At 31.3% G+C, this 144,179-nt stretch overlaps 5 protein-coding genes, 2 long non-coding RNA genes and 1 pseudogene across 8 annotated transcripts; 3 read left to right on the top strand and 5 right to left on the bottom strand.

The window, feature by feature from the left end:
• Window positions 1-4,338: 4,338 nt before the first annotated feature.
• LOC123203231 lies at window positions 4,339-12,764 on the bottom strand. Its single transcript, XM_044619506.1, is given in 7 exon segments — window positions 4,339-5,056; window positions 5,338-5,888; window positions 6,005-9,430; window positions 9,433-9,970; window positions 10,063-10,355; window positions 10,541-11,609; window positions 12,168-12,764. Coding segments are annotated over 7 exon segments (6,873 nt in total). The 5' UTR covers window positions 12,644-12,764; the 3' UTR covers window positions 4,339-4,536.
• A 19,392-nt stretch (window positions 12,765-32,156) lies between these two features.
• LOC123203465 (disease resistance protein RPV1-like) lies at window positions 32,157-100,460 on the bottom strand. Its single transcript, XM_044619817.1, has 6 exons — window positions 99,860-100,460; window positions 35,026-35,110; window positions 34,096-34,957; window positions 33,595-33,893; window positions 32,668-33,498; window positions 32,157-32,561 (listed from the first exon to the last, which is right to left on the bottom strand). Exons 1-6 carry the CDS (start codon window positions 100,339-100,341, stop codon window positions 32,157-32,159), a joined length of 2,964 nt encoding a protein of 987 aa, XP_044475752.1. The 5' UTR covers window positions 100,342-100,460.
• On the top strand, window positions 48,531-57,793 carry LOC123203229 (toll/interleukin-1 receptor-like protein). The gene is made up of 2 exons (XM_044619504.1): window positions 48,531-49,084; window positions 56,936-57,793. The coding sequence occupies exons 1-2, from the start codon at window positions 48,618-48,620 to the stop codon at window positions 57,255-57,257; spliced, it is 789 nt and encodes a 262-aa protein (XP_044475439.1). The 5' UTR covers window positions 48,531-48,617; the 3' UTR covers window positions 57,258-57,793.
• On the bottom strand, window positions 50,697-56,326 carry LOC123203233. Of its 2 annotated transcripts, none has more exons than XR_006499248.1 (3): window positions 56,263-56,326; window positions 50,943-51,268; window positions 50,697-50,857 (listed from the first exon to the last, which is right to left on the bottom strand). It is a non-coding gene; the product is annotated as an uncharacterized LOC123203233 (long non-coding RNA). The 2 variants fall into 2 exon arrangements; XR_006499247.1 differs by lacking the exon at window positions 56,263-56,326 and adding an exon at window positions 51,396-51,637.
• Window positions 70,299-71,525, top strand: LOC123203232. The gene is made up of 3 exons (XR_006499246.1): window positions 70,299-70,622; window positions 71,174-71,272; window positions 71,370-71,525. It is a non-coding gene; the product is annotated as an uncharacterized LOC123203232 (long non-coding RNA).
• Window positions 100,461-119,804: 19,344 nt separating the features above from the next.
• On the top strand, window positions 119,805-120,900 carry LOC123203464 (annotated as a pseudogene).
• A 10,192-nt stretch (window positions 120,901-131,092) lies between these two features.
• Window positions 131,093-132,757, bottom strand: LOC123203227 (disease resistance-like protein DSC1). The gene is made up of 2 exons (XM_044619502.1): window positions 131,809-132,757; window positions 131,093-131,692 (listed from the first exon to the last, which is right to left on the bottom strand). Exons 1-2 carry the CDS (start codon window positions 132,724-132,726, stop codon window positions 131,093-131,095), a joined length of 1,518 nt encoding a protein of 505 aa, XP_044475437.1. The 5' UTR covers window positions 132,727-132,757.
• A 66-nt stretch (window positions 132,758-132,823) lies between these two features.
• On the bottom strand, window positions 132,824-138,104 carry LOC123203226 (disease resistance protein RPV1-like). The gene is made up of 4 exons (XM_044619500.1): window positions 137,500-138,104; window positions 135,908-136,976; window positions 135,423-135,722; window positions 132,824-135,330 (listed from the first exon to the last, which is right to left on the bottom strand). The coding sequence occupies exons 1-4, from the start codon at window positions 137,982-137,984 to the stop codon at window positions 133,003-133,005; spliced, it is 4,182 nt and encodes a 1,393-aa protein (XP_044475435.1). The 5' UTR covers window positions 137,985-138,104; the 3' UTR covers window positions 132,824-133,002.
• Window positions 138,105-144,179: the final 6,075 nt, after the last annotated feature.

Below are 144,179 nucleotides of genomic sequence, written 5' to 3'. Positions count from 1 at the left end.
CTAAACCACCTAATTTCCAGTGCCTCCAGTTATAAAAAGTGTAGATCTGTCGATTCTGATCAGTTCTAAGGTAAGAAATTTAATTTTTAAGATATGTCAAGTTTAGGGTTTTGATTATAAAGTTTCTGTGGGTGATAATTTTTATAATTGTTATTATTATGTACTTATTTGATTAATTGTGATTAAGTTGATAAAAATCCAGTCGGTTGGTAGGACTGGTTTATGTGAATTGCTAATTGGGAGTGTTACAGGGCATAATTAAAAAGAGAAAAATATTCCCCGGGCCCTCTAAAATAGGGGAACTCTTACCGTTTTTCTGTAACACACCCAATGGTTAGGAGAGGTTACATAATTTATCTTTAAAGTAATTTTTCAATTTCAATAATAAAATATTGTTTAAACCAAATGCCTTGTTATAGCAATATTCAACTAAAGTAAGAAATAGTCATTTGGCCCCTTCTAATTGAGATCCTTCCTAATAACTCAAACCAAACAGATAAGTTTGGGTTCCGCTTTTCTTGCCAACCCATGTAGCTATTACAAACTAGAAACTAGACCACTTTGCTTTGTTTACATGTCATCATTACTCGAAGAATTCGTTGATCAATTCCCGTTTTCTTTTTCTTCAACAAAATAATAATAATAAAATGTAAAACAAATCTTAAAAGTATCAAAATCAAAACCTAGAGATCCATCTGCAGAGAAAAAATTGAACCCAATCGAGAATCAAAGTCTCAAATTATCATGCAATTAAAGCCCTTAAATACCTCCTCAAAAACTCTAATGTTTTTCTTCACATTCTTATTCCTCTTCTTCTCAAGCTTCCTTGAATTCCCCTATGTTTGGACCTAAATTCACGAACAGTAGCATGCAGATTCAAGTTTTCCTCTTGTTAATTCCGCACTAGAGCCATTCACCAACGTGTTAAGCGTGTTCAAGAAATGGGATTTTCAAGTGGGTTGTGCCCAATTCAGAGAGAAATACAAGAGTCAAACCACGTTCAAGTTGAGTTCTAGTGTGTTTGGTTCGATACAGGAAGATATTAATGAGAAATGTGATGGATTGAAATGGGAGAATGTTAATGTTTAGGTTAAAAGGTGGACTTGGATTCCTGATAATTTGGATAATTTGTATTCTTTTCAATGTGGATTGAGTTGTTTGTGGACTAAATCTCTGGTTTTTGTTGATGAACCTAACGCCTTGTTGTTTAAGACCACCACACCTTCGTTTCAAGTGTCTATGCTTCATTATAATCTTAAAAAGTTGTATGCTTTTTGTGCTTTTTTGCAAATTGTGAGGTTAGTGATTCAGTGAATAGTATTGGAGACTAAAGTCTTACATCTAACAAATACAATATAAGCAAGTGGTATATAAGTGTGAGAGATTGGACCTTAACATAAATTAATTAGTTTTGTGTAATATGGGTTTTGATCTTCACATTTATAAACCCAATATATTTTTGATATGGTTTCAGAGTATAAGTCAAATGGTGGGTTTAACAGCCTAAAGTATTCTTAGATACTGTCCAACTCAACTAACAGCCTATAACCTAACATCGTAAAATGTTTCTGGATACAAGTGATAACATACCTGTCCAAACAGGCTCAGTTAACAGCCTATGACGAAATAGCCTTATGATTTTCGATACAAGTGACAATAACCTATGACCTAATAGCTTAATGTTTTTGAATACAAGTGACAATGCACCTGTCCAAATGGACTTAGCTAACAGCCTATGACCTAACAATCTAAATGTTCTTGGATACAAGTAACAATACACCTATCCAAAATAGACTCAGTCAAATGGTAGACCTAACAACTTATGTTGGTTGCACTTGAGAGAGGGTGTTGAAGACTAAAATCTCACATCTAATAAATACAATATAAGTAAATAGTGTGTAAGTGTGAGAGATTGTTTTGTGTAATATGAGTTTTGATCTTCACCCTTATAGACCTCGATGTATTCCTGACAATTAAAATTGGTTAAGCTAATGATTGTATTGTAATGTTGAAATATTTGGGATTATATTTGAATTGTGGCCAAGAAGTTTTGATTTGTGATATGAATTTGAATCAGCAAGGAGAAAGAGATATGATGTCAATTGCTAAAGGTCAGGAGGTTGATCAAAATGTATATTTTCAGCAAGCTAGACTTCGTCGTTACGGTGTCATTCTGTAGCTATACATATTTCATTGCTAGTTGCATTATGTTTTGCATTTTGTTTGAATTAGTTTTTATTTGGTTTTAAGTAAATTGTTATTGCAGAATAAAAAAGGCAACTGACGTGGTTGTTAGCTAGTTATGAGCCGTTAATTAGTTTTGTGAAAGAATCCTTTTAAAAGTTGCATGTAACAGATTTGGAGATTATGAAAAATATACTATTTATTGTCTTCTTTATTGGTTCTCTGTATTCTCTGCTTCTTCTATCTAGAATTCTTTTGGTTCTTGTGTTGAATTCGTACTAGAGTTTATCAATCTATTATATATTTATATCATGAAATCTAAATTCTTTTATGGATTTAGAGGATAATGCATGCGGTAATGACATAATTTAGGTGGTTGATTTTTTCTCAGTGATTTGGCCAAATTCTGGAGTGGGTGGATAATAGTATTGGCAGGCTTTGATCCACATCTTAATTTATATGTTAATCCTTTCGGTTTGGTTTTATGGTCTTATTCCTCTAAGCTTGCGTCAATCTATTTGGTTTCAAAGCAAGATAGAGTAGCAAAATGCTTTCAAAGTTTAATAGACCTAGGATAACATTTAGGGGCTGTTTGGTTATGGGTTTTAAAGATTATCTTAGTAATCTATCTTTTATTCCCTTGTTTGGTTTGTCAGTAATAAAATATTACAGTAATCTTCTATTACTTATGCTGACGTGACAATAATATAAGTGGTAATCTGATTACCACCTTCACTTTAGGTATTTAAAGATTACCAAAGTAATTTTGATTTTATTATAATTATATTAGTATTTATTAATTTTTTGAGACAAAAATAAATTTATTTTTAATTAATATGACAAATAATATGAAAAATATTTAAAAACAATTAAATTCAAAGACATTTAAGTAAAATAATTTATTAGTAATCTTTTATTACCTTTAATCAAACACAATAATTATTTATACTTATCAAATTTTATTAAACATAGTAATCATTTATACCCAATAATTTTTTAAGTAATCTATCTTCAAGATAATTTTTCTATTTTGGTAATAAAATATTACTTAAACCAAACGCCCCCTTAAGACATTGACAATAGGCACTGGTTTTTTTTTATGGAAAGTTTCAAGGTAATTTAGTTTGCATGTCTGGGATCTTCCATATATAGAATATATGTGATTTCTAATAACTTATACATTAACATAAAAATTACCAAAGTCAATTTTAAGGTGTCATTATACATTTTGTTGATTTTTTTATCTTTTCCCTTTTCATCTGTAGTGAAATTTGGGTCTTTTACAGAAGATATAGGTGCCTAATCTGTCTTTGCTTCTTGTGTCATATGTGTAAGCATTTTTGAGCTAAGAGATGACTTTCTTACCTAGTGGGATGAAGAAGTCAAATGGTATTGTGATACAAGCCTTATATCTCATCATGTATTAAAGAATTTTTTTGTCACTTTCACAACATTCTACAACACTCAGAGTAGACTGAAATATTCATTTGATTGAAAGAGTGAAGATCCTCATATAACATTGGTATTGACAATGTTATTTAATGTAACAACTTACTGGTTGCTATTGTCATGATATTCTATCTGAAGTACCTGTTTTGTGGTTTTCAACTGTTAATATTTTTATAAGCATTGTCCAACATCCTCTGTCATACAATTTGACTTGGTGGCTTGTTCAAAGAAATGTTTTTGTGTTTTGTGTCATCATTATCTACCATTTATGCTAGCAAACTTTAATGCATTCCTTATATGTTTTCAGATAACCAAAGGCAATCCACTTCGAGTATACATAGATTAATCTCTGCCACTTCTTCCGAAATTTTAATATATATTCAATTTCCACCTTGTCATCTCAAGATTACTATATAAATATTGATGGTCATCTTTTTGCAAACAGAATACAGAAATTTGATCGATCTTATAAACAAAACATTAACAGAACAACGGTGATAGGCACCTGAAGCAATTCCAGCAGCAACCTTCCCTTGGAAACGACACTCAATGCTGTCAAGCTTTTAGTTCTGTTATATAAAGGCAGTTTCACGGCAATAATATTCTCTACTCCTTACTGCTCTCATCATCATGCCACAATCTAATCACGACAGTCATAACAAAAATTAACAATACAAAATCAATAATATAACGTTCCAATTCAACTAAGAAAAAAAGAGATATTCTTCTTCATTAACTGGAAGTGCATTACAAAGTCAAATCACCAATTTTAGTAATTACATGAACTCATGATCTGTTTCTTCTTACAAAATGCAAAAAATAGCCAGAAACGGCAATAAGCAAAGTAACTGAACTCTAGGCTTTCGAGAGGTCTAGTCTCTCCCCTTGTACTCCTACTTTTCCTTAATTCTGCTTGCTCCCTCCTCCAGGACTAACACCTCTCCTTTTGTGTTTGTTTCCAACAACCAGCTTCAAGCCACTCCTCTCCAGCATTTTTGATAGCCGATATGATTCCTCCAGGTGTGCCTTCATTTGGGCTCTCTTCCTCTTGCGTGATACATAAGTTCCAAACCTAAAATCTCCCGCAAATTCTGCCTCTTGCTTTAACTCCAAGTCGCTAGGTGTACCCTTCATTTGGTCTCTCTTCCACTTGCGTGATACATAAATTCTAGACCTAACATTTCCCCTCCTGTCGAGTGGCACCTTATCCTCAAGGTAGAATTGTGGGAAAGCTTGTTTGAAGGCAGTGTATTGCTCCCACGAATTCTTAAATTCTGGTAAATTTTTCCAGGCAACAAAAACCTCCAGCTCACCATTGCCAGTATACCTGTGCTTGAGCACTTCCCTGGGCAGAGGCTCCAATTCCCCTTTTTCAGTCATGCAGTCCGGTAGAGGTTGGCTGACCATGGAAGGCCCCGATTGTCTTTTGAGTTGCGACAATATGGTTGGTGAAAGAGACCAAAAAAATATATTCTTTAAAGATTGAGTTCATGATTCTACTAATAATAACACTAATCATAAATTACAGATTTGAATTCTGAGAATTCCAAATTATATGAACATATATAGAAATGATAACACACAACAGAAGAAAACCATTCAGAAATCAGTCATAAGCATGAAAATAGTATAGACATAGAGAAAGCATTACATAATTATATACAGTTAAGAAGGCGTATATATATAAGTTGTGTAATTACATACCTTGAGCTGGATTCGCCTTTATAGAAATTTGAAGATTTAAATCCATCTTCTTCACCATGGATGGAACATCCTGATCTTTTCATAGTTTCCTCCAACTCTTCAGTGAACAATAAACGAACCCCACACTTCTTTATTTTTTTTATCCAATTTGTCTCTGTAAATTCTAAACTATCTAAGGGATGGAAAGAGATAACGGCTTTGGTATCACAAGCGAATTTAAAATCTCCTGTCCCAAATATATCCAATATAATGCGGTCATATATCACTAATACATGATCTGACTTAATACACTTGGTCAAAAGATACGTCTGTTCACTAGACATTCTGTCCACACCAGGGCGACTCAGTCGCAACGTAGAACCAACACCAAAGAAATTACACTCATCACAATTATCTTCAACTTCAACAATGAAACAAAAGGCAAGACCCAGAACCTTCTCATTGAATGAACCTTGTGGTAACTTAATAACTGATCCACTACTTTGAATGTTAAACCATTCCGGAATGTCACTTCCAGGGTAACAAATTTCAACTTCTCGCTGGGGAGTTACCTAATACATTACAGAAAACTGGTTATTACTAAAATAGTTGATTTAACATCATTTTTTTTTACTTCAGATCAGAAAAAGAAATTGAAATCATGTGCAAATGAGAGATAAAATGATACCTTATATGCGAAATGGTTAATTTTACTTGAGTACGTATCCAATATAGAATCACTCAAAATGTTTCTGATTGCGTCCCAATCCAGACTGACACAATTGAACAAGCTCAGTGTCCTTCTATCAGGTCTTGGAGTTATTAGATTTGTAAAACCTGATAATTCTTTCAGCAATTTGCAACCATCTGCTAGAAGTTCTTTTATATTGCGTGGAAGCTTTGGTAAGGATTGAAGCCTATCACAAAACCTTATGTTAAGGCTTTGTAACTTGGAAAGGTTCATGATGTTTGTCGGGATGCTCTCAAAATTGTTTCCTTCCAATTCTAGATCTACGAGTAAGAGCAGATTGTCAATATTATTGGGTAACTCTGTAATACTGCAGTAATTCAACTCTAATCTCTTTAAAAATTGCAAAGCTGATAGAACAGCCATAACTGAAGGTAGCTCTTTAACAGTAATTCCACTAGCTTCAATTACTTCCAAGCTCTCTAACTTTCCCAAGTCATCAGGCAATCTTTCAAGTTTTGAACAACCCGACATATAAAGATATTTCAGAGATTTCAACTTATCAATGGTGTTTGGAAGACTTTCAAGGCTTGAACAATTTCTAAGACTTAATCTTATCAGAGATGATACTTTCCCAATCGATGAAGACAATTCTTCTACTGCAGTTCCATCTAAATACAACTCTAGGATCTCAGGTGGGAACTCTGGCACCATCTTTAGATTTGATAAACCAAAGAGATCAAGCTGTCGAAGAGATGTCAAATTACAAAGGCTGCTTGGAAGACTTTCAAGGCTTGAACAATTACTAAGACTTAATCTTATCAGAGATGATACTTTCCCAATCGATGAAGACAATTCTTTTACGGCAGTTCCATCTAAATACAACTCTAGGATCTCAGGTGGGAACTCTGGAACCATCTTTAGATTTGACAAACCAGAGAGATCAAGCTGTCGAAGAGATGTCAAATTACAAAGGCTGCTTGGAAGACTTTCAAGGCTTGAACAATTTCTAAGACTTAATTTTATCAGAGATGATACTTTCCCAATCGATGAAGACAATTCTTTTACTGCAGTTTCATCTAAATACAACTCTAGGATCTTAGGTGGGAACTCTGGAATCATCTTTAGATTTGACAAACCAGAGAGAACAAGCTTTCGAAGAGATGTCAAATTGCAAAGGCTGCTTGGAAGACTTTCAAGGCTTGAACAATTTCTAAGACTTAATGTTTTCAGAGATGATACTTTCCCAATCGATGAAGACAATTCTTTTATTGCACTTCCATCTAAATACAACTCTGGGATCTCAGGTGGGAACTCTGGAACCATTTTTAGATTTGACGAACCAGAGAGATCAAGCTTTCGAAGAGATGTCAAATTACAAAGGCTGCTTGGAAGACTTTCAAGGCTTGAACAATTTCTAAGACTTAATTTTATCAGAGATGATACTTTCCCAATCGATGAAGACAATTCTTTTACTGCAGTTCCATCTAAATACAACTCTAGGATCTCAGGTGGGAACTCTGAAACCATCTTTAGATTTGACGAACCAGAGAGATTAAGCTTTTGAAGAGATGTCAATTTACAAAGGCTGCTTGGAAGACTTTCAAGGCTTGAACAATTTCTAAGACTTAATGTTTTCAGAGATGATACTTTCCCAATCGATGAAGACAATTCTTTTATTGCAGTTCCATCTAAATACAACTCTGGGATCTCAGGTGGGAACTCTGGAATCATCTTTAGATTTGACAAACCAAAGAGATTAAGCTTTCGAAGAGATGTCAAATTGCAAAGGCTGCTTGGAAGACTTTCAAGGCTTGAACAATTTCTAAGACTTAATGTTTTCAGATATGATACTTTCCCAATCGATGAAGACAATTCTTTTATTGCACTTCCATCTAAATACAACTCTGGGATCTCAAGTGGGAACTCTGAAACCATCTTTAGATTTGACGAACCAAAGAGATCAAGCTTTCGAAGAGATGTCAAATTACAAAGGCTGCTTGGAAGACTTTTAAGGCTTGAACAATTTCTAAGACTTAATGTTATCAGAGATGGTACTTTCCCAATCGATGAAGACAATTCTTTTACTGCAGTTCTATCGAAATACAACCCTAGGATCTCAGGTGGGAACTCTGAAACCATCTTTAGATTTGACGAACCAGAGAAATCAAGCCTTCGAAGAGATGTCAAATTACAAAGGCTGCTTGGAAGACTTTCAAAGCTTAAACAATTTCTAAGACTTAATGTTATCAGAGATGATACTTTCCCAATCGATGAAGACAATTCTTTTACTGCAGTTTCATCTAAATACAACTCTAGGATCTCAGGTGGGAACTCTGAAACCATCTTTAGATTTGACGAACCAGAGAAATCAAGCCTTCGAAGAGATGTCAAATTACAAAGGCTGCTTGGAAGACTTTCAAGGCTTAAACAATTTCTAAGACTTAATGTTATTAGAGATACTTTCCCAATCGATGAAGACAATTCTTTTATTGCACTTCCATCTAAATACAACTCTGGGATCTCAGGTGGGAATTCTGGAATCATCTTTAGATTTGACGAACCAAAGAGATTAAGCTTTCGAAGAGATGTCAAATTGCAAAGGCTGCTTGGAAGACTTTCAAGGCTTGAACAATTTCTAAGACTTAATGTTTTCAGAGATGATACTTTCCCAATCGATGAAGACAATTCTTTTATTGCAATTCCATCTAAATACAACTCTGGGATCTCAGGTGGGAACTCTGAAACCATCTTTAGATTTGACGAACCAGAGAGATCAAGCTTTCGAAGAGATGTCAAATTACAAAGGCTGCTTGGAAGACTTTCAAGGCTTGAACAATTTCTAAGACTTAATGTTATCAGAGATGGTACTTTCCCAATCGATGAAGACAATTCTTTTACTGCAGTTCTATCGAAATACAACCCTAGGATCTTAGGTGGGAACTCTGAAACCATCTTTAGATTTGACGAACCAGAGAAATCAAGCCTTCGAAGAGATGTCAAATTACAAAGGCTGCTTGGAAGACTTTCAAGGCTTAAACAATTTCTAAGACTTAATGTTATTAGAGATGATACTTTCCCAATCGATGAAGACAATTCTTTTACTGCAGTTCCATCTAAATACAACTCTAGGATCTCAGGTGGGAACTCTAACACCATCTTTAGATTTGACGAACCAGAGAGATCAAGCTTTTGAAGAGATGTCAATTTACAAAGGCTGCTTGGAAGACTTTCAAGGCTTGAACAATTTCTAAGACTTAATGTTTTCAGATATGATACTTTCCCAATCGATGAAGACAATTCTTTTATTGCAGTTCCATCTAAATACAACTCTAGGATCTCGGGTGGAAACTCTGGAAATATCTTTAGATTTGACGAACCAAAGAGATCAAGCTTTCGAAGAGATGTCAAATTGCAAAGGTGCTTGGAAGACTTTCAAGGCTTGAACAATATGTAAGACTTAATGTTTTCAGAGATGATACTTTCCCAATCGATGAAGACAATTCTTTTATTGCAGTTCCATGTAAATCCAACTCTAGGATCTTGGGTGGGAACTCTGGAACCATCTTTAGATTAAACAAATCAGAGAGATCAAGCTTTCGAAGAGATGTCAAATTACAAAGGCTACTTGGAAGACTTTCAAGGCTTAAGCAGTTTTTAAGATTCAGTTCAACTAGTCTGCATGGGCTTTCTATGGAAGACGATAAGGTTTTTATTCCAGTTCCTTCCAAACACAATCTTTCCATATTACCTAATATCCTTGGACCAGTGTTGAGATTAGAGCAGCCAGAGAGAAAAACATCTCTTAAAGACCTTGATTGAATGCTAATTGGAAGATTGACAAGGCTTTGGCAACTTCTTAGAATCAACCGCTCTAGATTTGAAGCCTTTGAAAGGTCTGGGACTTCAAGTAGATGTCTTGAGCGACTTAGGTCAATGTATTTTAAACGAGGAAGATTTTGTATCAGGAAAAAGAAATGACCAATACAATTAAAAAAATCTAATATTTAAAATTTATGAAAGAGAATTTTCAAATGAAATCAACATATGCCTTGATGCCCGTCCATAGTTGTTTAAGATTATTGCTTTGCATCTTAAGTACAACAAGGTTATCAAGATCAAATTTCAAAGGCAACGATGGGAAGGGGTAATAATCCCAACAGAGGCATTCTAACTCCGAGAAATCAAATTCAATGTTGTCAAAACCATGAACTTTATTATTGCATCCCCAATATGAGTTATTTACTATAAGGAGTCTTAGATTAGCCATCTCTGAGAAAGCATGAGGATTTAAGTGGATCTCTCTCATTTCAGCCATTTCAAAGAGCATACCTCTCACTTTGTCATGTCCCTACAATTAAAATCAAAAGATAAGTTTACAGCAAAATAACATGATATACCTCTAAACCCGAAACCAATTACTTCATGAACTATTCTATAGTGAAAAATGAAAAAGATACACTACTAGTTCAAATATTTAAATATATCCCATATACTATAACATATAAATTGAAAGTTAATGTCATGTATATTTACCAGATTTTTTTCCAATACACAATCTACATCTTCATGATGCCACAATCGACTGCATTGGCCAAGTTTAGTGATTGGCTCTTGTCGGACAATTTCCCAACCCATCTGTTGAATCAAATCATGCATTTCTATTGTGGTAAATAGAATAGATATAAGAGCTTTATCAACAAGAACACATATTCGATTATGTGAACTGAATGTACCAACTAGATATTTATCACATCCTTTAAAGAAGCATGCAATATCTAAAAATAAAGTCTTCTCTTTATCAGATAATCCATCATAACTGATCTTAAGCACCTTTTGGATACCCTCATACGGAGATTTTTGTAAATCTTCTAGTGCACTATCCCATTCAAGTTTTCCTCTACCAAGGAGATGGTTACCTAAAACTTCGAGAGCTAAAGGCAAACCTTTTGTATAACTTATAACTTTTTTTGAAAGCTTCAAGTAAACTTCATCAATTGGATGGTTTTGTTTGAAGGTATGTTGTTTAAAAAGTCTAAGAGATTTGTCACTAACTAATCCTTCAACCTCATATATGGTAGAATCATCCAATCCACAAATTTTTAGCACTTGTTTATTCCTTGTGGTTATAATGATTTGACTTCCAAAACCCAAGTCTTCAGGATCTTCAATTAATTCTTTTATTTGTTTTGAATCTGTCACATCATCAAAAACAGTAAAAACTCTTTTACGTCCAAGCCTTTCTTTTGTGGATGTGTGTCTTATATCAAGGTGTTTATCCCCTAATATTGCATAAAGAAATTCTTTTTGCAAACGACGCAGTTGATTTATATTTGATGCTTCCCTAACATTTCGAGCAAAATACGAAGCTTCAAATTGACTTGAGATTTCCTTGAAGACTGCTTCAGCAAGAGTCGTCTTGCCTATGCCACCCATACCCCAAAGTCCTACCTTGCATACTTTACTTGACTGATCAGACAATAAAGATTTAATTTTCTGGATCTTCATTGCTACTCCAACCAAGTTCTTATTATCGCTATAAGACTTATCATTCAAACTCTCCAAAATACATTCAGTAATTGTGTCAACAAGTTTCGATTCAGGCCTACATTAGAAACAAAAAGGTAAAAACAACAATAACCTTATCAATAAATTAATGAAAAAGAAATAAAGACAAAGTCGGATTCCAAGAGCCCAATTTTGGTTTGGACTTTCCAAGGAAAGCTTATGCATATATTTAATAAAACTTATAGAAATACAACTTTTTTTGTGAAACTGATAATAATTTGGTTATCAATTAAAAACGCTCCTTCCAACTTCAGATAATTTAGTTTTGTTATTGTATAAACACTCGTTCTATAATAAATTGCCAATACACTCGTTCTATAATAATTTATATAAAAGGTATAACGTGAAATCTAAGAATAATTTGATTAATAAATAAATTAAGATAAATAATGTGGGGGAAGTTTGATTTATATAAATTAAGCTATTTTCAAACAATTGAAATGGAATTTTGTTAAAGGAACCAAATAAGGTTCAATTGTATAGTTGGACTTATAGAAGTTGTATTTGAATTTTATCTTTCATAATTGAAAGTGATTTTTATATAGAAGAATTATCATAATAATAATAATAATATCAAAGCACAAAAAGCACCCACCTGATGGAATTTGAATCAAAGCCAGATAGATTGGCTGCTTCCGTCAAAGCATTCCTCCATCTCTGCAACATCTCTTTTTTCTCCATATATCTTACTTCATGCTCGCCAAATGCATCTCCATAAGTCCCTGTTTGCTTCCTTACATCTGATGGATCTACATGATAGAACACTGGAATCACAATCTGACCGTACATTCTCTTGCAATTGAGGATCTCAACAAGTTCTTGGAGGCACCATGTAGAAGAAGCATAACCTTTCGAGAAAATGATGATTGAAATCTTTGATCCACTAATCGCATTCAAAAGAGATGGTGAAATCCCATCTCCTCTTACAAGTTGATCATCGATGAAAGTAACAATCTTTCTCCGACACAAAGCTGCATTGAGGTGGCTGGTAAAATTGTCTCGAGTGTCCTCACCTCTGAAACTGAGGAAAACATCATACTTCACTTGAGAAGAAGAAGAAGAAGAAGCCATCGCAGTTAATTGAAGCAACAAGACTATTTCTTCTCACAGAGTTACAAGTTTATTTGTATATGTTTTTTCCTGGGTTCAATTTCTTTGCTTTTTCTCAGGAAATTATTAGAGTGACCGACATCCTTTCCCACCCGCAAGTCAAAGGGTTATACCAAAAAGACCAATTTAAACAACGAAATATTCTCGAAACTTCCCCCAACTCAATGGGGTAAATTGACATATTTTAGTAGAGTGAATCACAATTTTTTTTAAAGCACAATCTTAGATAGTATAAATAAAAATTTTTCATGCAAAATATAACCTTGTAAATGGAACAATAATATTATAAGATAAACTATTGTTGTATTTGTACTTTTTTATTTTTCAAAGTTATCATAATATCATGTCATTTTAAATCAACAAAAGTTTAAAATAATATTTTAAATATTCAAATTATATAAAAAAAAATTTATTTTTATTTCTTTTTAACCCCACCTTTTCTTTCTCTTTTCCTATAATAAAAGTGTCTTTATTATATAATTATATATTAGAAGTAAACATAATTTTTAAAAATATTGTAGGTTTTTTTGAAATTTTTATGGGTTGTTAAAAAGTCGCGAAAAAGTTTGGATAAATTTTTGAAATATTTTATGCCCTCTTATAGTTTCAAAAATAATATTATACACCCAAAACTTAAATATAATGCAAAAACTTATGGGTATGAATATCATATTACAACTGTTAAGACCATATAGTAGTTTTAAAATATATAGGGATTTGAAAAAAAATTTTAGAGATTGATTTGTGAGTTTATAAATCTTTTAAAGTATTAAATTATCATGTTTAACATGTTTGAGTCTGATATAAAAATTTTTTTTTATTTTTTGTTTTGAAATTAATGCATGATAAAATTACTATTTTGCCATTACATCATTAGTTTTTTTAATGGAATTTGATTTTAAATGAGAAAGTGTTATTATGCCAACTAGGGGTGAAATTAAAAGTGTTTGATAAGAATGATATATTAAGTTATTCCCTACTTTAACCATTGAAAATTAATAAACTTCACTAGAAAATTGTTGAAAATAAGTGTCTGTTATTTACTTTCAATATGTGAGTTCACCACACGTTTTTTCAAATTTAGAAATTAGATATAAACTTTTCCTAGTAATTTTTCTCTTTGCTTGTTTTCTATATTTATTTTGCAAGTAAGTTTACTTAGATAGTGTGATATACATTTATTATTAGACCTTGAAGGGATTTCAAGGCTAAAAGCTAAAAGGATTTTAGCTTCAAAATTCAAGAAGAGATTAAACAACTGAATAGGATGCTTTGAGTATTTCAATTTTGAGCTTAAACAACTATTAGTATGAGAGTTTTAAAAATTAGTTAAGTGAACAAAATGTTTTACTCTTGTGTTAATTGACTTTAGTATGTAATTGGCAAAAAGTTAATTGCTTAGTTGATTATATTTGCTAGATTTGTCATTCCTATATAGTCCTAGAGGTACATACAAGTTCCCATGCTAGCAAATTTTCCACAAGTCTAGATTGAATAACCGTGTAGAATCTTACTTTCTCTCTTATTTATTTATATACTTAACTTATTTCATCAAACTTGTATGCACAAGCGATTGATGATTATTTACAATTTCAAAATTTTTAATTTAAAAGGTAATTTGACACCACTTGCAAATAAGCCCTTATAAGGAGCTATTATTAATGCAAATAAACCAAGGCATAATGCATAATTCCATTAAATTGACATAATAGAGAATGACAAGAATTAAGCATTAATTTATAGATTAACGATTATGTAATCAAGAGTCAAAACCACATTGCCAGTGTAAGATTGCAAAGCTCTGGATCGTAACAAGAAATATCATACAATAATTAAAATAGAATCCAACAATAATTGCTTGGCTTAATTTTTCTTGTATTTAATATTTTAATGGTAGTTCTAGCGTGACCAAACTCTTTAATAGTATAATCAAACAATAATTACATGTTAGAAAGATCTTTGATCCACAAAGAAATTTTGTTAGTTAATCCACTTTTTTCTTTGTCAAACTTACATTCAAGGATTCATCAAGAGTTCCTTATCAAACTCACCATAATATTTTTGGCATATTTTTAGTAAATGCTACAACGTTTTCTACAAACTTTGGCTCATCTAATTCATTAGTATCTTCACTACCTTCATTATTAGTAAGAGAGCGTTTAGTTCAAATAATTTTTTCTTATTAAAAATAAAAAATTATTATAAAAATAGATTATTTGAAAGATGATTAAATATAAATTATTATTATATTTAGTAAATTTAATATGTATAAATAATTATTATATTTGGTTAACAATAATAAATGAATAATAATATATTATTTTACTTGAATATTTTTAAAAAATTATTGAGTATAAATTAGTATTATATTTGTTTAAACTAACATGTTTTGTATTAAATATTTAGTTTGTGTATATTCTAATATATATATATATTTGGTAACTAAAAAATATATGTACAACACAAACGCAACCTCCAAATTAGGTCACGGGAATAAGCTAAGCTTGTCCTATTTAAGAAAGACAACAAGAACCAATTTGAGCCAGAAAAACAAAAAAGACTAAATATTTCCATCTTGTAGGCCTATCAAAGTTTTTACAATGATAAGGTTTAAGAGGAAATATAACCTAAGTTACATGTCATCTATACAAAAGCACTGGCCAACTAAACTAATGATAGGGTTCAAGAGGAAAATATTTTAATATATTTTCCTTCATAATAATATATTAAGTTTTTTCTATCTTGTTAAATTATAAAATTAATTGGTTAAATTATTTTTTATTTGCTATCTTTTGGCCAATATATTTTTTCTAAAATACTTTACATTTACTTATTATTTTAATTAAAATAAGAGTATTTTAATCTTGAAAGACTGATAAGTAAAAATAAAATTATAATAAAATTACTGTCATTTTATTAATATTTTAATATCTAAAATAAAAATAATAAACAGACTATAAATCAAAACATAAATTATATTGAGTTTTATAATTATATAGAGTATTATCTAAAACTATTTAACAATATGGGGGGGCCAACTGTATTTCGGTTTCTGCAAGCTAGAGAATTAGTACAGTGTTTGGGATGGAGACAGGTGACAGGCGACAGAGGGAGGGAGCGACTGGAAAAAGGGCAATGACAGAAACTACATGGGGAGAGGGAAATGAAAGTTTTAAAAAGTTTAATAGGTAGCAACGTTATGATAACTTGGGAAGTATGAAATTCTAAAAGAGGAGGGGGAAATTTTGCAGCAATAATTCTTCTAATGTTGCAAGGACCATTTGCTTTCAAAATTTTTAAGATTATTTTAGTATTATATTTTTTATTATTTATATTATATTGATTGATTTATTAATAATAAAATATTATGATAATATTTTATTATTAAGAATAATGTGATAAATAATATAAGTGATAATTTGATTATTATCTTCACTTTAGGTATTAAAATATTACTAAGATAATCTTAATTTTATTATAATTATATTATTATTTATTAATTTTTTAAAGATAAAAATAATTTTATTTTCAATTAATATAATAAATAATATAAAAAATATTTTAAAATAATTATAATCATGTATTTAAATAAAATAATATATTAATATTTTCTTATTTCTAATCAAATATAATAGTTATTTTTATTTATTTAATTTATCAAATTTTATTAAATATGATAATAATTTATAATTAATAATTTTTAAAATAATTTATTTTTTAAATAAATTTTTAATTTTAATAATAAAATATTTTTTAAACCACAAGAGTAATTGATATCTTTTGTAATGGAAACCAGCTCATATGGCCTGACCGAGATTGGTCACAGTCATACTGACCTCTTTTATGATGACTGTATGTAAAGAGTTGTAATGTAAGCCAGCTCAGTTGCTTTTGCAAGAGCACTTTGTTTTCATTTTCCGCCTCGACAAATGATGTCAGTGGTCAATTTCCAAAACAACCCTTTCTTTCTTGCTTTCACATTTGTTCACGTGGTAGGGGTCCACTTTAGTCAATTATTCCCTGCAAAATTCATTCATGTTCACATTCATTTAATTTTCCGCACACGTTAATATGTTTTTATGAAATTTCCGATAAAAACAAGTTAATTGTCCATAATTTAATGTAAAAAAGTAGCATTTAAAATCATCAATACAATATATTAAATTGTTAATTAAACCCCTCATAGGCTATCTATTATCTTACAAATTTAAATAGAAAAAAGGAAAAAAATAATTAAAAAATAATAAAATTATATATATAATTTTATGTATAAATATTAATATATTATTATATAATTAAATATTATTTTATTTTTAATTTTTAATTATTTAATTATATAATAACACATATTGATAACTTAAAAAATATGAAACCCTAGTAAAAGAGGAGGAGAAACATTATTTTTTAAAATTAAAAAATTTGATACTAGAAAAAAAATTATCAATTTTTAAAATTAAGGTGAGAAAAAAAAAATAAAATTTTTGTTTTTTTAAGTTTTTTATAAATAACAATTTTACACTTATATATAACAAAACATTTTAATAAAATTTAGATTATGAATAAATGTTTAGGTGTTTAAAACGCTGTATTATGAGTTTGAGGATGCACTAATCCTTTTGTGGATATAAGTCTTTTGGTCTAATAAATACAATCTTAAGAAACTCGTATAGGGTGGTTCTGATATCCCAAAGTTATTAAAAATATTAAAATAATTAACCCATATTTTTAAGAAGTTGTTGGGCTAGAAGTCCATGAACCACGTTCTTTGACCGGATACTGGATATCGATTATTGCACCACGTTATTTTATTGTGAAGCCAAACGGTATTTTTGTAATTTAGTACCTAATTATTTTGTGGAATATTTTAGTTTACATGGGACTCTTAAAACACAAACAAAAAAAATTTAATTATATATTCCAATATTATTTATATAAAACAAATTATTTACATTATAAATGTATACTATGTTTTTCAAAAGTTAAAATATCCCTAAAATTTATAAAAAACAAGGTTATAAAATTTTATGCCGTTTTAATAGGGATAAATTAACCAATTGAAAATTAATGGCTAAGAAGAATCTGGAAAGATTTTTTTGAAATGATGAATATACCCTTCTAAAGAGGATCTGCTATAAAATGATTCTCATATAACTCCAAAAATTATTTTGTTTACGAGAGGCTAAAGAACCTGCGTATATTGTCAGGGGCTTAGGTTGGGAGCCGTGACAGGGTTTGGGCAACTACGAGTGATGGCGATCTTAAGAGCGAGTAGATGTGGTCATTGGATTTGTGATGCAATAACTGTAGTCGGAAGTGCTTCAGCCACAGGGCGTGCACAATGTTGCTATAGTAGTGCATTGAAGAGAGAATTAGGCCAACCCTGCATAAACTGGTCGGGAGCTGGAGCTGCTCCCTTGATGAGTCTAAGGCAGGATGAAACCAGTTATTCTAAGCCATAATGTGGGTGCATGCAAGGCTGATCCTCGAGACGGCCCATCAAGGATGTCGCACAGGCTAGTCGAGAAAATTCGGCCTGTGACACTTGGTATCAGAGTAGGACCATCACCAATGCTACGGTAGTGAAAAGAGACCCTCCAAGCAAATAGCAGCTGCACGACACATGTGAAAAGTCTGATGTTAAATAGCAAATGCCAAGAATACATCATGTCATAATGAGGGGGTGCCCCTGGTGGAGGACGGGGATCTTTCGGGGTGTCATGAGGAGATTGACATGATTGGATATGTCACACTTGACAAGTGATCGAGCGTCCCTTTAGCCAATATGGGGGACACTCATTGTGTGGTCATTTGATGCGGCCAATGGAAGACTGGGGGTATTTTGCGAAGTTGAGCAGAGCACGAGGGCGTGCTCCATTTTGAGTGGGGGAGTTTGTCACGAGCTCAGGTTGGGAGTCGTGATAGAGCTTTGGACAACTACGAGTGATGGCGATCTTAAGAGCGAGTATACGTGGTCATTGGGTTCATGATGCAATAACTGTAGTCGGGAGTGCTCTAACCATGGGGCAAACATAATGTTGTTGTGGTAGTACATTGAAGAGGGGACTAGGCCAATCTTGCACAAACTGGTAGGGAGCTGGAGCCACTCTCCTGATGAGTCCAAGGCAGGATGAAACCAGTGATTCTAAGTCATAATGTGGGTGTATGCAAGGCTGATCCTCGAGACAATCCATCGAGAGAAAATTCGGCTTGTGACAATACACGTGTAGCCACCTAACACGCACCTACACATGCAAAAATATAAAAACCAGAAAGTCTTCTTCTCCTCCGTGAACATACATATACAATAAAAGACGCACGAGTCCACGACAGGATACTGACATAGATCAGTTTTCACGTGATTGCACGTTTCTACTGCAGCAATAATTCTTGCAATGTCGTAAGGGTGCGTTTGGTTGGCGGTAAGATAGATTACCTTGGTAATCTATCTTTTATTCCCTTGTTTGGTTTGTTAGTAATAAAAGATTACAGTAATCTTCTATTACCAATGCTGATGTGGCAGGTAATATATGTGGTAATTTGATTACCCCCTTCACCTTAGGTATTTAAAGATTACTTGGGTAATCTTGAGTTTATTATAGAAAAATTATTATCTATTAATTTTTTGAGATAAAAATAAATTTATTTTTAATTAATATGACAAATAATATAAAAATATTTAAAAATAATTATATTCAAGGGCATTTAAATAAAATAATTTACTAGTAATCTTTTATTACCTTTAACCAAACACAATAATTATTTATACCTATCAAATTTTATCAAACATAATAATCATTTATACCCAGTAATCTTCTAAGTAATCTATCTTCAAGGTAATCTTTCTATTTTAGTAATCAAATATTACCCAAACTAAACGCCCTCTAAGAATAATAATTGATCTCTTTTGTAATGGAAACCAGCTCATACTGGCCTGACCTAGATTGCTCCCAGTACATAGCAGTAGGGTTGGAAAGCAGCTCAGTTGCTTTTGCAGGGGCACTTTATTTTCATTTTCCAGCACAGCAAATGAAGTCAGTGGTCAATTTTACAATACAATCCTCTTTTTCTTGCTTTTATAAATAATCAATTATTCCCAGCAAAATTCATTCATGTTCACATTCATTTAAATTTCCGCACACATTCTTCTCCCAGAGTTAGAAGTTTATTTGTATATTTTTTCCCTGGGTTCAATTTCTTTGCTTTTTCTCAGGTATTCCTCGGAAATTAATGTTTTCTAACGGAGTGAATGCCATTTTTTCCCACCCGAAAGTCAAAGGGTTATATCTAAAACACAAATTTAAATAACAAAATATTCGCGAAAAATTGATACTTTTTAGTAGAGTGAATTACATTTTTTTTCACTTAAAATTTCATTTTAAAACACACTCTTAAATAGTGTAAATAACATTTCTCACCAAAAATCAAACATAAATAAAAAATTTTCATGCAAAATATAACCGTGTTAATGAAACAGTAATATTATATGATGAACTATCATTATATTGTTACTTTTTTATTTTTCAAAATTATTGTGTCATTTTAAATTAACAAAAGTTTTAAATAATATTTTAAATATCAAAATTATATAAGAAGTCTCTTATTTTCATTTTTTGCACCCTCACCCTTTCTTTCTCTCTTCCTATAATAAAAGTGTCTTTATCATATAATTGTATATTAGAAGTAAACTATTATTTTTGAAAATATTATAGGTTTTGTTGAAATTTTTATTAAAAAATTGGAAAAAAAGTTTGGAGAAATTTTTGAAATATTTTATGCCTTCTCATAGTTTTAAAAATGATAATTACTCACCCAAAACTTAAATAGAATGCAAAAAATTATGGGTATGGATGTTATATTACAACTATTGAGACTATATAGTAGTTTTAAAATATATAGAGATTTGAAAAAAAAAATTTAGAGATTGATTTGTGAGTTTGTAAACCTTTTTAAAGATTAAATTATAATATTTAACATGTTTGAGTCTGATATAAAGTTTTTTTTTAATTTTTTGTTTCAAAATTAATAGATGATAAAATTATTATTTTGCTATTACATCGTTAGTTTTTTTTTTAATAGAATTTGATTTTGAATGAGAAAGTGTTATTTGTGCCAACTAAGGGTGAAATTAAAAGTGTTTGATAAGGAACAATACGCTAAGTTGTTCCCTATTTTAATCATTGAAAAATGATAGATTTGACTAGAAAAATCATTGAAAATGAGTATTTATTATTTGCTTTCAGTACATGAGTTTATCACACATCTTTTTAAATTCAAAAAATAGATATAAATTTCTATTGGTCATTTTTCTCTTTGTTTGTTTTTAATATTCATTTTATAGGTAAGTTTACTCAGATAATAAGATACACATTTATTATTAGACCTTGAAGGGATTTCAAGACTAGAAGTTAAAAGGATTTTAGCTTCAAAATTCAAGAAGAGATTGAACAACTAAGTAGGATGCTTGGAGTATGTCAAGTTTGAGCATAAACAACTGTTAGTATGAGAGTTTTAAAAATTAGTTAAGTGAACAAAATGTTTCTCTCGTGTTAATTGACTTTAGTATGTAATTGGGAAATAGTTAATTGCTTAGCTGATTATATTTGCCAGATTTGTTGGACCGCAATTGTACACACTTTGAGTAGGTTTCCATCATCTATTCAAGTTATTCCTATATAGTCCTAGAGGGACGTATAACTTCTACAAGTCTAGGTTAGGAAATTTTCCAAAACTGGCTAAAAATTCAAAGAGAGATTGAACAATTGAACATGATCCTATTTTCTCTCTTATTTAATTATTTACTTAACTTATTTCGTCAAACTTGTGTGCACAAGTGATTGATGATTACTTACAATTTCAAAATTTTTAATGTAAAAGCTAGTTTGACATCGCTTGGAAAGAAGCCCTTATAAGGAGCTATTATTGATGTAAATAAACCAAGGCATAATGCATAATTCCATTGAATTGACGAAATAGAGATTTCTTTCAAAGGAAACTACATAAAAGAATGAAGCATTAATATATTGATTAATGATTATGTAGTCAATATAACATTATTACATTGAACATATTAAAATAGAATCCAACAATAATTGCTTGCCTTAATACTTCATATACCTTAATTTTTCTTGTATTCAAATTTTTAATGATAGTTCCAGCGGGACCAAACTCTTTAATACTAGAATCATACAATAATTAGTTGTTAGAAAAATCTTTGGTCAACAAAGAATTTTTTTTAGTTAATCCACTCTTTTCTTTGCCAAACTTACATTCAAGGATTCATCAAAAGCTTCTTATCAAACACACTACAATCATCAAACTCTTCCCCAATCAAGGCATCAACTATTTTTGGCATATTTGTAGTAAATGCTACAAAGTTTTCTACAAACTTTGGCTCATTTGATTCATTAGCACCTTCACTACCCTCATTATCACTAAGAGTGTGTTTAGTTTAGATAATCTTTTATTACTAAAAGTAAAAAAATATCATAAAGATAGATTATCTGAAAGAGTATTAAGTATAAATTATTGTTATATTTGATAAATTTAGTATGTATAAATAATTATTATATTTGGTTAATAATAATAAATAAATAATAAGGTATTATTTTATTTAAATATCTTTGAAAGATTATTAGGTATAAATTAGTATTGTATTTAGTTAAACTAACTTGTCTTATGTTAAATATTTATTTTGTGAATATTCTAATATAGATATATTTTTTGGTAAGTAAAAAATATATCAACAACCCAAATGCAACCTCCAGATTAGGTCATGGGAATAACCTAAGCTCGTCCTATTGAAAAGGGACAACAAAAACCAATCCTGAGCCAAAAAAAAGAAAAAAGAAAAAGAACACTAGACATTTTCATCTTGAAGGCCTATCAAAGTTCCCACAATGATAGGGTTTAAGATAAAATATAACCTAAGTCTGTACATGCCATCTATACAAAAGCACAGGCCAACAAAAATAATGATGGGATTCAAGAGGAAAATATTCTAATATATTTTCCTTCTTAATAATATATAAAGTTTCTTTTATGTTGTCAAATTAAAAATTAATTAATTAAATTATTTTTAAGTTATTATCTTATAACCAATATATTTTTTCTAAAATATTTTTCATTTTACTTGTTATTTTAATTAAAATGAGAGTATTTTAATCTTAAAAGATTAATAAGTAAGGATACAATTGTAACAAAATTAAGATCACCTTGTTTATATTTTAATATCTAAAATGAAAGTGGTAAGTAGATTATAGGTTAGAGTATAACTTATGATGAATTTTATAATTATCTAAATATTAAGCATTATCCAAAAATTGTTCAACAATATGGGGGGTTGACTTCCATTTGAGTTTCTATAAGCTGGATAAGTTAGCACGAAGTTTTGGATGGAGAGAGGTGATCGACGATGGAGGAAGGGGGCGGCCAAAAGAAAGGCAGTGACGGAAACTATATTGGGGGAGGGAAATGAAGATTTTAAAAAGTTTAGAGGGGCAACTGCATTATGGTAACTTGAAAAGTATGAAACCTAAGTAGAGGAGGGGAGGGGGAAAAAGTCATTTTTTAAAATTGAAAAATTTGGGATTAGTTTTCAAAACTAAGGTGAGAAAAAAAGGATAATTTTTTTTTTCTTTTAAGTTTTTAATAAATGACAATTTTACCTTTATATATAACAAAAATTTTTAACAGCGTTTGAATTATAGGTGGATATTTAAGTTTTTAAAATCTTACATTATGAGTTTGAGGTTGCCCTAAACCTTAGGTGGGAATAAGTCTTTTGGCCTATTAAATATAATCTTGTGAAACTGATATTGGGTAGTTCTGATGTCCCAGAGTTATTAAAAATATTAAAATAATTTAGTATTTTTCAGTGATAATACAATGGAGGTATTATACATATTTTTAAGAAGTAGTTGAGTTAGAATGTTAATGGACCATGGAGAGACAGAGTTAGCTATTTGACCGGATATTGGACATCGATTATTGCATCACGTTCTTCCATTGTAAAGCCACAGGGTATTTTTGTAATTTAGTACCTAATTATTTTGTGAAATATTTTAATTTACATTAGGCTCTTAAGACAAAAAAATATATATATATTCCAATATTATTTATATAAAACAAATTATTTACATTATAGATGTATATTATGTTTTTCAAAAGTTAAAATATCCCTAAAATTTATAAAAAACGATGTTATAAAATTTTATGTTGTTTCAGTAGGAATAAATTAACCAAATCTTGTAGGATATACTATCATGGCCAATTGAAAACTAATGGCTAAGAAGAATCTAGAAAGATTCTTTTTGAAATGATGAATGCACCCTTCTAAAGAGATAATATTTTCTAATTATTTCTAATTAAGAAAATGTTCAAACTATTCAATTATGATTATCGATATGTCATCAAACAAAGCATTTAAACTATTAAAAATAATCATCATCTTATCGACTAAATAAGTTATGTCATATTTAATACAAAGAAGATTCAACGTTATAGTGACACATAAAATGCTAAATAACTAAACTAATTAGATAACACATATCACATTAGATGAAAAAGTTGACACTAAAGTCAATCTCTTTCGACATATACGTAATTTCTTAATCAAATAGACATGTCAGCTTAGTTAAACATTTAATTACCATGTGTCCATGGATGATAACTCAACGCTCACTCTCTCTGAGTATATAAACCAGTAGAAAAACATAATATTAGAGATTTTTCTTCTTTGATCCCTTTTTATCTTGTTGAATTTTCATAAACTAGAAAAATTTATTTGAATTCTCTCTATAACTCCATTGATCTCTTAGAATCACTCTTTGTAATTGTTTTATAAGAATACATTGTTAAAAAAAAAAGGGAATTGAAAAGTAAAAATCCTGATTTAATATAAATGATGATATCATCAACATAATTTGTTATACTTGAGAACAAAATCCTGATGATAACTAAATAATATTAAATTAAAAATCTTAAAAATGTATACTTGCATATTTTAACCTAGGGTTAAAGGAATTGAATTAAAAAGTAAAAAGTAAATGAAATTTATGATTTTATAATAAGGTGGAACTTAGGAAGTTTGATATATATATATATATATATATATATATATCAATAAAACTTTGTGTACACAAATATATACACATTTATATGTATTATTACATGATTGAGTGATTCTGAATTAATGATAAAGTAATATTCAATCATTTGATAACTTATTTAAGTATATACATATTTATATACCCCAAATAAATATACATAATATTTCTCTCTCTCTGTCTGTCTGTCTATATATATATATATACACACACACACACAAAAACACACATATACATGATTCATAAGAATATTATGTTTTATTTTGTTGTTTTTTTTTTAAATTAAAAAAAATAGCTTTTGAGTTTCATCATTTTAGGTTGGGAAAAATATTTGAAATGATAAGTGGGCTTGGCCATATTTGCTTTTTAATTTTATTGCAACTTAAAAAAAATTTCTATGGGCTTCATCATCTTAGATTGGGAATAATCTTTGAAATGGTAAGTGGGTTTTTTTTTTTTTTTTTTAAATTTCAACTTAAAAAATATTACCTGTGGGCTCCACCCATTTAGGCTGGGCATAATATTTGAGGGAGAAAGTGGGCTTAGTAATATCTTAAAATGGACGTGGGCTGCAATCAAAAATATATTTTTAAGAAACTGATGGTGGGTCTAGACAAAAGTTTTTAGTTACTTTCCATTTGAGGCCTACCCTCACATAGGGCCAGGTGCACCCTTGCATCGAGTATGTCAATGATCCAAGTGTACCAAGTAATAACTCATATCTCTGGATGCATATAGTTGTCTAATATTATAATACTAATACATATACTCCTACCCCGATGTAGTGAGAAGAGATAATATTTTCTAATTAAGAAAATGTTCAAGTTATTTGATTATAATCATCTATTCATCTTCTAAACAAACATTTAAGTTGTGTAGTATTTAATACAAAAAAGATATAAAGTTATAATGATACATAAATACAAAGTAAGACATCACACATCACGTACTTATTTTTTTAGTCAAACGGATATATATGTTTAGTGAAACATCTAGTTATCATGTGCCCATTGATGATGACACAACACCCACTCCCTTCGAGTATATAAACCAATAGAAAAATACAACGTGAAAAATTTTTCTTCTTTGATCTTTTTTTTTTTAATTGAATCTTCATAAACAAGAAAAATTTATTTGAATTTTCTCCATAATTCTTTTAATAATTTCTTAGAATTACCCTTTATAATTGTTTCTTAAGAATACAGGGTTAGAAAAAAGAAAAAAGGTAATAACAATACAACATAGGTAGGCTAACCAAACCGCTTTATATACTTCATCTTCTTTTATTGTGTTATTGTTTTTGTGAATCACACATAAACACTATATTTTGTAGTCTCACCGCAACATTCACATAGCATCTTCATGTAGATATGTTATTGCATTACTACATCTTTCCCATATCAATAGTTGTAAATGCTTATTACGTGTATGAAAGTGATTTCATAATCCACTAAATTCACTTAATAGTGTTCTTGTTAACTCAATTGAATAGTAATATGTACATAAATAATAAATACAAATTTGTGTACAAATAATGATATATCTCATATATTTAGGTGTTGTTTTATCTTTAATTTATAATCACTCAATCATATAATAACATATTATTATTTGTATATAAATTTATACTTATTATTTATGTATATAATTTTATTTATCTCGACGACATGCACAATTACGTTTAAGTTTCCGCACATATTAATATGTTTTTATGAAATTTTTGAATAAAACAAGTTAATTGTCAATAATTTAATGTAAAAAAGTGGTATTTAAAACCATCATCAGTTCATTATATTAAATTTTTAATCGAAGTGTTAGACATAAAATTATGACTATAAATTTATATAAATTTCATACTTTATAAAGAGGTAAATTAAAATTCATTTTAAAATGTGCAATTGATAAAATTTTTAAAAATACTAAAAATAAGTAAATACTATACGTCAAATTATGATGTAAACAATTTACATAATTTCAACTTAATGTGTTTACTTCCATAATTTCAACCAAAAATATGGAAATAAATGAATGTGTTTCCTTAAAAAAAAAGGAAAAAAAGATTTTTTTTGCGTTGATTAAAGACTTGTAATGTTCATTTTGATCAAAACTTATATTCAACTAAGGAAGAAGAAAAGAAGTCAAGAGGTGTTTGGTTTGAATAATATTTTATTATCAAAATAGAAAGATTTCCTTGAAGATAAATTATTTAGGAGATTACTAGGTATAAATGATTACTATATTTGATAAAATTTGATAGATATAAATAATTATTGTGTTTAGTTAAAAGTAATAAAAAATTATTAATAAATTATTTTACTCAAATACCCTTGAATATAATTATTTTTAAATATTTTTATATTATTTGTTATATTAATTAAAAATAAATTTATTTTTGTCTCAAAAAATTAATAAATAATAATATAATTATAATAAAATCAAGATTACCTTGGTAATCTTTAAATAACTAAGGTGAAGGTAGTACTCAGATTATTACCTATATTATCTGCCACGTCAGTTTTGGTAATAAAAAATTATTGTAATATTTTATTACTGATAAACCAAACAAAAGAATAAAAGATAAATTATCAAGGTAATATTTAAATACTGGAACCAAACGACCCCTATGTATAAATGAAGTTCTAGCAATATTAACAATAACAAAATGTAAATAATGAAGTATATGCTTACCAGTTCTGCGACCATATATATATACATACGTATATATTAACAGAAGCTAACTGATAACAAATCAGGATAAAGCCAAGCAACATAATTTGCATTTTTTAGTTTTCGTTATACATCTTCATCGTAAAATTATGCAGCCACATACTTTATGTTTTGCCCCATCATTGTCTCTAGGGCTCAGCTTGGTTGTCGCTGTTACATCCATTGTTGATCCAGCAAAATCTTGAGGAAATTCATCCAAATCAGAAGTAGAGGTACTAGATTCAGTGCCACTTAGGTTACATGAATTAAACTTTTCCACTTCTTCCTCATCTTGAACTAGATGCAACGCAGAATTTCTCACATCAAAATTGATGATAGAGCAAAACAATAAAGGTATATCAATCAATAATCATGATCAAACAGTTAATATATGAAATAAATCAAAACCAACTCGTATGTATGTAAGATTATTTAACAGGAAATCGTATTTTAACGATAACAATTTATATTTTCTACACCAAAAATTTCAAAAATTTAGAAAAAAAAAAGAATTAGTATATTCAATTTCCATTTTGTAGTCTCTATATGACTATAAATATTGATGGTCATCTTTTTGCAAAAAAATACATAAAGACTTAAATTTTGTTCTAACTTATAAACAAAAGATTAACAAAACAATGGTGATACCTCCAAATTAAACTTCATTATTTTCTAAGAAAAAAGAATATATCATCGTGTTGGAATGATAATAATAAATGTACCACATTTGCTCTAATTTAGTGCAAGTGAAGATTCAATAAATAATCAATTATTTTAAAGATTATTTTTTGTGAAAATATTTACAGCAATAGTGCAGAGTATTATTAAATGATGTGTTCATACATTTTATGTATAGTACTTGAATTATGTTAGGGCCAAGGTATACACGAGGAGGAGAGGGAAAAGAGGAGCAGTGAAGGAAGCTGGGAAGACAGGTGGCAGCATTTTAACAGCAACAGATGTCACTTAAGCAGCAGAGGAGTTGCAGCAAAAAAACAATCAGCCAAGGTGCAGCAGCAAAAGATTGGGAAGGCAGTGATGGGAGCACAATGAAGAAGTAGGCCTGGAGGAGGAGAAAGAGAAGCAAGAAAGAAATTAACAAAAAAGCAGAGTGGGAGAGATTTATGGACGGAGTTCTTGTTATTCAACTTCGTGTGTTTTGCAGAATTTAAGTTTTATGCTTGTAAGAGATACAATATCAACAATGAACTTTTATTGTATTTCTGAAATATCAAATTAATACAATCAATCTTTTCCATACATTGTTCTTGTGCTTGGATTACAAACTATTTCAAAACACTGCAACCTAAATGCAATCACAACAAGATCCTTGTTCCAGCAGTAACCAAACCCAGAATCCTTGTTCAGCAGCCGAACCAACATCACGGCAGAATCAGCTATCTCACTTCAGGTCTGTATCAAATTGGTTATCAACTTGCTTAAAAAATTAATTGAAATAAATATGCAATATATGCACGTTTGTATACCCTGGGCAAAAGATAAAAACATAAATGATTTCATGATTGTAATCATACATACATACATACATACATACATATATACATACATATATATATATATATATAAAATTACAATAAAATTTAAAAATTTAAATCCTTCAAAGTATTCATTGGAACACCTCTCTTCAAGTACATACCTTTATACGAAATATAATCCAAAAAGACGTGCATAACTTGAATTTTCTTAGACAAATCACCAATAAAAGCATGATTACACACTACTTTCAACATGCAAAAAGGTGCAATTAAAAATATTTAATAGGCTCACCCATAAATAATATATATACATCATACAACATCAATGTTTGAAAATCCAACATCAATAAACTCAATGCATAAGTACAGGCCACTGAAAGTAAATACATAGCTGAAAAGTAATAATAAAATGACTAAATTGCCCCCTTAATCTAATGCAATAGCTCTAATTGGATCATTGGCTCCCTTGCATGTTCTGCTATCTAAAAGGAACTTATGAGTGAAAAACACTCAATAAGCAGGTGATATCTTAACACCTTGTACGCACCATATCTCATAACTATTGTTTTCCAATACTATCTCTCTATGTGGTTACTATCGGATGTTTTCCAACACCCTCTTATGCCTATCTGTCTCCTTTCAGTACCCTTGTGCCCTAATTTATAGGCAACGTCATCCCGAATGACTAAGACCTAAGCTAATCTTAACATAGTTAATGTCTTTCTGAAAGCAATCGACATCCCAAATGTCTGCTAACTATGTGCCTCACATACAATGTCGATCAGACTACTAGGCTAATTAGCTATGATACCCTGGTCACACGGGAAAGCTAATCGCAATCCCTTTCTTACCACATACTCATAACTACGAGACTGCTGGTTAGATTACCATCCTTGGATGACCCCTATCACAAATGTGTATGCGATGCATCCCGTTAACCACGTTAGAAAAATAATTAATGGCACTATTTGTTACTATGCACACCTGAACTAAATTAAAATAATTGGCTAATATGCCTTGACGCTAAGTTTATGATGTATTTTATGGCTATCTATCTCTCATATAACCTTATTGCTTTCACATATAATGCCATTTATACACACAACTGGTGGCTATCTCAGTGTACACCACTTTCCTCAACTATCTCTATTTTTGACTCATCTGAATTTGTCTCAGTGAAAGTCCATGTCGTCTTCCACACAATCGAGCACACTTGATTCACTAGCTACCTTAATCTCACCTTCAAGCCTTTGCAACTCTATCCCCACTCCAACACATAACATAGGGGTAAAACTATCCTTTTTATATTTGTATGAATAGGCGTTACCAACCCTAGCTCTTTGTGCATTCACTAAGCCTATGAAAGGGTGTTCACCCTTTGCGATGAACGTGTGTTAATCTATCTATTTGACTAACGACACTTAGCTAATGTTGTTTAGTCTTTAACCTATCATTCATAATCATCTATCTCTTTAACTCGTTCATCCTTAAGTACCATGAACAAACATTCATTCTATACCAAATAACTGTTCATGCCTTAACCTTAGAACAAATGTGCATTGATGAACGAGGAAGTCTTACTCTTCCTAACAGACGAATAGACATCGATACACACAGGAATGACTGTTCATCGACGTCTAGAAAAACATAATCTACGAGTTTATACTCCTTTTTGGCTTAGCTATCATCACTCATTCATTCATTAACATGTAAACAACTCTTAAAGCATATTATCATCATCATCATTAATCAATCAATAATACTATGTATACAATTTTTGTGCACGAACAATGATGTGTCATCATGTGTTAATTGTTGTTTTATCTTTAATTTCTAACTATTCAATTATATGATGACACATCATTGTTTGTGTATAAAGTTGTGCATATAACACTACTGTTAGTCAATAGAACAATCACAAATTACATAGATCATGGTAATTCTTCGATTCTAACCAAAACTTGTCAAGAATCCAAATATACATATGCAACAAACTATGATCCAACTTTCACACATACACCACAACATGATAAACCAATTAATACTTTAGTTTCTTTTGCTAAATAAATAACCAACACATAATTACTCAAGTAAGTCGTCACCCTAGCATGTTTTCTACCAAAAATAGCTAGAAAAGAAAGGAGAAAAATCACATTACTTACCTCTCCTCCACCGACAAGCAAGTTCTTTGCATGGCTTTGGTGATTCTGGCATCTTCTCTCGCTTCCTAGTCATATTTAGACTTCTCTCTGATTTCTATTTTGCTCTGAAATAACCAAATTGTAAAAATAAGCAAAATGGACTTGGCCTCTTTTTATTTTGCCAAATAGGACCCATGAACAACCATTCCTCCTCATGAATGGTCGTTCCTACTGTTATTTCATTAATACACATCCCAAAATCACCAAGAAACTGATCTTATCTAATATTTAATTTTGATGAACGGGCAACTAGGTGTCCCTCTGACCATGAACAGTTAGTTCGCTTCTTCACCTAGCTAATTTTCACGTGTTCAACGTGAAATGCCCATTCTGCCCTTCCTAAGCAAAATTCTTTTCATGGCTTTGGTGATTCTAGTATCCTCTCTCGCTTCCTAGTCACATTTAGACTTCTCTTTGATTTCTATTTTGCTCTGAAATAACCAAATTATAAAAATAAGCAAAATGGACTTGGGCCTCTTTTTATTTTGCCAAATAGGACCCATGAACAACCATTCCTCCTCATGAATGGTCATTCCTACTGTTATTTCATTAATACACATCCCAAAATCACCAAGAAACTGATCTTATCTAATAGTTAAATTTGATGAACGGGCGACTAGGTGTCCCTCTGACCATGAACAGTTAGTTCGTTTCTTCACTTAGCTAATTTTTACGTGTTTAATGTGAAATGCCCATTCTGCCCTTCCTAAGGCACGAAACGGGTGTCGATCCTTGTGATGAACAACTACCCCTTCATATCCAAAATAAATACTTAATTAAATCACACAAATATTAGAGGGAGAAAAAAGACTAAAATACCCTTAGACATATCTGTGGATGTTACATTCTTCCTCTGGATCTTCTTCATCAAAGATAGAACATCTTGATCTTTTCATAGGTTCCTCAAACTCTTCAGTGAACAATAAACGAACCCCACACTTCTTGATATTTTTTACCCTAGACTCCATTATATTCCAACCCCAAACTTCTCTAAATTGTTTTTGGGATTGAAAGAGATAATGGCTTCCTTATCACAAGATAATTCAAAAAGTTCATTATCCAATGAATTACAATTATATCCAAGTAATACATGATCCGATTTAATATACATGGGTCCAAGTGAAAGAAGTTTTTTATCACATGTTATGTATACATCAACGCCTTTCACTTGCAACTCATACACAACATTCAAGAAATTATCTAGATTATAATTATCTTCAACTTCAACAATGACACAAAAGACCAAACCCAGAAACTTCTTATTGAATAAACCTTGCGGTAGCTTTATAGATGATCCGCTACTTTGAATGTTAAACCACTCTGGGATGTCACTTCCAGGGAAACACATAACACCTTGTGGCTTGCCAGCTCCCTAATACATTACATAAAACTGGTTATGTCTAAAATTGTTGACTTAATATCATTTTTTCTTCAGATAAGCAATTGAAATCATATAGGAATGAGAGATAGAATGATACCTTATTTTCATGTTTGAATAGGCAAAATGTATCTGAGAACATATCCAACATAGAATCATTCAAAATTTTTTTGAGTGTATTCCAATACAAACTGACACAATTGGAGAAGTTCAATGTCCTTCCAGAATGTCTTTGAATTATTAGATTTGTGAAACCTGATAATGCTTTTAGCAATTTGCAACCATCTGCCCTAAGTTCTTCTATATTACGTGGAAGCTTTGGTAAGGATTGAAGCCTATTACAAAACCTTATGTTAAGGATCTGTAACTTGGAAAGGTTCATGATGTTTGATGGGATGCTCTGAAAATTATTTCCTTCCAATTCTAAATCTTCGAGTAAGGACAGCTTGTCAATATCATTGGGTAACTCTGTAAGACTGCAGTGATTCAAATTTAATCTTCTTAAAAACCACAAACCTGATTGACCAGGTGATAGCCAACCAGACATAACTGAAGATAGTTCTCTTACTAGCCAACCAGACATAATTGAAGATAGTTCTCTTACAGATAGTCCAATAGCTTCTAGTACTTCCAAGCTCTCTAAATTTCGTAAGTCCTCAGGCAATCTTTCAAGTTTCGAACAACCAGAGATACGAAGGTATTTCAGTAGCTTTGACTTACAGATGCCATTTGGAAGACTGGTAAGGCTTTTGCAATTTCTTAGATTCAAATTAACAAGTTTATTCAGATTCTGAGAAGGAGTAGTGATCTCAAACAAACTTGTACAGCCTTCTAGAATCAAGCACTCTAGATTTTGAGCCTTTGAGAGATCTGGGACTTTAAGTAGATGTTTTGAGTAACTTAGGTCAATGTATTTTAAATGAGCAAGATTCTGTAACAAGGAAAAGAAATGACCAATACAATTTAAAAAAAAAATCTAATATTTAAAATTTATAAAAGAAACTTTTTAAATGAAATAAACATATACCTTAATACCCGTCCAAAGTTGTTCAAGATTGTTGTTTTTCATCTTAAGTACAACAAGGTTATCAGGATCAAATTTCAAAGGCAGTGATGGGAAGGGGGAATGATCCCAACAGAGGCATCTTAACTCTGAGAAATCAAACTCAATGTTGTCAAAACCATGAACCTTATTATCGTGTCTCAAATCGAAGTTATTCACTATCAAGAATCTTAGATTAGCCATTTCTGAGAAAGTATGAGGATTTAAGTGTATTTCTCTCATTTCAACCATATTAAAGAGCATACCTCTTAATTTATCAGTCCCTGCAATCAAAATTAAATAATGTTATAACATGATATACTTCCCAAACCCCCCCAAACCCATTACTACATGAACTCTTCTAGTTCAAATATTTCAAGATATCTCATACATTATAAAATATAAATTGCAAGTTAATCCTATGAATATTTACCATATTTTTTTTCAATACGGAATATACATCATCATGATGCCACAATCGACTACGTTGGCCAAGTTTATTGATAGGCTCTTGTCGGATAATTTCCCAACCCATTTCTTGAATCGAATCATGCATTCCTATGGTGTTGTGTGAAATAGTTATAAGAGCTTTATCAACAAGAACACATACTCCAATATGTGAACCGAGGGTACCGACTAAATATTTATCCCATCCTTTAAAGAAGCATGCAATATCTAAAAATAGAGTCTTCTCTTTATCAGATAATCCATCATAACTGATCTTAAGCAACGTTTGGATAACCTCATTTGGAGATTTTTTTAATTCATCCAATGCACTTTCCCATTCATATTTTTCTCTACCAAGTAGAAAGCAACCTAAGATTTCAAGAGCTAAAGGCAAACCTTTAGTATAACTTATGACTCTTTCTGAAAGCTTCAAGTAAACTTCATCAATTGGATGGTTTTGTCTGAAAGCATGTTGTTTAAATAGTTGAAGGGATTCATCACTACCTAATCCTTCGACCTCATATATGGGAGAATCATTCAATCCACAATTTTTTAGCACTTGTTTATCTCTTGTGGTTATAATGATTCGACTTCCATAACCCAAGTTTTCAAGATCTCCAATCAATTCTCTTACTTGTTTCAAATTTGTCACATCATCAAAAACAATAAGAACTCTTTTACGTCCAAGCCTTTCTTTTACGAATGTGAGTCTTATATCGATATGTGCATCCTCTAATATTGCAAAAAGAAGTTCTTTTTGCAAATGATGTAGTTGATGTTTATTTGATGCTTCCCTAATATTTGGTATAAAATACGAAGCTTCAAACTGACTTGAGATTTCATTGAAGACTGCAATAGCAAGTGTCGTCTTGCCTATACCACCCATACCCCAAAGTCCTACCTTGCATACTTTGTTTGAGTTATTAAACAATAAAGATATATTTTTTGTATCTTCATTGCTACTCCAACCAAGTTCTTATTATTGCTAGAAGACATATCATTCAATCTCTCCAGAATATATTCAATAATTGTCTCTATAAGTTTCGATTCAGGCCTACATTAGACAGAAAAGGCAAAAACAACAATAAGCTAACCAATAAATTAATGAAAAGGAGAAAAAGACAAAGTCTGATTCCAAGAGCCCAATTTTGGTTTGGACTTTCCAAGGAAAGCTTTTGGCATATATTATATGAAACTAACAGAAATAAAACTTTTTTCGTGAAACTGATTATAATTTGGTTATCAATTAAAAATGCTCTTTCCAACTTCTGATCATTTAATTTTGTTATTATAAAAACACTCGTTCTATAATAAATTTACCAAAATGGCATATTATATATATATATGTAAAATTGATTTTACTTACAACATAAAGTCAACAATGTTACTTCAATAATAAATGGTATACCATGAAAATCTCAAAATAATTTGACTGATAAATATAGGCCAAAGGACTTATTCTTACCCAAAAATTGTTGTTTTATCAAATTTTCATCTTTTAATTTAAAAAACCATTTTACTCATCCATGAATTGTTAATTTTATTAGTTTTAAAGACAAAATCGTCATTTTACTTGTAATATTAAAAATAAATTAAAATTTTATTTCTTTTTTCCTTCATAAACCCTAAAAACTAACAATTTACCCCTTAGACCAAGTTTAAGAAAACAACAGTTTCCCCCTTAAGGTTTACTCTTCAATCTTTGGTCACTCCTTCAGCGGTCTTCTCTCCCGACACTTCTTCTCCCTCTAGCAGCAGTCTCTATTCTTATCATCTCTACCTTCGGCAGTCCATTGAAGCTAGGAAGACGAAGAGTTTTGTCGGGAATGCAAGATTTCAAAAATAAATTAAATTTAAATATAAATATGCTGGTGCTGGTGCTGGTCTGCCACCTATTATCTTATTTGAACCCATTTATCATTTTTTTTCTTGATTAAAGTTTTATTCCTTACAAAATTTATTAAACCCTTGTATTATGATTGTCTAAAAATCTTATGTCCCTTATAAACATAAATCCTAATTCTATCTTCAAACAATTAAAATGGAATTTTGTTAAAAAATATAAAAGAAAAAGCGTTCACCTGATGGAATTTGAATCAAAGCCAGATAAATTGGCTGCTTCCGTCAAAGCATTCCTCCATATCTGCAGTATCTCTTTCCTCTTGCTATATCTTACTTCATGCTTACGAAATGCATCTCCATAAGTCCCTGACTCCTTACATTTGATGGATTTACATGATAGAACACTGGAATCACAATCTGACCGAACATTCTCTTGCAATTGAGGATCTGTACAAGCTCTTGGAGGCACCATGTAGAAGATGCATAACCCTTAGAGAAAATAATAATTGAAATCTTTGATCCTTCAATTGCATTCAAAAGAGATGGTGAAATCTCATCTCCTCTTACAAGTTCACCATCGATGAAAGTAACAATCTTTCTCCAACACAAAGCTGCATTGAGGTGGCTGGTGAAATTGTCTCGAGTGTCCTCACCTCTGAAACTGAGGAAAACATCATACTTCACTTGAGAAGATGAAGAAGAAGAAGAGGCCATCGCAGTTGACTAAAGCAACAAGACTCCTTGTCTTTTCACAGAGTTTGAAGTTTATTTATCTTTTTTATGGGTTCAATATCTTTGCTTTTGCTTCTTCTCAGGAATTTCTTGGAAATGGCTCGCAATGGGTTATTTATTGTTGTGATGAAAACTAGGGGTGTTTAAAAATTTCATAACCTTTTGTAGTTATATGACCGAAATTTAAATTAAAAAATATTATTGTCCTTGTTACGCATTTGATGACTTTCCACCGTAACATTTTATGGGGATATTAATTAAAATAAACACTAATTTTTTCGTGTAAATCTTTTTAAGCAAACTTACTATGATTTTAATTTTTTAAACAAATTTAATTTTGTTTTTAATAATACCCATCTTAGTTAATTACGTCACTCTCTCGACTAATTACATTAGATTCATTATAGATTTTTTCTTTAATCTTTTAGCATATTATGTTTGGTGAGCTATGATTCGAAGAATCAAAAACTTATTTGAAAACTAATCAATTTTTGTTCTAATACAAATCAGAATAAAAAGATGAACATAAGTATGAAGAATGGTGCGAGTGCGAGTAGGTGCGTACAGGTGCATTCGAGTGTGCATGGGTGCGTAGGGCGTGGACAGGTGCAAGCGCATGCATATGGATGTGCGTGGATGCGTGTAGGTGAGCACGGGTGTGTATAGGTGCATATGGGTGTGTGTAGGTGCATGCTGATGTGCAAAATGCAAAGAAGTGCGCATACCCATATAAGTATTTTTAAATGAAGCCCTTAATATTATTGGAATTTTACAAGAGGTCGAAAAAAATGTTATTTTAAAAAAAACTATTTTTGTAAAGAAAACAAAATGGTTAAATTACGATAAAGAAATTCCAGAAATTTTTCTTGTTGCTTTTTTTTTTTTTTTATCTTAGGTTTAAATTAGTTGGTGTTATATATTATTTAACATTATATTATGAATGCATGCAATTAGATTATGAGGATGAAGTTAATATTTCATTAACTATAACTACCATTATGAATTTAATTAAAGAAATTTATGCTGAATATTCATTAATTTATGGTAACTAAGGTGATTCTTTTTTCTCTCTATCATCTATTGCTCCATCACCGACCCAAAATATTAGTTATGGTGATCATATTATGATGCAGGCTCCACCTTAGAGCTTGATATTTATTTAAGTACTACTTATGAGTTTGGTGATAGCAATATAGGTAATGACTTTCCAGTTCTAGAATAGTGGAGTTAACATACATCAATCTTTCCAATATTAGTATCTATTGCTAAACAAGTTCTAGTAGTACCGACGTCAACTGTCGTAGTAGAACAAACTTTTAGTCAAGGGAGCAATATATTGGATGAGAGACGATCAAGTTTGGCTCCCGAATCTATTGAAATTCAAGTATACGTTGATGATTGGACAAAAGTAGAATTACGCCAACAAGATATAAAAGTAGACATAATGAAGAACCTTTTGATTTAACTATGGATAGTTCGATGACGAGAACTTGAAGTCAAGATAGCGAAGGTGAATGATAAGGTAAGGGGGTTACTACCGGCTATCGAATACATAAGAGAATTACATAGACTTTGATTCTTTTAAACCCCAAAAGGATACATAGAAAACTTAACTGAAAAATTAAGTCCAAGCTTTTTTTTTTAATTTTTAATTATTATAATTATTAATTAAAAATAAATTGGGGTCATGAATCAAACTGACGATTCAATGTTAGTTTCGAATCAGGGCTATGAATTAGAACCGTTGGTTCAATGTTGGTTCCAAATTGGTTACAAACCATCATGTAACGGTTCTAGTTTAAGGTTCTTATTTTTTTGAACCGTGAACTAGTGGTTTTGAAACAAAACTAATTGTTTATGAATTGTGGTCAAGTCTACTGTGCAGATATGCACACACCCTTGCTCACTTTTGTTATATATATATACACACCCACGCGCTTTCGTGCCCACGTGTACCCATACGCACCCATATGCATCCATATGTACCCGCGTGCACCCACATGCACCCGTGCACACCCTCATGCACCTATACGCACTCACACACACCTACATGCACTTATACGCACCCCACGCCCACGCATATGCACTTGCATGCACCCATGTGCACCCGCACTCACCCACATGCACCTGTGCGCACTCGCACATATCCATAGCACTTGCACACACCCATAGGCACCTGTACAAATTCATAAGCACGCATATGCACCCGCACACACCCGCACGCTCCCGTACGCACTCGCACACATCCATACACACCTACACGCACGCATATGCACCTGTGCCCACTTGTACGCACCCATACGCATCCGCATGCACCCATACGTACCCGCACACACCCATACACACTTGTATGCATCCATATGCACCCATATGCACTTGCGCACATCCACATGCACCTATATGCACCCGTACTTATTGCACGCACCCATAACCACCTGCATGCACTTGTACCGCCCATACGCACCCGCGCACACCTGCTTGCACTTGCACTTATGTTCATCTTTTCATTTTGATCTGTTTTAGAACAAAAATTGATTAGTTTTCAAACAAATTTTTTGTTCTTTGAATTGTAACTTCACAACAAGGTTATCAAGATCAAATTTCAAATGCAACAATGGGAAGGGGAATGATCCCAACAAGGGCATCTTAACTCTAAGAAATCAAATTTAATGTTGTCAAACCATGAACCTTATTATAGTAACTTAAGTTATTTACAATCAAGGATCTCATATTAGCCATTTTTGAGAAAGCATGAGGATTTAAGTGTATCTCTCATTTCAACTATATCAAAGAGCATGTCTCTTATTTTATTAGTTCCTTACAATCAAAATAAAAGGACAAGTTAAGAGCACAATAACATGATAGACCTCCCAAACCTGAAACCCATTACTACATGAACTATTCTATAAAGAAAAATGAAAGAGATACTCTACCAGTTCAAATATGTCAAGATATCCCATATACTATAACATACAAATTGAAAGTTAACGCCATGTATATTTACCAAATTTTGTTTCAATACAGAATAAACATCTTCATGATGCCACAATCGACTGTGTTGGCCAAGTTTATTGACAAACTCTCGTTGGACAACTTTCCAACCCATTTCTTGAATCAAATCATGCATTCTTATTGTGTTATGTGAAATAGTTATAAGAGTTTTATCAACAAGAACACTTATTCCAATATGTGAACTGAAACTATCAACTAGATATTTATCTCATCCTTTATAGAAGCATGTCATAACTGATCTTACGCACTATTTGGATAACCTCATTTGAAGATTTTTTTAATTCATTCAATACACTTTCCCATTCATATATTTCTTTACCAAGTAAAATTCATCAATTGGATGGTTTCGTTTGAAGGCATGAGGTTTAAAAAGTTGAAATGATTCATCATTACATAATCCTTCAACCTCATATATGGTTGAATCATTCAGTCCGCAATTTTTAAGAACTTGTTTATCCCTTGTTGTTATCATGATTGAACTTCCAAAACCCAAGTTTTCAAGATCTCTAATTAGTTCTTTTATTTATTTCAAATATGTCACATCGTCAAAAACAATAAGAGCATTTTTACATCCAAGCCTTTCTTTTGTAAATGTAAACCTCACATCAAGGTGTTCATTTTTTAATATTGCAGAAAGTAGTTCTTTTTGCAAATGACGTAATTGATTTTTATTTGATGCTTCCCTCACATTTTGAATAAAATGTGAAGCTTCAAATTCACTTGTAATTTCATTGAAGACTGCATCAGCAAAAGTTGTCTTACCTATACCACCCATATGCCAAAGTCCTACCTTGCATACTTCAGTCGACCTATCAAACAATAAGATTTAATTTTCTGGATCTTCATTGCTACTCCAATCAAGTTCTTATTATCGCGAGAAGACAACCCAATATAAATTAATTTCAAATCATATCAAATTGCTCTGAACTAAATTTTATATAAAAAACTCAATTTTAACTTTTTTTTTTTTGGATATAATGTTGTATAAGTTCACGAGTTTATGGATACCAAATAACATAAATATGGGTTAAATTGGGTACAATCAAACCCAGTCCACTTAGCCCAATCCACATGATGTTAAAGGGTAGGAATGGATGATGTAACGCTATCAGCCTTTGTGTTATGGGATTATGTGGCCACTAATAGTGGGTTTGTGTCATCATCAATTCTAATTGATAGTGGACCATAATTTAGTTTAATATTAATAGGAAAAAAGAAAACTATATATATTTCAGGCCTACATTAGAAACAAAAGGTAAAAACAAGAGTAAGCTAATCAATAAATATATGAAAAAGAATTAAAGACAATTTTTCATTCCAACAGCCCAATTTTGGTTTGGACTTTCCATGAAAAGGCATATATGCAATACTTGAAGAAATTTTAATTTTTGTTAAAGAAACTGTTAATAGTTTGGTTATCAATTAGAAATGCCCTTTCCAATTTCACATCGTTCTTGTTCTATAATAAATTGAATTTAAATATGAATATGCTTCTTATTAGAACCCATTTATCATTTTTTTCTTAATTACATATTAATTCTTTAAAAATTATTATTAGATAAAACAAAAAAGAATTGTATACACACCCTACCAGAAAAAAACCCCTGTGCTATTATTTTCTAAAAATCATACGCCCTTAATTCTATTTTCAAACAATTATAGTGAAAGAATTAAATCAGTTTCAATTGCATAATTAGATTTATAAAAGTTACATTTGAATTTTATCTTTCATAATCGAAAATGATTTTCATATAGAAGAATTATCTCATAGCCACATAAAATGTATTAGTTCGCGATACTAAAAGTATATTTATCAAAATCTAATAATATCAGAGCAAAAGCATTCACCTTGTGGAATTTGAATCAAAGCCAGATAAATTAGCAGCTTCCGTTAAAGCATTCCTCCATCTCTGCAACATCTCTTTCCTCTCCCTGTATCTTACTTCATGCTTACCAAATGCATCTCCATAAGTCCCTGATTGCTTCCTTACATCTGATGGATCGACATGATAGAACACAGGAATCACAACCTGACCGTACGTTCTCTTGCAATTGAGGATCTCTACAAGCTCGTGCAGGCACCATGTAGAAGAAGCATAACCCTTAGAGAAAACGATGATTGAAATCTTCGATCCCTCAATCGCATTCAAAAGAGATGGTGAAATCTCATCTCCTCTTACAAGTTCATCATCGATGAAAGTAACAATCTTTCTCCAACACAAAGCTGCATTGAGGTCGCTGGTGAAATTGTCTCGAGTGTCCTCACCTCTGAAACTGAGGAAAACATCATACTTCACTTGAGAAGATGAAGAAGACGAGGCCATAGCAGTTGACTTGAAGCAACCGGACTATTTGTCTTTCGCAGACTTTGAAGCTATTTTAATTTTTAATTTGGGTTCATGTTCAATATCTTGGCTCTTGCTCGGGCATTTCTCGGAAATGGCTCGCAATTTTTAAATCTATGCGTTTGACTGAATAAGGTGATTAGCGTAAATTACAAAACACGATTCACAAGGGTTATTAGTAAATGGATCAAAATTAAGGGGTGTTATTATTTCACTGTCACTTCAGGGGCTAAATGGTAATGACCAGCACATTACATTTGAATGCAAGTATATAATAAACTTTAAATTCATTTACTACAATGAAAAACACAATGATAAACACATATATGGAAAATACATAGCACATACTGACGAGATTTTTGGCAATTTAAATCATCTTTCAATGATTAAAATAGAGAAAAGATTAATATATCATTTCTTATTATGTTTTATTATTTATAAAAATATGAAATATGTAAATATTATAAAAATTAATTAATTTATTAATTCTTTTGATGCAAAATACTGCTTTCATAAATAAGAGAAAATATGAACTACCAATCAGACATAAGAGATTTTGAGTAGTGCCACTTTAAGGGCAAGTGACGACACGAGGCCATTGTGACAAGATGACAAAGATTTAAGCAACATTAATAGATGAGCACAAAAAGAAAATTTTTTAAAACTACATGTTTTAGGAAGCTTTTAGATTTAAAGAAGTCTTGGTTTAATGTAGCACTAACACACTTTGTTTTATTAAGGGAGATTTAAGAGTATATGTAGACTTCTTAAAGTATATGGGCATGATTGATGCCCATACGATGGCTTCGCCCTCGACTTCGCTGAGCAAATTTTCATCTATAGATGTAGGTGTTCAATCGTGGACAAATGATTTGCCACCCACATATGAGGTTGAGATAGATGGCTATCAACCTTAGACCTTGAGCCAACAACTGTTGATGAGAGTTAGCCACGTATGCTTTCCATTTGGGAAAAGCGTGTATGGGGCTACATTGATACCCTTATCGCTAAAATGCATGGCCGAGTTACTCAGTTGGAGGTTTTGATAGCATCTATCATTAACGTTTTCACTGCAGATAAGGTAAATACGGAAAAATTTTTCCGCCTTTATGAATTGTCCAATGTAGTGGTTTGATGGGTTTCCATAGTGTTTTTTCAATTTGTTACAAGATGTTGAGGCTGTTGTGGGACCACTGTCTGAGGTTCCCTTGACCGTAGGTTCTTCAATTGATGATGTAAGCACAATAAAGTTTGTTACTTTGTACTTGCTTATTATATACAAATATTTGGATTGGCTATATATTTGTGTAACACTCAAAAGCATATTTTAGGGGTAAATTAGTCTTTTACACTTATTTATGTGCTTGAGTATTTGTGTTTGAGTTGAAATGAAAGTAAATTAATTTTATAATTTTAAGATGATAAACGGATGTGATAGGAATGCCCATACATTGCATGCCACGTTGGGCGACGAAAAATGACATCTATAGATTGACATCTCCAAACTGATGTCTGATGAAAGTGGCCACTGACGACTGAAGATCGGGCAACAATAGGAAAGGAGATAGTCACTAAAGAGATGTAGAAAAAAATTTAAAGGGAAAAGGTCATTTTTTAAACTTTGTATAAAAAAAATTATTGAATTTTTAAATTAAATAGGATATATGATAAAATTTTAGTTTTTTAAAATATTTTTAGTTGAATAATATTTTTACTTTTAATTATAATAAAAAATTTTAAGAAAATGGTGGTTATTTAGATTTTTAAAATTGTAGAGTAAAAGGCTACGGTAAGCTAAACTTTGGATGGAAAAAGTGCTTTGGCCCATAAAAAAATACAGGCACTTGCAGTCCACTATAGTTGATAACAGAACACAGAATCTCAGTCCCGTAGCCTTACTTTCCAAATCCTGTGAGCAGACCGAGAACTTCAAAGAGTCAGATTGTTTTCAAGCAAGTACGATGGGTGCTTCTTCTCTAGAGAAGTATGATGTTTTTCTTAGTTTCAGAGGTGAGGATACTCGCGACGGTTTTACGAGCCACCTGAATGCAGCCTTGTGTAAGGTTTGATGTGATATGGGGCCTAAGATTTGATATGTCTTATATAAGAGAGATACACTTAAATCCTCATTCTTTCTCACAGATTGATAATCTAAGACTCTTGATGGGAGAGGGGTGCAAAAATAATAAAGTGCATGGTTTTGAAGGCCTAGAATTTGATTTTGTAAAGCTAAGATGCATCTATTTGGATGGTTACTTTTGCACATCATTGCCGTTGAAGTTCTATCTTGAGAACCTTGTTGTACTTAATATGCAAAACAAAAATCTTGAACAACTATGGTCTGGTATCAAGGTAGATTTTGGTTTCACATGACATTTTTATTTTATAAATTTCAAATATTAGCTTTTCTAATATGCGTTGGCCGTTTATTTTTTTGTTACAGAATCTTGCAAATTTAAAATACATTGGCCTGAGTTGCTCTGAGCATCTACTTAAAATCCCAGAATCTTGCAAACCCAGTATCTTGTTAATTTAATTAAATGTAGCAGCTGACTTCCTTAAATCAATGTTTTGCTCCATGTGGCATAAGGTGTGGCACTCAGAAAAGATTCATCACCAGGTAAGTGCTTTGTAGCTAAATTTCCATGTTGTTGAAGCAATTTTCATGCCAAGCCTGAGAAATACAAATTCTGGTCTAGAAAAAATGGTTTAAAATAAAATTTGCAGAAGCTGTGTAATATTCAGTGGCCAAAAAAAAAAAAAAATTAGCATACAATCCAGCAATTATAATCGAATTTGGGAAAGAAACGCCAGAATCATCACTAAAACGTGTTAAATCTGCATTATAGTTCAAGTAACTGTTGCTGAATTGCAATAAATATTTAATCATCTTCTTTTGGCCATCTCGAGCTGCCTCAATCAAAGGAATTCTTTTTTCATTATTTGAACCTTAAATTAACGTTTTATATCTTTCATCAATATCATGGAGGCTGCTAGGAGATTTCCCACAATTGCAGCAATGGTTCTGGTTATCCATTGGTCACACAAGAATGGTATGTGAGGCTTAATTTGTTTGTTTTATTGGTTGGTTCTTTCATTAATTTTGCCTGATTTAGAGTTGATGCCTTCATCATGCAATGGCGGTTTGTTTGTTATGTCCATTTGTACCGATGCCTTTGATTGGTGATTCTGTATGTAGCATGGAATCTGAACTAGTTGTTTCTTTAGGTATTTGCAACTAACTGGTGCTAATATAACTTATCATCGTAACCACGGCATTGTTATTAATTTTGATTTTCTATATATATGAACATGGGAAAGTCCATGTTCTCTATATATGGAATGTTGATAAACTTTTACTTGTTTCCCACTTGATTGAGGTTCTGTTTTCTAAGCATGGATTCACAAGTGTCACATTTTGGCTGACTTATAGATTCATAAATGACATCTACCAATTTCATTGTTCTTTTTGCTGATTTGTAATTATCATGGTTGCCATTCACCTGATAGTGTCTGCAGGGCCTGGGATTGATGAATCAAACTCGTAATCTAATTTGACCGACCATGTTGTTCCTGATGTTGCTAATATTACAGAGCATCAGTGTCCTTGATTTGGTAGTTTCAGATTTCTGGTCATATTGAGCTAATTTTATCCAATCCTTTGGACCATAGTTAGGTCACTATATAAAGGAAAAGAATTACTGATTAACAGCGTACTCTCCAGGTGGTTTTCTGATACATTTTATGATTGTTTCTTTTTCTTCAACAGATTTGCTCCATATGTTGTCAACTATACCATTACATGCATTAGAATGGATTATTATTGATCTAGATTGGGATCCACAGATCAGACAACGTCTTTATTATTATGTGAAAGTGCATGTGTCCCGTGCATTTCTATTAGAAACTTAAAACTAGATAGATGTCTGGAGAATATGGGGTCATATGATCTATTACTGCTCTATTTTATATTGGTTTCTCTAGCACTTTTTCTATTACATTCATATCTCCTGGTCTCTCTTGTACGCACAGGTAAGTCGCATGTTTGTTGAAATTGATTACATACCAGAGAGGAAAAATGTTGAATGTTTTGCTTCTCTTTATGGTTTCTACCATGTAAGTTCTTCCATCTGTAGTAGTCACTGCATTATTGTTCATTTACAAGAGTTTTTTTTATCTATTCTTTGTTGTGAGATAGAATCGTCTGTGAATACTGAATTCATGTTACATAAAAAACACTTATGCCATTTACATGACGCTGCGTGGTTGAGTGAAATCATAGTTTATATAATTTGAAACTTCTGCTATTTTACGTGAAGCTTCTTGATTGACTAAGCATCTCTTGGTCAGCCCATCTTCATGTGTATACATCTTCATGTTATAATTATTAATTTTTTTAATTTTTATGATTTTGACAATTTCAATATAACATATCCTATAAGTTTTTAGTGTTCAAAGAAAGATAAGAAGGGTTGCAGGGCCAAGGGGCTCTTCACAAATCGATGGAAGGAAGTAACAAATGATAAGTGGAAATTAATTAGTGTTCTCTTGTAGAACATCAATTTAATGTACATCATATTTTGGAATATGGAGCTAATTCTGAGTTTCTATAACTTGCATTAATTTGATGGAAGAGTATATCATCCTTTGCACTTGTATGCGGAATTATATCAATTTGATCCTATATTTTTCATTTAAGTGTAATTCCAGATAACCTTTACATAAAAATCTTTCTAAGAATATTTTGCATTGGGTGAGTCATCGAATGAATTTGAAGGTGACAAAGGAGTAGATGCATTTTGGCCATTTTGTATATAAATACATTAATGGATATATAATATTTTGCTATTACTTAGTTATTAGTGGATTTATAGCGGTAACAATTTGATATTAATTATTGTCTTTTTACTTTCTTGAAAGATGTTTCATATGAATTGTTGGATCTCGAATATCAATATAACTATTTATTTTCATTTAAAATTGGAATTCTCAGCCCTGTTTCATATACATATGGATGAAAATTTTCGTCCCAAATACATCACATAAACAAAAAAAAAAAATTATCATCAATTCATCACATAATCAAGAATGAAAAATTTGTTCATAATCTATTATATAATTAAAGATAAAAAATTTAGTTTCTAATTCACTATATTATCAAGGACAAAAAAAGTTATCTACAATTCATTGTATAATTAAGGACAAAAAAATTTATCTCTGATTTACTATATAATAAAGGATAAAAAATTTTATCTTGTAATCACCATATAATGAAAGATGAAAAAATTTATCTTTAATTGACTAAATAAACAGTCACGAAAAATTTTATTCCCAATTCTTTGCAAAAATAAGGATGAAAAATTGTCCCTAAATGTTTTCTTTTTAAGACAAAATAGAATTATTTAAGAGGAAAAATAATTCATTTATGGCAAAAATTTTCATTCCAAAATATGTACTATTTCATTCACAATATCTAATTATTAATTATTATTTATATTTTCGTAGGCATTATCCTTTAGTAATGTGCATTTTTTGATGATTTAACCTTTTGTTATAATTAACTTCTTAGAACGAATTTTTTATTTTTTGGGATGAAAATTTTCATCATCTTCTATAAAATTTGTTGTAGTGTAAGACCACACAATTCTTACCAAATATTTTTTTTTTGATAAGTAATTTTTCTAAGATTTCACAAATATGATAGAAATTCAAATCCAAGTCTTCAAAACTTGTACCAAAGATTACACAACATTGAAACCTTGCACTAAAGGTTACAGAACAATAGCATGATATCCATTTCTTACAGCAAAAATTACACTATAGTGGCGTTTTGCACCAAAGATCACACATTAGTGGCACGATATTTATCTCATTCTTATGGCAAGATCATAAAGCAATGACATATATTCTCTCATCACAAGTCGCAACAATGACTATCATCCTTCCTTATCATGCCATAAATCACACAACGTTAGACACTTTCATGCATTTGCATCAAAGATCACATAACAATGACTATTTTTTGTAACCTTATGCCACAAATCATATATATGGTAGCTTGTTAACCGGCTTATTAATCGTTTCTATACAACTTATGACCTATGAAACCTCCATTCATTTGATATATTGTGCCTTAGATTACACAACTTCATAAACTTATTCTCATCAAATTGCCATATTTCTCAATATAAAAGGCTTTACCGAAATGTGATTGAATAAATTATGGAGTTGTGTTTACTTTTTCTCAGTGTTTTGGATGGAGGAATTCCTACCGTATTCTCGCTCAATCTCTGTTCTGTACGTTGTTTGCATATCTAATTGCTTCTTAAGTACAAATCTTGTGCCCTTTGTTAAGGAGGGAGAATTTCGCTGCGTAACAAAAGTTAATTACATTAAAAAAATAATTTATATATAAACTATTATTAATCCACAGATTCAACAGGTCGAATAAAAAGCGAAAAAAGACGGTGAAAGTTAGTCAAATAAAAATAAAAAAAAAGGTGGCACTTTCACCCCACTATCATTGATAAAAGAACACAGATTCTCAGTCGCGTAGTCCTACTTTCCTTTTCCAAATCCTGTGAGCAGACCGAGAACTTCAAAGAGTCAGATTGTTTTCAAGCAAGTACGATGGCTTCTTCTTCTCTAGTAAGGTATGATGTTTTTCTTAGCTTTAGAGGTGAGGATACCCGTGATGGCTTCACGAGCCACCTGAATGCAGCTTTGTGCAGGAGAAAGATTGAAACTTTCATCGATTACAAACTTAAAAAAGGAGATGAGATTTCACCCTCTCTTTCCTGGGCAATTGAAGGTTCAAAGATTTCAATTATCGTTTTCTCTCAACGCTATGCTTCTTCTAGATGGTGCCTCGAAGAACTTGTAAATATCCTCGATTGCAAGAAAATGAACGGTCAGATTGTTATACCAGTTTTCTATCGTATAGATCCATCAGATGTAAGGAAGCAAACGGGGAATTTCGGAGATGCATTTGCTGATCATGAAGAACGATATAGGGACAGACCAGAGATGTTGCAGAGATGGAGAAATGCATTGACGGAAGTCGCCAATCTGTCTGGCTTTGATTCAAATGCCATCAGGTGAATTCTTTTGCTTTGATATTGTTTTAAGTTTTCGGGTTTCTAATTTTTAATTTTTAATATTTATTTATGAACCTCCAAACGCATATTTCAGTAATTAGACAAATACATATATCATATACTATTTTGCTAATTTTATCGATAATAAATATATTTATGATAGTACAAGTAGTAAACAATCTAGTTTGGAAAGAGGCTTTTTAAATTGATAACCAAACAGCAACCAGTTTTTCGATAAAAGTTAGTTATATTTCTTCTAAGCTTTATTGTATAAGCTCTCTATATGTGATAGGCTCTTCTTGAGGTCTTGACTAGGAGTAAGCCAGTTTGGGTATCTTATAGAAATTGGAGAAATCAGAATTGATTGATTTTTATAAATAAGAACTGGAACTTGAAACCTATAAGATCGGTTTTTACTCAAAATTGGTCTTATGAGTTTCAAATAGATTTTGATTCTTACCCAAAACCTGTACTTTATATTATATAATTATACGGTGAATTTGTGATGCCAAAAAACAACAAAAATGAAATCATATCTAAACAAAAATGACTTCACACCTTAGGATCATAAAAAGGGTAGAAAATAAAAGCCAATAAAATAAATAAATGAATTGTTGAGGAATTGGAATTAGTTACCAGAACTTCAAGAAGGAAAAAAGACAAATCAAAATCTACAAATGAAAAGAAGAGAGTGAGATGTTCACATGGTATAGCAAAAAAGATAGGCTCAGTTATGATTTGAGTTAGGCGAAACATCTTGGACCATATAACAATGTGTATTTAAAAAAGGATGATGAGACTTTTAAAGCGTTCTTAAAAATAAAAAACAGTGAGCTATTTTTCAGATAAACTATTTTTTCCAGGTTAGAAAAAATTAAAAACAGTGACAAATCAAATGGTATAGAGCACCACAATGCCCTTTTATTTCTATATTTTGGTTTCGGTTCTGGTTCCTTAGGAGATGGAACTGAAACTGGTCGGTTCCATCAAATTGGAATAAGAACCTATTCAAAATTAATCGATTTTGGGTAAGAACCAAAACCAAAATTGGGTATCCGTTGATTCTAATTCTAGTTCGATTTTTTTTTTTCACCCCTAATCTTGATCTAATGGCCCTTATATATAGCTACGAGATGGAATCAAAATATAGACCAATCATTATATGATGTCTATTGAAATGCTTGGATTGTGTATTCAAATAAAGATGGTAAATTTACTATATTCTTTAGCTTTTGTAACCAAATAAATTATAAATTAAGCTTAAGATGTAATTATCTAAGTTAAACTTATTTATTTACATTAGGTTAAAAGAGTTAAGATTTAGTCTATTTACAAAGTCCCACCTATTAACTATTAAAAATTTAAATATTCATCTATCATTTAATTATATTAATATATTCTGTTAGTTTAATTGAATATTATTGATTCACCCCCCTTTTTTTATAATGACAAAAAACCTTATAATAGTTGAAGTCTCTGCCCTGGTGATTGAACATTGCACTTTTAATCCTGCCGTCACCATCACTCTTGCGATTTTCCACCGCTTTCCATGGTGGCAGGTAAACAGTTGAGCTGAAAATAAAAAATGCTTTTAACCTAGAGAGATATACCATGTTTATAATTCTCTTAATCTCGTCACTGATGAAACCCACTTTAATTAACATATAATCTTCTTAATTAACAAAGAAATATTCTGTTTTCATTTTGAAGCACTCCCTTTCCAGTCTCAGTCTTGTTGACGCTCTTGGAACAGATACCAGGGAAAACTTGCCTCTGGTTTGAAAAAAAAAAGATTAATTGATTCCCAATTTAATCAGAAAAATGAAAGGAAAATTCACAGAGGCATTTAAACAAGCACCTTTGAGACAACACTTGTTAAGACAATTCCCACCACACCTGCTGCTACGACAAGCACCCTCCTCCGTCTCCTCCCTTTGGTAATTCGAAACAACGGTTGGCACTCTCTTAATCCTCAACATCTTTTCAGTCTTTCTTGTAACAAAAAACAAGCAAAATAACTGATGGGGTTTCTACAGTTTGAAGCATCTGGAGAAATGGCATTTTGTCTTCTAAACTTGCCGTACAGAAGTTTGTAGCTTCTTCACCTTTAAATTTTAAGGCCTCCGAGTCGATAAATTCTTGTTCTAACTCTAAGCACTTCACATTCAAATGTTCTCCCAAGAACTGTACGAAAATAAAAAAAAAATTAGGGAAACGAGACCGGCTGAAGTGAATGGAGGAAGAAAAGGTATCAAATCACACAGAAGAAGAGAGACTAAGATCAGAATTCAGAGAGAACGAAAGAACATACAACACCCTTGTTTGCAACTGAAAACCCATTTCTCTGCATTAAATTCTCCCGCCTTAAGTAGGTGCCAACGCATTTATTATAAATTGGAAAACATCACCGTTTTTTATTGCAAAAAAACAACTCAATCTACGATATCATATCGCATCACCTACTAAGTCCAACCACGTCGTTTTCGGATCAACCAACTCCTCTTCTTCTTCTCTTTCCCTTGTACCAGACTTTATCGCCACTTGTTAATGCAATTCAATTCATCGTGCAACAAGTTCCCCCTCCTAGCTTCCTTGCCCTCAAGGGGGAAGCTTGAAAACCGTTGACGAATATCATCAGCGAACTTCCAAGTAGTAGTCTCCTTGGGCTCCCCTTGCCACTTAATTAGCAGCTTGGCAGCAGCGACATTTCCACGGCAAATCAACTTCCTGTCGAGAATGGTTTGAGGAACACGAACTTGTAGCTGAAGTTAGAATGGAAGAATAGGGGAAGCAACCACTCTGGAATAAGCAGGACGCAACAAAGAAACGTGAAAAATTTTGTGAATTAAAGTGTCAGGAGGCAATTTCACTTTATAAGCCACTTTGCCTACAACTTCCAACACAGGAAAAGACCCATAATACTCGGGGTGAAGTTTCGGTGCACTCTAATGCATAGAGACTTGCCGGTAAGGCTAAAGTTTGACATAGACCATATCCCCACTTGATACTGTCGATCTATGCGTTTGCCATCAACCATATACTTCATACGATGTTGAGCCTGACACAGGATGGTATCCTCCCTCAATCGCAACATAGTGTCCACCTTAGCCACCGATGAATCTTTAGGGAAATAGAGAATATGAATGGGAGATGGATAGCCATACAATGCCTCAAAAGGACTCAGGTTAATGCTGGTGTGGTGGCTAGTATTATACCAAAATTTAGCCAGGGATAACCAATGAAACCATGTATACAACAAGTCCCTAGCCATACATCAAACATAGCTCTCCAGGCACTGATTAATAACTTCAGTTTGGCCATCTGTTTAAGGATGGTAAGCCGTAGAATATTATAAACTAATTCCTTGGAGTTGGAAGAGCTCTTGCCAGAATTTGCTAAGAAATACAACTCCTCTGTCACTAGTAATTGTGTGAGGATTACCGTGTAATTTACAAACATGGTCAAGGAAAAGTTGAGTTACAGCTTGCACAAAGAAGGGATGAGGGAGCCCCATGAAGTGGGCACATTTGGTGAGCAGGTTGACCACTACTAGAACAACATTGTGGCCTTGGGACTTAGGCAAGCCTTCCACAAAGTCCATAGTAAGATTGGCAAAAACTCCCCCAGAAATTGGAAGAGGCCATAATAAGCCTGGTGAAGCAACATTTTCATACTTATATTGCTGGTAGGTGGTGCACCTTTTAATATAATTTCTTACACTCCTCCACATGCCTTTCCAATGAACCACTGAAGCCAGCTTCTTTGTTGTAGCTGCCACACTAGAATGGCCTCCAACTATAGAATCATGGAATAACAAGAGAAGTTGGTGTTGAAATTACAGAATATTGGCAACTACAGGTTTTCCTTGACAATGTAGTTGTCCATTCCTCCATTCATACTTGCTGAAAATAGTTGGATTAGTAGACTTGGCCTTGATAATAGCTCGTAAATTTACATCCTCTTGCCACCCTTGTTGAATTTGTGCCATTAATTCCTCAGACAAAATCACAAAAGTCAAATGATTGAGCTCCCTAGCAGTACACCTAGAAAGAGCATTCATAACAACATTCTCCTTTCCTTTTTTATACTTGATTTTGATAGTTAAACTGCATCAACTTGGCCACCCAAGCTTGCTATGAAGGTGTGGTAAGTTTCTACTCAATGAGGTATAAAGGCTTTGATGATCAATATGAATAATGAAATGTTGATTGCGAATATAGTATTCCCATTTACGGATTGCGAAAAGGATGGCTAACATTTTTTTTCTCATAGGCAAACAAAAGTTGGTTCTTTAAGGACAGGGGCTTGCTAATGTAAGCAATAGGATGCCCTTTCTACATAAGGATAGTGCCAGTTCCCTTAATAGAAGCATCAATTTCAATTAGAAACTCTTTAGCTAAATCTGGAAGGCCCAAAACAAGGGTTGTGCATAGGCAAATTTTACGTTGGTCAAAGGATTGTTGAGCTGCTGCATTCCAGGAGAAGTTATGCTTTTTCAAGAGGTCTGTAAGGGCCTTGGTTGTGGCCTTATAGTTTCGAATGAAATGTCGATAATAACCTGCTAAGCCGAGGAAGCGTTTCAATTGCTTCAGAGTTTTTGGCATTGGCCACTCTTAAATGGCCTTAATTTTCATAGGACCAATTTGAACCCCTACTAAGTTGATAATGTTACCCAAAATAATCTATGTGAGAGGCCTTAAAAGTGCACTTGTTGTGCTTTGCATACAATTGGTTCATCTCTACTAGTTATATGACATTTTCCAAGTGCAATAAGTGATCACCGTTGCTGGAACTATGCACCAGAATATCTTCAAAAAACACGAGTATAACTCTCTAAAGATGTGGCTTGAAAATGCAATTCATTATTCTTTGAAAGGTGGAAGGTGCATTGGTAAGGCCAAAAGACATTACCAAGAACTCATAGTGGCCTTCATGAGTATTGAAGTCTGTTTTTTCAATGGAGGATGGATGCATCCTAATCTGCTAATATCCAGAGCGCAAATCATTTTTAAAAAAGATAACAACCTTCCCAAGTTCATCCAGCAGTTCCTTAATCAAAGGAATTGGATAGCGATCCTTAATGGTAGCTTGATTTAAAGCTCGATAGTCAATACACATACATCATGTTCCATCTTTTTTCTTCATCAAAACTACCAGGCTTGCATAAGGGCTACTGTTGTCCCTGATCACACCAGAATCTAACATTTCTTTTACCATTTTCTCTATAGCATTCTTCTGGATTCCTCCACATATGTAAGGTTTAAGATTCAAAGGTTGAAAGTCTTCCTTTAAGACTATTTTGTGGTCCTAAAATCTCTCAAGTGGTAGCCCTTTTGGTTCTTCAAACACCTTACCATATTTTGCTAACAACTGCTGCAGTGCATACCATTTTGCTTCCTCATTAGCCACTCTTAACTCATACAATTGCCCTTCCACATTTGCATCTGTAGTCTACAACAAGTGAAGAGAAGCAAGCTGATGCTGCTTGAGTAACAACTTAATCAGCTGATGCTCTCCTATCAACCTTAACCCTATCTCCCTTTCACCTTGCAGATGAAATTGTTGTTATCCCATCGAAAATTGCATAGTTAACTCTCTAAAATTCCAGACAATATCCCCTAGATCAACTAGCCGCTGGGCCCCTAATATGAGATCATAACTATTAAGGGGTAAAGTGTAAACATCCACAAAAAAAGTCTGACCTTGAATCTTAACTTCAAACTTTTCACACAAAGTAATAAAATAGAGGTCTTGGCCATGAGCAATTATGACTCTTACTCCCTCTATTGGCTTCAACAAACACCTCAGTCTACTTGTAGTCTGAATTCGTAGGAAGTTATGAGTACTTCCTGAATCAACCAAGTTATATAACTGCTTCCTTCCATGTATTCCTGTTATTCTCATGGTCTTTGAACCAACAGAACCCTGGAGAGCTTGTAGAGATAATTGCATCAAGCTCTAGTCTTCCACATAAACCTCTTGTTCCTCAATTTCATTATCTTCATCCTCCCTTGCCTCATCCTTTAACTAAAGCATAAATGCTTGCTTCTTCTGACACCCATGGCCAGGAGTGTATTTCTCATCACACTAGAAACAAACTCCCTTAGCTCTTTTCTCATCAAATAGATTGCTGGAGGATGCCTTAGAGCTAGCATGTGCTTGTGGTTAGAGTTTAGGCATATTTGGTGTCGACAACAAACTAATAGAGGAAGCTAATTTTTGGTAACTTGGACTAGTGTTAGGGTTGTAATATGAAGGCTTAGGTATGGGTGGTATGTATAGTGTACAAGTACTAGGCCTCAACTGCTCCTTAATAGCAGCGACTGTGAGCTCCTGTATTTTGGCTAGCACATTGCCTTTGACAATGTAATAAGGCGAAACATTCGTATAGACATTTGCAATGAGTCTACCAAACCAAAGAGGAAGAAACTCAAGGCCTTATCCTCCCTAATCCTAGCCCTAGGGTACAACTTGTCAAACTCATCTAGATACTATTGTAACGATGCTCCCTACTTAAGATTGCGCAAATCAACCAATGGATCATTGTAAATGTAGTGGCCAAACCTAGTTCTCATGGCTGCTAAATATTCCTCCTATGTTATCATCATATCAGCATGCGATTTCATAAAGCCCTGGTGCCATTACATAGCACCATTCTCTAAATGCAGAGCCACAATTTTGATTTTATCATCATTCACAACACCGTCCACATCAAAGTAATATTATACCTTTGCAATCCAATGATTGAAATGGTCACCATTAAACCGAGGGAAGTCTAAGTGTGTTACCTGCTCCCACGGCGACCAGATTTCAGACATGATCTTCGAGCTACTTCCTTCCTCTTTGCGACTTGCTGACTGGAAAACAACTTCCGTTTGCTGAAGACTTAATCCTCCAATCAACCTCCGAATTTCTGCTATTGAGTCCTTTACGAACTCCTGTTGTTTTTTCTCAGACTCTTGGACAAACGCCTGTTGTCATTTTTCAGAATCCGATAGAAGCTGAGTAACCAGCTGCATGATAACCCGACGTAACTCCTGTGCTCGTGTCTCTGCCATAATCGAAACTAGCTTTGGTACCAATGATGCCGGCTGAAGTGAATGGAGGAAGAAAAGGAATCAACTCACACAGAAAAAGAGAGACAGAAATCAGAATTCAGAGAGAACGAAGGAACATACAACACACTTGTTTGCAACTGAAAACCCATTTCTCTGTATTACATTTTCCCGCCTTAAGTAGGCGCCAACGCGTTTATTACAAATTGGAAAACGTCACTGTTCCTTATTATAAATTACAGAATAACAACTAAATCTACAACACCGTATTGCATCACCGACTAAGTCCAACGACATCGTTTTTGGATCAACTAACTCTTCTTCTTCTTCCCATTCCCTTGTACCAGACTTTCGCGCCACTTGTTAATGTAATTCAGTTCATTGTGCAACAGGAAATTCTTAGAAGCAAGGAAAAGTACAACATTCACTTATCCAAAAAAAAAAAGGAACAGTACCATATCATGGATTGAGTAGGTAGTTTCAATTTTAACAGGGGAAGAGAAAAAAAAAAAAAGGAAATACGACAACAAGCAGAAGAACAATTAAACTATTATGAGGGTATTTTTGTCATATATTTTAATTTACATTTGAACTAACAAAATATTCTAATAGAATTGGATGATGGGTAGGAATTTAAATTTTTGAAAGTTAGTAGGTGGGATTTGTTAATTGGCTAAACCTTAGGTGGGAATAAGTCTTTTGTACAAAATTGGGTTATTGGAATTTGGTCGTTATTTCTTTTTCGGTAATTTATTGATTAGCTTATTATTGTTCTTACCTTTTCTTTCTATTGTAGGCCTGAATTGAAACTTCCAGAGACAATTATTGAACATATTTTGAAGAGATTGAAAGATATGTCTTCTTGTGATAATAAGAACTTGGTTGGAGTAGCAGTGAAGATCGAGAAAATTAAATCTTTATTGTTTGATGGGTCGACTGAAGTATGCAAGGTAGGAATCTGGGGTATGGGTGGTATAGGCAAGACGACTCTTGCTATGCAGTCTTCAATGAAATATCACATGAATTTGAAGCTTCTTATTTTATCCAAAATGTTAGGGAAGCATCAAGTAAAAATCAACTACCCCATTTGCAAAAAGAACTTTTTTCTGCAATGTTAGAGGATGCACACCCCAATATAAGGCTCACATTCACAAAAGAAAGGCTTGGACAAAAAAAGGTTCTTATTGTTTTTGATGATGTGACAAATTTGAAACAAATAAAAGAATTAATTGGAGATCTTGAAAACTTGGGTGCTGGTAGTCGAATCATTATAACAACAAAGGATAAACAAGTGCTTAAAAATTGTGGATTGAATTATTCTACCATATATGAGGTTGAAGGATTGTGTAGTGATGATTCTTTTCGACTTTTTAAACAACATGCCTTCAAACAGAACCGGCCAATTGATGAAGTTTACCTGAATCTTTCAGAAAGAGTAATAACTTATACAAAAGGTTTGCCATTAGCTCTTGAAGTCCTAGGATGCTTTCTACTTGATAAAGAAAAACTTGAATGGGAAAGTGCACTGGATGAATTAAAAAAATCTCCGAATGAGGTTATCCAAACAGTGCTTAAGATAAGTTATGATGGATTATCTGATAAAGAGAAGACTTTATTTTTAGATATTGCATGCTTCTTTACAGGATGGGATAAATATCTAGTTAGTATCTTGGATTCACATAGTAGAGTATGAGTTCTTGTTGATAAAGCTTTGATAACTATATCACACAACACCATAAGAATGCATGATTTGATTCAAGAAATGGGTTGGGAAATTGTCCGACAAGAGCCTGTCAATAAACTTGGCCAACGCAGTCGATTGTGGCATTATGATGATGTCTATCTTGTATTGAAAAAAAATATGGTAAATACACATGATATTAACTTTCAATTTATATGTTATATAGTATATGGGATATCTTGAAGTATTTGAACTAGGAGACTATCTTTTTCATTTTTCCCATAAAGAAAAGTTCATGTGGGGTTTTGGGTTTGGGAGGTACATCATGTTATTGTGCTGTTAACTTATTTTTTTGATTTTGATTGTAGGGAACCAATAAAATAAAAGGCATGCTTTTCGATATGGTTAAAATGATAAAGATACACTTAAATCCTCATGCTTTCTCAGACATGGTTGATCTAAGAGTTCTGATAGTAAATAGCTTATATTCGAGATGCAATAATAGGGTTCATGGTTTTGACAGCATTGAATTTGATTTCTCAGAGTTAAGATGCCTCTACTGGGATCATTACCCCTTCCCATCGTTGCCTAAGAAATTTGATCCTGAAAGTCTTGTTATACTTAAGATGTGTAACAACAATCTTGAACAACTTTGGACGGCTATCAAGGTATGAAAATTTTCTTATTATAAATTTTAAATATTGTATTTTCTAATCTGTATTGGTCATTTCCTTTTTTGTTACAGGCACTTGCTCATTTGAAATACATTGATCTAAGTGACTCAGATCAGCTTCTTAGAATCCCAGACCTCTCAGAGGCTCCAAAGCTAGAGAGCTTGATTTTAGAAGGTTGTATACGTTTGTTTGAGATCGCTCCTCTATCTCGGAATCTCAATAAACTTGATAATTTGAATCTAAGATATTGGAAGAGCCTTATCAGCCTTCCAAGTGGTATTCAATCAAAGTCCTTAAGAGTTGTTATTCTCTCTAACTGTTCCAAGCTCAACACAGCTCCGAGGATATCATGTAATATGGAAAGATTGTGTTTGGATGGAACTGCAATAAAAGAATTATCTTCTTCCATAGAATGTCCTTCAAGGCTAGTTGAACTGAATCTTAAGGACTGTTTAAGCCTTGAAAGTCTTCCAAGCAGTGTTAGTAATTTGAAATCTCTTCGACGGCTTGACCTCTCTAGTTTGTCAAATCTAAAGATTTTACCAAAAATCCCATGCAATATAAAAGAGTTATATTTAGATGGAACTACAATAAGAGAATTGTCTTCAACAATTGAGAATGTATCTAATCTAGAAAGACTGAGTCTTAGAAATTGTTCAAGCCTTGGAAGTCTTCCAAACGGCATTTGTAAATTGAAGTTTCTGAATCTAGTTGTTTGAAAATTGATAGATTGCCCAAAGACATAGGAAATTTAGAAAGTTTGGAAGTGCTAGAAGCTGATGATTTGAGAGAACTACCTTCATCAATAGTACGCCTGAAAAACCTTCATGATTTATCTTTGGAGAGATGTAAGAGTCAAGGGCTGGGACGTTTTCTATCACCTATTTTATCAAATTTCCTACTTTTAGAGAGAATAAATTTGAATCCCTGCAATCTCTCAGAGTTTCCATATAATATTGGCCAGTTGTCCTCTCTTATGTTCTTAAAATTAGCCGGAAATAATTTTGAGACTTTACCTACAAGCATCATGAACCTCTCCAAGTTGTCACATCTCAGCATAAGGTTTTGTAAGAGGCTTCATTGCTTGCCAAAGCTGCCATTTAAGATGCAAAATGTAGAGGCAGATGGTTGTGAATTGTTGAAAACATTATCAGGTTTCACAATTCCACGTTATAAATATTTACTTAGTTTCACCGGCTGCTTGAATGTGGATTGGAAAGAGATTAGAAACATTTTGGATGAGGCTTTGCTTAATAATTATTCAGATAAATCTTTCCTTATTGATAATTATGATAAAGATTCATGGTGTGAAGGCACAAAGGTATCTTTCAGTCTCACATATTCAGTTAGTCTCATATGATTTCATTTTCTTTTTCTCTGATAAAAAGCGTGATGTTAAGTTAACAATTTTAATTTTATGGTGCAGTGGAGAGTTATCCGTCCTGAAGGTTATATTTTTTTCCCTGGACATGAGATTCCGGGGTTCTTTGGTATTCAAAGTAGTGGATCTCATATAGACCTCCCATGTGGTTCGTTGAATCATAAACTTTCGGGGTTAGTATTTTGCGCCATTGTAGGAATCGAAGGTCACAAAGGACATGTTACGAATGATTTTCAGTTTCATTTGTATTCTAAATTGGCCTTTCCTAATAGGACATTTATCAAGGGAGAAATTTCGGTTAATGGACTCAGCTCTATTAAGTCAGATCACATACTTGTGGGGTATAATTGCAATCTTTTTGGTAAATACCCTGGCAGTAGGCTGGGCACCTTTGATTGCAGTTGTTCTTTGCTTATAAAGAAGTGTGGGATCCGTTTATTGTTCACTCAAGAGTTTGAACCACAGTCCAAGAGACTGGAAGCTTCAAATTTCTTTAAGGGTGACCCAGCTCAAAGTAATTGATATGATTAAGTAATGCTCTTTATATATACACTCTATTATCAAGCTTATGATTTTCATTTGATCTCAATTACCATATATGTATGTTTGTATGTTTAGGACTTATGATATCTTACTTTCATATCCAGATAGATTCAAATTTGTAATTCACGGGTAATGATATTATGACTGTACTATTAGCTAACTTTTTATTCTTTTCTATTTGGCAACATTGATGTAAATGCATATTTTTAGAAAACCTTTATAACTAATTCAAGTACATTAGAATTAAATAAACTACAAATAGGCAAAAATCTAGGCAAAATATTGTAAGCTACCCATAAGGTTTCCAAATTTATCAGTCGGATAACATCTTTCATACTTTTTATCATAGACTGTGCTCAAAACATGTACAATCTATCAATACTGCATTATTGTTGTAAATATATGTTTTTTAAATCTTTACAAAAAATTTTGTGGCCTATTGAACATAAAGTATTTTTTTCAGACTCTCTGGATAATTGATAATGTAATGAATCTTTAATTGCACAAAATTGTCTAAATTAGAACAAATGTATCACATGTATTAAAAAATCCCAACATGATGATAGCTCATATCAATGACTAGAGAGTTGATTTTCAATAATGTTAGTTCTTTCTTTTCTAAATTTGACATTAGGGATAACTTTGAGTTGGTGAAAAGTATGATGATGAGTAAAGCAATAGAACAAGTTGTGAGCAATAACAGTGCAAATAGTTGTAATAATAATGGAGGTGGTGGTGTTGCTGAAGGGATTTTTTTGCAGCAAAGTCATGCTGGTGGTGATGGTGTTTACGGAAGAGGGAATAGGGGAACAGGCAATGTGCCAGAGATGGAAAATAGAGTGTCAGCCTGTCCAATTAGAAATAGAGGACGTGGTGCGATAGGTGGAACAGGTTTGATGGAGAAAGTTGGAAATGCTTTTGGGCAAGGCATTGGTGATGTCCTCCCTCTGATGTATCCTCAGTCATTCGCATTTGATCCGAGGATTGGTGCACCTATAAAGTGGATGGGCAATTATAGGGGCTGTCTTGGTGCTTTAACGCCTCCATTTTCTGGGGTTTTATCCAGAGGTACCAACATTGATGAAGAGGTAGCACACTCTAATAAGAGATTAAAATCTTCAAATTTCTGTGAAGGAGAACCTAGCTCGAGGTAATTAAATGAGATATATACCTTCTCTACTGCATATAATTAAGAAATGCTCTTTCCATCTTTAAAATATTTTCTTTTTTTTAAATCCTTATAACTTATTTCTGACATAGTTTCATCTTATCTCAAATATCATTTATACATGTTAGATGATATAGGAACTACGTGTTTCATATCAAGTAAGATGCAAACTTTTAATTCATGATTAATGTTGTTATTAGTGACTGCCATGATTAATGTAGTATCTATATACACATGCATGTTTTATTTTAAAAGATCTTTTAAACTACTTTATAACTAATTCAAGACCCAATGTCTTGTATGTGCTGTATATAATATATATTTTTTAAACTCTTTCTGGATAATTGGTTTTTAAATTAAATCATTAATTGTTGTATGTCAGAATAAATGTAGTATATTTATTATATACTCCCAACATTATGATTTATTAATTTTTCTTAGAATTTAATTGCTTCAAATATTTTTCTTTAATATCCCGAAATATTATTTATGTATGATCAACTAAATATGTTTTCAAGCACAGATTATAAACCTCTATTACTTAATTGATAATTATAATTATTTTTCTCAATTTGTGTGGTCTATTAAAGACTCTGTTTTAAGGTTGGGATCTTTCAAGTTGATTAAACTTTTGCTGCAATGTCATTTAAATGAAATACTGATTTAAAATCAACCAAGTATACAAGTATATAACAATCTATGTAGTCTAGCCTCTGAAATCCTCTGCCCATGCTATATTGAATAAAAAAGGTTTACTTTTTCCTAAAATATTATTTGTTTGATCATGATTTTAATATGCCTTTTATGTTTACTATTTTGCTAGATCACATCCCTACTATACTAGTTTGGAAATAGATGCATTTCCTTAAGATTTTGTCAAATCACATCCCTTCAATCCTTTGGGTTTGGATCAATTCCCTCAAGATAAGACTGTCGGATCACCTTTTATTAATATTTCTGATTCGGATGAAGACATTAATGGAGATCTTGTCAAATCACAGCCCTTTACTCCTTTGGATTTGAATGAATTCCCTCGAGATTCTATCCAATCACCTATTATTATTATTTCTGATTCTGATGAAGACAATGATGGGTAGAACATAGCCAAAGTGATTGCCTTAATGATGATGGTGATGATGAGCTTGAATACATGTGGGAGCCTTCTAAATTGAGTTCAACCAAAATTTTGTTCTGATTTAGTGCTCATGTGATGCAGTCAAGGCTTTTGCAGGGTTCCCTCATCAATCTAATGTTCTTGCCTGTTGAGTTTGCAGAGAAGATGATTGTATTAAGAATGGAAATCACAATGGTGACCTGCATCAGCATTGACACGGGAGCACAGGCAAGTGAAATAGTTTACTTTTAGTTTGAGTTTTCTGTAGAAGTACAACTTATTTGCCTCCTTCTAAGAGACAGTTCCATCTATGGTAACTTTTTTGTTGCTCATCTATATTCATGAAGTGTTTGTTTTTTCCCTTATTTATGATTACCTTATTTGTGTCAATTTGATGTTACATGTGCAGATATGTGGACTGTAGCAGAACTAGTATGGAAGAGATACTGAGTGGGGCTTTTGGAAACACCCTTCAATGGCTAAAGTTGGGGAGTTAGAGGCTACAAACTTTAGCGTTGACCCAGTATCTTGTATTTTTAAATAAATGTAGCAGCTGACTTCCTTAAATCAATGTTTTGCCCCGATGTGGTATCGGCTGGGCTGGACATATGAGACCCTTTGCTTCTGGGAGATTTAATTTAAGATTCAATATTTTCATATCTTAACAACCATCTATCTGTAAGGACTACTAAAGGTGGCAAGCAATGGAAAAATCAGTTTGTTACAGGCTTTTCTTCTTCTCCATGTTTTATTTATTGCACAGAAATCTAGTCTGCATCTCTTTAATTTTTTTTTGGTTGTCTATGCTAGCATATATTTATTTTGGTTTTGACCATTTGTAAATGTGAAAATAGAAAAAGCAATCACAGGGAAATTGTGCTCAATAGAATAATTTGTTATAGTGTATTCATTATGCAAAAGATTTGCTTAACTTTGCTTTCAACTTTTGATTCATTATACATATAACTCTCATCAGCAGTTAACAGGAATAAAATGCTATAGAACTCTGATTTTCAATAGAAAGTCTACCATGCAGTCTTATTGGTGAAGTACAGAATTAACTTGGGCTAATCTTAGTGAGTATATGTTTATGGTTGCTGCTGAAATTTGCCAGAGGGAAAAGGGAGAGGAAACATATAATCAGATAGCAACTGATATTTCCATGTTAGTAACATTTGCAGTTTTCGTTATAGTTTCTTTAATGGAGTTCTTGTTATCAGTATTCCTCAAATTATTCCTGACATAATATCGTCAACCTTCCATGACAAGATGACAGAAGAGTTAATAGTTGGAATTTGAGCAAGGAGAAAATTCTGGAAAATTGTTGGTTGTATTCTTTTTTTCATTTTGGACAGGACTGGCCTCTCAAAAGCCAGCTTCAGTGTTTCAGTTTCTTCAATTTCTGCCCTACGTTTTATTTAACTTTGTCTCTGGATTATTGTAATGATTGGAGTATTGTTGCTGAGTCATGCAATTGTTGAATGAAATTACCTTTTCCTCGACAGTCCACTTCTCTTTCCTTTCATTGTTTGATGATCTGTCGATTGTGTTGTTAAATTGAGATGGAGTTTGCTGGAGTTTTGTTACTGCATTAGAGTTTGGTTTTTTCGTGGTGAATTAATTTGCATTTTCTTCTTGTTTGGTGGGAGAGGAAAGAACCAGTGGTGGGAGTTACAGGACTGAGCAGGATGTTGTTTAGTAGCAGTGATTGAGTCGCCAGAAAACTATCGAGTACCTAACAGAATTATCAGTGTTGCATAAGCCATATACAACAGAGTCTTTTTAGCTGTTGTAGCGCCTAAATGCTATTGATGCTAGCATTTTCAGAGTCTTGTTAATTTACTGGTGTAGCCTCAATTTTGAGCACGTTCAAATAGGAGCCAAATGGATTTACATTCATAAAGTGTTATGTTGGAGATTGTTGTTTCAATTATACTCAAACTTGTAGAAGGCACTAAGAGAAGGCTACAGATACTAACAAAGACATGGCAAGAGAAGTTCAGAACTCAAGAAATAGATACGACAGAATATTCAGTTGAGTTAATGAACAAGTGGATAACCTTTGTTTTTCCCTTTGTGGAAAAGGGTAGTGACCTGTGGGCTTACTCTGTATTTTAACTGTTTTCTGCTGACAATTGATATAGATAAGGTTTATTCTTGCCTTTGAATATGTTTTGCCTGGTTCCGGTGTATTGAAATATTGCTCGAATGCTGAAATTTTAGGTGTTGGCAAGCCATTCATTTATAAGCATACTTCAGATTACAAAAGCAGGTTTATTTTATAAAATCATTCCTCCATTTTATGGTGTCATCCCGACTATTTAATTTAGGCCAAAATATTTATTCCCACCCAAGGTTTGATGTAATCTAACTCTCATCTGCCAACTTTGAAAAATCTAAAATCCCACATATAAGTCAATTTTTGAAAAAAATTTTAGTTAATTATAAAGGTAAAACTATCATTTTAATTTTATATATATATATATATATTATTATATTTTCCCTCGAAGTTTTAAAAACTTATGTCTTCATTACTATCTAAAGTTTTCTAGTTTTGAAGAGTCATATTTTTCTACTAAACCTAGGGTTTTCTTTTTCTTACCACCATTGTCTCTCTTGTTTGGATAACGAATCGGGACAATTCGTTTGGGTGTGTCGTTGACCAATGACTCTTTCGTCGTCCAGACAAAGCACGTCGTTTGGATGATGCTTCGTCACTTTGTCTAGATTCATTGCCCTTGACCATGGATTAAATTGATGAAGCAACAATTTGTTTTTCTCTCTCTCTCGTTTGGATTCGTTGCACCATCTCTATCTCTGGATTCATCACCATCGACAATGGATTGAATCATCTAGATTCATCATCCAAACAAGAGACACAATGATAGTATAGGGTGAAAAGAGGAGGTCGCCAGAGACGGAGACAATAACCAGAGAGGTGAAAAAAAAAAACTTTAAGTTTGGGGGGGGGGGGGGGTAATGTGACTTTTAAAAATTGAAAAACTTTAGGTATGAATGAAGTTGTTAGTTTTTAAAACCTGAGAAAGAATATAATAAATTATATATATTTTTAATATTATTGTTAAAATGATGGTTTTACTATCATATCTAGTTGAGAATTTTAATAAAAATTGGCTCATGAATGAGACTTTGGTTTTTAAAAGCTAACGGATGAGAGTTTGGATTACATCAAACTTTGGGTAGGCATAAGTCGTTTGGTTGTTTAATTTATTACTGTATTAATAGGGTAATTAGGAGTCACTTTCAAATTAGGGCTTTAATAAGTTTTCTCTACATATAAGTTAGATGAAAAGTCTATCATGGTTTCTATTTTAAAGCTTCACAACTCAAAAAACATCTTAACAAATTATAGAAAGCTTATAGGTTATTTAACCAGTCTTATATTAACATCTCCAAATGATGTAGGATGCACATACAACCTAACATCTCCCTTGTGCTTTGTCTGTGTAGGATTGCCTAAGGATGTCACACAAACTAAGCTTGAAGAGCTTGTTTTAGGTCATACAAGGCTTTATGCATTTTACAAACTAATTTACAATGCTTTTGGATAGTAGCAAAAGCCTTTGGTTGACACATATATATCTACTCATAAGTCGACACTTAAAAAGGAATTGTTTATATCAATTTGATTGATATCAGAAGCATATTGAAGAACCAAAAGTACATATGAACCAAATGGTGGCAACTTTGACAATAGGGCTAAAAGTTTTAAAATAATGAACTCCAAGTGTTTGTTAGAAACCTTTAGCCACTAATTTGGCTTTATATCTCTGAAACCATCTGGGTTATATTTAATCCTAAACACCTATTTGCATCTAACCAAATGCATGCTTGTAGTGCGAAGGACAAGAGTCCAAGTATTGTTGGCTAATAAAGCATCAATTTCCACCTGCATGGTAGCCTTCCACTCATAATTAGAAAGAGCTTCAAGGGTAGAGGTAGGTTCTAATTCAAAAGAATATCTATTGCTAGATTATTTAGAGATTGAAAAGGTTGAGTGTAGGTTTTTGGTTTTTCATCTAGTTAATATGGGATGAACATTTGTGATCATAGGTGAAGTTAAAGGTTTGGAGAAAGAAGTACAATGATTTAACTATACTTAAAGATTGATAGATAAGAAATGTTAGAATTAATGGTTTAAGAAAGTTTAGGCTAGTATTCAAGTTGATTGGTGTAGTATGATCTGAATGAATAGAAGCATTTGAAGGAAATAAACCAAAAATATCAGATGATGAAGAATTATGAAGTTGATCCTGTGTTATGATGAGACTATAAGGTAAATTTGAAACTAAAGATGGAGAATCTATAGAAAAAGATTGAGAGGGATCAACTATATTGTTCGTAGGTTGTATGTTTGATGTGGAAGAATTAGAATCAAAGGAAGGTGTAGATAGCAATTGAGAACATGAAGTAAGAAATAGAGTATATTGAAATGAACGTTGCCAACTTTTAAGATTAGAATTAGAAAGACCTTTTTTGTGGAAACAATTCTACATACAATCAAACTGTGAAGCAAAATTTCTAAATTGAGGATCTAGTATAAAAGGAGACTCATTTTCATTAAATTTCAAACAAGAGACAATATAGATTATGCCCTTGGGATCAAGAAATTTGTAACCTTTGTGTTGTGTACTATAGCTAACAAAGACACATTTGGTGGTATGATACTGAAACTAGTGTTTATTATAGGGTCAAAGATAAGGAAAAACAACACACCCAAAGATTCTTAACCTTGAATAGTCAGGAAGTTTATTGAATAGTTTATGAAAAGATGAAGTGGAATCAATTATTGAAGAAAGGTAACCTATTTATAAGAAAGATAGAAGTTTGAAAAGCCAACCACAAAAATTTCTGTGGAAGGCTAGCTTGCGCTAGAAAAGTTAATCTGATTTCTATAGTTTGCCTATGTTATCTTTTGACTGTACCATTTTGTTTGTGAATGTGAGGATAAGGATGTCTAAAAGAAATACCTAATGCCTGTAGCAAAGTTGATAAAGCTCTATTTTTACCTCCTCAATCTGATTGTAAAAACTTAATTTTTTACTCAAATTGTTTTCTAGCAAGTTTGTAGAAAAATTCAAAAGCATAATTTGCTTTAGACTTACTCCTAAAGGGAAAAACCCAAGTAAACCTACTGAAATTATCAATGAAATGAATGTAAAATTCATGGCCTTCAATTGATTAAATAAAAGAAGGCTTCCACAAATCACAATGAACAAATTCAAGAGGTTTGGATGATTAAGAATATGATCAAAGAAAAGAATTCTATTTTGACTTCTTATATTAACATGCATTACAAAATGAAATTTCAGTTCTAAGATCACATGTAACATTCATAGTTTTCAAAATATGCACAAGTGTTTTGGCATTGGAATGACCAAGCCTTCCATGCCATGAATCCATGTTAATTTTTGAAGCAGAGTCATGAATGCACTCATTATCATTTAAACCATGCAGAGTAGGCAACAACGTTTTGTAACACTTACAAAGTATGTCTCAAGGTCATTATGGTCACTTCATTTTATTATGTTAATGAATGCATGAATTTAGGTGAAATAAATGTTAAATTATGATTTTTAAGTGAAGAGCGATTGTGCATGGGTGGACACACTTGTGTACTGGTTTCCACGTTAGTTTGATAAGATATGCGTTGTAATATTTGAAATTTAAGTGACACATGACTATGTATAGGGCGGATACATGGTCGTGTGTAGTGTTAAGTGACAACAATTTATATTTGGCACATTTGCTACATTTTAGGGATTTTTATCCCAAATCAAACACATGCATATTCTTAGAAGAAAGAGAGAGCCTTTGAGATTGATTTTGCAATAGCTTAGAACAATTCTGGTGACATTTTTCGATAGGGAAGAGGCAGCAATTATAGAGAGAAAGAGGGCTTTTAATCATCTTGTTCTTCTTGTGACAACATTTTCAGGTAAGTAGGCTTAAGAAAGCTATAGGTCGAAAAACTCTAAAATAAGAAAAAAAACAGACCTATAATCTAAAAATTACACATAAAAAAACCCTAGAATGGGAAAAATAAAACTATTTGATATGAATTTGAAAACTATTTATTGAAAAACCCTATATGAGAAAAATTGAAAAACTGACCTAAACTTCTAAAACTACGTATTGAAAAATCCTAAAATAACAAAAAACAGACTTAGAATTCAAAAACTTCAAGTCAAAAAACCTTAGATTATGAAAAATCAAAAAATCCGATTTGAAATTCAAAAACTGCAAGTCAAAAAACTCCAGAATAAAAAAAATAAAAAACCAATTTGAATTTCAAAAACTATAGAATGAGAAAAAATAAAAAAACAAATTCAAAATTCGAAAACTAAACGTGAAAATACCCTATAATAGAAAAAACAGATATGAAATTCAAAAACTATATGTCGACAAACTTTTGAAGAGAAAAATTATCAATTTGCCTCCTTAACAATTTCCTTCCCTCCCGCAACAAGTCCTATTGTTTCAAAAACTCAAAATTTCCCTCTAGAAGGTGTTCCTCCGGGTTGCACTGTTTAAAAAATCAAAATTTCTCTCCCTCCCTGGTGGTCCCCTAGTGATATACTATTCAAAATATCGCAATTTTTCCCTCCCCCAAGGTGTCGATCCAACTTGGGATTCCCCAAGGTGAAAATTTTTCCACTAAGGTGAAGCGCCAATATGAAAAATACATATTTTTTTTACCATAATCTCATTTTTCGACCTCATTTCAACAATAAACAAATCTACACCTATTATAACACAATAGTCATCAACTAATTTATCCAGAACAAGTAAGAATATACTCATAAAAGCAATTGTTCAAAATCAAAAAGCCCTAAACTAATAACACTCAAATTATTTGAAAATAATTCAAACAATCCAAGGGATGAAGTACTAACCTTTTTTGCCATTTTCATCGTTGGAAAACATCAAAAATGCTGTAGAAAAAGCCAAAGTCTCTCACTCACTACCAAAAAAAAAAAGCCTTTACCGACAAAAAACAAGCGAAAGGATGAATATTCAACATTATAAATACTATTTTCATAATTTTAATGACTAATTATTTATACTTTCGTTAAAATTAAACAAAATTATACTTTTAACAATAAAATTTTAAATTTCTCACCAAAAAGCTTGTAAGCTTGTTGTTAATGGTGGAGTTAAACTCAAACCGAATTGACTTAGTCTTATAAGTCATTTTAGTTCAATTTGATTTGGTTCGAATTTGTTTAAATCAATTTTGAGTCTTACTCAAAACCTTAACTCATTCCTAAAAATCAAATTGAACTCTAATTAGAGGAAGTTCAACTTACGAGTCAAAAATGATTCGATTCAATACAAATTTTGTTCATAGCTCAATTCATATTATGTTAAATAATTTTCAAATCGATGTCGTTTTACCTGTTGTTAGATAAACTAATATTATTTTTTCAATGAGCTACAGAATAAAACTATAAATGTGAATTATAAATTTAAATTAAATTTTTCAAATTTCAATCAAACTCAAATCAAAATATTTTTCTTTAATAGACAAACTTAAGTTAGGAAATATATTCAGACTCAGCTTAGTTCAATCTCTTTGTTATTGGTTTATTCTTCAAAATGATCTCATTTGGTAAAGTTATTGTATTGGATTAGTCCACTCTAGTTTGTCCCAACCTAGAGCATTAGTCCCGAAATCTTACAAAATCAGTGACTGGCAACGACTGAGATGACTGAGCGAGTGGCGACTGATCGAGAGGAACACATGAGACTATGCGACGACAACTGAAAGGATGAATGATTGACGGACGACGAGGAGAGATGAAATCCGACCGACAGAGCCCAAGAGACGAATCGAGAGGATGAACGGCTGACCTACTACGATTGGAGACAATATCTGATTGAAAATCGAGCAGAAACTGGTAAATTTCTTAATCTTGTATCCTTCATTCGATTCTTTTCCAGTGGATTTTTTTGGATTTTATGTTTTTTTTAGAAATTTCAGCTTGTTACATGTTTGTGAAGTTCAATATTGATTAAATTTGATGCTCTGTCGAAACCCTAACGCATTGCAACCGATCTTGTAAATAAGAAGTTGAAAATGTTTTCATAGTGTTTGCTTGTAAATTTGATGCTCTGTTGAAACCCTAACACATTACCGGTTGTTTTTTCTTATTTATCATTGCAAATATTTATATGGAACACTTTATTGTTTCAGCTGCTTGGGATATGATAAGAAGATTGAAGAACTTAACCACAAGTTATATATGTCATTTGACATCAATGATCATATTGTCTACGCCTACTTGGGCTTTCAGCTTAAAATTTTTAATACTTGAATATCCTTTCTGATCCAGATATAGAGTATAAATGAGTTGTTATGTCTGAAGGAAAGTTATTGTCTGCCTTCTCATGTCTTTTCATTTTTAACAAGGTAAACTTATCTAAGTTTATTCTTGTGGCTACATTGTAGTTGTTTGAAACGATCTTAAAGAATTTTGGGGACATTGTCCATCTGCATGTGGCAGAGAGAGAAGTTTTTCATGAGATGGTTAAAATAGTAAAGAAAAAGGTGAGAATGTTTCTTGAGTAGTTTTTGTTGTCTTTCTGTGGTTTACTTATTTCCTTTTGCCGAACTTGTTCATAGTTCTCATGATTCTGTATTGTAGCCTGACTTTCATGTCAAGAGAAGATACTGATTCTAATAGATACTGGGCAAGAAGCTTTTGGAGGACCGAGGGCAAGATATCCACAATATTTTGCAGCATACCAGGAGTTGTTGGTATGTTTCTGGTGGATGGTTCTTTAAGTGATTAATTAGTGGAGAAAAAACCTATGTGATGAGACACGACACTGCTGTTTATTCAACTTTTCATGCATTTTCTACATAGATTGATTTCATTGTACATTACTATACTGATTCTGAGAATATTTGAAATGGTGATAATCACCAAGAGGCAGCTGAGTCTTCTACAGATTCTAAGTGCCCAACTTTGAGGTATTTCTCTTAGCTAGTTTTTAATGGAAGCTAATTTAGTGGTGCTTAATGCCATGAGCATAGCCATTTATTTGATACTTGTGCTGTTTTTTTAAGCTGCCTGTGAGAATAAAATGTTAAAATTTGTTATGCACACACACTTAATTGGTGTAGTGTTTCATTGTTATTTGGATTTCATTTCAGTGGTCAATCCTCTCTACTTCTGCTCTATTATTTTTTAATTTTTGCCATGTCTTTCTTCTGAGTACCGGAGCACTAACTTCACCTGATGATTTGGTATTGCAAAAATAAGAATGAGTATTGGCTATTTGCTTTATTTTAATTTTAATGTTTGTGTTGCATTTACTACTTCCTTTACTATCTTCTGTGGTAAAATTAGTAATCATGTTTCATAATTTGGCTGAATTGACTAGCTTGACAGAAATTCAGAATGCATGTGGCATTATGGATGTCCTTTCTGAAATGCTGAATGCATTAGATCCAAGCAACAGAGAGGCACTATTCAAACACTAATTGAATCGACACTTTGCTACTAAATCTTGGTGTGAGTTGGATAATTAATTGATATGTAATGCTGAAAGTTATGAAATTTAGGTAAGTTTTAAGATCTTACATGTAAGTTTTAAAATGTTTATGATAAAATTATAAACCTCTAATCCATTCAGTTAGTTTCTTTCTTACTGTAGATTACAGTTTAATGTTCATTTTGTAGTTTTATGATGTGTTAACTTTAACTTGCAGGGGCTTAAGCAGGAGGTGATTGTTGACTTGGTGGATCAGTGTCGAACATCTTGTAAGTCATTGTTTTTCACCCACTTGTATGTGTTTCTTATATAGTGATGACTCAAATCTTTTACTGTTTCCCTGTTTCAATATCATGCTGTTATATTGCTATTTTTATGTCAAGTTTCAGTACTGCTATGTCAGCATATATATTTCTGCGATAAATTTTTATCTATTTCTTTCAGAGATGAGTCACTGCTATGTCAAGGATTTCTTGTGTAACAGTCAACAGATAACAATATTGTTTTGCATGTGTGCAGTTTTCTGTGCTAGCAAATCCCCAAATTTTGCAAGTGCCTACAATTTTTCATACATAAGAATCAACCTTCTATCAATAATTGAGAGGATTTTTTTCATGATTGATAATTTGGTAGGATTGAAATTATGGTTGATTCGGTCTATTTTGGATTTCTTTACTTTGTTTGATAATAAGGTTGTGAGAAAAAAAATATATGTTTTGAATGTGTGTATATATATTTATATATATGTTATGCGCATTTTAATATTATCCTTTCTCTTTACAATTTGTAGGTATTTGAAGACACAAGTGAATCATAAAACATTTGATTGTATGTAATACATAGATTCTTATATTACTTGTAACAAATTTTTAGTTTTGATTATAGAGAAAGATTAGTATAATAGGAAATTTATAGTTTTTTTCCTTATTTTTTTGTATGAAGACTTTGAGATAATTGTGATTAGAATATAATCACTGTCAATGATCATATTCTGAAAATTAAAATTTTATTATTAATATTGTTATAATGATGAGGATACTCATAATTGATATTATGTTTAATGACGGGTAAATATTGTTATAATGATGAGGATATCTATTATTGATATTATATTTAGTGACCAATAAATATTGTTACGATGACGGAGATATTCATTGTTGACATTATGTATGTGACTGGTAATTCTGCTATGATGACGAAGATATTCATCGTGGATACAATGTTTAGTGAGTGATAAATATTGTTACAACAATAGAAATATTCATCGTTGAAATTATTATTTTTAACAACGGGATTTACATCTCACATTATTTATATTAACAGGGGTTTTTCTTCCTGTCGTTAATACTTTTAGAGGTGAAGACTATAACAATGAAATTTTTTCCGTCATTAAAGCTCTTTAATGACGGGAAATAAATTTTTAACGATTAATTTTTCTTTTGTTATAGTCCTTTTTTTTTAAGTGACTGTTGTAGACCTGCCCACGGGCCGGTTTGGCCTGTAAACCAGATTGAAATAGGTCCGGATAAAATTGAAACCGGAATCGGAACCGGCAAACTCAGAACCGGACTGAACCAGAACCGAAATCGGAATTTCACAGTTTGGTTCCGGTTTACATAAATTTGAACCGTGAAACCGTCGGTTCACCCCTGGTTTATGAACCGACATGTAAATCGGCGGTTTACTGTGCTGAACCGAAAAAATTTGATTTTTTTTTTTAATTTTTTGAATTTTTTTTAAATTTATTTAAACAGCCAATGGTTCCCTACGCAGGGAACCGTTGGCTTGCTGAAGCCTGAAGGAGAAATTGCAGGGGACCTTCAGAGTTGCAGGGGACCGTTGGTCCCCTACAATTTTTAAAATCTCAATTCACCCCCCTATTTTTAATATTTTTCAAAAAAGTTTTTCTTATATATACCCATTCAAATTTTATTCTTTTAAACTTCAATCTCTCCACTCTCTCACTCAATCCTTCAAACTCTCATTCTCATTCTTTCAACTCTTAATACTCTTTCAATCTTTCAATTCAATCAAATTCTTTTAAATTTAATTAAATTCTTTCTTAATTTCAATTTCAATTTTTATTATACAATTCATAATTAATTATAGAATTTATTTCTATAATTAATTTTATTTATTATTTTTTATTATCTTTTATAATTAACTATATAATTTATTTATATAATTTATTTATATAATTAATTTTATTTATTATCAAAAAACGACAAGTAGTGGAAATTCTTCCGGTAATAGGAGATTTGGTCAATATTCACATATATCAAATGTGAATGAAAATCAATTTATAGATGATTTTTCAACACAAGAAAATGAAAGCCGATATAAAGAGGTGGAGCAACAACAACAACAACAACATCAACAACAAATACAGATGGAACAACACTCTCAAAAAATTCCTACATCCGATATTTTCAAAATTCATTTCAAGAAAATACAAAAGGAAGATGGTAATTTCGATGTTGTTTGCAATTATTGTAGGCAAATTTATAAATTCAAACAAGGAGATGGATACGGGACATTCAAAAGGCACTTGGAGTCAAAATATCCGAAAAAAATGGGGCAAAGCCGAGGCCAAACACAAATAACTGGGTATGATTCTGCACACAAATCTTTATTTATGTATAGTGATAATAAAAATAAAGAAGAATTTGCAAAAATGGTAGCAATAGATCATTTAGCATTTAGTTTTGGTGAAAATTTAGGTTTTAATAATTATTGTAAATCTGCATTAAATCTTGTACATAAAACTATTCCAAGAAATACATTAAAAAGAACATTATTTAGTTTATATAAAGAACAAAAAAAAAGAATTAATTCAATTTTTTACAAATTTTAGTGGGCGTGTATCTCTATGTAGTGATATTTGGAGTGACCATTGGCAAGTTCACTCTTATATGGGTATAACTTGTCATTAGATAGATGACAATTTTCTATTACAAAAAATAATTTTATCATTTACGGTGTTTGATGAACGACATACGGCAGATAATATTTATAGAGTAATTAAAGGAATATTAGAAAAATATAAATTACGTTATAAATTTTTTTCAATTTTATTTGATAATGCACGTTCAAATACTGCTTAAATAAATTATTTAATTAATATTTGTAAACCTAATTTAGGTGGTAGATTTTTTCATATTAGATATGCATGTCATATATTAAATTTATGTGTACAAGATGGTTTACTTTGTCTTAATAATTTTATTAGTCCAATAAAAATAGCAATTTCATTTTTATAGACACATCCCCAAACTATGAAAAAATGGGTAAATTTTGTAAACAACATAATAAAAGATCAAAAAGATTTCCTAAAGACGTACGGATTTGTTGGAATTCAACATATGAATTACTCAACGAGTCTTTTGATTATAGGGATTTATTATGTTAATTTATTTCACAACATGTGCCACAAGTTACATTATATCCCCAACATTGGGATATTTGTAAAAAAGTTTTAAATGTATTAAGAAATTTTAATAATGCAACATATACTTTAAGTGGGGTTTATTATCCCACTTCTCATTTGTTTTTAAATGAAGCTGTTAATATTATTTGGGTTTTACAAGAAGCCGAACAAGATATTATTCTACAAGAAACTATTTCTTTAATGAAAACAAAATGGTTAAGTTACTATAAAGCAATTTTAGAACTTTTTCTTGTTACATGTTTTTTTGATCCTAGATTTAAATTAGATGGTGTTACAGATTATTTGACATTATATTATGAATGTTTGCAATTAGATGAAGTTAATATTCCATTAACTATAACTAATATTATGAATTTAATTAAAGAAATTTATGCTAAATATTCATTAATTTATGGGGGTTCTTCTTCCTCTCTACCACCTATTACCCCATCATCAACCCAAAATATGAGTTATGGTGATCGTATTATGATGCAAAGGGCAAAAGAGTAAGAGGAATATTAGGTTCCACCTTGGAGCTTGATATTTATTTAACTACTATTTTTGATTTTGGTGACAACAATATAGATAAAGATTTTCCAGTTTTAGAATGGTGGAGTCGACACGCATAAACTTTTCCACTATTAGCAGCTATTGCTAAACAAGTTCTAGCAGCACCAGTATCAACTGTCGCAGTAGAACAAGCTTTTAGTTAAGGGAGTAATATATTGGATGAGAGACGATCAAGTTTGGCTCCCGAATCTATTGAAGCTCAAGTATGCGTAGACGATTGGACAAAAGCCGAATTACGTCAACAAGAAATAAAAGTGGACTTCAATGAAGAATCGCTTGATTTAACTACGGATAGTTTGATGACGGGAAATAATACTCAAGATAGTCGAGGTGAATGATAAGGTAAGGGGGTACTGCCAACTATTGGATATGCAAAAGTAAGAGAACTACGTAGGTTTTGATTATTCTAAACCCAAGAAGATACGTAAGAAACTTAATTGAAAATTTAAGTCCAACCCTTTCTTTTAATTTTCAATTATTGTAATTAATAATTTAAAAATTAAATCAAGATCATATATTAGAATTGACGGTTCAATATCGATTTCGAACCGAAACCATCGATTTCGAACTGGAGCCATGAACTGGAACCGTGGACGAACTGTCCTATTAGGGTTTTGATTCAGGGTTCTTATTTTTTCGAACCGTGAATCGATGGTTTCGAACCGAAACTGACGATTCATGAATCGTGGCCAGGTCTAGACTGTTGTCAAAACATATGAAAGCCTTGGGAATTCTTACAGATTGTCAACAATAAATTCAGGGAAAAAATGGGTGGGGATTTGACTTGTTTTTATTTATATATGAGGGCATTTTAGTTATTTCATATTAATGAGGCATTTTTGCTTTTTCTGAAGGAAATTGGGCAATTTCATTTAGAACCCTAATGTTTAGGGTAATGAATTTAATATCCCTTGATTTAATTATAGGATGTTTATGATAGGATATTTGATTTAATTAAGATAAGTATTTGATTTGATTTAAATATTATTTGAATTTGAAATTTCAAATATTGGAAGAGAGAGAGAAACATTGTTATTTGGGTATTTGGACAGCATTTGGTTGATAGAGAAGTTATGACCTTTGGGAGGAGTTGACACCACTAGTTGTCAATATTATTTTCTTTTAATATTAATAATTTCTAACTAGGTTCCTAACAATCAGTATCTTGGTTGTAGTTTCAATGACTGGAAGAATTGGAGTCTTGAGATCTGTTAGCGAAAGGAATATGTCTCATTGTGAAGGTAAACTTGAGTCTGATCACAGCTATAGATTCAAATGGTTAGTAATGTTACTGGTGGACGAGGATGGATTCGACGATGATGTCAAATTGATAGTGAGTGATGAGAACCAAAAGAGAAGAGAAGTTGATCTAGTGAAGAAGAGTGTAACTAATTTTGTTGATATGGGGTTTCTAATGATAAAACAGGAGGTTTCGATAACTAGAAAGTGAAATCAATAGATTTTAGCAACTTTGACCACGGATTGATAGGTCTTGATGAATTTACAAAGTCAATGATGATCCAAAAGGGTGATTTGATAGATTCTGGGGGTAACTCGATTGATTTCGACAAAAATCAATAGTTTCTAGTGAACCCTAGCTATTAAAAATCATTTATTTGTCTACTATTTTGACATTGGGAATGAAGGCAAAGTATTTTGAAGGAGGAAGTTTGATGTTGATTTTTTTTATTAGCAATGATAATTGGCACAGAAGCAAAATAGGTTTTTCCAAATTGGGTAGAAAGAAATGTAAAGAAAAAAAATCTTCTCCACCTTAAGGACAAGATGGCTTTCAAAAGGATGAGTAATGTTAGGATTAATATTTAAATTAGGATAAATATTTGATTTGATTATAATAATATTTAAATTTGAAATTTAAATTATTGGAAATATAAATATGAGTGATTGGTGGAGAGGTAGAGAAAAACATTGTTATTTGGATATTTGAGGAACCATTAGCTGATTGGGAGACTATGACTTTTGGGAGGGGTTCACACTTCTTGTTGTTAACTCTATTTTCTTTCAATATTGATAAAATCTAAGTCAGGTTCCTAACAATAAAGAGTTGTTACCTCTAGTTATCAGTACTATTTTATATGTACTTGGTATTTATCAAATTGACATTAGAGCATGTTACATCTGGGCATGACAAAGAAGAGTATGGAAAATAAAAGTATTGACTTAGAGAAGATTATAGGGATAGTGATGACTAAGTTGGACACCATGGATGCTAGATTAGAACGTTTGACCAATGGGTTAAAGAAAATGAAAAAGTGTATGAGGGAGGAGTTGTATCAATTGCTGCCATCGTTGTCATCTATGAAAGAAACTGTGGATTGGGAGGTGATTAAAAAGGAAAACAACAAGATTGAAGTTCAGCTACCATTGTCATTGTCTGAGAAGAAATATGAAGAAGTCATAAAAAGAATGGTGACTGACAACAAAGAAAATGAGATCAAAGTTGGATTTGGAGTTTCTATGGTAGATTAGGGTGAATTTGGTGAGAAAAAGGTTGTGAGGTTGGGATTTGAAGTATATGTGACGGTACTTAAGACGAATGATGCTAGAGTAGTGTTTTTGGCAATGGCCAATAACAGAGTTGACTTTTCCAACCATGAACAACAATTGGATTAGTGGCGAAATCAGAGAATTTTTTTTAATTGGATAGGAAGAAATATAAAAAAAAAATCACAAAATGATCCCCATCATTGAGGACAAGGTGTTTTTCAAGGAAGAGAAATTATTATTATTATTAGTTAAGATAATATTAGATTAGGATTATCTATTAAATTAGGATAACATATTGGATTAAGATAATATAATAAGATTAGGATAATATTTTATTAGAATATTATTAAGATAACAATTCATGCACGAGTTGTTAGTACATCCATAAAAAACATTTAATTGAAAATACTTAAGTAAAATCCAATTTGATATAAAAAGTATCTTCTCAAATTAGAAATAGAACAAAAAATAATAATTAATAAAAAGTTCACAAATTTCATAATACATAAAAGAGTTGACTAGTTTTGAAAAATAAATATGACTACACAATAAAACTAGGGGTCGCTATTATTCGCTATACCAAAAGATAACATTATGTTACAATCAAAATTTTCTACATATAGAGCCTTTAGAATAAAACAAAGTAAGACATTAACAAAAGAAATACTAAATAAATAATAGAGAGTAATACCAATTCATTTTTTCAAAAATTGTATATAGGCCTAAAAGGAAATTATGAACATATGTTTATGCATAACAAGGTTGACATATGAATCTGATTATTAATTGTAATACCTTCATACAAGGGGGAAAATAAAAAATTAAGGATTAAGAAGATGATTTAGATATTTAAGTTTTTCTGTGGAGCATGAATCTTCCCATAAGAGAGGGAGAATGAGAAATTAGAGATTAAGAATACACAAATTGAGTTTTTTTTTTAAATGGTTATGATATTATTATAAATAATTGAAAACAAAAAAAGTAATTTTGTATTCTAAATTTAACAAAAAATTAAAAAATTTAATAAATATAAAATATGATTAAATAATTCATGTTTAATACGTTAGAAATGTAAAATGTGTATTTAATATATTTTGAATTCAATAATTCTTTTTAACGAATTTAATGCGTGGGTTAAACATGAATGTGAATTAAATGTGTTTGTACTAATTAGGCATGCAGGTTTGAGTTATTAAAAAAAAAAAAAAAAACTAATGTGTTTTGCTAAATAGAATATGAGCACGTAAGAAAAGTTAATTAAATTAAAAAAAATTAATCTCTATGTAGATTTTTTTTTAATAATAAGATAATAAATTCATATGAAATTACAAAAACAATACTAATTATTTAAGTACATTTTTCTTAATATATAATTAAAACATATATATAATATATTATTAGATGATTAATAATTAATATATCACATTATTTATAAATTTAAAATTACGTTTATAAACAGTAATATATTATTATATAATTTGATTTTAAATTAAAAATTAATCCAAACCCAATCACATAAGGATGATCTGTGCAACTATTGTTCTAAATTAAAAGATGTAAGCAAATAATCGATCTAAAACGAAACAAATTAAAGAGCAAGAAGGGTGATGACCAGGTGATCCACCATTTCAACAAGGCGAGTCTGTGACAGAAGTTTCAGTCAACTATCAGTGCCGCATTCCTACTTTCCTTTTTTAAATCCTGTGAGCAGACTCAGAATTCAAACAAGTACGATGGCTTCTTCTTCTCTATTAAAGTATGATGTTTCTCTTAGTTTCAGAGGTGAGGATACCCATGATGGCTTTACGAGCCACCTGAATGCAGCTTTGTATAAGAGAACGATTGAAACTTTCATCGATTACGAACTTAAAAGAGGAGATGAGATTTCATCTTCTCTTTTGAAGGCAATTGAAGGTTCAAAGATTTCAATTATCGTTTTCTCAAAACGCTATGCTTCTTCTAGATGGTGCCTCGAAGAACTTGTAAAGATACTCGATTGCAAGAAAATGAACGGTCAGCTTGAGATACCGGTTTTCTATCGTATAGAGCCATCAGATGTACGGAAGCAGACGGGGACTTTTGGAGATGCGTTTTCTATGCATGAAGTACAATTTAGGGACAAACCAGAGATGTTGCAGAGATGGAGGAGTGCATTGACGGAAGCCGCCAATCTCTGTGGCTTTGATTCAAATGCTATCAGGTAAATGCTTCTGCTTTGATATTGTTTTCAGTTTTGGGGTTTTTAATTTTTAATTTTTGGTTATGAACCTCTAGTGCATATTTCAGTAATTGGACAAATGCATATATCATATACTATTTTGGTAATTTCATCTATCATAAAATATTTTTATGAGTACGACAACAACCAAACAGTCTAGTTTGAAAAGAGGCTTTTTAAATTGATAATAAAAGAACAAACAGTTTCTTGATAAAAAGTTATGTTTCTTGTAACATTTATTGCATAAACTCTATATGCTTTAAGCTCTTCTTGGAGTCTTTACCTAATGGCCCTTAATTCTTATATGTAGCTGCGTGATAGATCCAAAATATAAACTTTAATTATTATGTCATGGATATTGAAAAGGGTGGATTGTGTATGCAGATAAACTCGTTGATTAAGGGCCATATAAACTTTAATTATTATATGGCCCTTAATTCTTATATATAGCTACTATATTTTTTAGTTTTTGCAACCAAATTAAACTTACATTATTTACAATAACAAGGCCTAAAAAATTTTTCATTTCGTGTTTGGACAAAATTGGGCAATTGGAATCAGACTTTGTCTTTATATCTGTTTCATTAACTTGTTGATTAGCTTATTGTTGTTATTACCTTTTATTTCTGTTGTAGGCCTGAATCGAAACTTATAGAGACAATTATTGAACATATTTTGAAGAGATTGAATGATATGTCTTCTAGTGATAATAAGAACTTGGTTGGAATAGTGATGAAGATCAAGAAAATTAAATCTTTATTATTTGGTGGGTCGACTAAAGTATGCAATGTAGGAATATGGGGTATGGGTGGTACAGGCAAGACGACTCTTGCTAATGCTATCTTCAATGAAATATCAAGTGAATTAGAAGCTTCTCATTTCGTTCAAAATGTTAGGGAAGCATCGAATAAAAATCAACAACCCCATTTGCAAAAGGAACTTCTTTCTGCAATATTAGAGGATAGAAACCTTAATATGGGTTTCACATTCACAAAAGAAAGGCTTGGACGTAAAAGGATTCTTATTGTTTTTGATGATGTGACAGATTTGAAACAAATAAGCGAATTAATTGGAGATATTGAAGACTTGGGTTTTGGAAGTGGAATCATTATAACTACAAGAGATAAACAAGTGCTTAAAAATTGTGGATTGAATGATTCTACCATTTATGAGGTTGAAGAATTATGTAGTGATGACTCTCTTCGACTTTTTAAACAACATGCCTTCAAACAAAACCATCCAGTTGATGAAGTTTACTTGAAGCTTTCAAAAAGAGTATTAAATTATACAAAAGGTTTGCCTTTAGCTCTTGAAGTCTTAGGATGTTTTCTACTTGGTAGAGAAAAACTTGAATGGGAAAGTGCACTAGATGAATTTAAAAAAAATCTCCAAATGAAGTTATCCAAACGGTGCTTAAGATTAGTTTTAATGGATTATTTGATAAAGAGAAGACTTTATTTTTAGATATTGCATGTTTCTTTATAAGATGGGATAAATATCTAGTTGGTACTATTGGTTCACATATTAGAGTAAGTGTTCTTGTTGATAAAACTCTTATAACTATTTCACACAACACCATAGGAATGCATGATTTGATTCAAGAAATGGGTTGGGAAATTGTCCGACAAGAGCTTGTCAATAAACTTGGCCAACGTAGCCGATTGTGACATCATGATGATGTCTATCTTGTATTAAAAAAACATATGGTAAATATACATGAGATTAACTTTCAATTTATATTTTATATTGTACGGGATATCTTGAAATATTTGAACTAGAAGACTATCTTTTTCATTTGAGTAGTTTTATGTGCACAAACAATGACATGTTACCATATGATTGGATAGTTTTAAATTAGAGATAAAATAACATCTAATCACATGATGACATGTCATTGTTTGTGCATAAAGTTATGTATATTTTTTATGTACATAGTTTTATTGTTTTCATTTATTCCACATAGAAAAGTTCATGTGGGGTTTTGGATTTGGGAAGTATATCATGTTATTGTGTTGTTAACTTATTTTTTGATTTTGATTGTAGGGAACTAATCAAATAATAGGCATGCCCTTTGATATGGTTAAAATGAGAATGATATACTTAAATCCTTATGCACTCTCAGACATGGCTAATCTAAGTGTCCTGATAGTAAATATCTCATATTGGAGTTGCAGCAATAAGGTTTATGGTTATGACAACATTGAATTTGATTTCTCAGAGTTAATATGTCTCTGCTGGGATCATTATCCCTTCCCATTGTTGCCTAAGAAATTTTATCCTGAGAACCTTGTTGTACTTAAGATGTGTAACAACAATCTTCAACAACTTTGGATGGGTATCAAGGTATATGTTTATTTCATATGAAAATTTTCTTATTATAAATTTTAAATATTGTATTTTCTAATTTGTATTTGTCATTTCCTTTTCTGTTCAGGACCTCGCTCATTTAAAATACATTGATCTGAGTTACTCAGATTATATTCTTAGGGTCCCAAACCTCTCAGAGGCTCCAAATCTAGAGAGTTTGATTTTAGAAGATTGTATACATTTGTTTGAGATCACTCCTCCATCTCAGAATCTCAATAAACTTGTTAATTTGAATCTAAGAAATTGCAAGAGCCTTATTGACCTTCCAATTGGCATTCAATCAAAGTCCTTAAGAGTTATTATTCTCTCTGATCGTTCTAAGCGCTACACAGCTCCAAGGATATCATGTAATATGGAAAGATTGTGTTTGGATGGAACTGCAATAAAAAAATTATCTTCTTCCATAGAAAGTCCTTCGAGGCTAGTTGAACTGATCTTAAGAACTGTTTAAGCCTTGAAAGTCTTCCAAGCAGTGTTTGTAATTTGAAATCTCTTCGATGGCTTGATCTCTCTGGTTTGTCAAATCTAAAAGTTGTACCAGAGATCCCATGCAATATAGAAGAATTATATTTAGATGGAACTGCTATAAAAGAATTGTCTTCAACAACTGAGAATGTTTCCAATCTAGAAAGACTGAGTCTTAGAAATTGTTCAAGCCTTGAAAGTCTTCCAAACGGCATTTGTAAATTGAAGTTTCTGAAATATCTTTGTATCTCTGGTTGTTTGAAAATTGATAGATTGCCCGAAGACATAGGAAATTTAGAAAGTTTGGAAGCGCTAGAAGCTGATGATATGACAGAAGTACCTTCATCTATAGTACGTCTGAAAAACCTTCATGATTTATCCTTGGAGAGATGTAAGAGTCAAGGGCTGGTGCACATACTATCACCTATTTTATCAGATTGCCTTCTTTTACAGAGAATAAATTTGAATTTCTGCATTCTCTCAGAGTTGCCCTATAATTTTGACCAATTGTCATTTCTTAATTCCTTAATATTAGTCGGAAATAATTCTGAGACTTTACCTACAAGCATCATGAACCTCTCCAAGTTGTCGTTCCTCAACATAAAGTTTTGTAATAGGCTTCAATACATACCAAAGCTGCCATGTCAGCTACAGATTCTGGAGGCAGAGGGTTGTGAATTGCTGAAAACATTATCAGGTTTCATAAGTCCATATTATAGATATTTACTTAGCTTCACCAGCTGCTTGAGTGTGGATTGGAAAGAGATCAGAAACATCATTGATGATGCTTTTCTTAATAATTACTCAAATAAAGTTTTAAGGCATGAAGCAGCGAAGGTATCTTTCAGTCTTGCATATTCAAAGTCTCATATGATTTCAATTTCTTTTTCTTTTACACATAAAAAACATGAAGTTAAATTAACATTTTTAATTCTATGGTGCAGGGGAGAGTTGGCCTTCCAGAAGGTTATATTTGTTTCCCTGAAAGTGAAATTCCAGGGTTCTTTGATATTCAGGGTAGTGGATCTCGCATAGTGCTACCACAAGGTTTGTTGAAGCATGAGTTTTTGGGGTTTGTATTTTGTGACATTGTAGGAGTCAAAGGTGACACTAGGTACCATGGGAATGGTAGGAATTATTTTCAGTATCATTTGTCTTGTAAATACAAACGTGCTGGTGGGATAGTTTGTATTAAAGAAATTTTGGTTGATGGACTCAGCTCTATTAAGTAGATCACATAATCATTGGGTATAATTGCAATGTTTTTGTTGAATTCACTTGCAAAAAAAAGGCCTTCTTCGATTTCATGTGTTCTTTGTTTATAAAGAAGTGCGGGATCCACTTATTGTTCGGTGAAGAGTTTGAACCACATTCCAAGAGGCTGGAAGCTTCAAATTTCTTTAAGGGTGAACCCAGCTCAAGGTAATTGATATGATTAAGTAATGCTCTCCATATATACTCTATTTTCAAACTTATGATTTTCTTTTGATCTCAATTACCATATATATATGTATGTTCATGATGTATGATATCTTACTTTCATATCTGGTAAAATTCAAATTTGTAATTCATGAGTAATGCTATTATTACTGACATTGATGTACATTTATATTTTTTAGACAACTTTATAACAAATTCAAGTACATTAGAATTAAGTAAACTACAAATAGGCAAAATGTAGGCAAATTATTGTAAACTATCCATAAGGTTTCCAAATTTATCAGTTGGATGACAACTTTCACACTTTTTATCGTAGACTCTGCTCAAATTTTGAGATTATATCATGGATACCCCTTGCCTTAACTCAAGTATGTTGTCAATTGTGGTGACTTTGGTCTTAGAAGAAAATTGTTTTGTGTTAGGACCAAAGTTTGCACAAGGAAGAAAGGGAGGAAGAGAACTGGAATGATAACTCATGGCAGAGGATTACAGGAGACTAGCATTCAATAGACTTTTGTATTGAAATAACCCGGATTTGAGGTACAATTTGCTGAATATTGCAACCCCCATTATTTTGCAACATAATGGCAATGTAACAAGATTAGCACAAAGGGCTGTCTAAGATAATTTTTTTAAACTTTCAATGCCCATTTGATAATGTAAAGGGGTATCTATGTTACATTTTCAAACTTTGAGGGTAATCTATGGTAAGAAATGCAAAAGTTATAATATTACTGACAAATTTTAAAACCATGGGGTAAGTCTATGATAATCTCCTAAAAAATTTACGATCTATAAATACTGCACTATTGATGCAAATATAAATTTTTTAAATCTTTAAAAAAAAAAAAAATCTGTGGTGTATTTATCAAAATCTATTGTAATATGAAGTATTTCTTTTAGACTCTCTGGATATTGATTATATAATGAATCTTTAATTGCAGTAAATTGTCTAAATTAGAAAAAATGTATTACATTTATTAAATAATCCCAAACACAATGATATCTTACTTTTCCTTTTAATTTAATAAAGTTCAATTGAAAGGTATTATTTTAATTTTCTCTTCTAAATTAGTTATATCAATATCTAAGTTTTTGTAAAGATGTCTGGCGAAATACTGACTAGAGAGTGGATTATCAATAATGTTAGTTCTTTCTTTTGAAAATTTGACTGTAGGGAGAATTTTGAGTTGGGGAAACGTATGGAGATGAGTAAAGCAGTAGAGCAAGTTGTGAGCAATAACAGTGTAAATAGTCGTAATAATAATGGAGATGGTGTTCATGCTGGTGGTGTTGCTGAAGAGGGTTCTTTTCAGCAAAGTCATGCTGGCAGTGATAGTGTTTATCAAAGAGGGAATAGGGGAACAGGCAATATGCCAGAGATGAAAAGTAGAGTGTCAGCCAGTCCAATTAGAAATGGAGGACCTGGTGCATTGGGTGGAACAGGAATGATGGGAAAAGTTGGAAATGCTTTTGGGCATCCTCTGATGTATCCTCAATCATTCGCATTTGATCTGAGGATTGGTGCACCTACAGGGTGGATGTGCAATTATAGGGGTTCTCTTGGTGCTTTAACACCTCCTTTTTCTAGGGTTTTATCCAGATGTACTCTCATTGATGAAGAGGAAGCACGCTCTACCAAGAGTTTTGAATCTTCAAATTTCTGTATGGGAGAATCCAGCTTGAGGTAATAAAATAAGATATATACCTTCCCTATTGCATCTAATTTCACTATTTTCTTATTTTTTTATGCTTGTGACTTATTTCTGATATAGTTTCATCTGAGCTCAAATATCATTTATACATGTTCATATGACTTAGGAAATCTGTGTTTCATATTAAGTAAGATGCAAACTTTTAATTCTGGATTAAAATTGTTATTAGTGATTACCATGAGCTAGGTTTTTTTTCTTCTGTTTTTTTTTTAAAACTTTTTTGGCAACAGTGATATATATACATGGATGTTTTATTTTAGAAGATCTTTTAAACTACTTTATAACTAATTCAAGACCCAATGTCTTGTATGTGCAGTATATAATATATATTTTTTAAACTCTTTCTGGATAATTTGTTTTTAAATAAAATCTTTAATTGTTGTATATCAGAATAAATGTAGTGCATTTATTATATACTCTCAACATTATGATTTATTATTATTTATTTGAATTTAATGAAGTTCAGTTGAAAAGTAACGTTATTGTTTGTTCCATTAATCTTTTGTTTCTAAATTAAAAATCTCAAATTTTAAGTTTTTATGTAGATTTTTCAAAAAGATAACTACCAAATGTACACCTCAAAAAATGTTTAGTGATCCATGTCTCTCACTTGCGCATCTATTAAAAAAGAATTACTAAAAAAGTCCCCACAAAGAAATAAATAAGCATGTAATGCAGATATAACAAAGTGTTATTACAGTTGTCTCTCAAGAGAGAAAAAATCATATATTACCTAATATATATTAATATATTTTCACCAAATTTTTTTTATACTGGTCATAGTATTAATATGAATGTTAATTTATATTAGCAATTCATCATTTATATTAGCCTAATAATATTTTATAACACCAAAATCCAAGCCATTTTGATTGGACCCAACTGAACTGTCAACTTTGGAGAAGCCTTAAAAGTTTATCCTGGGTGTTAGTATAGTTGATTTCTTACTTTTAGACATTAATTCTGTAAACCCTTTTCATTATTATTTGTATTTTAATATTTTAGTACTTAGTAGAATAAGTACCGCTTGACTCTAACTTATCTTCTATAATAAGTTGAAATATGGAATGGAGGAGATTAAAGTGATAACACAAAAGTAATGAAATAGCAAAATGGATGATATTCTTATTTGTGATTTTTTCAACATTCTTCTAAAAATAAATAGAATGATTAGAGTAAATAGGATACTGGTTGCAAAATGTCAATGTCTGATAATGTTTATGTTGGAGGTGAGGATACTGTTAAATTGTGTGTAGGTTATTATAACGTTTAATGTATTATTTTCTTAAAACCATTATTTAGATTTTAATATGTACTATTGATGAATGAATCTTCAGGCAGTATGTTGCCAATAACTGTAGATAGATTTTTTCAAGCATAGATTATACGCCACTAGACTTAATTGATAATTATAATTATTTTCCCCACTTTGTGTGGCCTATTAAAGACTCTGTTTTTAGGTTGGGATCTTTCAAGTTGATAAAACTTTTGTTGCAATGTCATAAAATAAAATTCTGAGTTAAAATCAACAAAGTATACAAGTATATAACAATCTATACGGTATATTTTTTACCTAACAAAAATTCTTTTCTTCAAGGAGTTAGCCTGGCCTAGCCTGTGAAACCCTCTGCCCATGCCTGTATTGAATAAAAAATGTTTACCTTTTCCTAATATATTAATTGTTTGATCATGATTTTAATGTCTTTGATGTTTACTGTTTTGCTAGATCACATCCCTATACTAGTTTGGATTTGGGTGCTTTTCCTCAAGATTTTATCAAATCACATCTCTTTAATCCCTTGGGTTTGGATCAATTCCCACAAGATAAGACTATCAGATTACCTTTTATTAATATTTCTAATTCGGATGAAGGCGATAATGAAGATCTTGTCAAATCACCTTTTACTCCTTCAGATTTGGATGAATTTCCCAAAGATTCTATCCGATCACCTAATATTATTATTTCTGATTGTGATGAAGATAATGATGGGTAGAACATAGCCTAAGTATTGCCTTAATGATGACGATGATGAGCTTGAATACATGTGAAAACCTTTTAAATTGAGTTCAACCAAATTTTTGTTCTGATTTATTGCACATTTGATGCAGTCAAGGCTTTTGCAGGGTTCCCTTATCTAATGTTCTTGCCTATCGAGTTTGCACAGAAAATGAATGTGTTAAGAATGGAAATCACAATGGTGACCTGCATCAGCATTGATATGGGTGCACAGACAAGTGAAATAATTTACCTTTACTTTGAGTTTTCTGTAGAAGTACAACTTATTAGCCTCCCTCTAAGAGACATTTCCATCTATGGTAACTTTTTTGTTGCTCATCTATATTCGTGAAGTTTTGTTTTCTACCTTATTTATAATACCTTAATTGGTTTTTTACCTTATTTATGTCAATCTGATGTTACATGTGCAGATACGTGGAGTATAGCAGTACTAGTATAGATCAAGAGATACTGAGTGGGGCTTTTGGAAACACCCTTTAATGGCTAAAGTTGGGGAGTTAAAGGCTACAAACTTTGTTTTGACCCAGTATCTTGTATTTTTAAATAAATGTAGCAGCTGACTTCCTTAAATCAAATGTTTTGCCCTGATGTCGCATCAGCTGGGCTGGACCTATGAGACCCTTTGCTTCTGGGAGATTTACCTGCCATTAAAGATTCAAAATTTTTGTATCTTGACAATCATCTATCTGAAAGGATTACTAAAGGTAGCAAGCAATCGAAAAATCAGTTTGTTACAAGTTTTTCTCTTTCTCCATGTATTATTTACTGATATTAAAATTTTTACCCCTTTTTGTAACTACATAATATATATATGTCACTCATCTCAAATCTTAAATAAAAATACCACAATAGTAATTTATTTTCCCAATATATCCTGTTGATGTAACTCTTGCAGAAAAAGAAAATATTACAACAGTAATCTTTTTCTTTTTCCTCACCCTTCCAACAAGAGAAGAAATTCTTGTAGTATGAAAAAAATTCTTCAATAAAGAAGACACATGTGATTGAACAATAAAACCTGTAAGTAAAAGTCATTATAAAGGATTTAATTTAGAAACAAGAGAGGAAGAGACGAGAATTCTCAAATTTTTTTAGAGAATTAACATTTGTTGTAAAGATTTCACAGTTTAATCATCTACATTCATGTCAGTCTTAATTCAAACTCGTTTGTTATATATTTTCTTAACGAACAATTGAAAATCAAATAATGTATAATAGATTTATGTTTGTGACTTTGTTAGAACTAATGTAAATGTTACACGTAGGAAAAGAATTAGCCAGCTTGGCAAAAAACAACTGGCATAGGTGGTAGTCTTTGACTAGGAAGCATCATAAGAAAGGATGATACGTGGCAGACAGTTGGTGAGAATGGGAAGAGGAGAAGAAAAAGAGGAGAGTAGGGAAGAGGCAAGACAGAAAGAGAATTCAGACTATGTTTCTGAATCCCTCCATTTCAAACTATGTTTCCTGCACCAGTTCTCACATAAATCACACAATTCAACAACACTTGACAAATTTCTAAATCTATTTTACCTAAAAAGTAAGAAAAATAAAATAAAATAAAACGCTATTTTTAGAAATATGGAAATCTTCTTTTACTTTAGCACTATTAATCTCCTATTCAGTAAGGGGAAATTGAAATTTTTAGCACTTTTTTATTCCGTGTATACAAAATTGCCACCTATCCTAAAGCTTTTACAAATATACCACAACAGTACTCATCTTTCCCAAAATACCCCTCTTCAATATTTCATGCACAAATTCTCTCTCTTCTTCTCTGTAACTTTTTTCTCTCTTCTTCCTCTTCTTCCAAAGTGATGAAAGAATCACTCTCTCTTCTTCCTCATCTTCAAAAACAAAAGTAGGAAAGAAAATACTAAAATTTTCAGATTAAGAATTCTCCAAAGTAAGGATTTAAAAAAAAAAGAGCAACATAAAAAAAAACTCAAGCACATCCATTTTATACCATGAAAGAAATGACCATGGGAGAAGATCATTTAGTATGTTTTAATTGGAAAAAAAAATTAACATTTAAGAATTAAATATAAAAAAAAAAAATTTTACGTTAACGGAAAAAAAAAAAAGGTTAAGGTTGCTGGGTTTCCAGGGGTTGGCGTAACGCCAACCCCTGGAGATATATACATATAAGGGTTGGCTATATGTATATATATTATTAAATTATATTATTATATTAATATTAATATTATCAAATAATATTATTATATTAATATAATATATAATATATTAATATTATATATTATAATTAATATTATAATATAATATAATATATATTATATTATAATATATAATATAATATTATATATATAATATAATATAATATATTATATTATATAATATTTTATATTAAATATATTATAATATATATTTTATATATTATATATATAATAGTAAAGTTTGGCGGAATCGCCAACCTTATTAACTTAATATATATTATAATATATATATATATATATATATATTAATTATAATATATATTATATTACATTAATTATAATATATTATAATTATATTATAATTATATTATATTATATATTATATTTATTATTTATTTATTTATTATATTATTATAATATTATTATAATATAATTATAATAATATTATTTATTATTATATATTATAATTATAATATTAATATAATACTAAAATTTTCAGATTAAGAATTCTCCAAAGTAAGGATTTAAAAAAAAAAGAGCAACCTAAAAATAAACTCAACCATATCCATTTTATACCATGAAAGAAATGACCATGGGAGAAGATCATTTAGTATGTTTTAATTGGAAAAAAAAATTAACATTTAAGGATTAAATATAAAAAAAAAAAGGTTAAAGTTGCTGGGTTTCGCCAACCTCTGGAGATATATACATATAAGGGTTGGCTATATGTATATATATTATTAAATTATATTATTATATTATTATTAATATTATCAAATAATATTATTATATTAATATTATATATAATATATTAATATTATAATTAATATTATAATATAATATATATTATATTATATTTTATATAATATAATATATTATATTTTATATAATATATTATATTATATTATATTTTATATAATATAATATATTATATTATATTTTATATAATATAATATATTATATTATATATATAATAGTAAAGGTTGGCAGAATCGCCAACCCTTGGCGCCGCCAAGGGTTGGCGATTCCGCCAACCTTATTAAATATTATATATATATATATATATATATATATATAAAATATGTATTATATTACATTAATTATAATATATTATAATATAATTATATTATAGATTAATATATAATATATTATATTTAATATTTATTTATTATATTATTATAATATAATTATAATAATATTATATAAAATATATAAAATTTATTATATTATATATAATATTATATATTTTATAATTATAATTATATATTATAATATATTACATATTATATATAATAAAATTTATATAATTATAAATATTATATTATAATATAATTTTATATTTTATAAAATATATGTAAAAGGAGTCTGGGTTGGCGATAAGGGAAATTGGCCTGTAGCATTAATGTAGGGTGGGCCCACCCTTTATAAAGCAAAACATGATTTATATATATATAATTATTTAATTATATATATATATAATTATATTATATATTAATATATGATATATTATATTATATTTTAATTAGAATATTATAGTTATATTATATAATTATATATTATAATATTATATATATATATATAATTATTTAAAATAATATATTAGAATATTATAATTATATATCATAAAATAATATATTATAATATTATAATAATATAATGATTGAATGTTATTTATTTTTAATTTAAAATTATTAAATTATGTGACATGATAACATATCATATAAATATTCAATTAAATATGCAAATTAAGTATACATAATTTTATTGTATTGTTATAGATTTTTTTGATGAGAAGTGTTGGATATTAAGACTTTGTCTAAGATATTGGAGAAGAATGGAGTTTCGTTACAGTACAATGTTGTATCAATTCATCAATACAAAACTTGAATACAAATCATAAAACTTGGAAATATTGACAGGAAATACACCAATAAACACTATTGAGATAGCATTAAACATTACCAAAGATTATAAATCCCGCATTACAATATCAAATAGTTGATTAAGTTCAAAGAGATTCGTCGCAAAGTAGAATGATTCAATTATTGTTGTAAAACCCAAACTCTTTAACAGATTTATGTAGCGATTGTTGGAAAATGGGAACCTTCAAGAAACACATGGGAACAACAAACCTTTTTAATTCACTATCACTGCCATTAATATACACCACAAAATAACCCTTTGGAGCTCTTGTAATACTTCTTCAAACTCATCAATTTTCTTTGGCATAGTCACTATACCAAAGGGACTAAAGAATTGAACTGAATAAAAATTGGATGTATAAATGGATATATATGAAGCTTGATAAATGTGCCATTGATTGAGAAGATAATATGTAGAGAAAGACAGGGAGGATTCAAAGTGGCAGAAGATGAACTTATTGGGGGGATTTACTTGCCACTTGGGAGGTTTAGTGGAAAGACGGTCAAAACCCTTGATTTTGTAAAACTAAATTTGTCAACCAAATGTTAGTGATTTGTCATACATTTTATCTATGAAGGGTATATGGGCAAGGTAGAAAGTGGCTTGGGCAGGGGTGCAAAGTGTGATTTTCAAATAATAAGAAGGGTCAAAGTAAAATGAAGTAAAATGAAGTTAAGTTTTTCCACCATGGGGCGTGGTAAAATACCCATAAGTTTTTGTGTGCTAGAAGTGCATATGTCTCTAGGCTCCTAATGCTTCCAAAGGCAAGTTGTTGGATATGGAGCTTTATGTGAAGCTACTTGTCAAAGAAAACAAAAACTAGCTCTCCCCTACCCTAATTATGTGAAGGAGAAAGAAAAGACATTGCAACTTCAAATGAGTTGAATCGTCTTTTTTAAGTTGAATCAATTATACTTAATATGTGAAACCCTAAATTCAGTAATTAGTTCTATAATCTGTACAACAAGTTAGTCAAGAGTTAATTTTGATATACCACCAATATAATTCAAACCTATAACTTTTTATGTTGTTGGATGCACGCACTCTTGGCCCTCAAGAGTTAAACCTATTTTATCTCTTCAAATTAATTTGTCAATAATTTTGATTAATTTTAGTACTTTTTTTTTAATGTGCTGTTTTATTGCTTACTTAAAAGAAAGAAGCCACCTTTCAAAAAAAAAAAAATGTAGAACGTAATCAATATACCACGCTATTATTTGTCATAATATATTTACTTACAAAGAATTTCACATGTGTTGTCATATGTTAATTAAATTTATAATTAAAAATCACTTTCCTCTTTTAGTATTTTTGAAGAAGTATTTTCTAAAACCCCCTCACATGTTTCGTGAAGACCAAAATAATACAATCATAACACCTATTTCGTGGAAATTGTCTATTAAAGTTAATTGGGGCACATATTTATTTGATATTTCACTTATGAATTAGGGTTTATTTTTGTATTTTTTTTGAGGTTGAATTGATGAGATTTTGAATGTTAGATTTTAATTGAGTTTAGGGATGAATTTTATGCTTAGATTTTGATTGTAAGATGAGAATTTTATTTAAAATTTGTGGGGGGTGAATAAGTAATGTTTTAAGGTTTTTTGGATGATTAAAAATTATATATATATATATATATTTGAAAGTGTGACTTAATAGGTTAGGGGGTATTTAATAAATTTAATTAAAGGGTAAAAAAGGTCTTTTGATACTGAATAAATCATTAATTTACAGATTTTAATGAAACAGTTAGGTTCTTAGAGTCATTCAATGCAAAATTAACCACAAACTGTCGATTTTATCTCTTGAAATCTAAAAAAAAATTATTTTTCTAACCATCTGTTAAATTTAATAAAAAATTATTAAATCTTTTTTATAAAATTATTAGAAAGAAAAAAGTTTTTTTAATTTAAATAAAACTTTGCACTAATTTTTTAAAAATAATTTTTATTATAATTTTATTTTAAAATAATAAAAATTATTAGTGCAAAAATAAATAGAGTGATAACGCCATATAATTGTATGTTTAAAAGGTGAATTATAATTTTTAAACATGTGAATAATGTTAATGAAATTTTTAAAAAGTATAAATATTAAAAATTTCAATATACTCTTTAGCAGTTTTAAAAATTATAACTATTTTTTTTTAAAACTGAATAAAATGCAGTAAACTAGACATGTAAACATCATATTACAAATAATATGAACTATAATTATGTTTTTAAAATATATTGGGTAAATATGATAATTTTCAAAACAAAATGGAAAAATATCTAGTAATTATTAAAAGGGAAATTATAAAAAAAAGGCAAAAGTAAGGGGGTTTAAGCGAGATTGCCCAAAAAATTTAGATTAAAACAAAAATGCCCAACTTTTGTGAAATATCGAAACTACACCTATATATAAACAAGACAAATTTTCATATTTTCCACTGTGAAACTTCCACTGTCACTGTGCAAATCCAAAGAAAAATCGCCCACTGTCCCACTGTCCACTATCGTCCCATTGTCGTCCAACTGTCAAGCCGATTTTCGACAATTTTTTTGCTTTCCGGTGATCGAAAATGGTCAAGAAGGTTAGTATATCTTTCGTAATCTTGTTTGAATCAAGTTATTATTCATATTATTGAGATTTTAGTGAGATTTTACGGTTTGAAACTTTAGGGTTTCGATTTTGAACAATGCTTAATATGTTTTGATTCTTGGCTGTTTTCGTTGAATTTGTTGAGGGGTTTTGTGTTATAGCCTATGTAGATTTGATTTATATTGAAATTTGAGGCCGAAATGACCGATTTTTGGCCAAAAAATGCATCCGAAGCATTCGACAGTCTAACAGTGGGAACAGTGTATCCCACTGTCATGACGAACACTCCCACTGTGACAATGGGTTAGGGGGGTTAAGTGGTTTTTTTAAAACAATAGGGATTTGGTCGTCATAGATTAGTCCACTATAGGCGTTTCTGAAATTTGGCATGTGACAATGGGCTACTGGTGAATAGCGTGGGTTGGGGTGAAAATTTACTTTTTTGAAACTGCAAGGGTGGTAATAGATTCAAAAATTACTGAGGGGGCAAGAGATAAATATTGGATCTGTTTGTAATAGAAATTTTCTCAGGGGGTAAATTGATATTTTTCACGTCTAGGGTTTCTCGACGTGTAGTTTTCGAATTTTATATCCGTTTTTGCTGTTTTAAGATTTTTCAATATGTAGTTTTCGAATTTGAGATTAAGTTTTTCGATTTTTGTGCCTTTCGGAGATAGTTTACGATGTAATGAGCTAATTTCACTCAATATTTCAGTTTTTTCATTTATAGGATATATCAACTCGTACTTTTGAATTTCAGTTTTATTTTTCCGAATTTTACCGTTTTATGATATATCGATTCGTATTTTCTAGATTTCTGAACGATTTTTTGATTAGTGATATTCTTATGTATTTTAATTGATAGAGTTCGAATTTCAATTCCGTTTTTTCAATTATTCACATTCTAGGGTATATCAACGTATAGAATTCGAATTTCATTTTCGTTTTTTCAAATTTCATCTTTTTAGAATATATCAACTCGTATTTTCCAGATTTTGGAACAATTTTTCGATTGTTGCCATTCTAGGGTATTTCAACATTTAGAATTCAAATTTCAATTTTGTTTTTTCTAATTTCACCGTTTTAGGATATATCGACTCGTATTTTTTAGATTTTTGAAGAATTTTTTGATTGTTGCTATTCTAGGGTATTTCAACGTTTAGAATTCGAGTTTCGGTCTTGTTTTTTTGAATTTCACTGTTTTAGGATATATCGACTCGTATTTTTCAAAATTTTGATTGTTAACATTCTGTGGTATTTCAACGTATAGAATTCGAATTTCATTTTCGTTTTTTTGAATTTCACCGTTTTAGGATATATCGACTCGTATTTTCTAGATTTTAGAACGATTTTTCGATTGTTGCCATTCTAGGGTATTTCAACGTTTAGAATTCGAATTTCAGTTTTGTTTTTTCAAAATTTACCGTTTTAGGATATATCAACTCGTATTTTTCAGAATTTCGACTGATTTTTTGATTGTTAACATTCTATGGTATTTTAACGTATAAAATTCGAATTTCATTTTCATTTTTTCAAATTTCACCGTTTTAGGATATATCGACTCGTATTATTCAGATTTTTGAATAATTTTTTGTTTGTTGAAATTCTAGGGTATTTCAACATATAAAATTTGAATTTCAGTTTTGTTTTTTTATTTTAACTGTTTTACGATCTTGAAATCTTATTTTTAAAATTTTGTGATCACCTTTTTTATTGTTTTGTATTTTTTTTCTTTTTATGATTTTTCCATGAAGACATTTGTTTACATATTTGCTATTTATGAATGACTAATGAATTTTGTAAATTTTGGTAGGATATTTATCGCAAAAGAAAACGTGTTGAAGGCAAGCTACAAATCCCCAATGAGTCCAAACACTTTCGGACAGATCTGATATGTCGTGCATAGCGCACAGTATTATCTAGGATTACGTCTATACTAACCCTAGATCACCTACGACTATTTGAGATGACATGTTTCAGGTATCTTCTTCGTTTACCCGAGACCAAATTCTTTGGGATATTGGGTCATTCATTTCTACTACGGTAGCTACATCGATTCTCTGCTAGAGACGAGTTTTGGTTTAGGATTAGTGGGGTTGATGTTCGTTTTAGCCCGTTTAAGTTTGCTTTGGTGACGAGTCTTTCGTTTAGCCAACACATTGATATCTCTTCATATATTCCTCACTTCTCCAGACAAAGGATTAGAGATACGTACTTTCGAGGTTGTCCGAAGGTGCAGTATCATGACCTAGAGCGTGTTTTCTTGTCGAGGTCATGGGGGGATGACAATATTGATGTTGTCAAGATGGCCTTATTGTAGGTTCTTTACATGGTTTTGTTGGGGAATGATCGACGAAAGAAGGTATCTTCAGAATATTTACAGTTGGTTAATCATCTGGACGGGTTTAATTCCTACCCCTAGGGTATCCCCGTGTGGCAGATGACATACGAGTCTATGTCACAGGCGAGTGACAGAGTGTGCTCCGATCGGATGCTTGAGATGCGTAGATACGACCTCTACGGATTTTCTTTTGCATTTCAGGTTAGTTTTAATTTATTGATTATATATATTAATTGGAAAAAATATGAATTGATTTATTTAAATCATAAATGATTATATTACAGTATTGGATATATGAGACTCTGGACACGTTATACGATTGGATTGACCTTGTTGATCTCTATGCGTCCCCACGGATGTTTAGGTGGCGTACACAAGACGTCCCTAGTTAGACTCATATAAGTTGTATTTTCATTGGTGATCCAGTATGTACTCGTTAATTAATAAGTCGATTAATTCATTATATGTTGCAATTATTTTGACTTATATATCTTCATCATTAGGAGGATGTCACATTCCCCCTTCGTCCATCACCGATCGAGGAGGGTTTACCATGGTATGTTGAGATTCGTGAGTACACTGGTTTACCCGATGTTGATTCCTCCTCATCTTCTTCGGTTCCTCTCGCGACCAGAGACAAGACTTCTCTAGCCTTAGGACCTTCAGATATACCCATCGAGACTTCTGAGACACATGAGGAGCCTATTCAGCCTCCTGTTATGGAGCAGCCTCTATGCTCCCCTGTAGTTCAAAGCCCACGAACGATAGACCATCTTGGAGTGGAGGACCGTACTACCCATCATACCACCGAGCAGTGTCCCTTATTCGTATCACCCAGTATTTCTACATTAGATGTTACATTAGTGCACTGACGTGCTACGATTTTACGTGAGATATCGAGTTTTCGTGACGATATCTCTTCCCAGATGACTCGATTACAGGACAATATGACTCGATTACAGGATCATATGGCTCGTTTGGAAGACATCGTCATGCGTACATATCTAGCCCCTATCGCTCAGGTTGTAAAACCACTTCTAATTTATTACTTATAAAAATATCTACAGTGTTATTATTCTGACAACTATTATTACATTCGTACAGGAGAGGGACGATGATATCCGATCAACATCTCTCATTGATACCGCAATACCATCCCATCAGCCACACGAGGTTCGTATGACATTTCAAATTTATATTTAATGTTAAATATCGTTATTATATTATAGTATTGTTATACATGAAATGTTACTTATTAAGTTATTATTACTATTATCTTAGGGTAGTCGCCAGAAGGAGGCACCGGTTAGCCCTTTTGTTGCATCACCTATCCAACCTTATCAATAAATTAATGAAAATGAAATAAAGACAAAGTCGGATTCCAAGAGCCCAATTTTGGTTTGGACTTTCCAAGGAAAGCTTATGCATATATTTAATAAAACTTATAGAAATACAACTTTTTTTGTGAAACTGATAATAATTTGGTTATCAATTAAAAACGCTCCTTCCAACTTCAGATAATTTAGTTTTGTTATTGTATAAACACTCGTTCTATAATAAATTGCCAATATGGCATGTTGATATATAAAATTGATTTTACGTACAACATAAAGTAACAAAAAGCTATTTCATTCGTGAAATCTAAGGATAATTTGATTAACAAATAAATTAAGATAAATAATGTGGGGGAAGTTTGATTTATATAAGTTAAGCTATTTTCAAACAACTGAAATGGAATTTTGTTAAAGGAACCAAAAAAGGTTCAATTGTATAGTTGGACTTATAGAAGTTGTATTTGAATTTTATTATCTTTCATAATTGAAAGAGATTTTCATACAGAAGAATTATCATAATAATAATAATATCAAAGCACAAAAAGCACCCACCTGATGGAATTTGAATCAAAGCCAGATAGATTGGCTGCTTCCGTCAAAGCATTCCTCCATCTCTGCAACATCTCTTTTTCCTCCATATATTTTACTTCATGCTGGCCAAATGCATCTCCATAAGTCCCTGATTGCTTCCTTACAACTGATGGATCTACATGATAGAACACTGGAATCACAATCTGACCGTACATTCTCTTGCAATTGAGGATCTCAACAAGTTCTTGGAGGCACCATGTAGAAGAAGCATAACCTTTCGAGAAAATGATGATTGAAATCTTTGATCCACTAATCGCATTCAAAAGAGATGGTGAAATCCCATCTCCTCTTACAAGTTGATCATCGATGAAAGTAACAATCTTTCTCCGACACAAAGCTGCATTGAGGTGGCTGGTAAAATTGTCTCGAGTGTCCTCACCTCTGAAACTGAGGAAAACATCATACTTCACTTGAGAAGAAGAAGAAGAAGAAGAAGAAGCCATCGCAGTTAATTGAAGCAACAAGACTATTTCTTCTCACAGAGTTACAAGTTTATTTGTATATTTTTTTCCTGGGTTCAATTTCTTTGCTTTTTCTCAGGAAATTAATAGAGTGACCCACACCCTTTCCCACCGGAAAGTCAAAGGGTTATATCTAAAAGACCAATTTAAATAACGAAATATTCTCGAAACTTCCCCCAACTCAATGGGGGTAAATTGACATATTTTAGTAGAGTGATTACAATTTTTTTTAAAGCACAATCTTAGATAGTATAAATAAAAATTTATCATGCAAAATATAACCTTGTTAATGAAACAATAATATTATAAGATGAACTATTGTTGTGTTTGTACTTTTTTATTTTTCAAAGTTATCATAATATCATATCATTTTAAATCAACAAAAGTTTAAAATAATATTTTAAATATTCAAATTATATAAAAAAAAATTATTTTTATTTCTTTTTAACCTCACCCTTTCTTTCTCTTTTCCTATAATAAAAATGTCTTTATTATATAATTATTTATTAGAAGTAAACATAATTTTTGAAAATATTGTAGGTTTTTTTGAAATTTTTATGGGTTGTTAAAAAGTTACGAAAAAGTTTGGATAAATTTTTGAAATATTTTATGCCCTCTTATAGTTTCAAAGATAATATTATACACCCAAAACTTAAATATAATGCAAAAACTTATGGGTATGAATATTATATTACAACTGTTGAGACCATATAATAGTTTTAAAATATATAGGGATTTGAAAAAAAAATTTTAGAGATTGATTTGTGAGTTTGTAAATCTTTTAAAGTATTAAATTATCATATTTAACATGTTTGAGTCTGATATAAAGAATTTTTTTAATTTTTTGTTTCAAAATTAATAGACGGTAAAATTACTATTTTGCCATTACATCATTAGTTTTTTTAATGGAATTTGATTTTAGATGAGAAAGTGTTATTATACCAACTAGGGGTGAAATTAAAAGTGTTTGGTAAGGAATGATATATTAAGTTATTCCCTACTTTAACTATTGAAAAATAATAAATTTCACTAGAAAATTGTTGAAAATAAGTGTCTATTATTTACTTTCAGTACGTGAGTTCACCACACGTCTTTTCAAATTTAAAAATTAGATATAAACTTCTCCTAATAATTTTTCTCTTTGCTTGTTTTCTATATTTATTTTGCAGGTAAGTTTACTTAGATAGTGTGATACACATTTATTATTAGACCTTGAAGGGATTTCAAGGCTAAAAGCTAAAAGGATTTTAGTTTCAAAATTCAAAGAGGGATTGAACAACTAAATAGGATGCTTGGAGTATTTCAATTTTGAGTATAAACAACTGTTAATATGAGATTTTTAAAAATTAGTTAAGTGAACAAAATGTTTTACTCTTGTGTTAATTGACTTTAGTATGTAATTGGCAAAAAGTTAATTGCTTAGTTGATTATATTTGCTAGATTTGTCATTCCTATATAGTCCTAGAGGTACATACAAGTTCCCATGCTAGCAAATTTTCCACAAGTCTAGATTGAATAACCGTGTAGAATCTTACTCTCTCTCTTATTTATTTATTTACTTAACTTATTTCATCAAACTTGTATGCACAAGCGATTGATGATTATTTACAATTTCAAAATTTTTAATTTAAAAGTAATTTGACGCGGCTTGCAAATAAGCCCTTATAAGGAGCTATTATTAATGCAAATAAACCAAGGCATAATGCATTATTCCATTAAATTGACAAAATAGAGAACGATAAGAATGAAGCATTAATTTATAGATTAACGATTATGTAATCAAGAGTCAAAACCACATTGTTAGTGTAAGATTGCAAAGCTCTAAATTGTAACAAGAAATATCATACAATAATTAAAATAGAATCCAACAATAATTGCTTGGCTTAATACTTCATCTAGCTTAATTTTTCTTGTATTCAATATTTTAATGGTAGTTCTAGTGTGACCAAACTCTTTAATAGTATAATCAAACAATAATTACATGTTAGAAAGATCTTTGATCCACAAAGAAATTATTTTAGTTAATCCACTTTTTTCTTTGCCAAACTTACATTCAAGAATTCATCAAGAGTTCCTTATCAAACTCACTATAATATTTTTGGCATATTTGTAGTAAATGCTTCAAAGTTTTCTACAAACTTTAGCTCATCTGATTCATTAGTATCTTCACTACCCTCATTATTAGTAAAAGAGCATTTAGTTCGAAAATTTTTTTATTACTAAAAATAAAAAATTACTACAAAAATTGGTTATCTGAAAGATTATTAAGTATAAATTAATTATTATGTTTAATAATTTTAATATGTATAAATAATTATTATATTTGATTGACAATAATAAATGAATAATAATATATTATTTTACTTAAATATCCTCAAAAGATTATTGAATATAATCATAATCTTGGATGGAGATGAAAAACTAACAGAGAAGGGGAAAAAAGTCATTTTTTAAATTAAAAAATTTGCAACTAGAGAAAAAATTATCAGTTTTTAAAATTTATGTAAGAAAAAAAGGATAAAATTTTTGTTCTTTTAAATTTTTGATAAATAACGATTTTATCCTTATATATAATAAAAAATTTTAATAAAGTTTGGATTATGAGTAGATGTTTAAGTTTTTTAAACCTCACATTATGAGTTTGAGAATGCACTAAACCTGGGTGATAACAAGTCTTTTGGCCGATTAAATATACCCTTGTGAGACTGATATAGGGTTGTTTTGACATCACAAAGTTATTAAAAATATTAAAATAATTTAGTATTTTTAATTGACAGTACAGTGGAGATACCATCCATATTTTAAGAAGCTGTAGTTGAGCTAGAATGTTTATGAACCACAGAGAGACAGAGTTGGCTATTTGACTGGATATTAGACATCGATTATTGCATCACATTCTTCCATTGTGAAGTCAAAGGGTATTTTTGTAATTTAGTACCTAATTATTTTATAGAGTTTTTATCGTTTAAGAGAAAAAAAAAGATAAAATTTTAAGAGATTAGAGTTCCATTAATTTTAACTATCTATAATTTAGTAAATGCGATTTTTAAAATTAATGAGGAAACTTGATAGAGCAACATATTTTGGGTGGAAATAAGTTCTTTGGCCATTTTTTTAATTGATCTCTATTGTAGTGGAAACCAGCTCATACTGGCCTGACCTAGATTACCTACCGTACATAGCACTAGGGCTGGAAACCAGCTTTGCCTTTTTTGCAGGCGCACTATATTATCGTTCTCCACCACGACAAATGAAGTCAGTGGTCAATCCGACATATGAAGCGCACTTTCTCGCTTTTATTATAAATATGACATTTGTTCACGTGGTGGGGTCCACTTTAAGCAATTATTTCCTGCAAAATCCATTCATGTCACAGTAAACAACAATTCATTTAAGGGGGCGTTTGGTTTGGGTAATGTTTGATTACTAAAATAGAAAGATTACCTTGAAGATAGATTACTTATAAGATTACTGGGTATAAATGATTACTATGTTTGATAAAATTTGATAGGTATAAATAATTATTGTGTTTGGTTAAAGGTAATAAAAGATTACTAGTAAATTATTTTACTTAAATGTCTTTAAATATAATTATTTTTAAATATTTTTTATATTATTTGTCATATTAATTAAAAATAAATGTATTTTTATCTCAAAAAATTAATAAATAATAATTTTTCTATAATAAACTCAAGATTACCCCAGTAATCTTTAAATACCTAAGGTGAAGGTGGTAATCAGATTACCACCTATATTACCTGCCATGTCAGCATTGGTAATAGAAGATTACTGTAATCTTTTATTACTGACAAACCAAACAAGGAAATAAAAGATAGATTACCAAGGTAATAATAAATTCTCCCAACCAAACGCACCCTAAGTTTCCACACACATTAATAAATTTTTATGAAATTTCCGATAAAAACAAGTTAATTGTCTATAATTTAATGTAAAAAAGTGGCATTTAAAATCATCAATTCATTATATTAAATTTTTAATAGAAGTGTTAAGACATAAAATTATGGCTATAAATGTATATAAATTTGATACTTTAAAAAAAGGTTAATTAAAATTCATTTTAACAATCTTGGGTTCGTCATTGAAATTGTTTTTTTTTTTTTAATAGCATCCGGAACTTTGAGAGGAAAAAAAAATTCAATTTTTTTAATAATACAACCAATTGAGGGGGAGAATCATTTTTCATTTCATTGAATCTTTATAAACAAGAAAATTTTATTTGAATTTTCTTCATAATTCTTCTAATAATCTCTTAAAATCACTCTTTATAATTGTTTCTTAAGAATGTATTGTTAAAAAAAAAAGGTAATAACAATACAACATACGTAGCCTAACCGAACCACTTAATACACTTAATCTTCTTTCATTATTTTATTGTTTTTATGAATTACACATAAACACTATATTTTGCATTCATATGACAAGTTATTGCATTACTATATTTTTCCCGCGTAAATTGTTGTAAATGCTTTAGACATATATATAAGTGATTTCATAATCCGATAAACTCACATTAACAGTGTTCTCGTTAACTCAATTAAGTAGTAATATGTACATAAAATAATAAATATAAACTTGTGTATAAAATAATAATATATCACAATATAATTAAGTGTTATTTTATTTTTAATTTAAAATTACTCAATAAAATGATGACATATTATTATTTGTATATAAATTTATATTTATTATTTATGTATTTAGTTTTATTTATCTCGGTATACATGTGAGACACGCACAATAACATTTAAGTTTCCACACGCATTAATATGTTTTTATGAAATTTTCGGATAAAAACAAGTTAATTGTCAATAATTTAATGTAAAAAAAATGGTATTTAAAATCATCAATTCAGTATATTAAATTTTTAATGGGAGTGTCAGACATAAAATCATGGCTATAAATTTGATACTTTATAAAGAGGTAGATTAAATATTATTAATTAAATGATGACATAAAACATTGATATTTAAGTTAATGTTTATATTATAATTATATTATTTTAATTAATAAACATATCATATATTTATTGGTGAAACAAGTTTTCTTAGTAAATAAGTAAATCAAGGTTAAATAAGAGAATAATAACAATAATGGTATAAGTCGATCATTTGTCATAAAAAATTATATATATAAATAATAATATATTATCATATGATTGAATAATTATAAATGATAAAATAATATTTAATTATAAGATGAGATATCAATATTTATATTTAAAATTATGAATATTATTTATACATATAATACTACTAAAAAAATAATATCAAATAACATTAATCTGTAATTTTTATATGAATAAAATGTTTTATTTAAGCATATGCAAAATATACTATAATTTATTATACATTTATGTGTCAGCATAGATCCCCTAAACGCCCTAATGTTTTTTTGAAATTCTAATGATGAGAGTTTTGAAATAATACCAGATCTTTCGTGGGAGTAAGTTTTTGGCTAATAAAAACAGTAGTCTTTATCGATGTAGATGATTGTCTCGACTCGAAACCGTGACCATATCCAACCAAGCTCTTTCTGGTAATAGTTGTTATATTATTTATTTGAGGGAGTGACATGTTAGTTACCAAACACTAAGCGGGAAGGGAAATTATCCCTACTTTCATGACCATGAGTTCCAACGGTGAACCTGACAACTCAGTCTCGAGTGGCCTTGTTAGGTTTAAATAATCAATTTAATAAGTCCACAATTGAATTGAGTTTCATCTGGGTCATGCTACAGTACCTCTTTGTGCATTAATAGAAATCAAGCTTATTATATTTTTAAAAGCTATAATTGAGTTAATTTTGTTAAATTATATAAATATATATATTTAAAAATAAATAATTTTAAAAAATTCAAATTATATTGATCGAATCATATATTATATTATATATAAAAAATTTAATTTATCACATTGTATATCATATCGTATAATATGTCTTTTAAAAAATTAAAATAATAAAATACTAATAATTGATACGTAATCATTTCGAAAAGTATTATAAACACTCATAACATTTTAAAAATTTTCATATACATTATTAATACATTATCATTTTCTTTAAAAAAATGTATCAATTTGTTTTAATAATATGTATTGTATCATATTGTAGGATATATATTGTATCATATGATATGTTTATTGTAGAACATTAAATTCAATACACTTTATGATACATATTATTTTTTATTTGTATCGTATTATAGAATATGACACGTATAGTGTATCGTAAAATGCTAATAACTATAATTCAAACTGTAACCCTAAATCGGATCAAACAATATTTTTTATTTTAGTTTAATTTGATTTAAATATAAAATGATTTAGTTTGGTTTAAAAATTTTTCAAACCGTTTTTTAAACTTTGTTTGAAAAAATTCTCAAACCTTATCAAACCAGATTATACACACCCTCTAATTTTCACCTTATAAGCCTCAAAAAAACTAAATTCTCTCCCTTAATCTAATTTCGTCCGTGAGTTCCATTGGGTTTTCTTGAATATAATTGTTTTACCCTTATATTGAAATTACAAAACAACATTAACACTTAATATAGATGTCAAATTATTATTATATCTTTATCAATTTAAAAAGTTGTTATTTAGACTTTTTAAAAGTACTGGAAGGTATATTAATATTTTAAAATTTTCAAAAATACCAAGATATTTTTTAAATTTCTAAAAATCCTTGTAAATTTTTATCAACATTCCTAATATATATAAAAATTATAATTTACTTTTAAACAGATGTTATTTTGAATAGGAAAAATAAAATGATAATCAGACTTTTTTGTCTTTTTATTTAACAAAACTTTTTTATCAACATTCCTAATACATATAAATACCAAGATATTTATAATATTAATATAATATATATATTATATTATAATATATATAATACTTAATAAGGGTTGGCGGAATCGCCAACTCTTTGCGCCGCCAAGGGTTGGTGATTCCGCCAACCCTTACTGTTATATATATAATATATAAAATATATATTATAATATATTTAATAATATATATAATACATTTTTTATATATTATATATATTATAATATATATTATATAATATATAAAATAATATAATATAAAATATTATTATTTTATTTTATATATTATATATTATAATATAATATATTAGATTATATATATAATAATATATATAATATATTATAATAATATTATAATATATAATATTAATATATTATATATAATATTATTTAATAATATTAATATAATAATATAATCTAACAATATATATACATATAAGGGTTGGTGCCGCCAACCCTTGTATGTATATATCTCCAGGGGTTGGCGTTACGCTAACCCCTGGAAACCCAGCAACTTTCACCTTTTTTTTTTTGTTAACATAAATTTTTTTTTTCAGTTTTAATCCTTAAATGCTAATTTTTTTTAATTAAATCCTACTAAATGATCTTCTTCTATGGTCATTTTTTCCATGATATAAAATAGATGTGATTGAGTTTTTTTTTGGGTTGCTCTTTTTTTTTTTAATCCTTACTTTGAAGAATTCTTAATCTGAAGAATTCAGTATTTTCTTTCCTGCTTTTGTTTTTGAAGATGAGGAAGAAGAGAGAGTGATTCCTTTATCACTTTGGAAGAAGAGAGAAAAAAGTTGTAAAGAAAAAGATAGAGAATTTATACATGAAAGATTGACGAAGAGTATTTTGGGAAAAGTGAGTACTGTTGTGGTATATTTGTGAAAATTTTAAGATAGATGGTAATTTTGTATATACGGAATAAAATAGTGCTAAAAATTTCAATTTCCCTATAAAAATTGAGAGGGTAGCTGGATGTTCACTAAATTCTATATTACAACTACATCTTGGTTGTAAATTTTTAGAAATTTTAGCTCTTTCCCATTCATATACCAATGAAGACGCACGAGCTTCTATTTCATTTTGGGTTATTTTTTTCCTCTAAATAATTACTTAAACAACATTTTTATACATGGTTGGTGGCTAAATGATCCAATCATCTTAATTTTGACTAAGATGCATAGATGATGAACATAATTAATGAGATGGACTAACCCCTATAAAGTTTTCCCTAGATTTTCATTTCCTTAGTGGGAATATTCACTTCTCCGTGCATGTAAGGAAAAGTTTTATTGTGAGAATATTTAGGCCAAATGACTATTTCCCACCCAAAGTTTAATGCAAACTCAACTTTTCATTCATTAATTATGAAAAATCTAAATAGCCACCTGTTTGTTAAATTTTACTGTTACTATTAGGATAAAATTATTATTTAATAAAAATATTTAAAAAATAATAAATTCATGATGTTTTTTTCCCCAAGTTTAAAAGCTAACAATGTCTCCCTAAACCTAAAGTTTGAAACATGACTATTTCCCCTCTAAGGTTTGCATTTTCTTCTTTGTCGCTTTTCCAGTGACCAAAGTCGACCAATCTCTTCCCTCCCATCTCTAGGATGAGGATGAATTGTCGGCCAACTGAAGCAAATTTGTGTGTTTGACAGATCTACGACACTTGACTGACAAATCATCGATCAATCTTCAATTGATCAAAAATTCACCCTTGTTTAGAAGATGTGAGGGAATAGGCTTTCAAGCTTCGATTGTCGGAGAAGCAACAAAAGAGAAAATGCAAACCCTAGAAGGGAAATAGCCAATTTTCAAACTTAGGGTTTGGGGGGGAATTGTTAGTTTTTAAACTTAGTAGGAGAAAACGTGATGAATTTATAATTTTTTAAATATTTTTATTAAATGACAATTTTACCTTTAATAGTTACAGTGAAATTTAACAAATGGGTGAGTATTTGGATTTTTTATAGTTAACAGGTGAGAAATTGGGTTTGCATCAAACCTTGGGTGGGAAATAGTTATTTGGCCAAATATTTATTATTTATTATTTATTATTATAATTGTATCATAAGAATGATATATATATTTTTTAATATAGAGATTTACTTAAGTCAAATATTTGGGATTGAATCAACCATATCAAATAAGTAAAATCTAATTATAGTTGTTGATATCACAATCAAATAAGATTTACTTGTATTACGTAAACTAATTTTTTTACACAGAGATTTTATATTTTTTATCATTCAAACTATCTCTCAAAAGCACAAAAATGATTATTGATAATTGTTCTAACATTTTAAAGTTATTAAGTTTTTTAAGTTGTATAAAAGTAATCATATATGATAAATAATATGAATAACATATTGTATCTATTTATTTTAAAATCATATTGAGCATGAATCTAACTTTAAAAATTCATAAAAAGGGAAAAAACAAAAAGAGAAGTTTACATAAAAGAATTAATTAGTGGAAGAAGAAAAAGTTGGGAGACAGGAAACGTCTGTGAATGGAGAAATGAGATGCAGTAATACATAAGCATGTTTCAGCATTTATCATGTGTATACGAGGAATTCAACGGATAGATTTCTAACTTTAGAATATATATATTAAATTTTAAATATATAAATGATTTAATATATATTATTAAATAATTAAATAATTTTAAATAAAGATAAAATAATATGTACCTATATAATGATATGTTATATGTATATATTTTTTGTATCTTCAAAAATAAGTATACATAATATTACTCTAAATTTAAAATGTATAATATAATATTTGACTTTGCTATTTCTATCATGTCACTATTTATTGTATTATTGTTTCTATTTCCTTTTTAGTAAGTCAGAAAGGAATGTTAAAATTTGAATTTTTTTAATGTAAAAAAAGTTAATAGGTCTTAGACTTGAGTGTTCATACATTTTGTCCTTATTGATCTTAGATTTTTTTGTTTATTTTACTTCATTTATTTGTATTAATAAATTTTCTTTTCCAATGAAGGTTATAAAAAAGGTATAATTTATTCTATTGATTTGAGAAAATATCTTTAAAATTAAGAAAACATTTTTGTGGTTATACTGTTACATAAACCCAATTATAAATTCTTTGAAAATTCTATATTGGAATAATCTTTGCAAGGCCTATTGGGTGTGATCAAATGATTGGGCCTCTAGGCTTGGTGTTGAACCACATGGGCAAGCCTTTCTGAAGTCTAACAATGGGCTGAATCCAAGGGCCCATTTCATTTTTCATTTTCACTTCTTATGAAAACCAATTTCGTTTAAACCATTAATATCAAAATACTTTGAATTAAGATGTATCTAGTATGCCGAGTAACATCACTATACTAGATTTGAAATAAGCTACGTATTATCATTGATTTTACAACTTCTATGTATGAGAAAAAACTAGTCAATCTATCTAGAGGTGGAAATTTGGGTTGGATCCCGATCTATACTACAAGGATTGAGCTCATATTCTTGATTTTAAATCTATATGTATTGATTTGCGTGGTGATAACAGTATCAAACATTATTACATAATGTTTTGTCACAGATTTTACATCATTTATAGTGAGATGAGCAATGTTGCGTGTTTATACTTTTAAGGCCAAAAGACTATTTCTCACCTAAGTTTTAGTTCAATTTCAAAAACATATTTACGGTAGATGAAAAACTCAAACATCTACACATGAACTAACTGCTATTAAAATTTTTAGTTAGAGACTAAGGTAAGATCGCCATTTTACTATTAAACCCTAAAACTTTAAAAATTAAATCATTTCCCCTCAGGTTTTAAAAACTAACACTTCACCCCTATTCTTAAAGTTTGAAAAGTTTGGATTTCATCTCTAGAGCTTGTGTCTCTTCTCTAGCCACCATCTTCATCTCTGACAATCGTCTAATCCACCTTAAACGATTGTCGTCAAAGTTTTCTCACCTCTTCGACCATAAATTGATAAATTTCTTCTAAAAATTCAGATGATTATCATCTAGATGATGACGCCTAGATGAATCATTGTCCAAACAAAAAGATTGGATTCACAGTAAAGAGCACAAAGAGTGAAGACATAACATGGCGCACAAATCTCGATTGGCGATTCAGAGATTTGGATTCAACGAAGTTGAATGAGAGAGCAAAGCTGAATCGATGATTGAGTGCGATTGCTCTTTGGCCACAGAGGAAATTCATCGTCAAAGAAATGGGTGGGAAGAGAAAGTTGGTTAGAGTGGAACTTCATCGTCAAAGAAGAAGAAAAGATAAACTTTAAGGGGAAAATGTAGTTTTTCAAAGTTTAATCATTGGGGGGGAATGATTTGTTTTTATAAAACCTAAAGGGTGAATGATATAAATTTTTTAAAGTTTTAGGGTTTAGGGGTAAAATGACGATTTGACCTTTGTCTCTAACTGAATATTTTAATAGTAGTTAGCCCATGGGTAGGTGTTTGTGTTTTTAATCTGTCATGGGTATGATTTTTAGATTGATCTAAAACTTATGTGAGAAATAGTCCTTTGACCTTCTTTTAAATATATAAAAAAAAAATAGATGATGTGTCATCATGTGATTAAATATTACTTTATTTTTAATTCAAAATATTTAATCATGTGATGACACATTATTTGTATACCTAATTGTATATTAAAAAATATGTACATATAATTTTATTAATAAAACTATGTGTACATGCTTTGAGTACATAAATTGGTATATACTCGATGTGTATCACTATGTGATTGATTGATTTTAAATTAAAAATAAAATAACATTCAATCAAAGGATAAAGTGTGTATTTATTTATGTACTCAAAATGGTTATGTATGATATTACTCTAATTTTATTGTAGTGAGATATTAGAAAAGAATGAGGATTTATTAAGTACAATACTATATCAATACATTAATATAACATTCGTATACTAAAACCATAAAACTTGTAACCTTGATATAAAATACACCAAACAACATTATTGAGATAGTATTAAACATTGTTAAAGATGGTAAATCTTATATTACAAATATCAAACAGTTAAGTATGTTAAGAGAGAAGTTTAGCAAAGCCTCCAAATGTAGATTAATCACAAGGTAGAATGATTCTATCATTGTTGAAAAACCCAAACTCCTGGACAAATATATGTAACCATTGTTGGAAAACAGTAATGTTACAGTCCACATTTACAATCCACAAACATTTCCTCAAATGCAAACATGTAAGAGAAAATATTCTCCTCATAATATTTAGTCTCTCTAGTGTAAATAAAGTGTGAGTAAGTTGCATAGTCACCTCACCGACTCTCCTAGTTTTGTTGAAAACTAGACTTAGTCCTCAAAGCGAATTAATTATCTTCAAATTAGTTTTGCTACAGACTTGGTCATGTAAGATTGTCGGGCTTGTGATATTTTAGTTTATCTTCTTTTGTACTATTGGCTTACATGTGTATATAAGGATGCAAGACTAGTGAATATAAACATGCTTTTCCATGCCAATTAATTTACTTACAACAGATATAACTACTACAGTTCCCTTTTCCACAATAGATTCAACTACTATATTCCAAAATAGCTCGTGGGTCCGACAGTGACCATAATATCGTGGTATCAGAGACATGCATGGTGAACGACCCATGAAATTTCGATTTTTACTAATTGGAGTAGTAGATAGTAAGCTTTAGCACATGACTAGAATAACTAATGAAACAAGTGGTGGAAATGTCTGTGGTCAAGGAAGAAGCTTCCATTAGTAAGCTTAGGCCTGGGTAAGGGTCTTCAGATGGAGAAACACCTCACAGAAACTTTGCTTCCAAATTCGTAAAACTAGACTTTTTGAAGTATGACAATTCAAAAGGCCCAATTAATTAGATTTGTTGTGTTGAACAATTTTTTGAATTTTAGAACACTCATTTGGAAGATGAAAACAAGTTGGTTGCTTATCATCTTGATGATGACGAGCAACTATGGTTTCAATGACAACGACAACTAAAGAGGGACTTATCGTGGGAAGTTATGAAGGAGGAATTTTCACAAAATTTTGGAACATCTTCATATCAAAATGCTTTTACAGACCTCTGCAAACTCAGACAAACCAGTATAGTGTGTGATTATTGGGTGCAATTTGATAAACTTTTATCACAATTGAAACATTAACTAATGATCAAGAGGTAGGATGCTTTAATAATGGACTTAGGAAAAAAATAAGACTTGATGTACAAATACAATGTCCTCGCAATCTTAGCGCAATAATCAAGTTACTTAAGATATTTGAAACCATACTCTCCAATCTTGAATTCAAAAGTTAGAACCATGACTAGGGACCCCCGAAAAGGACCCAACGAACTCATATAAGGTATCCCTCAATCTTAGAATTATACAAATGTACCAATAAGAGGAACCTTATCAACAACTAATGTCAATAATATTTGATGTTTTACACTAGCCAAAATACAAGAGTGTTACTGACAAGGCCTTTGTTTCCACAGCGATGAACCTTTCACGACAAGACACATTTGCAATTAGCTTTTTTTACATATAATTAAAGCAGGCACTTGAAGAAGGCATGAAAAATGAAAATGGAGGACTAGCAACCAATTTTGTTTCATATGAATTCGAGCAATCTGAAATCTCACTCCACGCTTCTATTGGGGTACCCATACCATAAATGATGTGCATCCAAGCTAAGATCATAGGAATGAATATTATAGTATTGATAGACTCGGAGTTTACCCATAGTTTCCGACATAAAATAATTACACATTCACTAAAACTTCCTGTCAAACCTAGACCGGTGTTATAAGTGATGGTTGCCAATAGAGAAAAATTACATAACAAAGGGGAATGTCATGGAGTAGCTCTCACTCTTCACAATAAAACAATTTCAATTGATTTCTTTTTATCCTTTAAAAGGTTGTGACATAATTCTTAGGGCCTAATGGCTCCAAACATTTTAACCAATTATTTGGGACATTTGGAATATGTTATTAAAATTCAAAACAAACCAAGGTATGGTGACATTACAGGAAATTGGATCTTTAGAAGTTCAACGAGTTAAAGAAAAATTCTTCACTAATACTTTGTGGCAAAATAGCGGAAACGGAACCCTCCTCGAAATTTCATCAGTAAATGCAAACATTGAAAATCAAATTGAGTCAGCGACATGGAATTAACTTCAACAAGAATTTCCTAAAGTGTTCAAGGATCTTAAAGGCTTGTTACCTAACGAAAGCAAGACCATCACATACCCTACAACTAGGAAGTGGCCTAGTTAGTGTTTGACCTTTTAGTTACCCATACTTCTAAATGAGTGACAAGTTTCAACAATGTTGGAACAAGGTCTCACTTGACAAAACCAAAGCCTCTTCTCATCCCCTATCCTTTGAGTAAAAAAGAATGATAGCTTGTGGCTTTTTGGTGTTAACTATCAATCTTTTAACAAAGTCACCATTAAGGACAAATTTCTAATTCCGGTTTTCAAAGAATTCTTGGCTGAATTACATGGTGCCAAATGGTTTATCAAGCTAGATTTATGTTCAGGATATCATTAAATTCATATGATAGAGGAAGACATTGCAAAAGAAGCTTTTCAAACACACCATGAACAGTTCGAATTCATGGGAATGCCTTTCGATCGTTCTAATACTCCTTCAACATTTCAAGTAATCATGAACTCAATTTTTTAGCAGTGCTTCAGAAAGTTTATTTTAGTATTTTTTGATGATATTTTAATCTATAGTAAAAAATGGAATGAACATCTAAGTCATGTAAGAATTGTTTTCTCGATGTTAAGAGAAACTAAGTTGATCATAAAAGAAAGAAAAATGCTAATTTGCTAGAGAACAGATTAATTATTTTAGACATGTAATCAGATCTCATGAAGTACCTAAGAAGAATGAGGCCATGGCAAGTTGGTTAAAAACCATGAATGTGAAAGAGCTAATGGGTTTTCTCAACCTAACTAGATATTACTGTTGTTTCATAGTGGACAATGACGTTATCGCTCGATTGTTGACTGAAATGCTTAAGAAAAATGCCTTTCAATGGAACTAAGCTTCATACACTTCTGTCCACAGGCTCAAAGAGGCTTTGACAAAGAGTCTAGTCCTCACTTTATTAGATTTTTCCATTCCATTCATTGTGGAATGTGATGCATCCAACATAGGCATTGGCACAATCTATATGCAAAATAAGCGAGCTATAACATACTTAAGTTCTAGTCTTAAAGGAAAAAACCTTTCCCTCTCCACTTATCAGAAAAAAATTGATGGTGTTGGTCCTTGTAGTGAAAAAATGGCGTCCTTACCTCCTTGAAAGATACTTTATTGAGAAAATTGACCATCATAGCCTTGAGTATTCGTAGGAAAGAAAAATAACCATTGAAACACAACAAAAATGGATTATTCAGCTTTTAGGGTATGACTTCAATATTATGTATAAATAAAAGATGACTACCATTGTTATTGATGCCTTATCCCAAAAAGAATAAGAAGCTAAAGTTTTGATCCCTCAGTTTACAGTTGTAACACCCATAGGTACATCCAAAGACATTTTAGTCTTTTCCCTGACATTTAATCGACTTAATAATGAATTTTTCAGCGGGGTGCACACTTATTTATGTTGGTATACATGGTCATGCATTGTCGACAAAGTTTGAAATTAAGATAAAATAAGAATCATAAAAATATTAGAGACTGTCTTAGTAGCTATAATGTCTCATACACACCCATTTACTTCAAATACATGCTCTTATATTGCGTTTTACAGTGAAAATAAAAAGGAGTATTTAACTTAATTTTCATTATTTTGTATGCCCTAGCTGCACACTAGAAAAAAGAGGAAAGAGAGAGGAGATTATTTGTTCGTTGAAGGAAACTGCCAATCACCAAAAATCCTATTGCCACGTGAAGATTAGTGCATTCTAAGGAGGACAAGTAAGTGTGGTGACTTCTTAATTGATTTTTTTGAAGAATTATGCTTTGTGATAATTGATTGATTGTGGTTGTGTTGTTGAGCTTGCTGTGATGATTATTAACTTAGCGATAATGAGATTTATTTGTTGAATATATGATTATTTGATTATGTATATGTGAATATAGTGATTGAATGGAAAAATGTTTAATTAACTTGAGTTTAAATGCCATGATATGTTATTATAAGTGAATATATATGTTTTTGGTTATGAAATGAACATTAGGATACATAGAGACTAGCTAAAGAACCCTTGTACGCCTTTGAATTGTCAAAAAGCAGTCGGAATGTTTAGAAACTCATAAGGGCAAAGTGCAAATCACAATACATGCCCGTGTATAAGCATAAAAAGGAACATAGGTGGTGTAAGGCAGTATCATGCACTCTAACACTGAGATGTATTAGTCATATAGTTTACTTTAGTTCATGTGTCCATGGTAAGGGATATGACCTCTTAGTTATTTTTTCATGTGGTTAGTGAGATGCATCATAAATATATCCATGGTAGGGGCTATCTGAAGATGGATTTCAAATAGTAGTTGTAACACCCCAGGTCTAATAACCCGGCCCACTGTTAAGATATTGTCCACTTTGGACACACAGTCCATCATGGGTTTGCTTTTGGGCTTTGCAACCCAAAACGCGTCTTAACAGTTAAGGAGCTCACAGGCTATTTAACCAATCCAATTCTCCCACCACTAACCAATGTGGGATCCAAAGACAGAGCACACACAGACCCAGCATCTCTCCCGTGCTTTGTCGATGTGGGATTCGCCTAGGGGTATCACATACACCCCCCCTTACGGGACTCAGCATCCTCGCTGAGGTTTGCCCCACCATCGATCAAGAGGACACGCGGAGCTGCTCTGATACCATTTGCAACACCCCAGGTCCAATAACCCGGCCCACTGTCAAGATATTGTCCACTTTGGACACACAGTCCATACCCAGCATCTCTCCCGTGCTTTGTCGATGTGGGATTCGCCTAGGGGTATCACAGTAGTCCTGTAGCTAGCATATGTGGTAAAAGAGAGATTATGACCAGATTTCTCATGTGACCATGGTATCATAATTAGCTAGTCCAATAGACTGCATGGGATGTGTGCAAGGCACGATAGTGAGTAGACATACAAGGTGTCATTTGCTTTCACCATGCCATCAAATTTGTCGAGATTAGCTTAAGTCTTAGCAACCTTTGTTGATAAGGCTCAGTTTCAAGGAGTACCTCGCAAAAACTTATTGCTTGTTTTTATGGTCCGTTAAAAGTAATCCAAAAAATAAGCAAAGTGGCATACAAACTATATTTGTGTCAAACTAGTCTTATACACCCTATCTTCCACATGTCCTTACTTAAGAAACATGTGGACACCAATGAAAATGCCACCCTAACTCTTCTGGAGTATGAAAATAATTTCTTTGGTGTTTTTAAGCAACCAAAGAACATTTTGGTTGCTCATGGTAAAGGATGGAGGTAAGAAGTGTTTGTCAAATGGCAAGGCTATGATGAATCGAAAACTTCATGGGTTAGTCGAAGAAACTTCTACCTAGATTACCCCAATTTCCTATTTCTTTGAGGATAAGGTTTTTTTAAGGGGGAGGAAGTTGTTACAGTCCACATTTATAGTTCACAAACATTCCCTCAAATGCAGACATGCAAGACAAAATATTCTTTTTATAAGACTTAGTCTCTCATATGTAAATAAAGTGTGAGGAAGTTGCACATTCGTCTCACCAACTCTCTTAGTTTTGCTGAAGACTAGAATTATTCCACAAAGCAAATTAATTATCTTCAAATTAGTTTCGGTACAGACATGGTCATGTAGGATTGTAGGACTTGTGATATTTTAATTTATCCTATTTTGTAACGTTGGCTTGCATGTATATACAAGGATGCAAGACCAGTGAATAAAGGCATGCTATTCCATTCCAATTAATTTACTTACAACAGACATAACTATTGCAGTTCCTTTCTCCACAATAGATATAATTACTACATTTTCTTTTTCTATTCCAGAATAGCTCATCGACAATTTGTTAGAGTCGCAAGGAGAGGTCGAGGTCGAGGCCATGGATTCGATAGTGATCATAATAGGGAACCTTTAAGAAAGACATGTGAACAACATACCTTTTTAATTCATGATGATCACTACCGTTAAAATACGCCACAAAATGGCCCTTTGAGCTCTTGTAATACTTCTTTCTTCAAACTCATCAATTGTCTTTGCATAGTTGTTACACCAAAGAGACTATAAAAGTGTGATTTTTAGAGAAAAGTAAAGTCAAAGAAAATGAAGCTAAGTTCTTCTATAAAATTTGGAGTGTGACCAAAAATACCCATAAGTTTCTATGCCCTAAAAGAGTGCATATATCTTTAAGCTCCAACTACTTCTAGAGGCAAGTTGAGCCGCAGTTGGAGCTTCATGTGAAGCTACTTATCAAAGAAAACAAAACCTCTCCTATACCTTCATTAAGTGAGGGAGAAAAAAAAGACATTGCAAATGATCAAACAAAGTGAATCGATCATATTAAATATGTAAAACCTTAAATTTTGTACTAGACTACTATGATTTGGTTATAAGTCATCGTTACTCGAAGAATTCATTGATCACTTCCCATTTTTTTTTTCTTCTTCAACAAAATAATAATAATAATAATAATGTAAAACAAATGTACAAGTCTACAGTCTAAAAGTCTCAAAACCAAATCCTAGAGATCCATCTAAAGAGAAAAAACCCAACCCAACTGAGAATCGAAGTCTCAAATGAGATTCTCAAGTGGGTTGTGCCCAATTCAGAAAGAAATACAATTGTCAAGTTCTGGAGTTGGTGGATAATAGTATTGGTAGGCTGTGATCCACATCTTAATTTATTTGTCAATCCTTTCGGTTTGGTTTTATGGTCTTATTCTTCTAATCTTTCAATAATCTATTTGGTTTCAAAGCAACATTAGAGTACCACAATGCTTACAAAGTTTAATAGACCTAGGATAGGATTCAAGACATAGACAATCGGCGCTGGGTTTTCTCATGGAAAGTTTTAGGGTAATTTAGTTTGCAAGTTTGGGATCTTCCATATGTGGACAATTTATATGATTTCAAATAACTTATACATTAGCATCAGAAATTACCAAAATCAATCTTAAGGTGTCATTGTACATTTTGTTGATATTTTTTAATCCTTTTCCCTTTTCATCTATAGTGAATTTTAGGCCTTTTACAGAAAGTATAAGTGTCTAATCTATCTTTGCTTTTTCTGCCAAATGTATAGGCATTTCTGGGTGAATAGAAAACTTCTACATGTTTTTCGTTAAATATAATGCAATATGGTGAGATGTTAGATGACTTTCCTATGTAGTGGAATGAAGAAGTCAAATGGTTTTGTGTTCACAAGCCTTATATCTTATCATGGATTAGAGAATTTTTTGTCACATTTACAGCATTCTACCCTGCTTAGAGTAGACTGAAATATTCATTTGATTGAAAGAGTGAAGATCCTCATATAACATTGGTATTGACAATGTTGTTTAATGTAACAACTTACTGGTTGCTATTGTCTTGATTTTCCATCTGAAGTTCTTGTTTTGTGGTTTTCAACTGTTAACATTTTTATAAGCATTGTCCAATGTCCTCTGTTGTACAAGTTGACTCGGTGGTTTGTAGAAATAACTGTTTGTTTTGCATTTTGCGTCATCATTTTCTACTATTTATGCTAACAAACTTCAATGCATTCCCTATATTTTCTCAGAGACGTAAAGGTGATCCACTTCGAGTATACATGGATCTTGAAGGTGGTAGAAAGCGTTCAGGTCTTGAGGATATATTTATTGTTTATCATGCTAAAGAGATGATGTGCAGTCAACGTATGCTGGTGCGCTCTTTCACAATGGTCGAAATTATCAGGTCTCATCTTACAAGGACATAGTGTTAGCTAAAATTATTTGCTTCTTTTGAAGTTTCCACGGATTTTTTCAGCAAATTATACCGTTAGCTTTTTTCCTTTTTCTGAAGGATACACTTGTTTATTGGTCTTCGTCACGCTGTCTTCCTCAAAGAAATCGACTGGCCAAAAATCTCCTGAGCTTGCTGCCTCACCATTCGTTTGGCAAGTGCTTGAACAATGTTGGTGGCCCAGACATGGCTCTTTCTATCTATCCTGACTGCAACAATGATGCCTGCGTCAAGCCAAGATGGTGGGATCATTTACATTGTGCCATGTCTCACTACAAATTTGTACTAGCTGTCGAGAACACCATGACAGAGAGTTATGTGACAGAGAAACTATTTTACGTTCTAGATTTCTGGTTCAATTCCCATCTATTTCGGAGCCCCAAACGTTTGGGATTTTGTCCCACCACACACTCAATAATAGATGGAACTAAATTCAGATCCTTAGAATCATTAGCTTCTTATGTCAAGGGCCAACCTAATGACCCTGTGGCCTATGCAGGGTACCATGCTTGGAGGAGATGTGGTGTCTTGGGTAACTATGGAAAGATTCGTGCAGTAAGCCTCAGATGCATCGCCTTGCTGGCTGTGTGAGGCTGTTATCAGAAAAGGTGGGAGAAATGCAAGAGCTAAGTGGAATTTTGCCTATTTTTAGTTTGTTTGGGTTTGCTTCTGATGGTAGAATGATTGTTGGTGGAAGGTGTACACAGGCTGGATTGAAAGGATGTACACAGAAAAGGTTAAAAAGAATACAAGTGGTTCTTTTACATTGAGAGAATGCCAGCATTAGCCTAGAACTAACATTTTCATATAAATTGTTGAAATTGTATATCTTCAAAGGGTGAAAACAGGAGGGAATTGACTATTGTACGAAAATGATAATGTTAGTTCTTGGAAATTACACGATCGATAGTATGTTCGAAGCTTACAATATTAAATGGTCAATCAAATGCAGGATTCTTTAGAAACATGATGATTTTGATCCCAAATGAAAAGTTTATTCAGATTAGCTTACTTTGCAAATTGCATAGACTTTCTTACGATTTAAGGCAAGACTTCGAAAACACAGCATCAAATAAATAAAAATCCAAAGATACTAATATTATCAAAATTTCCCTACTTTTTGCCATGGTTTGGTGCTTTGGATCTTGATGGTCTTCAACTCTGGATGTCTATTTTGAAGATCATTCATTGTAGCCATCTCTATTGTCTGTTCATCGAAATTACCATGAATCCACGTAAATTAGCTTAGTTCCTTCGTAGTAGAGTTTAAAATCAATGACAGAAATAATAAATTACATGTAAGGGGCAAAATTACAGTGTTTGTTCAGTGAACGAGGAACACTAAAATATAAAACATTACAGAGTACATTACATAAAGTTCCAAAGAAACAATAATTTTAAATGATGAAATCTTATATTTATAGGTCTGCTCTTGAATCCAGTGATGAGATATATCCATTTTTTGAGAGCTTTAATCTGTTTTTTTCAGGGCTTCTTCTTCGTCTTCAACAGGTTTCTTTTTCTGTCAACCTGAAAGATGAAAGTATTATTTGTTAGAAAATTCTTAATTTTGGTTTTAAAAAATTGGATAATTGAGTAGTTTAATGATCATTTATAGATAGATTTGTAATACTCCTATGGAGCTTTATGTTTTTGGGATTATTGATGAAGTCTAATAACTTATTATATATTGGTTAGGTCTATTCTTCAAAATTATAACAATTTTATTAATCGAAAACCGTCATTCAAAGAAATTTCAGGGAAAGAAGACCTGTTACTCTAATGTAGATAATTTTGACAATGTTACAAATTCAGATTGCAAAACATATCAAATATTTCTATACTCCATAATTTATTAAATCAATATTTTATAACTTTTGTATAAATTATGCAAATTAAAATTGCATAATTATATTTTTTTCATGTAAATCAAATCTTACATGTGGCATCTAAGCTATACAAATTTTACCTTAGCTGAAATTCTTCAAACCTGCCCAATAGAATGGGCGTTCCTCCAAGCTTTCTTGTTTTGCTTGGAAGGAGCTCATTTCTATTCCTGTTCTACTTTTCGTAAATCGTCACACTTAAAATACCCTCGTTCCTCCTTGGAATGACCTAATTATTCTTGGAACAACTACAAGGATTCTGGAATAAGCAACAACAAAATCTTTGAAATGATTGTTTTGCTTCTTACGAAACATAAAACGACAGTTCTGTGCTTGAAATGACCATTTTCTTCTATTTTGTTGACAAAAATATATGTTGGCCCATAATGAAAAGCCTATTAATTGATATTGGAACTTTTAAGTTAATACATTTTCAAGTATGAGCTACCATTATTTAATAATCAGCATGCAATATAAGTTAAATGGACAGATTTGAGTATCTATACAAAATCGTCAATTTACACATTAACCTAAATCTTCTTGTGTTATTTCCCCACATTAACCTAAATAACATTTTCCCCCAATCAATAATTCTATTATCAAATTCATCCATTATATTAATGCGAACAACATTGACCTTTGCTTCAATTTTATAAAAATAAAAATAAAAGCATCCAAATAATAGACATAATACAAGTCCTTAAGCACACAGCCAAATGCAAGTGCATATTAAGCTTGAATTCAAATATGCTTTCTTTGTTTAGAGCAGAGATTAGTACCTCAGCAGGTTCCTTTCTCATATAATTTGAATTCTTTAGTTTTCCTCCATCTTCATCATAAAATTATGCAGCAACATACATTATCTTTTGCCCCATCATTGTTTCTAGCCAACAAAATCTTGAGGAAATTCATCCAAATCAGAATCATTTGCACTTGGGTTGAAATCATCTAGACATGGATTATACTCTTCCACTTCTTCCTCATGTTGAACTCCATCCAATCCAGAACTTCTCACATCCAAATTGATGATTGAGCAAAACAACAAAGGTATATCAATAATCATGATCAAACAATTGATATATGAAATAAATCAAACCAACTCACATATTTGTTTACATGTTGTCCTTACTAAAAGAACTCGTTGATTAATTCCCGTTTTCTTCTTCTTCTTCTTCAACAAAATAATAATAATAATAAAATATGTAAAATAGATCTTGACAGTATCAAAAGCAAAACCCAGAGATCTATTTGTAGAGAAAAAAAGTCTCAAACTATCATGCAATTAAAGCCCTTAAATACCGCCGCAATAACTTTAATGTTTTCCTTCACATTCTTATTCCTCTTCTTCTCAAGCTTCCTCGAATTCCCTTTTGTTCAGTACTCAATTCATGAACAATAGCACGTTGATTCGGGCTTTCCTCTTGTTACTTCCACGCCAGAGCCTTTCACCAACGTGTTAAGCGTGTTCAAAATATGAGATTCTCAAGTGGGTTGTGCCCAATTTAGAGATGTTGATGGGAAATGTGATGGATTGAAATGTTAGCAAACTAGAATATTGAAGTTGTAGTTCATTTACTGTTTTTGGTTAAGCATTTTGTATTTGATTAAGTCACTTTAGTTGGAGTAAGTAATATGTGTGGCTTACCTTAAACTAAGGAACTTTTGCATATAAAGTATGGTCATTGGTATGGCTTCTTTGTACTTGTCTTCTTGTATAAGTATCCTTAATTAATGAAGAAAAAATACTTCCGAAAATTTATCTTTCTTCAGCTCTCTTTCTTTCATCTTTAAGCTAAAAACTTGCTCCCCTGTTTTTCTGAATCTTGCTGTCACCTTGCTGCCCAGCTTTCTGGAAACTTGCTGAAATCTTGCATATTCAAAATTCAGTAAGGTATGTTTTCAGTCTGCTTTAAATTGAACATGGTATTAGAGCTTTGAGATCTGAAAAGGTGTATAAACTTGACCAAAAAAATAATAAATCAGTCTTAAAAAACCATTTACTCAGTTATTGCTCCATAGCATCCTTGTCTTCTTCTATGTCACCACCAATATACAATGGTGAGAACTATCACATATGGGCAGTAAAAATGAAGGCATTCTTGAGGGGTTTAGGATTGTGGCAGTATGTTGAGGAGGAGAAACAACCTTCTCCATTGGGGCCAAATCCAACTTTGAACCAAATTAGAATGCATGAAGAAGAGATGACCAAGAGTCCTAGAACCTTGTCTATGATCCATCAAGCAGTAACTGATGCTGTTTTCACAAAAATTGTCTCATGTGAAACAGCCAAAGAAGCTTGGGACAGGTTGAAGGAAGACTCTTTAGGAAATGAGAGGTCAAGACAAATGAATGTCTTGAACCTAAGGAGAGAGTTTGAAGTACTGAAGATGAAGGAAGCTGAAACAGTTAAAGAATATGCAGACCGAGTGCTCAAAGTGGTGAATCAAATTAGGCTAATGGGAGAGACCCTTTCTGATCAAAGAGTTGTGGAAAAAATACTTGTCACTGTTCCAGAGAGATATGAAGCTAAGATCTCTTCACTAGAAGACTCCAAAGACTTCTCTGAACTCACTTTATCTGAGGTGTTGAATGCCTTGAAAGCTCAAGACCAAAGAAGGGCATTAAGGCAGGAAGATTCAACTGAGCAAGCCTTGAGTATGAGAGTTCAAGATAAAAGCTGGAGTGATTATGGGAACAAGAAACAATCTTTTGACAGAAGAGATGAAAAAAGAGATAAGAACAAGTCACAAATTGACAAGAAAGGAAAGCTTACTTTGTGTCCTTACTGTAAAAGAAAAGGTCATTCTCCAAACAATTGCTGGTTTAGGCCAAATGTAAGATGTAGGCTGTGTAATCAGCAAGGACACATTGATAAAGTGTGTAGAAACAAGCCATCAAGCCAAGGTCAGAATACTCAGCAAGCTCAAATTGCTGAAAATCAAGAAGTCTCAAATGAAAGTTTGTTTGTGGCTTCATGTCATGTTTTACAGAAAAATCAAGTACCTACAGCCTGGTTTATTGACAGTGGCTGTTCAAGCCATATGACACATGATGCTTCACTTTTCACCAATCTTGACTTTGCTTTCTGCTCCAAAGTCAGAATAGGAAATAGAGATTTGCTAGAGGTCAAAGGCAAATGATCAGTCCTAGTCAAGACACCAAAAGGTACCAAACTCATACATGATGTACTTTATGTTCCAAATATAAGTCATAATTTGTTGAGTGTTGGTCAAATGATGCAAAATGGATATTCTCTCAACTTTGAGAATCATACATGCTTTATTTTTGATAAGAATGGTCTTGAGGTCATGTCAGTGGGTATGAAAGACAATAATTTTGCTATCAAATGGCAATTTCCAGAAGCTAATTCAACAAACACAGTTGTTGATGAATCAAAATTGTGGCATAGTAGACTAGGACACTTCAATTTTTCTGCTTTGAAAAGTATGCATGATGATAAACTAGTTCTGAATTTACCTGCCATAATTGACCCCAAAAAGTTGTGTGAAGTATGTCAATTTGGGAAGTAAGCTAGGCTGCCTTTTACAAAAAGCAATTGGAGAGCAAATGAAAAACTTCAACTGCTGCATTCTGATTTGTGTGGTCCTATAGATACCTTATCATTGAATGAAAACAAATACATGCTAATCTTCATTGATGACCTAACTAGATATTGTTGGGGTTACTTTCTCAAGCTTAAAAGTGAAGTCCTAGACACTTTCAAAAGATTCAAATTAGAAGTGGAAAAATAATCAGCAACAAAAATTAAAATTCTGAGAACTGACAATGGAGGTGAGTACACCTCTCATGCATTAGCTGATTATTGTAGAAATGAAGGAATTATCCATCAACTTACCACTCCTTAGACCTCTCAACAAAATGGGGTTAGTGAAAGGAAGAATAGATCAATAATGGAAATGGCAAGATGCTTGTTATTTGAAAAAAGGCTGCCAAAAAGGTTTTGGGCAAAAGTTGTCAATACTGCCATATACCTACTGAATATGCTGCCTTCCAAAGTATTAGATAATGCTACTCCTTTTGAAAAATGACATGGAAGAAAAGCATCAGTGGATAATCTAAAAACCTTTGGTTGTATCTGCTATGTCCTTGTTCCACAAGAGAAAAGATCAAAACTGGATTCCAAGGCTGACATTAGAATTTTTATTGGCTATAGTTCAGTCTCAAAAGGGTACAGAATATTCCTTCCTCAAACTTCAAGTGTTGTGGTTAGTAGAAATGTTAAATTTGATGAGGCAAAGTCTTGGAACTGGGAAAATAATTTAGATGACCATTCTTAGCCCATAACTTCTTCAAAATCAATTTCCAAGGCTGAAAGTTTATTGCATGAAAGCAACAATGATGAGTTAGTTCCTGCTTCAAGAATGAGGTCACTTGATGACATTTATAGGAGGTGTAATTTAGCTCTGAAAGAACCAGAGAACTTTGAAGAAGCATCCTTAAATAATGAATGGTTAAATGCCATGAAGGAGGAATTGAATATGATCACAAAAAATGGAACCTGGAGCTTAGTGGAAAAACCTGTAGGCCACAAACCAATTGGAGTTAAATGGATTTTCAGAACAAAACTGAAACCTGATGGTTCAGTCAACAAACTCAAGGCCAAATTGGTGGTTAAAGGGTATATGCAGTAACCTGGGACTGATTTCTCTGAAACCTTTGCTTCTATAGCAAGGTATGACACAATTAGGCTTTTAATAGCCTTATCCGCTAAAGTTGGCTGGAAGATACATCATTTTGATGTCAAATCAGCCTTCTTGAATGGAATTCTGGATAATGAAATTTATGTTCATCAACCTGAAGGCTTTGTAATTCCAGGAAAAGAAGAATGTGTTTATAGGTTACACAAGGCTCTTTATGGGCTTAAGCAAGCTCCTAAGGCTTGGTATAGTAGAATACATGGTCACTTAATAAGCCTAGGATTTGTATGCAATCAAAGTGAACCTACCTTGTACATCAAGAGACAAAATGTAGTTAAACTTATTGTATCCTTGTATGTTGATGACTTATTGGTGACAGGAGGAGATGTTGCTCAATTGTTGGAATTTAAACTCAGCATGGAAAAGGAATTTGAGATGTCTGATCTTGGCCTGATGAAGTACTTTCTTGGCCTAGAAATTCTCCAACTTCCTGATGGAATTTTCATTTTGCAAGAAAGATATGCCAAAGACTTATTGAGCAGGTTCCATATGACAAATTGTAAGTCAGCTTCCACTCCACTTGCTGTCAATATAAAGCCTATGAAAAATGATGGAGCTGAAAAAGTAGATGCCACTCAATATAGAAGATTAGTGGGATGTTTGCTTTACTTATGCTCTAGCAGACTTGATTTAATGTTTGCCACCTTTTTACTTTCCAGATTTATGCAAGAACCAAACATCTTCCACTGGTCAATTGCCAAAAGAATTTTAAGGTATGTCAAAGGCACCTATGACTATGGCTTGTGGTTCTTTTGTCAACAAAAGGATGAGCTGATAGGGTTCTCAGATAGTGATTGGGTAGGATGCCAAGATGACTATAAAAGCACATTTGGATATTGCTTCTGCTTTGGAGGAGCTATGTTTTGCTGGAATTCAAGAAAACAGGAGGTTGTTGCTCAATTCACAGCTGAATCAGAGTATATAGCTGCTGCTAATGTTGTAAACCAAGCTGTTTGGTTGAAGAAACTACTAACAGATTTGGACTGCCATTTCTCTAAGAGTGTTACTATTTATGTTGACAATAAATCAGCCATCTCAATAGCTAAGAATCTCATTCAACATGGAAGAACCAAACATATAAGTATAAAGTTTCATGCAATCCGGGAGGCTGAAAAGTCAGGAGAAATAACTTTAAAGCACTGCAACTCCACTGATCAAGTTGCTGATATTCTAACCAAGCCTCTTGCTAAATCTCAATTTGAAAAATTGAGACACTTGCTTGGTGTAACAACTTCAATTTCTAAGGAGGAGTGTTAGCAAACTAGAATATTGAAGTTGTAGTTCATTTACTGTTTTTGGTTAAGCATTTTGTATTTGATTAAGTCACTTTAGTTGGAGTCTGTAATATGTGTGGCTTACCTTAAACTAAGGAACTTTTGCATATAAAGTATGGTCATTGGTATGGCTTCTTTGTACTTGTCTTCTTGTATAAGTATCCTTAATTAATGAAGAAAAAATACTTCCGAAAATTTATCTTTCTTCAGCTCTCTTTCTTTCATCTTTAAGCTAAAAACTTGCTCCCCTGTTTTTCTGAATCTTGCTGTAACCTTGCTGCCTAGCTTTCTGGAAACTTGCTGAAATCTTGCATATTCAAAATTCAGTAAGGTATGTTTTCAGTCTGCTTTAAATTGAACATGAAAATGGAGCATGTTATTGTTTTGGTTAAAGGGTGGATTTGGATTCCTGATAATTTGGATAATTTGTGTTCTTGTCGATATGGGTTGAGTTGTTTGTGGACTAAATCTTCGGTTCTTGCTGATAAACTTGACACCTTGTTGTTTGGCACCACCACACCTCTGCTTCAGTTATCCATTCTTCATTATTATCTTAAAAATTTTAATGCATTTTGTGCTTTTTTGCAAATTATGAGGTTAGTGATTCAGTGATTAGAACTGGTTCAGCTTGGTTGACTAATGATATTGTATTGTTGAAATCTTTGGGATGAGATTTGAATTGTAGCCATGAAGTTTTGATCTGTTACATGCTTATATCATGAAATCTCAAACATTCTTTTATGGATTTAGGGGATAATGTATGCGGTAATAACATGATTTAGGTGGTTGATTTTTCCTTGGTGATTTGGCCAAATTCTGGAGTTGGTGGATAATAGTATTGGCAGGATTTGATCCACATCTTAATTTATTTGTTAATCCTTTCAGTTTGGTTTTATGGTCTTATTCCTCTAATCTTGCGTCAATCTATTTGGTTTCAAAGCAAGATTAGAGTAGCACAATGCTTACAAAGTTTAATAGACCTAGGATAGGATTCAAAGCATTGACAATCAGCACTGGTTTTTCTCATGAAAGGTTTTAGGGTAATTTAGTTTGCAAGTTCGGGATCTTTATGTAGAAAATTTATATTTTTTCAAATAATTTATACATTAGCATAAAAAATTACTAAAGTCAATCTTAAGGTGTCATTGTACATTTTGTTAATTCTTTTTATCTTTTTATCTTTTCATCTATAGTGAATTTTGGGTCTTTTATAGAAATATAGATGTCTAATCTATCTTTGTTTCTTGGGCCATATAAATAGGCATTTTTGAGTGAATAGAAAACTTCTACATGTTTTTTGTTAGATAAAATGCAATATGGTGAGATGTTAGATGACTTTCTTATGAAGTGGGATGAAGAAGTCAAATGGTATTGTGTTCACAAGCCTTGTATCTTATCATGTATTAGAGAATTTTCTATCACTTTTACAGCATTCTAAAATGCTTAGAGTAGACTGAAATATTCATTTGATTGAAAGAGTTAAGATCCTCGTATAACATTGGTATTGACAATGTTGTTTAATGTAACAACTGGTTACTATCGTTATGATGTTCCATCTAAAGTACTTGTTTTGTGGTTTTCAACTGTTAATATTTTTATAAGCATTGTCCTACATCCTCTGTCATACAATTTGACCTGGTGGCTTGTTCAAAGAAATGTTTGTTTTGTGTTTCGTGTCATCATTATCTACCATTTATGCTAGCAAACTTTAATGCATTCCTTATATGTTTTTAGATACCCAAAGGCGATCCGCTTCGAGTATACATAGATTAAACTCTTCCACTTCCGAAATTTTAATACATATTCAATTTCCACCTCGTCATCTCTAGATAACTATATAAATATTGATGGTCATCTTTTTGCAAAAAGAATACCGAAATTTGATCTTACTTATAAACAAAACATTAACGGAACAACGGTGATAGGCACCTGAAGCAATTCCAGCAGCAACCTTCCCTTGTAAACGACACTCAATGCTGTCAAGCTTTTAGTTCTGTTATATAAAGACAGTTTCACGGCAATAATATTCTCTACTCCTTACTGCTCTCATCATCATGCCACAATCTAATCACAAGTCATAACAAAAATTAACAATACAAAATCAATAATATAACATTCCAAATCAACTAAGAAAAAAAGAGATATTCTTCTTCATTAACTGGAAGTGCATCACAAAGTCAAATCACCAATTTTAGTAATTACATGAACTCATGATCTGTTTCTTCTTACAAAATGGAAAAAATACCCAGAAACGGCAATAAGCAAAGTAACTGAACTCTAGGCTTTCAAGAGGTCTAGTCTCTCCCCTTGTACTCCTGCCTTTCCTTAATTCTGCTTGCTCCCTCCTCCAGGACTAACACCTCTCCTTTTGTGTTTGTTTCCAACAACCAGCTTTCAACTTTGATTGCCACTCCTCTCCAGCATTTTTGATCGCCAATATAATTCCTCCAGGTGTGCCTTCATTTGGGCTCTCTTCCTCTTGCGTGATACATAAATTCCAGACCTAACATCTCCCCATAATTCTGCCACTTGCTTTAACTGCAAGACCCTAGGTGTACCCTTCATTTGGTATCTCTTCCACTTGCGTGATACATAAATTCTAGATATAACATTTCCCCTCCTATCAAGAGGCACCTTATCCTCAAGGTGGAATTGTGGGAAAGCTTGTTTGAAGAGAGTGTATTGCACCCATGAATTCTTAAATTCTGGGAAATTTTTCCAGGAAACAGAAACCTCCAGCTCACCATTGTCAGTATACCTGTGCTTGAGCACTTCCCTCGGCAGAAGCTCCATTTCACTTTCAGTCATGCAGTCCGGTAAAGGTTGGCTGACCATGGAAGGCCACGATTGTCTTTTGAGTTGCAACAATATGGTTGGTGAAAGAGACAAAAAAAAATATATTCTTTAAAGATCGAGTTCATGATTCTACTAATAATAACACTAATCATAAATTGCAGATTTGAATTCTGAGAATTCCAAATTATATGAACAAATATAGAAATGATAACACAGACCAGAAGAAAACCATTCAGAAATCAGTCATAAGCATGAAAATAGTATAGACATAGAGAAAGCATTACATAATTATATACAGTTAAGAAGGCGTATATATATAAGTTGTGCAATTACATACCTTGAGCTGGATTCGCCCTTATAGAAATTTGAAGATTTAAATCCATCTTCTTCACCATGGATGGAATATCCTGATCTTTTCATAGTTTCCTCCAACTCTTCAGTGAACAATAAACAAACCCCACACTTCTTTATATTTTTTATCCAATTTGTCTCTGTAAATTCTAAACTATCTAAGGGATGGAAAGAGATAACGGCTTCCGTATCACAAGCGAATTTAAAATCTTCTGTCCCAAATATCTCCCATATAATGTGGTCATATATCACTAATACATGATCTGACTTAATACACTTGGTCAAAAGATACGTCTGTTCGCTAGACATTCTGTCCACATCAGGGCGACTCAGTCGCAACGTAGAACCAACACCAAAGAAATTACACTCATCACAATTATCTTCAACTTCAACAATGAAACAAAAGGCAAGACCCAGAACCTTCTCATTGAATGAACCTTGTGGTAACTTAATAACTGATCCACTACTTTGAATGTTAAACCATTCCGGAATGTCACTTCCAGGGTAACAAATTTCAACTTCTCGCTGGGGAGTTACCTAATACATTACAGAAAACTGGTTATTACTAAAATTAGGGATTTAACATCATTTTTTTTTACTTCAGATCAGAAAAAGAAATTGAAATCATGTGCAAATGAGAGATAAAATGATACCTTATATGCGAAATGGTTAATTTTACTTGAGTACGTATCCAATATAGAATCACTCAAAATGTTTCTGATTGCGTCCCAACCCAGGCTGACACAATTGAACAAGCTCAGTGTCCTTCTATCAGGTCCTGGAGTTATTAGATTTGTAAAACCTGATAATTCTTTCAGCAATTTGCAACCATCTGCTAGAAGTTCTTTTATATTGCGTGGAAGCTTTGGTAAGGATTGAAGCCTATCACAAAACCTTATGTTAAGGCTTTGTAACTTGGAAAGGTTCATGATGTTTGTCGGGATGCTCTCAAAATTGTTTCCTTCCAATTCTAGATCTACGAGTAAGGGCAGATTGTCAATATTATTGGGTAACTCTGTAATACTACAGTAATTCAACTCTAATCTCTTTAAAAATTGCAAAGGTGATAGAACAGCCATAACTGAAGGCAGCTCTTTAACAGTAATTCCACTAGCTTCAATTGCTTCCAAGCTCTCTAACTTTCCCAAATCATCAGGCAATCTTTCAAGTTTTGAACAACCCGACATACAAAGATATTTCAGAGATTTCAACTTATCAATGGTGTTTGGAAGACTTTCAAGGCTTGAACAATTTCTAAGACTGAATCTTATCAGAGATGATACTTTCCCAATCGATGAAGACAATTTTTCTACTGCAGTTCCATCTAAATACAACTCTAAGATCTCAGGTAGAAACTCTGGCACCATCTTTAGATTTGATAAACCAGAGAGATCAAGCTGTCGAAGAGATGTCAAATTACAAAGGCTGCTTGGAAGACTTTCAAGGCTTGAACAATTACTAAGACTTAATCTTATCAGAAATGATACTTTCCCAATCGATGAAGACAATTCTTTTACTGCAGTTCCATCTAAATACAACTCTAGGATCTCAGGTGGGAACTCTGGAACCATCTTTAGATTTGACAAACCAGAGAGATCAAGCTTTTGAAGAGATGTCAAATTACAAAGGTTGCTTGGAAGACATTCAAGGCTTGAACAATTTCTAAGACTTAATCTTATCAGAGATGATACTTTCCCATCGATGAAGACAATTCTTTTACGGCAGTTCCATCTAAATACAACTCTAGGATCTCGGGTGGGAACTCTGGAACCATCTTTAGATTTGACAAACCAGAGAGATCAAGCTGTCGAAGAGATGGCAAATTACAAAGGCTGCTTGGAAGACTTTCAAGGCTTGAATACTTTCCCAATCGATGAAGACAATTCTTTTACTGCAGTTCCATCTAAACACAACTCTACAATCTTAGGTGGGAACTCTGGAATCATCTTTAGATTTGACGAACCAGAGAGATCAAGCTTTCGAAGAGATCTCAAATTGCAAAGGCTGCTTGGAAGACTTTCAAGGCTTAAACAATTTCTAAGACTTAATCTTAGCAGAGATGATACTTTCTCAATCGATGAAGACAATTCTTTTATTGCAGTTCCATCTAAGCACAACTCTAGGATCTTAGGTGGGAACTCTGGAACCATCTTTAGATTTGACAAACCAGAGAGATCAAGCTGTCGAAGAGATGTCAAATTACAAAGGCTGCTTGGAAGACTTTCAAGGCTTGAACAATTTCTAAGACTTAATCTTATCAGAGATGATACTTTCCCAATCGATGAAGACAATTCTTTTACTGCAGTTCCATCTAAATACAACTCTACGATCTCAGGTGGAAACTCTGGAACCATCTTTAGATTTGACGAACCAGAGAGATCAAGCTCTTGAAGAGATGTCAATTTACAAAGGCTGCTTGGAAGACTTTCAAGGCTTGAACAATTTCTAAGACTTAATCTTATCAAAGATGATACTTTCCCAATCGATGAAGACAATTCTTTTACTGCAGTTCCATCTAAACATAACTCTGGGATCTCAGGTGGGAACTCTGGAACCATCTTTAGATTTGACGAACCAGAGAGATCAAGCTCTCGAAGAGATGTCAATTTACAAAGGCTACTTGGAAGACTTTTAAGGCTTAAACAATTTCTAAGACTTAATATTATCAGAGATGATACTTTCCCAATCGATGAAGACAATTCTTTTACTGCAGTTCCATCTAAATACAACTCTAGGATCTCAGGTGGGAACTCTGAAACCATCTTTAGATTTGAAGAACCAGAGAGATCAAGCTTTCGAAGAGATGTCAAATTACAAAGGCTGCTTGGAAGACTTTCAAGGCTTGAACAATTTCTAAGACTTAATCTTTTCAGAGATGATACTTTCCCAATCGATGAAGACAATTCTTTTACTGCAGTTCCATCTAAATACAACTCTAGGATCTCAGGTGGGAACTCTGGAACCATCTTTAGATTTGACGAACCAGAGAGATCAAGCTTTTGAAGAGATGTCAATTTACAAAGGCTGCTTGTAAGACTTTCAAGGCTTAAACAATTTCTAAGACTTAATCTTATCAGAGATGATACTTTCCCAATCAATGAAGACAATTCGTTTATTGCAGTTCCATCTAAATACAACTCTAAGATCTCAGGTGGGAACTCTGAAACCATCTTTAGATTTGACGAACCAGAGAGATTAAGCTCTTGAAGAGATGTCAAATTACAAAGGCTGCTTGGAAGACTTTCAAGGCTTAAACAATTTCTAAGACTTAATATTATCAGAGATGATACTTTCCCAATCGATGAAGACAATTCTTTTACTGCAGTTCCATCTAAATACAACTCTAGGATCTTAGGTGGGAACTCTGGAACCATCTTTAGATTTGACGAATCAGAGAGATCAAGCTCTTGAAGAGATGTCAATTTACAAAGGCTGCTTGGAAGACTTTCAAGGCTTGAACAATTTCTAAGACTTAATCTTATCAGAGATGATACTTTCCCAATCGATGAAGACAATTCTTTTATTCCAGTTTCATCTAAATCCAACTCTGGGATCTTAGGTGGGAACTCTGGAACCATCTTTAGATTTGACGAACCAAAGAGATAAAGCTCTTGAAGAGATGTCAAATTGCAAAGGCTGCTTGGAAGACTTTCAAGGCTTGAACAATATTTAAGATTTAATCTTATCAGAGATGATACTTTCCCAATCGATGAAGACAATTCTTTTATTGCAGTTCCATGTAAATCCAACTCTTGGATCTCGGGTGGGAACTCTGGAACCATCTTTAGATTGAACAAACCAGAGAGATCAAGCTTTCGAAGAGATGTCAAATTACAAAGGCTGCTTGGAAGACTTTCAAGGCTTAAGCAGTTCTTAAGATTCAGTTCAACTAGTCTGGATGGGCTTTCTATGGAAGACGATAAGGTTTTTATTCCAGTTCCTTCCAAACACAATCTTTCCATATTACCTAATATCCTTGGACCAATGTTGAGATTAGAGCAGCCAGAGAGAAAAACATCTCTTAAAGACCTTGATTGAATGCTAATTGGAAGATTGACAAGGCTTTGGCAACTACTTAGAATCAACCGCTCTAGATTTGAAGCCTTTGAAAGGTCTGGGACTTCAAGTAGATGTCTTGAGCGATCTAGGTCAATGTATTTTAAACGAGGAAGATTCTGTATCAGGAAAAAGAAATGACCAATACAATTAAAAAAATCTAATATTTAAAATTTATGAAAGAGAATTTTCAAATGAAATCAACATATACCTTGATGCCCGTCCACAGTTGTTTAAGATTACTGCTTTGCATCTTAAGTACAACAAGGTTATCAAGATCAAATTTCAAAGGCAACGATGGGAAGGGGTAATAATTCCAACAGAGGCATTCTAACTCCGAGAAATCAAATTCAATGTTGTCAAAACCATGAACTCTATTATTGCATCCCCAATATAAGTTATTTACTATAAGGAGTCTTAGATTAGCCATCTTTGAGAAAGCATGAGGATTTAAGTGGATCTCTTTTATTTCAGCCATTTCAAAGAGCATACCTCTCACTTTGTCAGTTCCCTACAATTAAAATCAAAAGATAAGTTTACAGCAAAATAACATGATATACCTCTAAACCCGAAACCAATTACTTCATGAACTATTCTATAGGGAAAAATGAAAAAGATACACTACTAGTTCAAATATTTAAATATATCCCATATACTATAACATATAAATTGAAAGTTAATGTCATGTATATTTACCAGAATTTTTTTCAATACACGATCTACATCTTCATGATGCCACAATCGACTGCGTTGGCCAAGATTAGTGACTGGCTCTTGTCGGACAATTTTCCAACCCATCTCTTGAATCAAATCATGCATTTCTATTGTGGTAAATGGAATAGATATAAGAGCTTTATCAACAAGAACACGTACTCGATTATGTGAACTAAATGTACTAACTAGATATTTATCCCATCCTTTAAAGAAGCATGCAATATCTAAAAATAAAGTCTTCTCTATATCAGATAATCCATCATAACTGATCTTAAGCACCTTTTGGATACCCTCATCCGGAGAATTTTGGAAATCTTCCAGTGCACTATCCCATACAAGTTTTTCTCTACCAAGGAGATGGTTACCTAAAACTTCGAGAGCTAAAGGCAAACCTTTTGCATAACTTATAACTTTTTCTGAAAGCTTCAAGTAAACTTCATCAATTGGATGGTTTTGTTTGAAGGCATGTTGTTTAAAAAGTCTAAGAGATTCGTCACTACCTAATCCTCCGACCTCATATATGGTAGAATCATCCAATCCACAAATTTTTAGCACTTGTTTATCCCTTGTGGTTATAATGATTTGACTTCCAGAACCCAAGTCTTCAGGATCTTCAATTAATTCTTTTATTTGTTTCGAATCTGTCACATCATCAAAAACAGTAAGAACTTTTTTACATCCAAGCCTTTTTTTTGTGGATGTGTGTCTTATATCAAGGTTTTTATCCCCTAATATTGCATAAAGAAATTCTTTTTGCAAACGACGCAGATGATTTATATTTGATGCTTCCCTAACATTTCGAGCAAAATATGAAGCTTCAAATTGACTTGAGATTTCATTGAAGACTGCTTCAGCAAGAGTCGTCTTGCCTATGCCACCCATACCCCAAAGTCCTACCTTGCATACTTTACTTGACTGATAAGATAATAAAGATTTAATTATCTGGATCTTCATTGCTACTCCAACCAAGTTCTTATTATTGCTATAAGACTTATCATTCAATCTCTCCAAAATACATTCAGTAATTGTGTCAACAAGTTTCGATTCAGGCCTACATTAGAAACAAAAAGGCAAAAACAACAATAACCTTATCAATAAATTAATGAAAAAGAAATAAAGACAAAGGCGGATTCCAAGAGCCCAATTTTGGTTTGGACTTTACAAGGAAAGCTTATGCATATATTAAATAAAACTTATAGAAATACAACTTTTTTCGTGAAACTGATAATAATTTGGTTATCAATTAAAAACGCTCCTTCCAACTTCAGATAATTTAGTTTTGTTATTGTATAAACACTCGTTCATTTTAATAAAGGTATAGCGTGAAATCTAAGGATAATTTGATTAACAAATAAATTAAGATAAATAATGTGGGGGAAGTTTGATTTATATAAGTTAAGCTATTTTCAAACAACTGAAATGGAATTTTGTTATAGGAACCAAAAAAGGTTCAATTGTATAGTTGGACTTATAGAAGTTGTATTTGAATTTTATCTTTCATAACTGAAAGAGATTTTCATACAGAAGAATTATCATAATAATAATAATAATATCAAAGCACAAAAAGCACCCACTTGATGGAATTTGAATCAAAGCCAGATAGATTGGCTGCTTCGGTCAAAGCATTCCTCCATCTCTGCAACATCTCTTTTTCCTTCATATATTTTACTTCATGCTGGCCAAGTGCATCTCCATAAGCCCCTGATTGCTTCCTTACAACTGATGGATCTACATGATAGAACACTGGAATCACAATCTGACCGCACATTCTCTTGCAATCGAGGATCTCTACAAGTTCTTGGAGGCACCATGTAGAAGAAGGATAATCTGTCGAGAATATGATGATTGAAATCTTTGATCCCCTAATCGCATTCAAAAGAGATGCTGATATCTCATCTCCTCTTTCAAGTTGATCATCGATGAAAGTAACAATCTTTCTCCCACACAAAGCTGCATTGAGGTGGCTGGTAAAATTGTCTCGAGTGTCCTTACCTCTGAAACTGAGGAAAACATCATACTTCACTTGAGAAGAAGAAGAAGAAGAAGAAGAAGAAGCCATCGCAGTTAATTGAAGCAACAAGACTATTTCTTCTCACAGAGTTACAAGTTTATTTGTACATTTTTTTCCTGGGTTCAATTTCTTTGCTTTTTCTCAGGAAATTAATAGAGTGACCGACATCCTCTCCCACCCGAAAGTCAAAGGGTTATATCTAAAAGACCAATTTAAATAACGAAATATTCTCGAAACTTCCCCCAACTCACTGGGGTCAATTGATATGTTTTAGTAGGATGATTACAATTTTGTTTAAAGCAGAATCTTAGATAGTATAAATAAAAATTTTTCATGCAAAATATAACCTTGTTAATGAAACAATAATATTATAAGATGAACTATTGTTGTATTTGTACTTTTTTATTTTTCAAAGTTATCATAATATCATATCATTTTAAATCAACAAAAGTTTAAAATAATATTTTAAATATTCAAATTATATAAAAAAAAATTTTTTTTATTTCTTTTTAACCTCACCCTTTCTTTCTCTTTTCCTATAATAAAAGTGTCTTTATTATATAATTATATATTAGAAGTAAACACAATTTTTGAAAATATTGTAGGTTTTTTTGAAATTTTTATGTGTTCTTAAAAAGTTCCGAAAAAATTTGGATAAATTTTTGAAGTATTTTATGCCCTCTTATAGTTTCAAAAATAATATTATACACCCAAAACTTAAACATAATGCAAAAACTTATGGGTATGAATGTCATATTACAACTGTTGAGACCATATAATAGTTTTAAAATATATAGGGATTTGAAAAAAAATTTAGAGGTTGATTTGTGAGTTTGTAAATCTTTTAAAGTATTAAATTATCATGTTTAACATGTTTGAGTCTGATATACAGAGTTTTTTTAATTTTTTGTTTTGAAATTAACGGATGGTAAAATTACTATTTTGCCATTACATCATTAGTTTTTTTTAATGGAATTTGATTTTAGATGAGAAAGTGTTATTATGCCAACTAGGGGTGAAATTAAAAGTGTTTGATAAGGAATGATATATTAAGTTATTCCCTACTTTAACCATTGAAAAATAATAGATTTCACTAGAAAATTGTTGAAAATAAGTGTTTATTATTTACTTTCAGTACGTGAGTTCACCACACATCTTTTCAAATTTAGAAATTAGATATAAACTTCTCCTAGTAATTTTTCTCTTTGCTTGTTTTCTATATTTATTTTGCAGGTAAGTTTACTTAGATAATGTGATACACATTTATTATTAGACCTTGAAGGGATTTCAAGGCTAAAAGCTAAAAGGATTTTGGCTTCAAAATTCAAGGAGAGATTGAACAACTGAATAGGATGTTTGGAGTATTTCAATTTTGAGCATAAACAACTGATAGTATGAGAGTTTTAAAAATTAGTTAAGTGAACAAAATGTTTTACACTTGTGTTAATTGACTTTAGTATGTAATTGGCAAAAAGTTGATTGCTTAGTTGATTATATTTGCTAGATTTGTCATTCCTATATAGTCCTAGAGGTACATACAAGTTCCCATGCTAGCAAATTTTCCACAAGTCTAGATTGAACAACTGTGTAGGATCTTACTTTCTCTCTTATTTATTTATTTACTTAACTTATTTCATCAAACTTGTATGCACAAGTAATTGATGATTGTTTACAATTTCAAAATTTTTAATTTAAAAGCTAATTTGACACCACTTGCAAATAAGCCCTTATAAGGAGCTATTATTAATGCAAATAAACCAAGGCATAATGCATAATTCCATTAAATTGACATAATAGAGAACGACAAGAATGAAGCATTAATTTATAGATTAACGATTATGTAATCAAGAGTCAAAACCATATTGTCAGTGTAAGATTGCAAAGCTCTAAATTGTAACAAGAAATATCATACAATAATTAAAATAGAATCCAACAATAATTGTTTGGCTTAATTTTTCTTGTATTCAATATTTTAATGGTAGTTCTAGCGTGACCAAACTCTTTAATAGTATGATCAAACAATAATTATATGTTAGAAAGATCTTTGATCCACAAAAAAATTTTTTTAGTTAATCCACTTTTTTCTTTGCCAAACTTACTTCAAGGATTCATCAAGAGTTCCTTATCAAACTCACTATAATATTTTTGGCATATTTTTAGTAAATGCTACAACGTTTTTTACAAACTTTGGTTCATCTGATTCATTAGTATCTTCACTCCCTCATTATTAGTAAGAGAGCGTTTAGTTCAAATCATTTTTTCTTATTAAAAATAAAAAATTATTATAAAGATAGATTATTTGAAAGATTATTAGATATAAATTATTATTATATTTAGTAAATTTAATATATATAAATAATTATTATATTTGGTTAACAATAATAAATCAATAATAATATATTATTTTACTTGAATATCTTCAAAAAGTTTTAAAAAGGGCAATGACAAAAACTACATGGGGAGAGGGAAATGAAAGTTTTAAAAAGTTTAATAGATAGCTACGTTATGATAATTTGGAAAGTATAAAATTCTAAAAGAGGAGGGGGAATTTTGCAGCAATAATTCTTCTAATGTTGCAAGGCCATTTGGTTTCAAAATTTTTAAGAATACTTTAGTATTATATTATTTATTATTTATATTATATTATTTGGTTTATCAATAATAAAATATTACGATAATTTTTTATTATTAAAAGTAATATAACAAATAATATAAGTAATAATCTGATTATTGTCTTCACTTTAAGTATTAAAATATTACTAAGATAATCTTAATTTTATTATAATTATATTATTATTTATTAATTTTTTAAAAATAAAAATAATTTTATTTTTAATTAATATAATAAATAAAATAAAAAATAATTTAGAATAATTATAATTATGTATTTAAATAAAATAATATATTAGTATTTTCTTATTACTTCTAATCAAATATAATAATTATTTTTACTTATTTAATTTATCAAATTTTATTAAATATAATAATAATTTATAATTAATAAATTTTAAAATAATTTATTTTTAAAATAAATTTTTAATTTTAATAATAAAATATTTTTCAATCTAACAGCCACAGCAAGAGTAATTGATACCTTTTGTAATGGAAACCAGCTCATACGGCCTGACCTAGATTGGTCAGAGTCATACTGACCTCTTTTATGATGTCAGTTGCTTTTGCAAGAGCACTTTGTTTTCATTTTCCGCCTCAACAAATGATGTCAGTGGTCAATTTCCAAAACAATCCTTTCTTTCTTGCTGTCACATTTGTTCACGTGGTAGGGGTCCACTTTAGTCAATTATTCCCTGCAAAATTCATTCATGTTCACATTCATTTAACTTTCTGCACACGTTAATATGTTTTTACGAAATTTCCGATAAAAACAAGTTAATTGTCCATAATTTAATGTAAAAAAGTAGCATTTAAAATCATCAATACAATATATTAAATTGTTAATTAAACCCCTCATAGGTTATCTATTATCTTACAAATTTAAATAGAAAAAAGGAAAAAAATAATTAAAAAATAATAAAAATATATATATAATTTTATGTATAAATATTAATATATTATTATATAATTAAATATTATTTTATTTTTAATTTATAATTATTTAATTATATAATAACACATATTGATAACTTAAAAAGTATAAAACCCTAATAAAGCAGGAGGTGAAACATTATTTTTTAAAACTAAAAAATTTGATACTAAAGAAAAAATTATCAGTTTTTAAAATTAAAATAAGAAAAAAAGAATAAAATTTGTTGTTTTAGGTTTTTTATAAATAACAAAAAATTTTAATAAAATTTAGATTATGAATAAATGTTTGGGTATTTAAAACTCTGTTTTATGAGCTTGAGGATGCACTAACCCTTTTGTGGATAAAAGTCTTTTGGTCTATTAAATACAACCTTAAGAAACTCATATAGGGTGGTTCTGATATCCCAAAGTTATTAAAAATATTAAAATAATTAACCCATATTTTTAAGAAGTTGTTGGGCTAGAAGTTCATGATCTACAGAGAGACAAAGTTGGTTATTTGACTGGATATTGGATATTGATTATTACATCATGTTTTTTTATTGTGAAGCCAAAGGGTATTTTTGTAATTTAGTATCCAATTATTTTGTGGAATATTTTAATTTACATGAGGCTCTTAAAACACAAACAAAAAAAAAAATTATATATTCCGATGTTATTTATATAAAACAAATTATTTACATTATAAATGTATACTATGTTTTTCAAAAGTTAAAATATCCCTAAAATTTATAAAAAACAATGTTATAAAATTTTATGCCGTTTTAATAGGGATAAATTAACCAATTGAAAATTAATGGCTAAGAAGAATCTGGAAAGATTTTTTTGAAATGATGAATATACCCTTCTAAAGAGGATCTGCTATAAAATGATTCTCACGTAACTCCAAAAATTACTTTGTTTACGAAAGGCTAAAGAACCTGCGTATACACGTGTAGCCACCTAACACGCACCTACACATGCAAAAATATAAAAACCAGAAAGTCTGCTTCTCCTCCGTGAACATACATATATAATAACACACGCACGGGTCCACGGCAGGATACTGACAAAGACCAATTTTCATGTGATTGCACGTTTCTTCTGCAGCAATAATTTTTTCAATGCCGTAAGAATAAGAATTGTGTTGCAGACGGTGGATTTTTCCACCCCACATTGTTGACTTTGGCTAAAAGGCAATGGGAATACATTAATAGCTTTAAAAACTTAGCTTGGAAGAAAGTTATTTTTACTGGCTGGAGGGGCGGCAATTCTCCTATAAATACCCCCCTCTGTTCATGTAATAGATACACGTTTTTTCACAATTCTTTCTTTCTTTCTTCCTGCTTCTTCTTGTTTCTTTCTTCCTTCTGCCGTGCTTTTGCTTAATAAATTATATTTGACAAGTCAATTACTTTATTATTTTTATAACACATTATTAGCACGATCAGCTCAGATATATAATATATTATTATTATGCTGTTATGTTGTTTAAATATTATAAATACAGATATCTCAGTTGTGATGTCCCAATTGATTTTTAATTTCTGTTATATTTTTGGTTAATTTTTTTATAATTATACAATATTTGTAACCCCAAGTTTATAAAATTGTAAATCTGGACCTGAAGTCCTGAAACTCTTGAATCTAGACCTGAAGTCTGGAATATCATAAATCTAGACCTGAAGTCCTGAATATTATTTGTAACCTGAAGTTTACAAAATTATGAATTTAGATTTGAAGTCAGGAATATCATAAATCTGAACCTGAAGTTCTGAATCCTATTTGTAACTTGAAGTTTACAAAATTATGAATCTGGACCTGCAGTCCTGATTATCATGAATCTGGATCTGAAATCCTGAATATCATTCGTAACCCGAAGTTTACGAAATTATAAATTTGTGACCTGAAATCATAAATATTACTTGTAACCTGAAGTTTACAAAACCAAGAATTTGGACCGGAAGTCCTGATATTATTTAAATGTTTATTTTTATTGTATTCCATTTATTTGAATATTTATTTATTCGTATCTTTATTTATTTAAATATTTATTTTTATTTATATCCGATTTACAACCTGAAGTTTGTAAAATCGTGAGAAAATCATATATATGGGCCCGAAGTCCCGAGTTTTACAATTTACAACTTGAAGTTTGTAAAATCATGAGAATATATGTATATGGGCCGGAAGTCCTCAGTTTCATCAAAGTCTTTATTTTAATAATGATATCACCTTTGCAACCTGAAGTTTGCATAAAGTGTGAAAACTATGGACTTGAAGTCCAAAACATAATCAGAATACGTATTATAATATTCTGAATACTAATTACAAAACCAGAAGTTTTGTAAATATGGGATAATATATGAACCTGAAGCTTCTGAAATTAATCCTAATATTTTTCCTATGAAATCAGCTATTTTGTAAATATGAGATAATATTTAAACCTGAAGTTTCAAAAATTAACTCATATATATTGTCTACAAAACCAAACGTTTTGTAAATATGACAATAATTGAACCTGAAGTTCCTAAAATTAGATGGATAATATTAAATAGGCTTTTTGCATGAGTCTCCACCTAGAACTTGTGAGTCTTGAAAAACTAACTAAATAAAATATCCCAGAAGGACAAATACAAGACTATTGTATTTTGGCATCATATCCCTGAAGGATTGCAAGCCGAAATATGAATACAATGACTCTATATTTAGTATAACTCT

The sequence above is a fragment of the Mangifera indica genome, chromosome 19, assembly GCF_011075055.1.
Source record: "Mangifera indica cultivar Alphonso chromosome 19, CATAS_Mindica_2.1, whole genome shotgun sequence".
Lineage (NCBI taxonomy): Eukaryota > Viridiplantae > Streptophyta > Magnoliopsida > Sapindales > Anacardiaceae > Mangifera > Mangifera indica.
The sequence above is the reverse complement of the archived record's forward strand: the minus strand, read 5'-3'. Positions and strand labels throughout refer to the sequence as shown.

What these genes read in the sequence shown, in the direction of transcription:
- LOC123203229 (XM_044619504.1), top strand. Translation starts at nt 48,618, where the DNA reads ATGGCTTCTTCTTCTCTAGTAAGGTATGATGTTTTTCTTAGCTTTAGA. An exon ending in TTTGATTCAAATGCCATCAG is followed by an intron (nt 49,085 to 56,935) that starts GTGAATTCTTTT and finishes TTTCTATTGTAG; the next exon opens with GCCTGAATTGAAACTTCCAG.
- LOC123203227 (XM_044619502.1), bottom strand. Translation starts at nt 132,726, where the DNA reads ATGGTTCCAGAGTTCCCACCTGAGATCCTAGAGTTGTATTTAGATGGA. An exon ending in TTAACCATTTCGCATATAAG is followed by an intron (nt 131,693 to 131,808) that starts GTATCATTTTAT and finishes GTAATGTATTAG; the next exon opens with GTAACTCCCCAGCGAGAAGT.
- LOC123203226 (XM_044619500.1), bottom strand. Translation starts at nt 137,984, where the DNA reads ATGGCTTCTTCTTCTTCTTCTTCTTCTTCTTCTCAAGTGAAGTATGAT. An exon ending in TTTGATTCAAATTCCATCAA is followed by an intron (nt 136,977 to 137,499) that starts GTGGGTGCTTTT and finishes TTTCTAATGTAG; the next exon opens with GCCTGAATCGAAACTTGTTG. An exon ending in GTGTATTGAAAAAAATTCTG is followed by an intron (nt 135,723 to 135,907) that starts GTAAATATACAT and finishes TTTTAATTGTAG; the next exon opens with GGAACTGACAAAGTGAGAGG.
- LOC123203465 (XM_044619817.1), bottom strand. Translation starts at nt 100,341, where the DNA reads ATGGCTTCTTCTTCTTCTTCTTCTTCTTCTCAAGTGAAGTATGATGTT. An exon ending in TTTGATTCAAATTCCATCAG is followed by an intron (nt 35,111 to 99,859) that starts GTGGGTGCTTTT and finishes TGTCTAATGTAG; the next exon opens with GCCTGAATCGAAACTTATAG. An exon ending in TATTCAAACATGAAAATAAG is followed by an intron (nt 32,562 to 32,667) that starts GTATCATTCTAT and finishes GTAATGTATTAG; the next exon opens with GGAGCTGGCAAGCCACAAGG.